The sequence below is a fragment of the Spea bombifrons genome, chromosome 4 (genome assembly GCF_027358695.1).
Source record: "Spea bombifrons isolate aSpeBom1 chromosome 4, aSpeBom1.2.pri, whole genome shotgun sequence".
In the NCBI taxonomy this organism is placed as follows: domain Eukaryota; kingdom Metazoa; phylum Chordata; class Amphibia; order Anura; family Pelobatidae; genus Spea; species Spea bombifrons.
Window position 1 is genome coordinate 80,703,989 of NC_071090.1, and position 144,179 is coordinate 80,848,167.

Genomic DNA, 144,179 nt, shown 5'->3' on the forward strand with positions numbered 1-144,179 from the left:
TTTATCTATTTTGATTGCCTTTTAATTCTTTGTAATAGAGGACTAGGGATGTGAAAAGCTGTGTATCTGTAAAATATATAAATTCATCAATATAGATAAATATAGACTGTACCTTTGACACAGAGCAGCACCATGTCTTAAATTCAGGATTGCTTGCAGTTCTGAGACTCACTCTGCCTTTGCCAAACACTTAAACCTTCTCCTCTCCCCAGGCATTGAAAGAAATCCAGCTACCACTATACACTGCACTAATGCTGTCACTCCCACTATATAAATACTTTATTATGCCTGCTATAAACTGTTAAGGTAGAGAAAAGTCAGTGATCATATAACTTACACAACTGTATTTTTCCAATTAGGTTCAGCTGTACAATTGGGGTTGTATCCCAAATTAAAACATGGTTTGGGTTTTGCCTTATTAAGTTCTTTTACTCCAAACATAAAAGCCTATAACTCTAGAAATCGCATTTACACTAAAGAGAATTGCAGTGAGAAAATAAGATGCAATGCAAGTTTGTAAAAGCCCTTTCTCCTAATTCTCTGGAACTGATCAGTGACAGGCAACACCCAGTATGGAGGAAATGAACTATTAAAGGCACAGTACACTGCATTACAAGAGTTTAGCTGGATTTTTCTTCACTAGGGGATATTATGTATAAAAAGCAGTGGATCCAAAGGGGTTACCGTTGATTGATCCATGTCATTTGGTGAGAACACCTTTTTTTTTTTTTTTTTTTTTAGAACTGCATCAGGATCACATTTGTAACCTTCAGTGGCTTATGGATCACAGCAACAGAGGTTGTAAGTGGGTACATTTTATTCAGATTTATAGTGTTATGTGCATATATAGATTTATTGAAGACATTAAAACAACTTTATACATAGTTGCCAACATTTGAAATCCAGGGACATTTCCCAGGACATCTATCAATTACGTAACACATTACCCAGCTCTGCATAGTTATTATGGTGCAGATTTGGTCACCAAGTTCCCACCAACACTACTATATATTTGCAGTATGCAGTAGATCCATTTGACGTATCAGACAGGTGAATTGTTATCACCTTTAAAGAGGTTATATTTGAGAAAAGTAGCTATAACAAGCAAATCAATGATATTAGAACTGTAGAGAATTAAAAAAAATATAATAGTAAAAAAAATTCCCCAAACCCAGTGATTTATTCACATTTTGTGCTGGTAGGGGCCCGAGCAAGTATGTTGCATGAGCTTATTGGGACATAGAGAACAATGGCACAATAAAGTAACCGTTGGCACTCTAGAGGTTGTATAATATAATCCATGTTGTGCATGTGTAGGTGTTATAGCATAGTTAGACGGACATAGATATGATACAGTGCAGCTCATGGTGAAACTGACATATGTTATACAGCATAAATCCTATTACTGTATATTGATCCAGACACTGATGGCTGCACTGCACAACTCCCACCGTTATATATTGAGCCAGACAATGACAGTGGTAAAGCATAACTTCCATCATTATATAGCAAGCCATGCAATGGTAATGGTACAGCATAACACCCATGATTAAATAGTAAACCATTTACTGAGGGTGGTAAGGCATAAGTACCACCATAATATACTGAGCCCGAAGGTGGTACTCCCATCATTACATAGTGATCCAGACACAGACTGCAGTAGAGCTTGACTCTTATTATATAGTAAGTCAGGCACTAAGAGTGGCACAGCATGACTCCCATCATTATATACTGAGCCAGATGGTGATACAGTATAACTCAAATCAATATATACTGAGCCTGACAGTGGTACACTACAATCCCCATTATTACATAGGGATCCAGACACAAATGGTGGTCCAGCGTGACTCTTATCATTATATAGTAATTCAGGCACCAAGGGTGGTACAGCATAACTCCTATCAATATATACTGAGCCAGACAATTCCCATCATTGTATAATGCTCCAGAGACAGTGGTGCAGCATAATTCCTATTATTATATAGTTATCCAGACACTAAGGGTGGTACAGACAGACTCCTATAACTATATAGTGCTCAAGACACAGATTGAAAAAGACCTCATTGTGAGGTCGAAACTTTGTTGTTTTTTTTTTGTCTCAATAAATCTGCCTGACGCTGGAACTCTTGAGTGCCTGGAGCCTTTATTTACCTTCTTGATTTACTGGGGAGCTGGCCCTTCCTGGCACAGTTAAGCACCTGAGTTCCCTTGGAGTGTGCAGATTCCTCATTCTGGTTATTCAAGACACAGATGGTGGCACATTATAACTCCCATGAAAATATAGTGATTTAGACACTGATACAGCATGACTCCTACAGCTGTGTTTTCATTTGTTTCATTGGTGGTCCCCCTCATTTTTGAGGATTCGTATGAATTGCTGAAATTGTCAAATTTTGTTAAACTTGCAATTAGTATGAATGTGAATGCACAAGTCTTCTGTACATTGTTACTGCTGTAAATGAATGCAAGTTTAAGGATAAAAGGTTAATTGATCATTTGAAAACCCTTGAAAATCCTTATTTTATAGAGAACAGCTAAGTGACCCCAAACATTAATAGTGTATGCAGAAAGAAATCACAGAAAATGTAGGTAAGATTTTTGGAGTATGTAACAGATGCCATTAGGCTTTAGTGCCAGATCGTTTTCACAACCTAGCTTCAACCCTGATTTCTTTTAATTTCTGAAGTTGTGTTATCTATTGTTCAACACTGCTCTTATTGGCACTTTAATAACATTAGGAATCTTCTCCTTGAAAGAACTGTTTGTTAATTCTACAATCACTGAATACCAGAATACTCCCAGTATGATGATAACATAATCTGATAGCTGTTGGGAGGGCGCATTTTATTACAAAATTGCCGATATTTCATAGATTTATAATTATTTTCAATAATAATAATGAAACAATATAATACTAAATAGTTGTTTAAAACAGATGTTAATATGCCAAGAGATTGCTGTCTGTTTTATGGGCATCTAGCTTCAGGTTTTACAGTAGGAAGAAGAAAACACATATCTATCTTGTCATTTTTAATTAGGTATGTAAACAATACTAGATAAATTGTACAAAAGTAAATGTTTTTCCACCCTCAAAACAAACTTGCGTAGTTTAGCCTAATCAAGATTTAATTTATGATGTGGTCACCTGTCCCCAATTCAGTAAATAAACTGACTTTATAAGAGTAATATATTATACGGCCATATATTTGCTATAATTATCGAAGTAGTTTAACGATAAATTATTATAGATTGTAATCCTGCAGTGCAAGCTCTCCTCTCTTTCTATGCCAGTGTGTCTTAATATGTGTTAATGTTATTGTCTATTTGTATATTGTATATGTTTAACCCCTTAAGGACAATAGGGGTTATTACTCGTAGTATATTGTGGGACAATGGCTATTTTAACATTTTTCGGTGTTGCTGTTTAGCTGTGATTTTCTTCTTTCTCATTTCGTGCTCCCACACATTTTATATATTGTTTTTTTCAGGACAAACAGGGCTTTCTTTAGATACCATTAATTTTATCATATCATCTAATTTACTATAAAAAAAAAGATAAAATATGGGGATTTTTTGTTAAAAAATTACTTTTTCTCACTTTTTAAACAAAAAAACTTTTACTCATCTGCAAAAACGAATGAAAAAACCTGCTAAATAGATTCTACTATTTGTCCTGAGTTTAAAAATACCCAATGTTTTTATGTTTTTTTGCTTTTTTCTGTACGTTATAGGGCAATAAGTACAGGTAGCGTTTTGCTATTTCAAAACCTTTTTTCCAAATCTGGTAATTCTTCCCCCCCATGTGCCATTTCAGGTATCTTTGAAGCCGGCCAAGCAATTTACCCCATCAAGTCATATATTTTTAAAAACTAGACACCCCAAGGTATTTCAAATGCTGGTATTTTAACCCTTTCCATGCACTAATTTTACCACCAGCCTTTGTGAAACTTTATGGTAGTACATTTTTTTTGTATTTTTTTCACACACGTTGTACTTGTACGTGGTATAAATTTATCGCTCCTGGTATATGTCCCTGTCAAACAACACCCCAATATGTGTTCAGTAACATCTCCTGAGCGCAGTGATAGCCCACATGCATGGGTTTGTAGGGTTATTTGGGAGGTAAAAGGCCACCGTTGTGAGGTGTGTATTTTTATGCCTTTTAGACATCTGATCCTACTGCCCCCATGTCCCATATTTGGGACATCTTTGAACCCGGCTAATTCAATTTACCCCATCCACTCATGCATTTTTTAATACGAGACACCATATGGGCATTTGTAATGCCAATATTTTAACTCTTTCCATGCTGGAATTTTTGTAAGGATAAAGAAATTTAGGACTTACTTATTAAAACTTTTTTTTTTGGTGACAGTGGGGATTTTTACATGTTACCATATTATTTTTATTTTTTTAAAACATTTTTGAACAATTTTTTTTTTTTTTTTACTAATCACTCATTAGTGAACTGGGCTCCATTGACCTTGCATGGTTGGATGCAGTACCTGCAGTACCTGCATCCCTCTGTGAACTCATATCTATTGTTGATGCCATCCTGTGAATGACGGCAACGTTGCTCCTTGTCGTTAAGGAGTTAAAGTAGTTGTTAGTATTACTTCCCCTTTGTAATGGCGATGGGAGACCTTTTTGGACAAGGTTGACAATGAAAAAATGTCAGGGGACAGGGTTGGCACTGGGAAGCTGTTTTTTGGGGGGGAAACAGTTGGCACTGGGAAGCTGTTTTTTGGGGGGGAAACAGTTGGCACTGGGAAGCTGCACTGGGAAGCTGCTAGGAGACAAGGTTGGCACTGGGAAGCTATTTTTGTTGGGACAAAGTTGGCACTGCGAATCTGCACTGGGAAACTGTTAGGAGACAAGGTTGGCACTGGAAGCTGTTAGGGGACAATGCTGGCACTGGGAATCTGTTTTGGGACAAAGTTGGCACTGGGAATCTGTTGGCTGTTAGGAGACAAGGTTGGGACTGAGAAGCTGTTAGGGCACACTGTTGGCATTAGGAAGCTGTTTCTTTTGACAAGGAAGGCAATGGCAAGATGTTAGGGGACAAGGTTAGCACTGTGATGCTGTTTTTTTGGCACTAGGATGCTTCTTTTAGGGGATAAGGTTGGCACTAGGAAGCTGTTAAGGGACAAGGTTGATACTGAGATGCTGTTATGGGACAAGATTGGCATTGGGATGCTTTTTTTGGACAAGGTTGGCAATGTGAAGCTGTTAGGGGACAAGGTTGGCACTGGGATGCTGTTTTTTGGGACAAAGTTCGCATTGGGATGCTGTGCTTTTGGACAAGGTTGGCAATGTGAAGCTGTTAGAGGACAAGGTTGGCACTGGGATGCTGTTTTTTGGGACACAGTTTGCATTGGGATGCTGTGCTTTTGGACAAGATTGGCATTGGGAAGCTTTTTTTGGACAAAGTTGGCAATGTGAAGCTGTTAGGGGACAAGGTTGGCACTGGGATGCAGTTTTTTGGGACAAAGTTTGCACTGGGATGCTGTGCTTTTGGACACGGTTGGCACTGGGAAGCTTTTGGGGGTCAAGGCTGGCACTAGGAAGCTGCTAGAGGACAGTGTTAATGAACTGTAATGCAAAGGCCTAGACAGAATAGCAGAGCAGGTATAAAAGGGCAGGGCTAAACTCAGGTAATGTAGCTCAGCTGTCTAGCCACTAGTGGCTGCAGGTAGACATGACAATGAATAATTAGCACATAGTCCAGACTGGCAGGGTGGAACCTTGACACTGCTATAACAGCTTCCTCCTTTCTGGGAAGGCTTTCCAAAATATTTTAGGACTTATTATTTAGGGCTTATTATTTCATTGACTGTGGGAATTAGTGCTAATTCAGCCAAAAGAGTATTTGTGAGGTCAGACACAGACATTGGACGAGAAGGTGAAACACTGTTGTACGAGAAGGCCTGGCTCATAATCAGAGTTACAATTCATCATAAAGGTGTTCAGTGGGGTTAAAGTCACCATTCTTATGGCATCTCCCAAACCCAGATTCATCCATCAGACTTCCAGATGTGTGAAGTGTGATTCAGCGCTCTGGAGAACATGGTTCCAATGGAGAACACGGAGTCCAGTGGCGGTGTGCTTTACACCACTCAAATTAATACTTGGCATTGCGCATAGTGATCTTCAACTTATGTCCTTAAAAGCTGTGTCAAGATGCCCCTTAGGGCGTAAAGTACTTGTAGGTCCTGCCTTTGTTGCAGCGGCATGAACATCTCCCTGTTCCAGTCTACACAGGAGGTCAGGCTGTCTTTTTGACTGATCGTGTGTGACTGGGCTAGGCATTTGGCTTCCTTCCAAAAATTGGGAAAAAAGAGGGAAAAATGAAATATAAATAAAATAAATGTTCAACATGAATCTTGATCCATACTGCACTGGGAACAGTGCAAAAAATGTAAAAAAGGAAATAATAAAAAATTAAAAATAATATGTTTTTAAAAAGTGCCCCAATATTGCATCAATACAAAAAAACATTATATATATAAAACAAATCACTACCCCCAACCCCTTTACCCATTAGTATTACTAAATGTATAATATAGGGTAATACGTATGTATGTGACCCTCTTGAACAAAATAAAAAATATTGCTAAATATAAATTGTTCAGCTGTGGCACATACAGTTTAGAAGAAATTCTAGGCAAAATTATTATCACTAATAATTATAATATATTATGTATTTCTACAAGGGGGCCCTGCTTGTCCTGAACAATATATAATTTGTGTGGGTACATCAAATATGGAAAAGGGGAATCATGGTTTAACAAATATATGATAAAAATCACAATAAAAACTCCAGGCTTTAGGGTCCTGACGAGATTAATGATATTGTTAATTTTCACTGTCCCACTATTTTAACAGCATGAATCTGCTGCAACTCTAATGTTCAACAACTATGTTCCAACTTGCATATATACACATAGATATACTGCTTTTGTGAAACGCCCTTAACTTGGCCCAAGGAATACATATCCGACAGACATATTTTGTGTTAAATATTCATGCTGGCCGGAAAAAGTCTATGTTTATTTTACAGGATCCTTAAAGTGAGATAAACTATCTACCGCACATTTCATATTAGTGTGTGGAAGGTAACCTTTTGCTCTTCATACACACAATACAGGAAGCTGGATAAGAAACGGAATGTTAGCCAGAAATGAATATAACAAGGTGTTCTTTGTAATGTGACGCATAAACACTTGCAGTTCAGAATTGTGTTTTATATCAGGTAATGCTGCTTCCTCCAATAATAATTATGGAATGCATATAGCAAGTAACATACCATATACGCATATTGTATGCAACATATATCTTGGTATACACTATATATACAGTAAATATATTTTCTTTACCTCACCTGCTTAGGAAATTGAGTGCAAAATGTCCTACAGGGTGTATGATTTGAATGCACGCCAGTGTATTATTAATGCATTCAACCATTCTAACGTGCCAGGAACATCTGTGCATCACAGATAAAAGTATGGCGAGGAGTGAAACTTTCAGTCAATAAGGATTAATTATAAAGGGAAGCTTCTGTTTATATATTCTTCTATCTGATGTGATCTGACCAACAAATGTTATCTTAATACCTGAAAACCATCACACACAATGAACGCAGACATACCCAAATTAATTTCCAATTTATAATATGTAAACACCATAAAAAGGCTAAATCAATATGAACGCAGAGATATTGAAAGAATAGTCTGCAGAGAGCAAGCAGGTCCAGGCTGGCCATCTGGTACACCAGGCAAATGAACAGTGGGCCGCTAGCTGACCCTCACCCAATCTGGCTCTCCAAGGGTCTCAGCGTGAACAGTTCTAGATTTGTAGGGGCACTAAGTGAAAGATTTAGGGAGAGGCATCAACATTACAAGTGATGAAAAGGATAATCATGTTCAGTTACTATTGCACTTAATAAATGCGTTAATCTTGCTTTGTTTTGCATTGTGATGGTCTACATGACTTGCTTCTGTTGGCTGTTTCGTTCCAAAGTAATATTACAGTTTCTAAGAGCAAATGGTGTGGCACCAGAAAACCAACACACCCTCTGTTCTAACAACACAAGCCAAATAGTACAAAGCAGAATGAGTGTTTCATAGCTGATAAATGATTGTTATAGATTGTTTATTTTTCTAAGACACTCCTGCCTGCTACTTATCATTATTTTAATGTTTATGTGCTCAAGATTGTAAGCTTGCGTGCAGGGCCCTCTCCACCTAATGTATCGGTTTGTCTTAGTCTCTCAATTCTAGTCTTGTCATACCCCTTGAATTTATGTATTGTATTAAGCGCTGAGTAAATTGTTGGCGCTATATAAATAAAAGATTATAATAATTATAATAATGTTCATATTAAATAAAATCTATTCTACTGAATATTATCAGCCCTATTACCTAAAACAGCCTATTTCCACTTAACACACCTTTAGTACAACATAATTTTTAAAGGACCCACCATAACATAAAAAGAGACTTAAAAAGGAACTGCCACCATAACACATGGTATAACTGTTATTTCCATTATATTGTTTTTCTCCTTCAGGGAAACCTGGATCAGTGGCAAAGAGTGGCTGAAAAAATCAACAACAACTGAACAATAGAGGAAAGATAATTTAATTAGTAGGAATAATAATTCTGATCCCAAGAACAGGTGGTTAAAATAGCTACTTACGTGGTGTACAGCTAGGTTTGATTTCAAACACATATCTATTGCTTAGTTAACCCTTTAGTGATCATTACATATATTTATTTAAGGTACTTTACTGCAATATGTTAATATTTGGCAAAAATGTTATATCTGCCTAAGGATAATCCCACACCTTAAAAGTTGTTTCCAATTTTGTGCTTATGGAGACACCTAGTGGTTTTAAATCTAATACCAACGTGTTAATAGGAAGTCTATTTACTTAAACTGCACATACAAGAAAATAAGTTCACATTGCTATATACATGTAAATGCCCACACAATGCCTACTCCTGTTGGTGCTCCAGACACTGCTGCTGGTGCACAGCTGAGACAGTTATGGGGAGAGTGGGTGGGATACCTACTGTCACAACCCTGGGTTGAAAAGTGCTGTTTAATAATCAGGGTTTGTGATAGTTATGTATATCTATCTGTGTGACTGCCTTCTGTGCCTTTGTTCTCCCTCGTGTGCCGCCCCTGTCCATGTTTCACATGCCCTGGCCACATACTTTAACCCCTCGTATCCTGTACGCCATCAGCCCCCACCTACCGCACCATTTACCTTGCTATTAATCCACCGGGGGTGGAGTACGGAGCAAGATCAATTCGGGGAAAAAGCCTCCCCTGGATGCCTGGTCGCCGGGACTTCCGGAGGAGCGGAAAACGGCCGGCTCGGCTGCCGAATACGTGCCGGCTATCTCGTGGTTCGTCCCGGGGAAACTTTAAACTGTTGTCGCTCGGGCCCCCGTTGACTGATCACGTCGCTTTTTGGACCAGATCTTCCTGGTCCCCAAGCGCCCCCTCGGCACCCCTAAGATCGCTGCTGCTCTGTCGGGATCACCCCGAGAACGATGACCAAAGTATAAGGACATTGCGGGGCTCGTAGCCTAAGCGTAGTGCCGGGCTGTCTGGGCAGGGCGGGAAGATGTGTCCTGATTTATGACCTTTTTTATCACCTAACACTCTGAGGAAGCCTATTTAGTAGGTGAAACGCGTTTGTGCTAGTTTTATTGACTTTTTAATGGTTTTTAACCAGAAAGCTGAAAATAAATAAGTTTTTTAAAAACCATTCTTTTCTGCTCCTTTTATTGTTTTAAACACGCAAGTTTATATCCTCGGTGGGGATCATTCCACCTACGCCAGAAGGTGTGAGCAATCCATTTATTGCTCACCATATTGTGAGTATATAGGGAACTGTTTTTATTTGTTTTATTCATTTTATTATACAGAAAGCACTATGCCTATTTCTGTTTAACGTTTTATGTGCACCCTATCCTGAGAACCAAAAAAAAAGAACTACACAGGACTGATGCTAAAGATATCCCCAGGCGAGGATTGTATCGCCCATGCAAGGTTTGTGGGACTAATTGCTTAAATCCCCCAAAAATTTGAGTATCCATTCCTTAACTCCTTACCACACGGTGCCAGCCACATATTATATTATTGTGACTTTCTTCTCCTCAATGCGCAACCACTATCTCCTGTAACCTGTATATAGGCCTGTGTGTTTCCCAATAAAGCGTGTCACTTGCCTGGACATTAGTCTTGTCTAATGCTTCAGGGGCTTGCTGGATCACTCACTGTCCTTCTCAGGACAGTAACAGCACCGGATCCAGCTACGCTTCGGCGAGCTATGGTGCTCGTTCACCCAAGAATCCAATCCTGGTCCCTTCCCCGCTAGTATAGGCTACAGCTGGAAGTGGTTAACCCTTGTGGTTCCGGGAGGAAGTAACAAAGAATCGACGGGTGTACCCAGCCGGGGAACCCGAAGCCCGTCACACCTACTGTCATTTCAAGACATCAATCCTTTGTGACAATGGCTGTTTTAACATTTATGCGGTGCTTGTGTTTAGCTGTAATTTTCTTCTTTCCCGTTTAGTAAACCTGCACAAGTTATATATTGTTTTTTCAGGACAAGAAGGACTTTCTTTAGATACACCTATTTTGATTGTATCATATAATTTACTATAAAAAAAAAAGTATAAACTATGGTGAAAAATTGAGAAGAAATTAACTTTTTCTGACTTTTATTTGAAAGATATTTTACTCATCTAAACAAGCTAATGAAAAAAACTGCTAAAAAGATTCTACTATTTGCCCTGAGTTTAGAAATACCCAATATTTTGCTTTTTTCTTCATGTTATGGGGCAATAAGTACAAGTAGTGTTTTGCTATTTCACAACAGTTTTTTCTAAATCTGGTAATTCTTCCCCCGTGTGCTATTTCTGGTGTCTTTGAAGCTGGCCAATACAGTTTACCCCATTAAACCATATATTTTGAAGACTATTTCAATAGAGTATTTCAAATACTAGTATTTTAACCAGCAGTGGGATTCAAAATTTTTAGTAACCACTTCCGAGCTTTCTTACAAAAAAATAAAAACCTCACACACATACACCGAATCAGGCAGTCTCACACACACACAGAGGCCCAGGCAGTCACACACACAGAGACTCAGGCAGCCTCACACACACACAGAGACTCAGGCAGTCTCACACACACACAGAGACTCAGGCAGTCTCACACACACACAGAGACTCAGACAGTCTCACACACACACAGAGACTCAGGCAGTCTCACACACATACAGAGACTCAGGCAGTCTCTCACACACACACAAACTCAGGCAGTCTCACACATACACAGAGAATCAGGTAGTCTCACACACACAGAGAATCAGGCAGTCTCACACACACACACACAAAGACTCAGGCAGTCTCTCACACACACGGACTCAGACAGTCTCTCTCACATACAGACTCAGGCAGTCTCTCTCTCACACACACACACACACAGACAGTCTCACACACACACAGACTTAGGCAGTCTCACACACACACAGACTTAGGCAGTCTCACACACACAGACAGACTCAGGCAGTCTCACACACACACACACGGAGACTCAGGCAGTCTTACACACACACACACACACACAGATTTAGCGGGGTCGTATGCTTTTCCCCCCTTTGTGCTGATTCCACAAACTCTTCACATGATTCGGCTTCAGCAAATGTCGGTGATGCTCTTCGCTCCTTTTTGGCTGCCTCAGCCCTGGTTTCCATGCCTTCTGGAGTTGTCTGCTGTTTTGACTATATTAATTTGTTACATGCTAAAGCACTGTTTGATTGCTTCTGCCTGCTTACAATGTCAGTAATTTGAATTTGGTTTTCTTGTTTTCTTTACTGTATCTGTGAAATAATTCACGTAGAAGGTTATTACATTATTTTTTTTTTTTTTTTTATTTTTTTTTCAAGTGAGTTTGATTACTTCTGTCTGAACTCTTTTGAAATACCATCACTCCTGGTTCTACAGTATTTGTTTTTAAATACATGAGTTTATCGTTGCAATGAAGGACTGGTAAATTCAGATGTTTGAGGTACAGCATTACTGATTAGGACCAAAGCACAATAAGCAAGATTTTTATGGAATGCACTTTCGTGGCTGCTGTTCCACTTTGAGTTCCACTTTGAGTTCCACTTTGGCCAGCGCAGAGATAGCTCGAGGTTTAACGAGACCTTAGGGGAAAAAAAGTCCCTATAACAGAAAAAAAGGATTTAATTATGTGTAATAGGGTGTTTAGTAAAAATCCTTTTTTTTTTTTTTTTTTTTTAGAATATGATAGCTGTTATAATGCTGTTATTTAAACCCTAATTTTTGTAATATTTAATAGCTAGAAGGTGCTGTACCTTATGGGGGAGTACGGTTACTAGATTATAGGAAAACTGTTTTCTAAGTTACATACTGTGCTTACTTGGTAGATGACAGTTTTTCTGCTCCTTTCATGATGGACATACCTGTTACAAGTTTATTTCACCAGCACAAGTTATACACCTCTCGTCAGATCATATTTTCTCTCACATTTCCTGTAATATGATTTATTACATCATGTCCAAGATATACCCATCTTGTTACCTTGGGAAACTAGACAGGTGCAGTGTCTTACAAACTGATTCATGTGATTGCTAGCAGCATTTGAAGGGGGTGATTCTTCAAATACAATTTTTTTTTTCTTTCATTTAGTTCCACATACTGTGTCCTTATTCCAACCTAATGCATCTCCCTGGACGCAGCCAGGTCAAAGTTCAGAATTGTTCAATTGCATCGAAAGAAACGTCTGATTCTTGATTAGGTTACACATGCACCCAGACAAACACAATATTTCATTTGGTTGATCCTTTTCTTAGAAGTGTCACAAAACAAAATGTGTGAATGATATTAAAGGTTTTGCAGCATTTTGAGGATGTTGAGCACAGTACTAAAAGTGGTAGATGCGACAAAGATCTTCTCGCCAAAGTAAAAAGCACAAGCAAAGCATTCTCTGCATTCTCTTATAACGATTAGTTTGATTTGCGGATTGATTTTCTGCACATTTTAGAAAATGGCAAGCGTACAGAAATAATCCTTTTTTCTAAAATATTAGTTTTGTGGTGCCATTGCAAAAACAAAAAGAAGTGCATTATCATGTTTACTTTACAGATTTACTAAAAGGAGGAGTGAAAATGTCAGTACTCATCTATTTAGTAGTGAATATGTTCCATGGAGCACTAGAATTTGTATCCCCTAGTACAGGCTAAATCAGCTAAGAAAATGAAAACTGTTTGTATTAACATAATTGGTGGTATCTCAACTGGATTGTGGCAATATTTTCCCATATAAAGTTATTTATTTTATCTATGGACACACACAGGTACAAAATAAAAATGGAGCGCACTTATATAAAGTGAATACATTATACTGTATAAGATGACCTTGCCTACAAAACATATGGTAAATTGTAGAATAAATCCCATTATAAAAACTGTTCAGCCTTCTGTGGTGTATTCACTAAACTGGTATTACAACCAGGCTAGCTGACCCATCTCTGTTTCTCCCTCAATCTGGTGCTTTTCCTTCATCAATGCATTCTTCCCTACTCTATCTTCTACTCTTCTCACTTTTTTCTCAGTACCGCCATCCGGTACCTCGACAGTCCCTGACACACATTTCACATATTGCTGACCAGTTCATGTAAAGTGCTACCATGTACTATTTGAGAGTTGACAGGCGAGTTAGCAGGAGAGTTGTGTTTCAGATGCAAAGGTCTATCCCCAGTGAGCTTCTGCCACAGGAAGAAATAATGCATAGTTAAATCAGTCTGGAGTCTTGAAAGTCTTTTTAACTGTTGAATTACATATTATACAGGGCCAGCTCAGCCCTTCTTGTAGGAGAAACTTGCCAGCATAATGAATGAAAGCAATTGAGGAAGACCTCAAATCTCCTTCAAACTCTCCCTTTCGTGATTAAATGCCAGTATTGCAACCAGTGCCATCCTGAAGATGACTAAGTAGCACTGGCACTTCAAGGCCACCCTCTGCATATGTGTAGGAACACACCTCTTGCATTATGCAGCCACACTTATTCAGCTGGTGGCCACACACTGCAGGCAGTACTGTCACTGGCCCAACAGTGTACCAGCTGGCCAGTCCACGCCTGATTGTAACCGTGGTCAAATTGGAGGCTGTGATAGTCAAAAAGAATTACAGGTATAATTTGTAGAACATGCTACTTAATTATTTCAACCATTTTGATTGAGCTGTCTGGGTCAAGAAGTATGCACTTAGGCTTCCTCTTCCATCATCCATCAGCATGCTATCTGTCTGTCCATCTAGCTAGCCATCTATAATCCATATAATTCAATTATACACATAAAATTAGTTTTAACACTCCGGTTTTAAATTCTTACCTTAAGTGGTTATATTTTATACTGACATTTACCTTTATTTTTAGAACTTAAGGATGTTATTTACTGTTCATACCACACTAAGGTTTTTAAAAGTGCAATAAATAACTAGATACTGTATATTACCTAAATACATACACACAAGGCATTCCTCATTCTGTTTGTCTTTCACTAATTTGTTCTACGACAACCACTATAATCAAATGAATGATTTAATCTGCCGCATTCCCAAATACCTAAAAGTATGTGTGACCGTGCACGAGAATGTACTTTATCTTGGCAAAATAATAGCACTTTTGACAAGACAGGTGGCTTTTCCCCTTCAATATTTTATAACATCATTTAGAAGATAATGCCGTAAATCTTCACACTGCGACACATTTGGACTGAGGTAATCTAAGTAAATGTTTCATTTGTCAGTAGGCTGACAACTGTCAACTTTCCGGTCCTTAACTAATTGCATCCCTCTATTTCTATGACTTATCATGGACTTGTTTTCATCTAAATATGAGTTTAACAAAGGCCTGGACTAAACTGTCATGAGCAGTAATTTTAATGAAAAAAGCTGTACTTCTGAGGATATGATTATAGCAAGTACCACGTTAGTGTTTCAAGCACAAAGGAAGCATTGTTTCAAGTACGTTGTCTACACTACAGTAGTGTATACATGTTGTCCTTAAAAGTGTTAACATTTTCAGGACATTGTTAAAGTTGTTTGACTTTTGATTTGAGATTGACTGAAATGCTGTATAAGCTTTTTGTTTGTTTGAAGAACATTAGTTATTGTTGGGGGCAATTCATGCTTTGAAAGAAGCTACATATTACAAGCTATGTTCTCCGGTCAAGCTTTTATACTCAAGGAAGCTGCACTATTCTTTAGAGGCCTTTCCAAGTACTACCCCTGATGTCTACCTCTGTATATGGGTGCTGTTAAGGGGAGAAGCAAGGACAGACAGGTTAGGTAACTACACCAAGGGGACAGGTCAAGAAGTAAGATGAACGGGACAATGGGTGGGTTGAGGTGAACACCACCCTCTGTCACCTGGTGGTGTTGGTAATTAATAACCGATGTCCCTTATGGAGATCTGTAGATCTAAACAAGGAACATGCACATTGGAATGTGTTCCAAAAAAGAACAGGGTCTTGACACATCTGCAGACCAGACCAGTGGCACTCTGCCCTGATACCAGCACTTCTGCTGGGGAGTGGTTATATGGGCCAATTGCCCAACATTCCAGTGACCCAGGTGTGGAGACCTCAGTCCCATCCACCCCTCCTGGGTTAACATCCTTAGATGAATTAAATCCCCACATTCTGTAACCTCCGATGCTTCTGCTGGCACTGTGCTAGTGGTGACTGCAGTCCCACCCACTACCACAGTCTCTGGGGCCACAGAGAGAAGTGGGCAGAGACCAGCAGTACTCTGGTAGCCCTGATGCCTGCACTTCTGCTGGTGCTGTAATATCCTCTGGCTCTGGGGCAGTCCGACAAACACGGTCTAGCAGCTGTTTGTATGCCTGTTCCAGCTGCCGCTCTTTCATGACCAGATAGTCCAGATCAGATTTCAGCTCTGGGACTTCTTCAAGACCAAGCATAGCCTCTCTGTATTCTCCAATGTTCTCCAGATCAGAGTCCCCTTCACTGCCAAAATCAAAGAAATCAGTAAGACTCTCCCACAACAATCCAGGGCCATCAAAATCATAGCCCTCTGGAGACCATTCTGTCATTGCTCCTGGGGTTGCTGTCCCAGGAACGACATCCGTAGTTCCCGCTGGCCTCTAATCTTTTCTCTGAAGCTCCTGCATAAAACAGCCTCCGGGAGGGCCACCTCCCAAATCTGTTGCCTCAGTTCCTGATATTGTTCCATAGGCAGAGCAGTGATATAGCAGGAGAGGATGACCCGCTGCAGCCCCTGGAATTCTGATGCCACATCCATGTCCCCGTTTGGGCGACTGAAGTCTGCCGTCTTCTCAGTCAATCCCAGTAGAAAGGAAGCGTCTCACCGCTTGCCACCAATGTGACGTGATGCCCTGTACCCCAACTGGGTACCTCCGTCAATAGCTGCTTCCTAGCTCTTACAAGCAGACGTGTACCTAGGGGGGGCGGTGGTCTGCCCCGGGTGTCGCTCATTAGGGGGTTGCCACCACCGGCACCCCTCCAGACACGGACAGTAATGTCGCACAACACTGAAGCCGTACCCACCGTCTTCCGCGGTCACTACACCGGAAGGACACAGAAGAAGAAGAGCCAAGGAGCTGTAGCAGGAACAGTGACAGAGGAAAGGTAGGAAAACATTCAGTGAGATTGGATTAGTAAGTGTGTGAGAGTGTTGGGTGTTATGCTGTAGTTTATGCTGAATGTTTGTGAATGAATGTTTGTCAATGTGTTTGTGATAGCATGGATGTGTAAGTGTGGGGGGATAGCATGGCATAGGGAGGCTGTAATCACACTCCTATCATGCCCAGGCTCCAGCATGTACTGGCTGCCTGGGCATGATAGAAGTGTGATTGCTGTTAACAATTATATATATATACATCAATATTGTTATTGATTTTTTTTGTCCAATTTTGGTGTGTTACTTACTCAGTATATAATGATAACAGTTATCCTGTACCACTGTCAATGTCTGCCTCAGTATATAATGATAACAGTCATGCTGTACCCCTGTCAATGTTTTCCTAACGATAGAAACTATGCAGTTTTAAAGCGTGTGTGTGTGGGGGGGTGATGCCACATACAGGATCCGCCCCAGGTACCAAATACTCTAGGTACGCCCCTGCTTACAAGAACTGTAAACGGGCACACTCCAAAGTCACCCAAATCACTAGGCAAAGCTTAATGCAATGTTGAGTACAACACAGAGTCACACACACGGTTTTTAATACAGACATAAATGAATTTTCAACATAGTGGAATGCAATGGGGGGAGGGATGGGGAAAGACTGATTTAAACAGCATTAATCAGATTAACTGAAACAATGGCTGTGATTCCCTGGTTGCATCCTGGCTGTCTGCCAGACAAAATCGCCTGAGCAAGTGATAAGACAATATACTTCTGGGGGTAGCTGAAAACATGGGGAGACACAGGGAAAAGTTATGACATACAACAAACAATTGCAAAACATCATCTGTGTTGGCAGGGGTGGTGCAAGGATTTTTGCCACCCTAGGCAAAACATAATTTTGCCGGCCCCTGTCTCCAACCCCCACAAGTGGGCGCCTACTTTGCCTATAGGTGGCGCCGGCCCTGTGTGTTGGCAAAGTACAGGACCAATCCCAAATCAATATCAGCACTCCACAGTCCTCAGAGCCTCTTATATTTAGGAAATATGGTAAAATCTGTACAAGGGGAAAATCTGTAGAAACTGACCCGCTGTACCTGCACACAGAAATCTTTACAAGGCCAGGACCCATGACCAATAGGGAAGAGGCTGGCTCCAGTAATGGAGGGTTCCCTCACAATAATTATTAATGTTGAACTAAGGATCAGATTCAGATGACTTCGATTCATATTATACAAATGAGTTATTATTGCAAGATTGCAAAGAAGCTTTTCCTAGGACTATTTAATACATAAACAGAAAATATTATTCGCATAAAATGTGATGACATATTCATCTCTTTTCTTGGCAATGAGCCTTTTACATCACAATAGAGGAATTTTGTCCCACTCTTCTAGGCAGTATTGTTTTAATTCAGTCACATTGGACAGTTGTTGAGCCTGAACTGCCTTCTTAAGGTCATGCTACAGTTTATCAGTAAGATTCAATTCAGGACTTTGACTACACTCCAAAACCTTAGTTTCTTTTGAGCCATTCAGACATGGACTTGTTTGTGTGGTTCTGATCATTGTCCTGCTGCATAGCCCAACTGGTCTTGAGCTGGTAGAGAGCAGAATTCATGGCGTCATCAATAATGGCAAGGTGCTTATATCCTGGAGCAGAAAAGCAGCCCCAAACCATCATACTACCACCAATGTGTTTGACTGTTGGTATGATGTTCTTATTGTGTTAGCTTTATGCCAGATGTAACGGTATCTGAGTCTTCCAAAAAAGTTGTACTTTTGACTCATCAGTCCACAGAATATTTTTCCACAAGTTGGGGGGCCATTGAGATGTTTTTTGGGAAATGTGAGACAAGCCTTTGTGTTCTTTTTTTTTTGTGGTTTTCTTCCTTGGAACTCTCCCATGGATGCCATTTTTTCACAGTTTCTTTGTTATTGTGGAATTGTGAACTGACCTTAACATAATAATTTGGGTTTTTTGGGGAGCCCAAGAGCCTAGGAAATGGCTTTGTAACCCTTTCCAGAATGAAAGATGACTTAGTTTGCCATCTGTTGTTGAATTTCTTTTGATCACAGAATTATGGATTTTTGAGTGAGAGTTTTGAGACCTTTTTGAGACCTTTTCGTCTTCTTTATTTAGCAAGACAATCTGTCTCCACACGAGATTCAACACGGCTTGCACTAATCATGCCTGGGTGTGTCTAGTAAAAAAATTACCAAATTACCAATTACATTTGATTATTGGATGATTTAGTAACTGTAATGCCTCTGCTACTCTGAGCATTAAACATCATGCTTATTATTATTAATGCTGAACCTCAAGCTACTGCCTTCCCCTCAAGAAACATCAGCTAAGACTAGATGCCTGAGGGACAATAATGTACTCTGTTTAAACGAAAACATGTGAGTATTAAAAAAATACAAGGGAATAATTTACAGCCCACGGGCGGATCCCTGTCTTCTGGCCGAAACTGGCTGGATAAGAGATCTTGGTGCAAATACTGGCCATAGAAGTCTCTTTCCTGTAAGTCCAGACCTGAGAGTAACACCCCCCCTCCCAAAATGCAGGTACCCCAACTTTGCAACAGTAACTAAGGGGGCAACTACTTTTTCACATAAGATCAGTTATAGTAGGATAGATTTTTTCCTTCTGTACATGAAAAAAATCATTTAGTGGTTGCATTTTGTGTTTACTCTGGTCATCTTTGTCTGTTATTAAAATGAGTTAGATTATCTGAAACACTTAGGTGTGACATATGTGCACAAATAGAAGAAAGTGGGAAGGAACCAATTCCTTTTTACAGCACTGTACTAGGCACCTATGTAGATTATTAGAGCAGAAGCACCTACAAACTGTGTGTTAATTTCATTTTTATGAATCTACGTAGGGTGGCAGAATGGCAGAATACAGGTTCATCAAGATAGAGGCACCAATGTTACCCAAACCTTTTATAAGCCATTCATCTTTTACAATTAACAAACCCTAATTGGCGCACTGATTTTTTTAAAAATGTAATTTACATATTTTACGTATGTAGATCTTAAACTACATGTTGCATAGATTCGTCTATGAAACCATTGGGTATATAACATGACTCCAGGGTGACCTTAATTCACCTAATGTAATTCACTTGCAAAGAGGCCTCTAACCATTTCCTTCTGTATTGCTTATAATATTGAGTGTCACTGTGCACTCAACTTGAAATAAAATGTCCCCAGTGGGAAATCCTTGCTACAGAGAAACAATGCAATTATACTTATTGATCGACAGTGATGTCATAATTAATTGCTTCATATTTGGGACAAGGGCTGTGGAGCACTCTTCAGAAAAGAAAAAAACACAAAGGCAGCAATCTTGCAATATTAAAAGTAAATGACTCACTATTGTGGCTCCTGGAATTCCAATCTTGTTGTCTGCCATCCCTTAGCACAATGTACTCCAAATGAAATTCAGTTAAACTACCTGACAAATCAAACGGATGCACTTGAAACTATACTGCTGTATAACAAAGCATATGTCTATTCTGTGCATAAGACCAGGCAGCATAGGAGACAAAAGCTATCACATTTGTGATAGCTGAAGGGGGCAATGAGCTAGATATGTAAAGGAAGCAAGGCAAGGCAATATGATACCTACTTAGATAAGAGAGTAAGGCGTTTTGAAGAACATGTCTTTTATTGACAACTTTAATTTTTTTTAAATTCATGATGTTTGTGATTATTTGTGACATATACGTTTGCAAAACACATTGATAAGTTCACTCCCTAAATATTCTAATTTGACAACTTACCTAAGGTGAGGGGGAGATATCATGTGTCAGGGGGAGATCAAGGTCAAGTGGTTACATAGGAAGTAGGAAGCTGACTATACCATAACATAAGTCCATAATGTCCGTGTCTCTGCAAATAGACCTGCATTGGGAGCATGCACCATGCACCATGTGAGTTCCCATCTGGGCTTCCGCATCACCAAGCCAATGAAGTACATACTATGCATTGCAGATACATACATAACTTACACAGCAGCAAGTAGATGGCCCTTGTCAGCAGGGGCCCTGGAGTAATTGCCCCATTGTTAATCCGCCACTGCATGTGATTTATATACTACTTCCCCTATATTTTCTTTCTCCACTCCAGCCATTTTTTGTACTTCAATGCATCTGATAACTCAGTAGTCCCTTTAAACTTCCGTGGTGTGGCTTTTGAAAAATGCATAAGATGAAAAAATGCAGAATCCCCCCATATGCATTTGGACCTCCTTCATCTCTCATTACATCGCTCTGCACGTCATATACTTACCACCAGTCAGCTCCAGCGCCCTACTTAATTTCACTCTTAAAATCAGAAATGGATATGGACAATAATATATTAAAAATAGTCATCTCAAACAAAGGGAAACGTTAGGGCAATGGTTTGCATGTTTTTTTAACCTGTATTTTATCCCATTTTTCACTAGATCCAAAAGATATTGTTACAAGGGTTATTTGAGTAAACTCAAAACAAATCAAACTATGCTTTATGGAAAATCTTGCATTGTGCAGTAGAAAAAGTCACATACCATAAGACAGTACATATTGCAAGTTTAAATTAATTTCAGTGCTCTGGGCTATAAATGAATGTATCACTAGGGATGTATATAGGCCTAGGCCGACTCTGAGAGGGCAGATCGCCCTGCTGGATGACCAGGCTCCAAATTGAACTACTCAATGAGTTTGTCTGTTTATGCTATAAAGGTATGTGCCCAGATTTCTACCTACTGCTGGGCATCTTTCTGAGGCAGATTGCCACGAGTAGAAATGATGGTGGCCATGACAGAAGGTTCTAGAGGGGGAGCTGGTGTACCAACCAAAATATCTGTGTATAGCTCACCATCATGTATTGCATGCAGCAACATTTACCCTACAGTCCACTGTGTGTATACATAATAACCAGTGTCTACAATGTTTACAGTAAAGACAATCCCTTCTGTTACTATATTTACAAAGGACTCATTATTCAACTTGAGGCTCCACAGGAGCTGCATGGGCACCTTCACTTTTGAGAAAAGATATTGACATTTAACCCTTTGGAATAACAGATAGGCTTGCATAGAACACTGTTTATCCATCAATATGAAACATGTAGGGTTCTCTAACACTTATATTGTTAAACAGGTTCTTGAGGAACTGAAAGAGTTAACCCCTAATCTTGCTTTGTGGCTTTGTTTTGGGTCTGACTCCGCCAGTGTTTATCCTTATAACAATGCAGTACTAATGCTAGTGCAACCCAAAACAATGCTAGCTTAAGCATCAGGTTATACTCGTGGTTTCACTGGCAGTCTTAAATGTGATGAGACCAGACCTGCATTTGATTTTGTGAGGTAGGTCCAATATAATACAGTTTTGTTGAAAAAAATGAATTGGCGCCTTAACCAAAGTGGGCTACATATACCTGTATTAGATTGCCTGACCATGATGGGAGTCTTGGAATGATGAATGAACCAAATTGCTGCCTTATGTTAACATTTGCAATGTATTAAGCACGCTTTGATTTAAAGTAAAGAATGTGGTTAATTATGTGTTAAAATAGTTCTGTATAAAAAGTTAAGCTTTGATTTAAAGTTCCTCTGTATTGACCATGTTTGGTTCTAGAGTATGTTTAGTTCTGACTTATAATAGATCTGTACTCTCAGTGTTGTATTGATACATATATGTTCTGTAACATTCTAACATTTGGGTCTAAATAAAGGTACTGTATATAAAATGAGTGGCTCAGATTTAAAGTGTTAATTTATAATATGTTTGGTTTTGATTAGTTGGTTTATGTCTGCCAGTGGGTTCTGTATATATATATTTTTTGCTACAGAAGTAGTTCTGTTTATAAATGTGTTTAAACCTGATTTAAAGTAGTTCTTTAAATCATGGTTCTTTAAACCTTGGGATCAGGACCCCGTAGTAGATTTTAAGATATAATACTATCATATTTAACACTGTAATTGCTGTAACAAAGAATAAGGATCCAATTTATCTGATTACCATCTTCTTAATGTGTTTTAAGAGCCAATGTATTACTGGGCCACTTGGCAGGGCTTGCCCCGTGACCCAAAAGTTACAAACTCTCTACTTGTAAGCTGATCAGTTGCCAGTATATGCATTAATTTTTCAGAGGGTCATGTGAAAAAGAGTTTGGTTCTGATTTGTTCGAATGTTGGTAGCGGATTAAAGGCAGTGCAGTGCCATGTTTGGCTCTGATATACAGTGCTGTATAGGATGCGCAGAATTCTGTAAGAACACATTCAGTACATTTTCAGTACGTTTACAGTGTGCACATGATATGCTTTATAGGAATGTTGTTGTGTATATACAATGCTGTATATACATGCATTGTATACATGTTTCAGTTTACAGGGACTCTGTTTCCTTGCATGCTGATTTGTATACTAAAAGTTAATGTGTGCCTGATATTTTTGTATTCGCACATATACCACATATGCCAAGGCAGGTTCATTGTAGGGCTTTAAGCTGCGGGGCAGTGTGGACCATCCACGCCAATTAAAAGGAGATCAATTGGGTCAGTGAAAGACAATGCAGTCACAGGTCATTTCTGAGTATGTTCACAGCTACACAACTAAGCAGAACCTAAACATTTTCATCACTTCAAAATAATAATAATAATAATAGTTATGATATATAATGACTATGAAGAAAGGGAATGTACTCTCCTAGTTAACAAGGCATGGCAGGTAATAGTTTATACTGGTACTATATGCATAAGGTATTGTGTGGTTTACACAATTTTATTTTTATTATGTTATTATTGTTTATTGTTTTATTTAGCACCACCATATTCTACAGTGCTGTACAATGGTAAAACAGGACATAGGTAGTATATAACATAACAATCGGGTAAGGAGGGCACTGCTTAAACAAGCATACAGTCTAGAGATGTTGATTTAAGTGTTTTGTAATGTATTCTGACATGTAATGCTATTTTGCACAAGAAGGCTCTGATGTACAAATACACTCTTGACATCAGAAATATTTCTGAATTGCATGGAACATGGTGGGCTATGACTTAACACTTGGAATAAGAACTACTTCTGATTCAAGGGAGCCGTGTTTCTGTTCCACTGATCCAACAGTAATAGCAGCATTTTGTTATTATTGTATAACAAATTGCACACAGTAAGTTCTAATTTAAAGTAATTTTGTAGTCAGGAGATGTCAGGCTGTGGTTTATTACTTTCCAAACTAGTGTCGTAGAACAATAGAACAAGAGGATAGACCGATAAGAACCCACCTAGCCCACCTAGCTTGCCTGTTTTTCACGCTGTAGATTGAGAATAGCTTTATGCTGGTGCAATCCATGTTTAAATTCTCTAGCTTCTGCTGGGAGGCTGTTCCACTTATCCACTACTGTCTCAGTAATGTAAGAATATAACGCTGAGCATGATATGATGCTGTCTGCTGGACAATATCACTGTAGGTTCTGGTAAATCCTGTTTCACAGTAACTCTCTAAATCATGACAGTCTATGGTTTTATACATTAATGCAGGTTATGCTATATTACCCAGATAGAGTCTAGTTTGCAGTCATACTGTATAGAAAATGCCAAGTTATGAATTAAAGTATCAATGCTTTATAAAAAATCCATGCAGCTATCAGCAAAATACTTGGTAGAAATGTTTAACTTAATTAATTGACACAACAGCACGAGTCATGTTTGAGTGTTTTTCTAAATAACATATTTTTGGAAAGGTGAGGAGAGCCATAAATGGACAAATGCTCTACGTGACCGTCAGGGTCACATAGGGTGAAATTATATCCAAGCCTAAAACTAATCTTACTCTGCAGATGATTGATGATAAGTCTAGTACTCTATTTGGCCAATGTAATGTAGAGGTTATATCAATGAGGCAGTGAACTGTAGCATATTACAGGAGCCTAAAGGCCCATATGGAACAATTGGCACCTAAAAAAAGAATTGTAATTTAATGAGCTAGCATCATTTATGTGAATTAAAAAAAAATATTATAAAATATGTGGAAAATTAGTATTCTTAATCTAAAAATGGTTATTTCTGTATGTATGCATTAATAGACTATTGCCCCTACTCAGTTTAGTATTTTATTCATAGATTGATACAGATGTTTTGTTTGATTAATAAATTACATGCAGATACATGCTGGGCTTGACTGGGCACGACTAAGCGGCTCTGGCCCTTATTACGTCCTTATATATATAGCCACCTGGCAAACTGGGCATATGCTCATACAGCACACCTAGCACTTTAATGTGTGGCCTAGCGCTGTAAACATGTGACTACATGATGGGCAATTGTAATTGTATGTTATTTGATGGCTCCTGGTCTTAAAGCGCCAGGGCTGTTTTTCCCCCCCAGTCTGGCCTTGCACTACTGCTTGTAGTGTCAGTACTTGTATGTAGTGGTTGTGTTTATAAAGCACATATATTCATGGCTCCACTGCTTCATTGCCCAATTTTCTACTTTAGATGCAACATAAACCATTTTAATTAATATTGTGTCACCAAAAGGGATTGAAATGGCCAATTGAATTCTGCCAAGATTGAGTCTTTTCATGAAAACATATCTTTATTGATTGTAGAAGAAGAAAAATAATTCTTAAAATGAAATCCAGAGAAAAATCATATCCCTCAGAGAAAATTTCTGAGTGGCAGGCTAAGATTAACATCATAAAATTGAATTTGTGCTGCAAACATTTGATGTAATCAGCAGCTGGAAGATGGTATTGCTCTCGTAGTGCTCTCACTGATTGTGGCGAATTATTGCAAGGCATGAAAAAAATGTTTCTTGTCATTCTTTCTAAAACACAAACCCAGGGGCCACGAGACAGTTGTGTTTTTTTTTTTTTTTTTTTATCAAACATGAAATTGGTTATATTGTTTTTCTCATTTATGATCACTGTAATTTTCTACAAACTCTTGTAATGTTATGAGTGGAATACTTTCCATTGTTGCAAATTGTTTTATAGAAAGGGTGCAGTATTTTTCAACTAATGCCACAATGTATTATAATCGTTTGTACTAGATTTGAATTTTTTGGTTTAAATTATTTTTTGAAGCTGAAAACGGATTACTTTACGGCCAAAATATCATACGGGTATAATTTGAAATATATTGGTGTATACATTTTTTTGCCATGATTCATATATACCAACTTTCTCATGTACTTTAAACCTAACCATTTTCTTTGGTGGCAGCTTAGGGCAAACATATTTTAAGTATCTTCTTCATAAAATAATCTATTTATTTTAATTGAAATTCGAATAGATTTTTTTTTAGGAATTTGCAGTTTCCTTATAGTGGAGATAATGACCTTAGGTAGAAAGGGCAGAAACAAGACATTGGAGGGTAGATGCAGGTGAGAGCTGGGAAGAACATAGTTAAGTCAAGCATTGTCACTTGATTGAAGGTGGGTGCGGAACAAGAGGTTGCTAAATCACAGCCCCTTTGGTATATGGTCCGCTTAATTAAGTGGCTTTTAGGTCACTATATATTCTGGAGTTTTGGAAAATGGCTTAAACATGAAGCCTGAAGAAAACATCTATATGCACCTTATCTTGAGTTACCCTGTAATGCGGTAAATCTGGTCTTATCACCATAGTAACCAATGATTACTATCATTATGATTATGATTAACCAACTGGTTGCTATAGGGATAGGACCACTGTCCACAATTTTCACCAGATTAATTTTCATATACTGTATATAGCACTCATAATGACTTATGTAGTGACTAAGGTACTTAAGAAGTTTAGCAAGTTACATACTAAACCTTTTTTTATTGCATGTATTAGCATACCAGGGAACTTCCCAAAGCTGCTTTACCAGAGCTTCCCTTCTCATTATAGGAAGCATGAAGGAGATGTAGCCATGGCAAGGGGACAGGGCAAGCCATTCTCGTGGGTGTATTTAGACCCAGTTAAACTTTGAATGGCTGGGGAACAAGTAGAACCTGCTTTGGAGTAGACAGGGAGTGAGTATGAGAAAACAACGCTCACCTGCTGAACATTTAAGACACTTACCCAAGGGAAGAATAGTTTCACCCGAAAACCCAATGAGTTCCCAGCTCTGGGCAACAGCCATTATTTTTTACTGCCCAAATAAACCTTGAAAGATTCTGGGGACAAACAGGGTCCTCGGAACACCTATTAAGAGCAACTTATTTAGAACATTACCAGATAGTCTGAAAATATTAACAGTATCTAATAACTGTTTACAGATGTTTCAATAATTCCTAAAATACATCTTGTTTCCTAAAACATAGAGGAATTTTGCGTAGTACCTAGTATCTTTAAATAGAATTAATGTTTATTCTATCTTCAGGTGCAACAGTGTCTGCAAACAGTCTATAACCCTTTAAATGTCTTACAATTCAGATTTTGCAGAAGATTGTGAATTTGCGGATTAGTGTTTATTCAAAGGGAAAAATATGAAATCCTTGGAGACAAATTGCTATGAAACTGCAGTTTCTGTTTTACAAAGAAAAAGGTTAAGAACAATATTTCTCCCCATAAAAGTGATATCATTGTATGCATTTGCAAGGATTTCACATTTACTTGAATAATGGGTGATTACATTGTTGAAAAATATAAGTGGAAATGTAATGATGTAAGCGCGGCCGCCGGCTGGATAAACACAGCCACGTGTTACATTTTTTATGCTCAAGCATTTGCCTGGTGTGCCACATGGCCAGTCCGGGCCTGATTTCCAGTATTGTGAGGGCTAATATACAAGACAAAAAGCCTCAATGAGAAAGTGTATTGCTTGGCTGGCTGTTTATCTATCTGGTCTGTCAGTCGAAACTCAGACCTTTGTTATACTACAGAACCATGTTATGAAGATATTTGCTGTATTTTATTTTATTAATTTTATTATTAACATTATTTTATGGATTGTATATACCCAAGATTAATGAAAACATAGAATGTCACAGAAGAAAAGGTGAGGGGCTATATATTTTTTGATGTGCTACCCATTTTTTAAGTAGGCCCCACATACAAAGTCATTTTATTTAATAATAATAAAAAAAATAGAAAGATGACAATAATAGCAGTCTATTACTTAAATGATGTTCTATAAGGGATGCAGTGCATCATACAGTACAAATGTCACGCACAGCAAGGTTTGAGGACACTGATGGAGGTAGGGCTACAAGGAGCAGACTGGAACAAGATCAAAGTCAAGCCGGGGTCAAGATCGGGGTGCCAGAATTTAGAGAACAACGAAGAACAAGCCAAGGTCAGGAATCCGGAGGTCAGAATAAACAAGGTCAAGTCGAGGTCAAATACTGGAGACTGTAACAGAACGCACACTGTGGAATAAGCACTATGTAACATAGGCATGACCATCAGAGGGCAAGGCCTGATATCAACTGAGGGCTAATTTAGGTTGGGAAGTGACTAGGCACCAATTAGAGGTTTTGGCAACAAAATATTTGAAAAGTCTGTCAAAAGAGGCACACGTTTTAGGGAAAGGGCTTTACCCATATGTTTTTGTTCTCCTGATCTACTGATTGCTGTTAATGTTGGTAAATAAATATAAAATAAATATTATTGTGACCTTTGGGCAGTGCAAGATAAACTGTGGGCTCACAGAGCAATTGCTCCAGGGCCTGGTTCTCCCATGGGTTCATACTTCTCAACTGTCCCTTGAAGTGGCGATCCAATCATATCCAATCATATCCCGCAACATACAATAAACACCTTCCCTCACTGCAGTGCGTGCCGCCGGGAAATGACCTCTTGGCATACAATGACAACTAAGGGAAAGAAGATGGAAAAAAAGTGAGGAAAAGATCTCAGCAAGGGAGGCAGCAAAAAAGAGATAGGGCAAAACACAAAGAAGAAGGAAGGAATAAAAAAGACAACAAGAGGCTAAAGATAGGAAATCCTCAGAAGGGGCCCTTCCTGTATAATTGTGCAAGAGCCCAAAGCTCCTTAATACGGCTGTGGCTGTAGAACATGGTGATGCACTCATACCCAGCAAACACTTTATACTCCTAGACGAGGGACTGTTCCTGCTAAAGAGGGACATTTAGAGAACACTGATGCATATATACATAGATATTGACTGCAGAAAAGAATAATTTTGCCTGTCCTTCTTGAATCAGTTTTCACTCCTTGGATAGTTTAATTTACATCCTGAGCCTTTTTTTGTATTACCACCGCCGAAAGTCCTTTTCTTAGATACTACCCTTTTCTGTAAAGCTGAACTTAAATCATAGCAATGGTGCTTCGTTTATTAAAAATTGTTGCCTTGGACCTTATTTAATACTTTCAGATATTTGAATGTTTCTGTAATGTCACCGCCCTCCCTTTGATCTCCTGAAGTGTAAAGATTATGGCTTCTCCATATTTCCTGGTATGTTTTGTTAGAAAGAGCAAATTATGTTGTATCAAGTCTAAAATTCACAGCCTTAATACCCCTTTAATATATTCGTTTTAGTCACCATCCCCTGTTTGGAAGCTGCTTGGTCTTTTTTGGGTTGATATCATGTTGTTAGCCTTTTTAGCAGGCGTGTGTGCTTTTGTGCTCAGCAGGTTCACTCAAGGATAGAGGTGGACAAAAAAGTTCATACATCCATAAAGTTCGGTGGAAAGTAGCAGTGTCCTCTAAGGGGAAAATCTCATAGGAAAAAGTTTCTTCCTCCATTTGTGGTTTCCACCAACACATACTGCTCAAGCATCATGATATATATATGTCACGACTGCTTGTGATATCATGCAACGTTTCAGGTTGTTCCTTCTAACTCCTGTGGAACTGATTTTGCATAAGTTTTAGTTATGAACATTGCGTAAGAAGAATGGATGGGCAGTTTAATGTAATTAACTAGATATTACTCAACACATGGAAATGTTTCATTTTTAAGGATGCTTATAAATGTTAAGCTGTATATTTTGCCATTTTAGTTAAAACTATCCTTACCCAAACTTGTTTGTTTTCCCACTGTTCCTAAATACTGTATGTTGATTAGTGCTCAGTGTGCCGTTGACTTTCTCTGCCACATGGAGGTGCTCCTGCGCTTTCTGGATATCGTTTTACGTAGCATGCATTTTTCACATTTATGTTCCATTTGAAAATGCATTCATTTTTATAGGACATAAAACAGCTAGGAGTTGGGAGGGGTACCTGGGTGTCAATACCTTACATTTATATAAAACCGTACATAATTCTCCTTTTTTGCAGAACAGCTTATGGCAGAAATTATATTTACAGAATTTCTTCCCTTTTTATGGTTCAGTTGTACTGACAGTGTGTGCCTTAAATATAAGATCAATTGCTGAATCTAGAATGGTATACAAATGCTCTACTTTATTGAAAACACTGTAACCTAGTTTTTGTTAAGAAGTACGAGATGGTTATTTACCAAAAATTAACAGTTTTGTATATATATATATATATATATATATATATATATATATATATATATATATATATATATATATATATATATATATATATATATATATATATATATATATATATATATATACACACACACACACACACACACACACACACACACACAGCGATCAGCCATAACAATATGACCACTGACAGGTGAAGTGAATACTGAATAACACTGATAATCTTGTTATCATGGCACCTGTCAGTGGGTGGGATATATTAGGCCGCAAGTGAACCTTTTGTCCTCAAAGTTGCTGTGTTAAAAGCAGGAAAAACGGGCAAGCGTGAAGATCTGAGCGACTGACAACAGCCAAATTGTGATGGCTAGATGACTGGGCCAGAGCATCTCCAAAACGGCAAAAGGGGGATCTACACAATACTAGGCAGGTGGTCATAATGTTATGGCTGATCGGTGTATACAAATAAAAGATAATAATAATAATAATAATATTATATACCAATGAGGTTGAGCAATGAGCTCTCAAATACCTGAGATGTCTAAAAACACATGTAAGCCTATGGAAGCCAGTCCAACTGTATTAAAGAGCAATACAACTCATAGTGATGTGTGTTTAAACATTTCTCTGAACTGAAGGTACAGCATACTTCTAGGAAAACACAAACACAATAGTAGGGAGTGTTTTTAGTTGGCTTATATCCTTGGCTCTCACTCTTCTCCTTCTTGCAGAGTTGGGGAGAGCCAGGAGTCAAGCCCACACCAGCCCACTGCGCTATATGTGTAGATTCACAGTAAATAGATGTAGAAGCTTTTCAAGTAAAAACAATATAAAAAATGCAATGTGTTTACAAAACAATATAGTCCTTGGATAACTGTAGGACTTAACACATTATGCAGACATTATGTTGGTAGCTCACCTTTTCCGAGAGAAAGTTAAAGAGATACATAAAATAAAAATGTCAACATTTATGCTGGTAACAGCTTTTAAGTGTTTTATCTTATATTATTTCATCAACCAGGGTCAAAGGCTACACATAAAGATGGCTTGTTTTCCACGAACGTATATTCTCTGTATATTTATTCTACATATACAACAATTTCTTAAATCGTATTTAAAAAGACAGAACTACAAGCTAGTTGTTTCAATAGTTTGTGTCCTATTTGGGCAGAGCCTTGGTTAGAGCTAAGGCCTTTGCCAGCTTAACTTGCTTAATTGACAGCAAGGCTCTGTGACAAAATGGCTTACATATACCTTAACATGTTAACCCCTTAATGACAAAGCCCATACATGTACGGGCTCAAAATGCATTGCTTTCAATGGGTTTAGGGACCGCCCATTGTCCTTAAGGGGTTAAAGTTGTACTAGAAAAACAGCATTTCTTTTCATAAATCCTAAGTATAATTTTCCATCTGCTTCAGATTGTATGAACCATATTCTATCATCCACTATCAGAAAAATGAAATAACGTAAAATATTACTTTTTTAGGGTAATTTAGGGTTATCTTGAGGGATGAGTGAAGTTGGTGCTTTAGTCACAAAGGATGAGATTTAAACTAACAATTCTAAGGGGCATGGGATGGTTACTTTTACAGTATGCTTCTGAAAAAAAAAATCCTGATATGAAGGACAGCTTAGTTTTACCATGTTGAGTATATGAAATGTGGGAAGTCCAAAATTAATGGTAAACAAGCCACGAACACATGTTGGATAGTTGGGACATTAAAAGGATTTGGGTACTTAATTAATTGATTGGACATGTGTTTCTGTCCCACAGCTGACCAATTAGTTAGTAAAGCAACCATTTTTTACCCTTGCTTCTGAACGCCACACATTTTTTAGCCGATTATAAACGTGGAGCTGTGCTGTGCTTTTAAGGCAGCAGGAATCTTTGTATGTCTAATAGATAAAAAGCAATCTACCTGCAGTGCGGTGTTCATAACCCCCACCGAATAGGAGACAAGCTAAGATGTCTTTCATAATGATAGATTTAGAACAAATGTAATCATGAAATAAATCGCAACGTTGACTAATTCATGTCTAATAATTAGTAACGGGGAAACGGCAAGATAAACATTGAGGTGTAACATGGCTTGATGCAGAGAGAAGTATGATAAAACATAACATTATGGGATAACGGAAAAAAAACAAAAAACCATCAGGGCACGTGCCATGTTCTCCTCTGACCCCTCCAGCTGGGATTTGACCCACAGCAGGGTTGAGTCAAAGTGCACACTTTGCTCCCTCCCTTTGTCCTTCCATGAATTGCATAGCAGCTGCTACTGCTAACAAGTAGAATCAGACTTCTGCTGTGTCCTGTCAGGGTCTCTCTCCTTGCTATTAAACAAGAAAATCACCATTTATTTACCTCTCCCAGAAGGTTTTGCTAGTTGATACTAGAAGATAAAGTCAATTTTGCAAGAAAAAATACCTGCCAGCCTATTAGAACACTGACAAATGTGCTGAAAGTCTGTTTAATATGATGGGTCTATGAATTATGGAAACATTCTTTATTTTTGTAACATCTCCTGAAAATAAGTAATGATTTTAATAGTGCGCGATATATTACTTTATTTTTGTAGGTAGGTGGATGGTACTCCAAGGTTATACCTATAGTTACACATCTGTTACTAGTTGTTTGTAACCTTTATGTTCCATCTCTGCTGTGACGCAAGAGCTCATATACTAATAGATTTATAGGTAACTCTATGTTACAGCAAGTGAGGGGTTAAACACCTGGAGTATTTTTCTGTCTCCAGAATCAACAGGGTGTAGAACATACAGAAGAACCTCATTTATCACAGAATGGGCTATGAGAATGCAGATGTTGCTTATAAGTGCAGCTAAGCCTTCAAATCTACAAAAGAAAACACACGATCCTATTTTTTAAAAAGATAAAACCAAAGTGAAATTTTGTGTTGATTTGTCAATAATGTCTCTATACACATTGTTTTTAACCCTTCATGACTGAAGGTTTTTTTATCCTACAGTCAAATCTTTTTGCCATTTTTATTGTATATCTTTTAAACTATGATTCTCCTTTTTCATGTTTTGTGTACCCACACAAATTAGAGGTGTTTTTCAGGAAAAGTAGGGCCTTTAAAAAAAAATAGAATGTAGGGAAGATAATCTGTTTTATTGTGTGTGTATGGCATTTGTATGTACTCTTTGTATGGGAGTAAATCTAGAATGTAATAATTATTATTGCTATTATGTTAAGAATTTTTTTAAAAAGAATGTTTTCTTTGCATTTTTGCTTAGCTTCCATCTACAGAGTATGTTTCAGGTTCAGCAACATTCCCTGGTTATAGTAATACCCCATATTTATTTATGGTCTGAAGGGCCACCTCGATTCCTTACATAGTTTGTTATTATAATTAAGGAGTTTAGAGGTTAAGGAGTTTAGAGGTAGCAAAGGCTTTTTTTTAAAAAAAGAAATATATATATATACACAGTATCTCACAAAAGTGAGTACACCCCTCACATTTTTGTAACTTTTATTAGATATTTTCATGTGACAACACTGAAGAAATGACACTCTGCTACAATGTAAAGCAGTGAGTGTACAGCCTGTATAACAGTGTAAATTTACTGTCCCCTCAAAATAACTCAACACACAGCCATTAATGTCTAAACCTTGGCAACTAAAGTGAGTATACCCCTAAGTGGAAATGTCCAAATTGGGCCCAAAGTGTCAATATTTTGTGTGGCCACCATTATTTTCCAGCACTGGCTTAACCCTCTTGGGCATGGAGTTTACCAGAGCTTCACAGGTTGCCAACGGAGTCCTCTTCTACTCCTTCATGATGAGATTACGGAGCTGGTGGATAACCTTGCAGTCCCCCACCTTCCTCCACCACCATGCTTGACTTTAGGCAAGACACACTTGTCTTTGTACTCCTCACCTGGTTGCTGCCACACACACTTGACACCATCTGAACCAAATAAGTTTATTTCGGTCTCATTGGACCGCAGGGCATGTTTCCAGTAATCCATGTCCTTAGTCTGCTTTTCTTCAGCAAACTGTTTGTGGGCTTTCTTGTGCATCATCTTTAGAAGAGGCTTCCTTCTGGCATGACAGCCATGCAGACCAATTTGATGCAGTGTGTGGCATATGGTCTGAGCACTGACAGGCTGACCCCCACCCCTTCAACCTCTGCAGCAATGCTGGCAGCACTCATTTCCCAAAGACAACCTCTGGATGTGACACTGAGCACGTGCACTCAACCTCTTTGGTCGACTTTGGCGAGGCCTGTACTGAGTGGAACCTGTCCTGTGAAACCGCTGTATGGTCTTGCCCACCGTGCTGCAGCTCAGTTTCAGGGTCTTAGCAATCTTCTTATCGCCTAGCCCATCTTTATGTAGGGCAACAATTATTTTTTTCAGATCCTCAGAGAGTTCTTTGCCATGAGGTGCCATGTTGAACTTCCAGTGACCAGTATGAGAGAGTGTGAGAGCGATAACACCAAATTTAACACACCAGCTCCCCATTTGCACCTGAGACCTTAAAACACTAACGAGTCACATGACACCGGGGAGGGAAAATGGCTAATTGGGCACAATTTGGATATTTCCACTTAGGGATGTACTCACTTTTGTTGCCAAGGTTTAGACATTAATGGCTGTGTTGAATTTTTTTGATGGGACAGCACATTTACACTGTTATACAGGCTGTACACTCACTACTTTACATTGTAGCAGAGTGTCACTTCTTCAGTGTTGTCACATGAAAAGATATAACAAAATGTTTACAAAAATGTGACGGGTGTTCTCACTTTTGTGAGGTACTGTATATGTAGTATATAGTTTTCTATAGTGGTAAGGAAAATTGGTATTGGGGTATATTATATAGTTATTGTTTTTTGCACTCTTTGTCATATACATATTTGTATCCTCATAACATTTTTTTTTTTTTTTGCATTTTTATTGACCAAAAATTCAGGAAGTAGGGAAGGTAGCAGGTGGTGTGATCAGAAATCCCAGGAGGGTTTGGACAGACCATCCTGGGTCTTTATTCTTCTCTTTCGTGCTTCAGGTGGATGCCAGCATTGACACCACATTGAGCATTCAAACAATGAAGGTGTACCGGCACTCACATCGAGCACTATTCCACTAGAGCTGTCAGCTTGGCTTCTGCTGCCATGGTAGAGTCCATTTTTTCCCCAGACAGTCTGATATCCTGTGCAGATAGAGGGAGATCTGATTGACACTGCAAAAAATCCATGGTTGTAGTAATACTTCCAAAGAGTCATCTTGAAAACCTTATTTTGTCTACATATTGTTATGGCTATAGGGACATTACATGGTTACATAAAAGAAATGCTGAAACATTTTTGGTGTACATGTAACCAGGCCATCTTTATAGTGCAGTTAGCTGGAGGGGTGTTATCTGAGACAGATTATAAGAAAGGTTTAGTTGATGGTGGTACTTCTTTCTATAAATGATAGCTATGCAATTTGGGTAAGACAGGTAAGTGGATAACTATTATTTAATGGGTCCTGAATAGTGATAAAAAGAATAGCAAGCATGTTATGATGTGAAATTACCAGGTTTTCTGCATTCATTGTCAATAAAATATAAAATGATGTACATCAAAGTCACAATTATAGACAAACACAGTGTGCTTTATCTAATAACACACAGACAATGATAATATTTCATGTCTTTATTGAAGACACCCATTAAACATTCTCAAGTAAGTGAACCCTTGGATAAAATGACTCATTGAACCTCGTTTGTCAGAAATAACCTCCAGTCTTAGTTTTAAGACATTCTGTAGTAGATTTAGTTTAGGGTCATTGTCCTGCTGCATCACCCAACTTCTAGTTAGCTTCAGCTGGGACAGCCATCCTGACATTATGCTGTATGATACCTTGATAAACTTGGGAATTCGTTGTCCCCTTGATGATTGCAAGCTGTTCAGACCCTGAGGCAGCAAAGCAGCCCCAAATCATGATGCTCCCTACACTGTACTTGACTTTTGGGATGCTGTTTTCATGTGGGTACGCGGTGACCTTTTTATGCCATATGTAGTGCAGCATGTTCTTCCTGAACAATTCCACCTTAGTTTTGTCAGGCTGGAAATTTTTTTTCCCAGTAGTGTTGTGAAGTGTCAAGGTGCTTTTTCGCAAACTTTAGACAAACAGAGAGTAGTGGCTTTCTCTGTGGCATCCTGTCATGAACTCCATAACTGTTCATTGTTTTGCATAAGGTAGACTCATGAGCAGAGATGCTAATCCTTTTCAATGATTCATTTGAGCCTTTAACTGTTACTCTAAGTTTCTTTTTTTACCTCACAGAGCATTCTGTGTTGGGCCCTTGGAGTCATCTTGGCTGGATGCCCGCTTCTAGGAAGAGTACAAAATCAACTCCATTTATAAACAATTTATCTAACTGTGGACTGATGAGTTCATCAACTCTTTGAGATTCCTTTGTAACATTTTCCAGTTTTGTGAAAAATCAACAATTCTTGATTGTAAGTCTTCGGAGATTTTATTTTCACAGTTCACATCAACTGATGCAAACAAAAAATATTTGAGTGTTTTTCTAATGTCAAAGTAGCTCTAAAACACGCCTCCAATACCGTTTCATTGATTTGACTCCATGTCTTCTAACTCCTGACTCCATTTAGATTTTGTTGAAGAGATTGGCCTAGGGCTTCACATACTTTTTCCAACCCACACTGTAAATGTTTCAATTATGTATTTACTATGGCCATAAACTATACAATAATTTGTTCATTATTGTAACTTACTGTAGATGAAGATCATATTTTATGACAAATTTATACATAAATGCTGGTAATTCCAAAGGGCTCACTTACTTTTTTTGCCACTGTATACCTGTGGTCAAAACTATAACTGGTGTTCTGAGCCTTTGCTCTCTGACACCATGGATACAATGCTTAAAATCCAGGAATTGCTGTCTTATTTCGGTTAGTAGGGTTTAGTTAGTAACTCAGATCACAGTCACAAATGTAATAATGTTAAGAGGAGGCAATCCATTAAAACATACAGTGCAGCATAAAGATGACAGCTGTCACATAAAAGGCTAGTTTTATGATATTAATTAAAGGAGAGCTCCCACCTAGTGCTAGTCTCAGATTAATAAAAACATTATACACACTGTCCATGGTAATAACAGAATGGCTCAATCACCTAGCCTGACACACTGACCAATGAAAGTCTATGGAGGAACAGACTTCATTAGTATTGCCATAAAGAATCAGCTCAGTGTGGTGGTTTAGTGGGAAATGTCACCCAAAATATCACTGACAACAATGGCCTCCAGGTTTGCCTCCTGATAAATTAAAATGTATTGGAACAAAATGATGTAAAATCAGTTTTTAGTTAGTGTTAACTATTTCTGCATATAGCACTGTGACAAATAAGTTAAAAAAAAACACCAGAATTCATGGGTTGCATGTGTAATAATTAGGATTAAAGTTACTAAACCTGAAGCCTAAGCATCTGCTATACAAGAAGAGGGGGTGACTTACTACACTAAAAAAGAACTAATAAGTAGATTGACAATATATGTGAGATACAGGTCTAAACATACTCCTGGAATTCCTCTAGTAATTGCTATGGTCAGTGATGCACAGCTACATGAGAAAAAAAGATATTGTATGGATGATTACAGCTTTAGTGGACTGCTCTGCTGTGCACCCAACTCAGTCTCCAAGCCAGAGGTTACCTGGTAGCCCTAATTAAAGTGGATGGCTCTAGCATGCATTCTGGAAACATCTGGCAATATTTGTAGCTGTAACAGAAAATTATGTTTCTAGAACCATGAAGTATTGCAGTTGCCAGGAAAGCCATGCTTCCCATAAAGCTAATGGTTCTGTTCCTGTTTGGTTTAAGATGTTTTCTAGCAACTTGGCAAGAAATTTAAGAAAAGGAGAAAGGAAAAGTTAAACTCATTTGTTGAATCTGCTAATATGACATGTATCTGTCTTTATCTGTTCCCTTTCTTACTAAAATGTATACTTGTGTATGCTATAGTATGTACTCTATTGGTCTGAACATCTCATGTGAAAGAACATCACAAGCTGAGAAAAAAATTAAGAAGACATAACTGGGTGTTAAATGTTTGCCTAATAACTTCTTTAAGTGGAAATATAAAGATATGTATGCTTGGTCTGGGACCTTGGACTGGTCTGGGACTATTTAAATTGTGGGTAGTAAGAGAGGAAAACATGGACAAGGCTTGGGCATCTAGAGAATTTTTTGGTACTCAGAATGTAGAAAGCACATATTACCAAGTGATTATATGAAATCATCAGTTCATCATAGTAAATCTGTACACAATATATTTGTGCAAACATTTTCACTTGCACAACATCTTCCAGAACACATGAAAAATGTGATCTAATTTTAAAAAGTTACAAAATTGCAAAAACATTTTTTAATGAATAAGTGAAACATGCTACATTTGACAAAGTGCAACTCAACAGCGAATACTATATGAAAGACCAAAAATGACAGTGGTTCATTGTATTATTTACACTTTAGGGCAGCACATCTATAGAGATATCATCATATCTTTCCTGCTTCTCTCAGTGTAGACCTAATTATTTTGAGGATTTCTGCTCCGGAATGGTAGCTGACCCCAGACAGCATTGATTTTCTGAGGTCTCTCTCTGTCAGTGCACTGCTTTGCTTCACATGATGCTGGATGTTTGGCTTATGCCCTTCAGACATGGCAAATAGCTTCAAGCAAATTGAAGAGAAGGAGGCAGCTTGGCGCTGAACGTGTTTCATAACTGTAGTACAGGCCACAGCATCACAAAGCTTCCTTGACTTTAACCTAAAAATATAAACTAGGCGAGTATGGCGACAATAACCTTTTAATCAGTATTGATACTTAATATCCTTTCCAGCATGATGTCATAATTACATACAAACCATACACTCGTTTCTATAGGAAGGCAATCAGTTAATTCATTCTTCCCCAAAGTGTATATTTGCTGATGTCTAAATCTGAACAAAATACCTCTGCGCTAAAAAGGAGATACAGTACTAAATTAATTGAATACAAAGTCTAATTCATTTCTTGAAAACTGTTCCTTTCGTAAAACCATGTGAACCTTGTGTCAAAGTCATCATAATAATGATGATAATAATAGTGATCATAATAATAATAATAATAAAACAGAGGCTTCAAACAGTTTATTTGGCATATTTTTCTGGTGGTATAATCATGATATAAACTGGATACGTTTTCATTCCATACAAGTTAAAACATAAGGCAGAAGAGGATCATTTAGGGGAAACACATTTGTAAAACGGCTTGTTGAGTTTGAGTACATGAAAACACAACAAGTTAATGCCGTGGAATAGTTATGCCTGACCAGGCGGGTCTGCTCAAGTTAAACACGTCATGTTTGGCTTCAATGGACATAGCAGCAATTATACCTCTGGCAATGTTTGACTTTGCAAAGTCAAATATGCTGTTTTTTTAAGCATTATAAAATCAGTGGGTAAAATGCATGAACTTTTTTTGTCCGTAATACACGCAGCCATGTTAAAGGCAGGTTTGTTTCACTTCAACAAGATCACTTAGTGTATTTTATTGTTGCATGTATTACTTACCACAGAAAATGTAATGCAATTCAGAGTGACTGCTGTCATGGATAAAGACAACAGGACTTCAGGCAGGTAAGTAAATTGTAACAAACATGAGTGTGTTTATTTGGATTATTTAGATGTGAAAATGTCTCTTGGTGTTGTCTCCTGTGTTAACCTGTCTCTGTGCAAAGTTTATTTATCATAAAATGTTTTATTGCAATTTATGCAATAAGTCCATTGACTTTTAGCAGTACATTCCCATGTATTGTTTTTTTTATACTACAATTGTATTTTAATATTGCCAAAAGGATTGTCTCTCACAGAACTTCATATGTTTTAAAATAATTTCGTATTTTATTGAACTGATTATGCACATTTATTATACAAAAAAAACATTGTAATAATAATAATAATAATAATAATAACACTAGCACTCCTTTCCTACCAATCCCAAATACCCCCTTGGAAGATTGAGGAACCAAGTTAAATACTTATGATAAATACAATGATTTGTTAGCACTGAGTGAACAAAACAATCTTAAATCGTCCATTTTTTTTACATTTCATCTTAATAAAACAGTGTAGTCTAAATCTGTCCTTCACATTCTGTATGCTTTTTTTCTGAATTTTAAGCAACGTTGAATATATAGTTTTAGACTTGTTTTTCCATGTATTTGTGAAACCAATAAGAAATAAAGTACATTCCTCAAAATGCCTGTAAATCTGGATTTAAAAAAAACACAAAATCTTTTGATCCACATCCAAGAAATGAAAAATGTATTGATCAGTTGTTTTTTTTTATTTGCTTTGCTTTGTATAGTAACCTTACATGAATATTACTTTAAATGTAAATGTAAATTAAGAATGTTGATATGATAGAATTCCCTCAAGGTTTGCAAGATGATTAACTACCCCAGAACTAGAACTACTAGAAGATATCTACTGGTATCCCATTAAATAAAACTCATACCAAGGCAGGAGATATCAGAATTACATGCTAACCAGAACATATGCAAAATCAGAATCAAAAGCATTTTGGCACCATTGTCATCATTGGTCAAGTTACATCTGAAGAGGGTAACTTCCGTTTATTGTTTGCACAGAGAAGTCAGTTGCACATAAACAATTGTCTATATGTTTCATTTTTTATTGCATTTATTTGCTTTTTCAATTCTGTTGAGAAGGTGCCATTTCCCAGCATGTACATGGCTACCTCTAATTGCTTTTTTGAAGAAGTTAGTGTCCTAAAGGGAGGGATGAAAGGAAGGTTTGCAGGAGAGTTGAGTTTAGGTTCCTTCAACTCTATTATGAAGTTTCTTCTGCAGGAAGAGCTTGCCAGTCGCTGTATGATGTGCAGTCAAACAGATTTGTACAAAGCATCCTTACACATTCAACTTTGTTAGCTCAGACCTTCTTGTTGGAGAAACCTGCCAGTGTTGGACCTTCATTGTGGATAGTGATGTGAGGGAGCTGAAACCACAGCTCTCCTGGAAACTCTCCAGACAACTCCTTATTACAGTATTCTGCTATATGCAGTAGCATATGTACACAACAAAATATGCATTTTACCTGTTAGATTAGTTTTCTGTGACTGACCTGATTCAAACAAGGTCCTTACAAAATAATGAGATCATCATAAAATATCATGTAATGTAGTACTATGATACCTCCTGTCTGAGCACAACACCAATGATGTGGCTGTTATCGATTAACATACCATGTCTATTATTAAAAACACCAAAGCCTTTATCCCACTGTTTTGGAAAAGGAGTGATCCTCCTACCACTGCAATTTGGCTTACAAAAATAGAGGCATGCCATCAAATGAAAGAGCTTATTCTGAACTTTAGTTTGAAAACTACACTTCCACTTGGTTCCCCTGGACCAGTTATATGACCAGAGACCGGGTACTTTTGCTTATTTTACTGGAGTATAATTCACTACAAATAATTGTATGAACTCACTTTATGATATTGTTCTGCTAAATCCTGTTGTGACCTACACAAGAGACAGAGCCTCTTAACTGGGGTTCTCTGTACACTCATTTATAGTAGCCTAAAGCAGTGACTTGAGCTGTTGTTGGTGGACAGACAGACGTACGGACGCACACTCTAAATTCTCACCTAGGACGTTCTTTACGTTTCTCTCCTCCTTTTATCTTTCTCTTCAAACACTTTTACACTCAACTTTGTTTTCATATGTAGCTGTTTGCAAAAACCACAATGTATTTGTAATGCTATGATATTTGGATTTAAAACATTACTCGTTGCATAAAATAATAACAATTATTAAAACTTTACATTTGAGTGTGACTAACTAGGCTAATTGCATTGACATCACGAAGGATGTTAAGGTAGTTAACCCAAACCTGTTAAATGTACAATGAATCCCGTTTTCTCTCTCTCTCTCTAACCTTAAATGGCAATTGAGCTATTTAATCCACAGTTTATGTGGCTATAACTGTAAATGCAAAGAAAAATAACCACATTTGACTGAGTACAATGAGAACGAATTGAGATCAAAACAGCAATTACGTAGTGCTGCTATAAAACTTTATTTTTTAAAAGAAATAAACTCCAGTTTTATAGTAGGTCAAATATTCTATGGAACAATTGTATGGATTTCTGCATTAGCGTTGATAGGAATATATTTAGGAAATCAAAAACACAGAGTACAGTCAGCAAGCAATTTGTTATCCTCTTTAAAAGCCGTCGACGATAGGGGAGCAGAGAGCCATTAATACAATAAATTGAATAGCTGTAACATGTACTAGTTGCAAGGTATAGCCTCTGCTCCAGCAAGATAGAGTGTTCCCTCTCGTCTTCGGCAATAAATTGTAATGGAACAGTGGCAGATAACATCCACAGCAAAATTGTGTTTTTGTTTTCTTTAGATTCCAGCATCTTATATTTTCCCTTGTCATATAGCGCTTTTTGTCATTGTGGCTGAAAATGACAAGATAGAATGCAGGGCTCATCAAGATCCTATTGTGATGTTTTATGTAGGACATCATATAATAAAACAAGAGATTTCTTAAAAGAGTTTGGAGTAGGTTTGAACAGATTTCACTGTTAGTGTTTTACCATTATATTTAGAATTTTAATACAAAGCGCGCCTGCTTAAAAGTTATATTGTAAATGTATTGTGTGATTCTGTATCAGCACATCCTTGCGTCAACCATTCCAACTGAATGTCTAGGTTCTGTTAATTGAGAAACACATTTTTTTTTTTTTCCTCCCAAAATAACGAGGGAGCTATTGTTAAACTTAAGCTAATGTTCCTTAACAAGTCAATGGAAGTCAATGTAGTTTAACAAAAACTGAAGAGCCAAATCCTACTAACGTGCTAACACATTGTAGGAACATTCATATGTTCGCTAAATAGATAAAACCAAGTTTGGGATCTGACTATAACGCTAGAATCCTCTTTAAATAATTTTGCATCACCCTAGCAAAATGTCATGCTTTCTCCTTCCCTGTATTAGCACTAATGAAACAGTTTCTGTGTCTGTTGGGACTGATAAATATGGTGATGCTCTGGATACCCTTTTACGCTGGATGTGGAAGATGCTGTACTATTTCATTGTCTGATTGTATTTTTCACTCTTGGGCTCCAATATTTCTAGAAAGATTAAAATAATTTAAAAAAACAACATATCTTTATCACATAACAACTACTTGCATAAAAGCATAAACTACTTATACACCAGTTATGGATGCTGTCAACCAAAGCTCAAGATGGCTTCCTCTTTGAGAAGGAAGTCATGCCACCAGAAGACTGTCTGGAAGCTCGTCTCTCTCCCACTCGATCTGCTAACTCACATGGTGGCCCCTGTGTTGTGATTATTATGTGCAAAATAGTGTATTTAGAAAGTTTTGAGCTCCTCAGAATTTTCATGATATCTGACAGAGTTGGGTAATTATTTACCACCAAGTGGCGTACAATTATTTGCTTTTGCAGCTCATGTCTGTGAGCTGAAGATTCATGTTGCTTTATTCATGACTCCTTCCTCTTTATGTATGTCAGTCTTTGATACACTTCTTGGATTAACTAGTCTCTCTGGAGACTCTAAGGCCGTTTGCCATGTTGGCATTGATGTCAATACCTAATCCAGACACCTCTGATCTATCTTCTGCTTAACCAGATATATTGGTAGCTGGCATGATATAAGGTCTCCATTGTCATTTTGACCATGCTCCTTCCTTCCTTCCAAACAGAAGTGTTACAGTAGGTAAGAATAAAATAGCAGAGTTGCTAAGGTAGGAACCAATGGGCACAATTAATGTTTTTTTTTTAAAGCAGATGTATAAAGGAGAAGATAGCCGCAATAGTAATGGGAGGAGGTTAAGATAGGGAATTCATAACGTCATTTCATCTGAGAACAAGTAATATCAAATGCCAACTGAGTTCATTAATTTGCTTAATTTGGTTATTACAAAAAATTCTAATGCTAAAAGTATATGCGCAGTCGGCTAAAACAGCAGAGGACGAAAGGTTTTTTGGAAGGTGGTTCACTGGTGTTTTAAATTTAACTTATATTTGACACAGTGGTATAGCTTACTGCTGTATCTACAGATTTTTATTTAACTTTTAGCTTGGTCTTGGGGTAGGATTCCAAGGTAGACCTTCACTTTAACCTCTATGGGAAATAAAGAAAAACAAATGAACTGACATGTAGAATCTAAACCAAAGCCAATGGGTAAAGCCAATTTAGATGAAACATATTTAAATGTTTTAAAAACTATGGAGATGCCAGGACCTCCTTCATACTTATGCATTATGAGGAAAAAAAAGGGGTTTACTACTTAAGAGTTACGAGGATCATGTAGAGATTTGAAAATCTACTTTTGCTTCCGTCAAGCTTGTAAGTGGTCATAGGCGATATAAGAGAGTGATTTGTGCCAAAACAAATATCAAAAAATATGATTAATATTTTGTTTGTGATTGTGATTATTAAGATACATATAAACCAGGGAATGTTTCTGCTGGTTGGCCAAAATGTATTTACCAGGCTTTACTGAATCTATAAATGTGGGAGAAATCCAATCAACTGAAATAAGTTTAACTTTTTAAACTGCAGTCTATGAAATGTTACGGGAGCTATTTCATTGAAGCGCACATTTAGTGATTTGCCCCTATTCGAAAACAAATAATGATGTATATTTTAATTACAGATCAGTCTCAAAATGAAGTGCACAACACAAGCGGTGGCGCTGTGGGGGAGAAAGGCGCCGTCTCACAGCATAACAACTATGATGATAACAGACGACCAGAAAACCATTGTAACTGGGAGCTCAGAAGGACAGATCTGTCTTTGGTACCTTTCTGTCAAAATGGAGGTTTGTAAAGAGATCATTTTAACTACAAGGTTTTATCCAGTTTCACTCATGTGACCTGCACAACTATAATAACATTACTTTAATGTACTAGTTATTGTACAGCTGTACTTATATATCACTTTCCTATATCCATTATTTTGCATTTTAGTACACTTAAAAGGGTCTGGTGGGCCAGTGTCAGATAGGGCTGCATACTTACCCTTACTGCCACTGCAGTGACAGATCAGACAGCCTCTGACTGAATAGGTGACTCCGTAATACAGGGGCGTCCAACCTGCGGCCCTCCAGCTGCTGCAGGACTACATCTCCCATACTCTTCAGCCAGCCCCTTAGCTGAAAGAGCATTATGGGAGATGCAGTCCTGCAGCAGCTGGAGGGCTGTAGGTTGGACACCCCTGCCATAATGTTTAGACCCCAGCTGGATATGTATGTCATTGGCAACCATTGGTCTTAAAGTGCCCACCACACCCGACCCTGCTAAGTAATGTGCTACAAACATATGCCATTTTTGGTTTTTAGTGATGTTTGGCCCACATATTACAAAATGCAGTCACTCACTGCATGCTTAAGACTAAAATACTGCTTTGCAATCTGGTGCAGCACTAGTATTACAGATGGAAAAAACTATTGTGTGTATTTTTTGACACATTTATATTATTCATTCCAGCTTGAAGGAATTCATTTTGGTCGTGAAAAAACATTTGAGTGATTTTAACATCTCAAATAACATCTTTTTTTTATATTCTTCAGTGAGAAAATAAGGACCTGAAAAGCAATACTCTTTGTTTTTGTCAAAGCCCATGCAATATTAATAATATCATATACATTTATTGCAGCTTTCCATTAGGGGAATGTCTAGCATCAGTGGTCTGGAATTCAGTATCATCTGTGTCTCAGTTTGGCTAACAGTACTGTAATTATTGAGAATACCAAGCGAGTCAATTTGGAATGGAAGAATCAGTCATTGAAAAGCATAATTTTATGGTTCACAACTCTTAAATCTCAACTATTTGTCCAATAGACCATGAGGCTATAACATTCTTTTTACTTCGTTGATGATGAGAAAAATAATTATGTGCAGTTAAAATGACACCTTTTTATTGGATCAATCCACAGGACAGAGAAATGCATTTTAAAGCGAAAACGAAACGTACACAAAACATTACTTTATACAAAAAAACGGAGCTTCTGTGTGCACGTTTATTCAGGGATGTATGAACCAATGTATCCAAATTCCAGTTTTGTAAGAATTTCCCTTAGCAGCCCTAAAAATTTCATTACACTTTATGCAAACAAATGTAGAACGCAAATAAATAATAAATAAATAAATAAACAATATTTCATTGGCTACTATATATTTAATCTAGATTTCTGATGCAGATTCCATATATTTCCAAAAATGAAATATTTTTGGAAATATGCGCAAATATATGCACAAATAATGCAATATATATATATTTTTGTAAATTATTACAGTTATTGTAATTTCTTTTTATATGTGATTATCTTCCTACTTTAGATTACTTCTAAAGCCATTCTTTTTGGACATACTACTCCTGTCACTTGCTTGGCAAAGGCAAGGGAGTTTGAAAAGCAACCATATGTCGTCAGTAGTTCAGAGAATGGGTACGTAATCGGGTGTTTTATTTGGTATGTTCTAGGTCTGCGCGACCTAAATGCAACGCTCCCTGCATGAATCTATTTATTTTTCCATTTTTTGTCGCAGACAGGACTGAAAAATATTACATTAGATACAATATTTCAGTGAAAATGTTTAAAGAAATACCCAGTGATCCTCTTGGTGGCACTGTTTAATCTGAGTAAATCAGTACCTTTTTACTGATGGAATACCTGAGGTTCTGGGAGATGGCCCATTTTCCACAGTGTGCAGTTCTGCTGAATGATAGTTCTGCTGACACATTGATGAGATGTAATGACAGTATACCTACAATTTGTTTTAAACCAAGCATGGCCTTAAAGTTATCTTTGACGCCAGGCAGCAGGGTGTAATTACCTAAACAAAAGGAAAGAAATTGTCTATGCCATGCCATCTTAATAACCACAACATTTTCTCCACCAGTTATCTGTAACAAAAAAGCTACATAAACGATTAGCCTTCACTTAAATATAGGATTTAAGAAAGAAATTAGTGTCACAAAATTGTTCCTACCAATTCAGTGGAAATGACGACGAATAATAGGAGGTTATTTTTTTTATTTTTTTTTTGCAGGGAGATGTGTATTTGGAACGTTGCCAACGGCCACTGTATTCAGAATTCAAAACTTCCATTCAGGCACACGGCAATCTGTGTAAGTATCACTGTGTTGCTACTGCATTGTGTAAAAGATTTACATCAGTCTTTTATACAACAAAAATGTTACTTGGATCATGTCCGTTTTCAGTTTTGTAGTTCTACTCAATGATATCCATATTTAAATAAGTATTTGTCAAAAGGATAATTATCTTGATATTATTATTATTATTATTATTATTATTCATTATCTTTGATTTATATAGAGCCAACAATTTACGTAGCACTACATACAATGCATACAGTATATGCAAGGGGTATGACAAAACTACAACTGACAAACTAAGAATAAACAATATATACAAAAAGCAAAAACTGTCTGCGCTTCTTACCCTAATAAAGTTGGCAACAAATATATAAACATAATATAAATGAGAGGTTTTGGTAAATGAATTGGCCAAAGCATAATTAAGCTCACCCGCCACGTCAAGGCACACTCTCAATAGGGTGAGAACCTACAAAGCAGTTTATACTGCTACCAAAACCTTATTAATGTGTTGGGGGAGGTGCAATTAAATCTCCTCCCTATTAACCCCTGGTAGGCCTCGTATTATACATTTGTATTATTTGAGCCTGTGACTAGCTTAGCGCAACGACATTTTTTCTTTTCCCTAAGAATAAACAATACATTAGGTAAAGAGGGTCCTGCTCGCAAAATTACAACCTAGGGGTAATGGAGTATAGAGAAACATAAGATATGGAGAGAGGTAGAGATAGTGCCATAGATGGATGTGGAGACGGAGATAAATATGTGGGGGGAGGGGGAAGGATTAAGAGAGACATCCCAAGAAGTGAAAAAGACAGGTGGAGAAAACCCAGAATTGAAAGATTTTGAGTTGTTGCCTTCTACCAGGTAAAGGATTAATGTATAAAGGGATCAGGTGAGAAAATGTCTTCGTACAGTAAGACGGCACATAGGCGGGTGTCAGGGCAGAATTGTGGAAAGACAAAGGAATGTGTCCCAGGCAGTAGGAAAGAGTGTTGAATATATTGTTAGAGTAGATGGTGCAGTAAGTGGGTAGATAAGGTACCCTTAGAAGATAAGGGTTTGGTGGGGCAGAAAGAATAGAAAATAAAATAAAACAGACATGGCATGATATTTTGCCAAATAAAAACAATAAGTAAGAGAATGCCACATAACTCAGGAATGCCTGTACTGGATACCCGAGGGCAAAGGGTTAATAGAAGCAGGCAAATAACAATACACAAAACAGTTATGGCTGAATATGGACATCTCCAGATCCAGGCTGTATGCCTTTTTGCAGAGGTGTCGTGGTTTGGGGCTCAGTTGCTGGGTTGTTGTGGAAAGTTGGAGGAATGTCTTGCATGCTGATATAGCTAAAATATACATTGCTTTGTGCTCAAGTTTCAATGCTTTAATTCAGTAAACAATACAAATGGTATATTTAAGGCTGTCTGTCCCATGGCAGTGACGTAACACAAGCTTGGGCCCAATCCTATATTTTGGATCTAAATGGCTATGTCATTGGAACACATTATTGAACATGTGAAATTAGTGCTCACAAGTAACGTCTCCAGAAATCATATATCGGGGGAGACGAGTAGGGTGGCCACCTATATTAAGCAGTATTGAAAAAGCAGGCATGACAAACTCACAACAAATGTGTCTCTTCATGCAACAGATGGTTTGCAGCACCAACCACTGTATTTAAATTTACTCTTTGGCTCGTCATTGGTGGAGGCCAAGCATCACATAGAGGCGCTGTGTAATCATATTATAGATATAGAACAGAGGATTAGGACTCATTTCATAGGGCCAACTTCTGCACCCAGAAGCCTTAGGTGCCCCCTGCACCAAAAAGGCTGCAGGGCCCTGCATTATGAGTCTGTTTTATGGTCTACAGTTCATAACATTCTTGTTTTTTGGTAGGCCATTCCAATTCACACTTTGCTCATAAAATTGTATTTTGTTATTTACTACCTTACAGAAAGCAACAGAATGATCTACAAATTGGGAGAATAGGGCCCGGATATTCCATTATGTTCAGGTGTATCGGTAACTTGTGACCTTGGTTGGAATAGGGTGTCAGTGTTTGACATAGCGTTGACTTAGTTACATATATATATATATATATATATATATTTAAAAAAAAACTTGAATTTAGCTGGTGCTTAACTCCAAGCTAAGGGGGATATTTCAGAGATCAAAATAATCATTTCAGGCAAACCTGCTCCTCAGTAAACGGTATTCATAGATGAGAATGAGGAAAGGAAAGAAAGGGGTACTTTCTATAGTGCAGGATTATTTTCAGAGCATTCACCCAGGACATGCATCATTCTTCCTCCTTTTACTGCCCCAATAAAGCTCAAAAGAAGATTTGTACCATTCTTTCCTTTTTATGATTATTGGGTCATTCATGCCAAAGAAGGCTTAGCCAAAAGCAAGAATAGTCTCAAGGCTCCAATTAATGTTTGCCGCACCTGTATAAGCAGTGGTGTAGGTAGTGACCCCTATGAGAGTGGCTTCTGGTAGTCTTCATTTAAGCTCAGATCAAATCCCTAAAGCTACAAACTACTCAATACGTGGTCATGGTTTGAAGTAATTAGATATTTTCCATTCATCTCCTGCAATTGAAACCCCAAATTACCAGGTTTAGAGATTCCCTAGAGTTTGGATTGTTTAAGAATTCATACAACCCAAGAGCTTAAGATTCAGGTAAGAAAGAAATACAAAAAGTGAAAACTTTGTGTCAGTCCCACCTATGAAATATCAATAAAACCTATTAAAAAAGTAGTTAGTTAGAAATGCACAATTTTTAGCACAGACGTTAACATTGAATCACGTTACGGGGTAAAAGATAGTATTCACTACATAAATATTACCTTGAGAAAGGGAAAACCAACACACATTTATGTCTGGTCTGTGGGGTGGCAATTCCACAAATGTTCTCCAACGAGCAGGAGATGTATCTGTCGTTGAATCATCTTAGGCTAAGTTATGACTATCCACTCTGCACATTAGGGATAAAACTGCATTGATTTGCTAGCAAATTAAAACACACAGTCTGTCTAATATGCTTAATTATAAAGCGTATGAATATCATAGGCTTATTTACATATATAATTTATAGATAAATGAATTAATAAGATAATAAAATGAAAATTCCATTCATATCATTAAATGCAGGACAGAGGTATTATATGTTTAATGGTATGGTACCTTATTTAATTAATGTCTCTGTATTTTCTTTTTGGTCATGCCCTGTCAGTACTACCATTGCTCATTCAGGATGACAGGAGAAGGCTGGCTACTCTGCTGTGGACAATATCAAGATGTCCTGATTGTTGATGCAAAGACCTTGCAAGTTCTTCATACCCTGAAATCACAGTCTTCAGAATGGATCAGCTGCATGTGTATTGTTCACTCTACGAGGATCCAAGGTACAAAGCTGACAGAAAATACAACTATAACTTTAATTAACCTTCTTGGAATTTGGCCAAAGCTTATCCGAAGGCCGGAATGTTATCAGTGGTGGAAATTGCATGGTTTGTGTGGATTTTAGACTGAGATTGTTAGAAATAAGACTAAGATCAATTAAAACAACTTCAACTAAATGATTCAATGGGAAAAAGTGCAGACTATTAGCACATCTATAATGGATCCATTTTTACACATACAATAGAGACCATAAAATGCTTCAGCTAGAATCTGGGAACTTGCAGGCTCCAGCTCCTCACACAACTCCTTCTTCGCGTAGGCCCATGATGTCAGTGGAGGGGACCAACATCGTCGGTAGGTGGGCAGGTCATCAACGTCAGTGGGCAGTGCTGTTAACATTGCAGGCAGGCCTAGCCCCAACCATTTTATATTTCAGTCCATGACCCGGAGACACAGAGAAGCTGCGTTTTACCCAGAGTCTCAGGCTAAAACCCGGAAGGTATGCCTAGAATACACAAAAAAGATATGACTAAAGAAAATAACTGCATCCTGCATGTATATAGTAAGGTATAAACAATTCAACGCCCAACACAGTTTTTATGACATAGTTAGCACTACGCCATGACCATTTAAATTGTACTTCAGTGTGTAATTTAACAATACTTTCTGTTTGAAAACATTGGACTATATGTTATAATAAGTCTAACTTTCCGATTTTTTTCTTGATTAAAAGTTCATCTTTGTACATTGTAACTCAGATTCATTTTTATTTTCCTCTATTAAGTTACACCCTGGGTAAATAATTATGGTCCATTTTCATAGTTACTGTAGACTAATCACATATGACATTTTCCAACATCTTGACAGGCTCATGTAAAGTACTGCCCTGCAGTATGTGAGATAACCTTCTGTGAATATATACATCCCACATTCTGTAGGGAAGCATTTTATAACCAACAAGATAGATGATGTTTTTTGAAGGACATATTTGAGAACTGGCAAGAGGTGAGGGCAGTAGTGCGCGTAGGGGGTCGCTACTAGGGCTCTGCGGCCTTGGTGGAGTCCACTAGTGGGTTGATCAGAAGATGCATCTTAATTGACTTATTGTGTTTGCTAGAGGTCTCTCATGTTTGAATTTGCCATACCCTGGTGGTTTGCATTATCTGATGCATCAGACATATAAAGCCTCCAAACATGCATGTGATCAGTATCTGAAAATAGGTCTGCAGGTTCCAGATTTACTCTATTATTTATATTTTTCCAGAGGATTCATTGGTTGCAATGTCTGTTGTCGGTGACCTCAAAGTATGGGATTTGTCATCATCAGTCAACAGCATTCAGGTCAGTTAAATTGACATTAGTGATTCTTTCTATACCACTAATTCCAATTGATTAAACCGTAACATGTAAGAAAAAACTCCCCTGACACTGACAATAAATATATATATATATATTTCCCAGACAGACTTGATCCCAGGCAGACTTGATGATGTTGAGAGACTTTGTGGGGGCCATACCATCATTTCCAGGACTTATTCCTTACACTTAAAGTAGTTCTTAATGACTTTGGCTGTATGTTTGGGGTTATTGTCATGCTGCTGAATACATTTGGAGTCAATCAGATGCCTCCCTGATGGTATTGCATGATGCATAAGTATTAATTATGACCAAATCCCAACTCCATTTGCAGAAATGTATCCCTAAACGTACAAGGAACTTCCACCATGTTACCCTTTTGATGAAGTATGTAGTGTCACCACTGTTTCAAATAACACCAGCGGGTGATGTGGACTTTTGGACATTATTGCATATCTCGAATAACCATATATACAAACACACAGGGCCAGTATTATATATATTATGTGAAATCATATATATATATATATTCATGTATTAGGTCACCTAGTTAGAAAATGAACTCTTGATTATATAAATTAGAAGAAGAATATTAGTTCATAGTAGTTACAAAGAATGCTCAATATTTTCTATTTTTCAATCACATTTTTTTTTTCCAGGAAAAACAAAATGTTTCCGAAACTGAAACAAAGTCCCTTGATGTTACAAACTGCTGTGCTGTGCGTTTTTGCATGTATACGGAAAGGCTGCTACTGGTGATTTGCTCCAGCTCTTGGAAGGTTATTTCTTTTATTATTTGTTTGTTGGTTTGATTGTTCAATGCTTTCTCAAAGATGCCATGAACAAACTCAGTCTCTGAAATAACTGGTTTTGTGGATGTTAAATTAATATCCATATTTTTTTTTCTCACTATACAGAGATGTTATACACATAAAGTGTCTCTTCAATTTTTCCGAAAAATTGAAATGACATGGATGAGATAAGCAATGACTTATCTGTGCTCTTTCACAGTTTAGTATAGTGGATGCTCTCAGCAAAATCACTTTTCCATTATAACAACTCACGCACATATAACTAGATGCTGAATGCCGCATACTTACACTATGTAGAGCATTGTAAGATGAAGTGAAAAGAATAAATATGTAATGGTCTGGGAAACTGTAAGTTAGTGTGCAATTGCGCATCTAATTGTAATTTCAACACTACAAGATACACTACTTCACACTTAGACAGCTAGGTCTTCTAGAATGTGAAAACATTTCTATTTTTTTTCCTTTCGTGTACACTGGCATTTTTTTTATCATGAATATTTGCAAGTGGCTAATAACAAGACTGTGGGCATTCGTGTAACTATGTATAAAAAGCTAAGTGCATGCGGATTCTTTTAGTTGCATGTTAGGATCCTTTGCATCACTGGTTATGAGGTACGTTGTGTGCTCATTTTATATGTTGTATTGGTGCTAGGTAATTGTATATACTTATGCATTCTGTTGTGAACTTTGATATCTGCTGAATATATTATATATGAAGCATTTACACTCATCAGCCATAACATTATGACGACTGAATAACAATGATAATCTTGTTATCATGGCACCTGTCAGTGGATGGAATACATTAGGCAGCAAGTAAACATTTTGTCCTCAAAGTTGATGTGTTAGAAGCTGGAAAAATGGGCTAGAGTAAGGATCTGAGAGACTTTGACAAGGGCCGAATTGTGATGGCTCCACGACTGGCAATGGTTTGAGGAACACAAGAACAAGTTCAAGGTGTTGATTGGCCTCCATATTCCCCTGATTTGAATCCAATCGAGCATCTATGGGATGTGCTGGCCAAAAAAGTCTGATCCATGGAGGCCCCACCTCCCAATTTACGGGACTTAAAAATCTGCTGCTAACGTGCCAGATACCACATCACACCTTCATAAGTCTAGTGAAGTCCATGCCTCCACGGGTCAGGCCTGTTTTGGTGGCAAAAGGGGGTCCTACACAATATCCTCAATTTTTTTCTGGTTGTTGCTGTTGATATTTTGATCACAGGATGTACTACAAATAAAATTGCATGGTTAGTGCATAAATCTCATGCATGAGTCGCATACATCATCATTTCACTTTAAAGCCATTTTTTAATATAAAATTGCATATTATGCTTCCATACTTGGACACTGGAGAAGCAGTAAATGTAAGTATGCGGCTCTCTTGTCCAGGGGCTCACTTGTTATTTGTCCAAAGTGTCATATGGTCAGTCTAAATAATGTCAATCCAGAAACCAATAATCTCTAAGTAAGAAAGTTCCCAGTTACATAATAACAAGCCAACATTCTGAAATATATGAGTCCTAAATAAATGTTTATAAGGGTTTATAATAATAATATATAGAAAAAATAAACCTGATAACAACATACATTTACAAAAAATGTTTACATTTATAAAATGGGCCTAAGTGATTATTTTAGCTTTTTTTTTTAGGTCTATGACTACTGTGATTTCTCTTTGCTTTGCACGGACAATTGCAAAAGTGGCCAGTCGTTTGTTGGGGGGGAGTTCCTTGCGGCTAACAGACTTATCATTTGGACAGTGGATGGTCACAGTTACATCTACCAGCTGCTGAACAGGTGGGCTATAATGGGGATGGCATATGATAAATTCAGGTACAAAGTAAGCTGTTTGTAACTGTATTGTAGGAAAGGCCTGCCTGTCACACTTGATCAAAACCCATAACTAACCCCCTCTGACATTAGAACATTTGGCTTAAGTTTGGCACTCTCCAGCCTTTATGTGAAGCAGCAGGAGATGGAGAAATACGATTAGCCACGTAGAAGTTGATTGGGCAGATGGTGCTGTGATTTCCAGGAGCCTAAAAGTAATTAGTTACCATCTCAATAACTTTTTTTTTCATGTGCTAGGAATTTTAAACCTGACCACCATGTCTTGTTTGATGCCCCTTTAACACTTTGTGTTATTTACTTTGCACAGTGGGCTTCCAAAAAGTATATATCCAACCGAGGGAGGATTACTCAAAGAAACGATCACCCCTCAATTGCTTTGCTCTACAAGTGTGCAGGAAAAGGTAAAAAAAAAAAAAAACAGAAATTGTATGTTCTCAAAGGAAGCACACACACACAAATACATCATATTTTATGGATCTTAGTCTTAATTTCAGGGCTGGTATTAAGTCCACAAAACAGTTGAATACGAATTATTGTCACACTCAGAACAGGCAATGAAGATCATAAGAGTTGTAAGCTAACAGAAACTGTTTGCCAGTACCAAAAACTGTGCTTTCTGTGATTAGTGGAAAACACTTTATGGACCAACACCTTTACAAGTAAGGCCAAATGATTTAACACAGTTCAAATAACCACGCATTGTCCACCCGTAAAAGGGTGACAGATTTAAAATGCAGTAGAAAAAGTTATGTTGTAGTTTACAATACTTTACTTTGTAATAATTGTGTGGACTCTCGGCCATGTAGCAGTATTAAAAAGTTCTGAAGAGTTTCTGTGTTGTTTCAACGGGAAGTCTGGAACATAATTGAAACTTAATAAAGCCTATAGCTATGATGGACGATCTAAAAGATATATATATATATAAATAGCACTTTTGTTCTAAACTTTTGCCTCAGGTCTCTATAACCTGTCAGTCTATTTTTCTGGATATAATCATGTTTCAGTAATTTGAAAAGATGGTAGTATATATATATATATATATATATATATATATATATATATATCTGTCTGCTTTCTATTAACCTTCTCACTACTCCAACATTAAAAGACTTAACCATTGTTGAAAAGATTTATTGCAAAATGCCTAGTTTAACTAGTTATTTTTAGGTTATGAGACTGGTAGCTCACTAGCTCCCACTGAGTTGCCCATGCAGCTCCAGTCTTTGTGTCCAACGAGCAGACAGCTATACATCTATTCTAAACTCCATAGTTATAAAGCATGTTCAAGACATTAAATACTCAACTAAATACAAATCTTAAATACCCCTAAGATGTCATGTCTTCAATAAATTTTGTAGCAGCCAGTGGCATATTGGGACATCAGGTCCTGGGTGGTGCTGGTAGCCCCTCTGCTGCATAACCTGCAGCCTCTGATCTCACCAACCAGCCAATGAACACTATCAGCACAGTCATCCAGAGTTTCCTTTCAGCACTGGGTTATGGCATCATATCTTGACACCCTGCAGTAAGGACGGTGGTGCGAAGGCCGTTGCGCTGCCTTAGGCAGCACCGATGGAAATTAGTAGCAGGTAGCAGCTCTGGATTTTTCATTAAAAGTATCACTCCAATTAGTTAAAAGGTCCATTAGACTCTGTAGAATATAACGCAAATGAACCTTAGCGTCATTTAGGCCAAAAATGCACATGATTAAATAACTATTTCTGTGAATGGTTTAGTCATCGAACAACACTAGGATTTGTGCCTGCAATAATGCATTGTTGAATCATCAGGTGAGAAAAAGGTAGGGAATTTACACTTCTTAAAAGAAGTGCCATTTTATATTTTTATCACTGCCTTAGAAAAGTAAAAACATTTGTTACTGATATAAAGTTCTTGGCAATGGTAAGAAATATGCACACTTGGTATCTGAAAATGACTACATGCTTTATTGATCTAGGGAACAAGGCCCACGCATACATTGTCTCTGCCCTTATTATGTAAACCCCCCACACTAAAGCACTGCAGAATCTTTTGACGCTATATATGTAAAAGATACTGATGGTATACTCAATGGATTACATAAAATTATGGATATCTATGCTATGTACAGTTAACATCACAACTGAAACCGAATTTTATTGATGCAGAGTTTTTCATGTTTCACTGGCTTCCTAAATGAGAGGAAGGAGCCGTTTTTTAAGATTCTTTATTCTGGAAATTCCTTTGGAAGAATCAGCTTCTGGCATATCCCTGATGTTCCGGTATCACAGAATGATGGTTCTCCAGGAGGTAAGACACACGAAGTTCAAGATGTGTTCAGTGCTGTGAAAAAGTATTTGCCCCTTCCCAATTTCTTCTATTTTTTTGCTATTTGTCACATTTCAATGTTTCAGATCATCCAACTAATTTTAATATAAGGCAAACACAACATGAGTGACTGACCACAAAATGCATCTTTTAAATACTCACTTCATTTTTTTACAGGTAAAAAGTTCATAAAAAAAACCTAGCAACTGGCCGTGCCACCCTTGGTGACAATAGCTCCAATCATATGTTTGTGATGTGATGTTTTAATGATGCTTTATAGGTGGAATACTTTCTGAATACTTATAATTTAAAAGTAATTCCTTAAAACCAAAAGAGTGGCTCAGAATTATGAATTTTTTTTCTGCAAGCCTTTCTTGTTAAATATTGTATTTTAACTTATGTTGGGAATTTCTTTTTCAGAGATAGAAATGAAGACAACAGTTACCCTTCAAGAAATGTTTGATAGAAATAAATCTATGTCAGAAGGGATCATAGATCATATTCGTATTGCCAAAGACGACAAGGCATCTGCAGCTGTCACTGCATCCATCTACATCCCTAACCTTGACAAACTGGTTTGTGGCTGTGAAGATGGCAAAATAGTCGTCACCATAGCTTTGCATGCCGCGAGAGCACGGCTCCTGGAAGACCACCAATTACTCAATGGTAATATCAGCAATGATTTGGGAGGGTTAACAGTACAACCAACAGCCAGTGTGCAAGCCCAGTTTTTAGGGCTATCCTAATTCAGGACTCTTGGCAGATAACCACCTCCATGAGCACAGCATAAAATGTTTATGAAATGCTAGAAAAGTACTAGTTTTACTATTTTTTAAATCCAGTTTGCCCTAACCTGACATGTAAGCTGAACTCAAGTAGGTCCCTCTGTAAAGAATATATGTAAACAGCTGAACTGAGGAGGAACCAACACCCTCCAAAGATATGACCAAGTGCACAGGATATTGACACACACAGTGTTCCCTGCAATGGTTACCTCAGTATGCACATTTGTACTCAAGCACCAAATCTTTGGTACTCAATGTTGTAGGTAAAATTCAGGATTGGTGCATAAACCCCTTTACAAATATTGTGTAAAAAAACTGACCCAATATTATCTTGCCTCTGCCTGTAGGTTCTGTGCCACATAAAATATTTGACGGCCACAACTGCAGTGTGTCAAGTCTGCTTTATCCGCATAGACGGTCAGAGAAGTTTGATCCAAGCTGGCTTCTTTCTGGTGATCAGAATTCAATGGTTATCTGGAGAGATGTGTTTACAGGAGAGATATTCCACAAGTTTATGCTCCAGTCTGGTTCAATACTGAAAATACTAGTTCCACCTGATGATTACAAAGTAAGCAGAAAGGTTACCATACTACTATCATTTCGAATGATTTTTAAGTAAAAAAAATTATATGTACAGAAAATATATATTTGTTGCAATGAAACCTTATATTTTTATTTATTAAAGAAAATTATTAGTTCTAGTTCAGTGTTATTCTGGTTTTAATTATTGATCGTTGCACTTTTGTTTCGGCTTGGTTAAAAATAATTTAAAAAGACAGCTTTAGGTCAGGTAAAGTTGACATTTAAAAAAATGTCTGACCTTTGGAATAAAATACATAGAACTTTGACAGACAGTCAGCATGCAACAAAAAGTCTGTATCCTGCAGTGGGAAAAAAACACCTACAATATTCACTTTTATGTCAGCGTTAACTGCAGATGGAAAGCGGGTACTTTCCTTATATTTGATATTGCATTTTATACACAGAAGAGCTAATGACTCTATGTCTGTCTATGTATCTGTGTTTCTGTCTGTCTATACATTGAACACATATCTAGCTTTTTTTTCGGCATGCATTTAATAGATTTTGGAAGCGGATCCTTCATTTTCCCCAACTCCTATAGACTAAATAATTATAAATAATAATGTTTACACATATAGTATGCAATTTATACATATTGGAAACCCACCTAATGTGTTTATTTAGAACACAGGTATTTAACTTTCTTTTCTCTGCATTTGTATGATTATTCCCAGTTATGTTATCTCTCTCCTATTCATGATAGAAAGTTTATCAGGTAATGCTGGCTCTAAACAAAACAGTGGTCTTGGTTTCCATGATGTGACATTTTGAGCTAGATTTAAAAAAAAAAAACATTTCCCAAATCCCACAAATGAATGTAGTTTTACCTGATGAAATTTGTTATGGTAAAAGCTGTGAGAATGGTAATTCCTCTTTAAAGCAGAATGGAGATATGTAAAATTATGATAGGTCAGGATGTGTGTTAAATTTAGAACACAACAGAAACAAAGAGAAGATGCTAAAAAGTAATATAAGTGGGGTCATGCAGCAAACAGAGAGTGGTGACACAATAGCAATAATAAGGACATGAGAGGAAGGGGGTTAACTTGGAGATTAAAAAGAAGTAAAATAATATTGGATGTGACAAATAACATCTGGTATAGATAGCAAGCAACTGGCTTTGTGGCAGACATTTAACTAAATGGGCTAGTGGCAGTAGGGACCTCAACAAGCCTGGTCATGGACAAGCTGCCCACCTGTGTGAGAGATTATTTAAAGTCATGGAAGCTAATGTGGAGCGATTTGGCTATACATTGTAAACTGGGACAAGCAAGCAAAAAAATGTGAAATTCCTATTTACCGCCTTAAATTTGCAACAGAATAGCTTTGTTTTGCCTTGATAAAAATGGTTTATCTATCGCTAACCCCGAACCTTATCACACGAAGACGCCTTCTTATTTTGATTAATTGAAAATATGACGTACTGTAACATTGCATTATATAGACCACAAGCAGATTCCATAGCACTATTACAATAGGGGGGCAGTGGTAATTAACAGTAACAAATAAACTGACAGACAATTCGATTGACGTGTTAAAATATACTGGTACACAATGAGAAGAAAACCTTGTTCTTGCAAGCTTCAAATCTATTAAACAAAGTTCTATTTCTCGTCAAGATACACCCATTGACACCATACAATAAAAAACATATAGGTACTATTCAGTACCGAGGGCAGTTCTTGAATTCAGTATACTAGTAAGTATTCATGGTTATCCTTTTCTTCCTGCACAGGTAAAAATGTTCCAGAGTATATACTGTATGTGTAGTGATAATTCAGTAGCACTTCTGAACCTTCAAGAACGAGTATGTTTCTTTCATGCCAGAAAGCATCTATTTCCTGTAAAGACTATGAAATGGCATCCTGTTGAAGAGGTCTTGATCGTTGGGTGTGAAGATGGCTCAGCTTATGTCTGGGAGATTGAGACCGGTAATATATATTTATTAACCTCAGCATTATTGCCATTCAATGTGATGCAATTTTAAGCCAACAAAATTACAAAAACGGAAATCATGTTTAAATGCAAAAAATATAAAGTTGGATTGTGTGCTATTCATTTAATAATCTTTTGGACATCTGCTTCACTGATGCCAATACATGCGCTTGTATGTATACATTTATGTAAAGACTGCGCATATATTAGCCACAAGAAGAACCCTCTCCTTTTAAAGTGTTACAGAGTTATTCCTTCTCAGGCTTCCAAATATCTGCTGTTACTGGACCTTCTAAGTCCTACTGTGAGTTCATTTGCTGAGAACGATATGGATACATCTCTAGGGGAAGCATTGTCACACAGGGATGTAAGGTTTTGCATAACTACTACTTCCATCTTGGTTAGGTACAGGGATGAAGCAGGGAACACAATGAGACATCTTAGGGAAACCCAATCTATGCAGCAGATGACAACAGCTAAAAAATAAGACAAGACTATGCTGAGTTGGGCCCAGCCTAGCACTCTCAGTATCATACTGTGTTCATTTATGGTTATCTATTTAGAGTTAGATTTGTTAGTTCAATAATTTTCAAGGCTAAATATGTTGAAATCATGCCTTATTGAATACATTGCGGTTTCCTATCGAAAATATAAAACATTTTTAAGCATAATCATAGGTTGCTTGATAGCAACTTAGCTGGTAGGTCTGACGTCATGTAAAATTACATATTTTATATGAGCATCATATATATGTGTGTATAGATCTACATCTATCTATCTATCCATCCATATAGCTATCATCTATCTGTGTAAATCACTGCATGTGTGAACGGAATACATTTTCAAGCAGTGAAAGCATTTGCAGAATGAACATCTGAGTTAGCCTTGTTAGGAAGAGTGATTTTTCTTTTCCCTTCAGTAGAGCTTAAGAGCACACGCTACTCTGTTTTCACCTATGTCTGCATGTCATACGCAGTGTCTGTCATCTGCTCCATTTGACCTTTGCAGTTAGCGTTTCTGCCTGTCTTCAAGATTCACCCGGCCATCCCAGCTCTTACTGTAATTGTTTGTTTGTTCAATGACAATGAGTGGCAGAGCCTTCCCCAGCTGATATCTTTTGTTATCTCAGTTAGGAGGCTTGACACAGTATGTTCTCCAATGTGTGAGATAAAATCAAGTTCTCTACCTATTTCAAGATGCTCTAGGCGTGACACTGGGATATATATGTAATTCAATGTAATTCATAATTAACGTCATAGTTTTTGGTATCCACATAACAATAAATAGTTAATTATAAACCATTTAAACCACCATTTGTAATTTCATTGCTTTGATCCATCTACACAGGAGTAATTTCCCTCATTTTGAAGTGACAAGACAAACTGAATGTTTAATATATGTAGAAGTGTTCTCTTTAAATCACATCTTCATTCTCCTCGCATGACCCCCTCGTTAGGTTTTTGGTAATCCTTATACTAGTAAATATGCCCATAAAGACAGCACCACTGAGAAAATAGGAAATATATAATTCCATACAGAAATAATATAAGAAATTAAACACAATATATTAAATGCTCCCCCCTTTTCTGTGCTTAAACAGGCTACAGTACTTACCCTAACCTAGGGTATCATTTAAATAAAATAACTATGTGATCATCGGTGTTGTTTATGACATATTGAACATTGTGTTTGTTTCGTATATATATCTTGTTCAATTTCATGTCTGTCAAGCTATGAGATTTATTTATTACACAACATTATTCCATATGAATTCAATCTTTTTTTGGGCCTGTGAAAAAGGAATTAAGAATGGTCAAATGGAGCATACTGTAAACTTTAGCTTTTCCAAAAAGTACTAAGCTGCTTCCTTAAATAACATATTTTATTTCAAGCTCTTTCGGTGATCACCAGGTCAGTTGCTATTCATGTATCGGGTGCATTGTCCATGGATTCCGTTTGCATCCATTCTTCTTTGTCTCTAACTCAGTACAGGTCATCAGTCAGAGTCAGATTTCAGGGGGTGAATGTGGCATTGCTTACAAATTCTGCACTGGGCTTTCAGTAGCTAGAGGCTGGGATATTTCTAGGGTCAAGGTCACAGTGGTCAGAAAACATTTAAAATGTATTGTGTACAGCCCCATCTGGGTTCAAGGCTTTTGTATTAAGGCTGTAAGGGTAAACTACAACTTCAATCCAAGTGAAATGATCTAATTTATGTCATCTCCCTTTGTATTGTCTTTAACTGTATGTTGGATTAGGTATGTATGATTAGGTAGGTATGACACACAAAGCGATTCAAACAGTACTGTACGTGAAATGTTTAAACATATATATGAAATAAGGCATGGGACGTAAGTATCGAGATCTGCTTATGAGACCCATATTAAAGTTAAACTCTGCAGTATTAGACTGATGAAATATGGAATAATAAATCCAAACATCTTACCCAATCCAAACCAATATTTCTACGTATTTACTACATGCTTCACACTAACCAGGGTGCATGTAGGATAGAAAGGAATAATTCCGAAAACAAATCTAGACAAATGTATTAGGGAGAGCTGATGGGAATTTACTTTTGATCTGAAATACCTGAATAGCAACATTGGGTAGCTATGCATTGAGTTATCAAATTTTCTTTATCTCCCTGGTCAAAGATCCAGATTCAGTTGAGTTCATATGTGTGATGGGGATCAATTCTGAGACAATCCCCAAAAATGTTAAATTGAAAGATATTCCAGGGATGAATGAACACTATTGTAACAAATTCAATGTGGAATGATGGCATTGATAAGAGGCACCATTTTTAGCCATAACATATGAACTGCTTACATATGGGATTATGTATAAAACCTAGCTTTAGTTACACGAGTGTTCTTGTTGCCGTAGCAAACAGCAAAGTGATCTAACTTGCAGAAAAAAATCTGTTTGCTACTAAAAGACAACTTTTTCAAATTATGTGCCAGGATCACATTAATACATAACATCAAATGCCACATTGTGTAACAATGTTCAGCTTCACCAGCTTTTAAAATAGAATATGTCAAAATATATCAGTAGACGATTTGTGTAATATAAAATGCTATTCATTAACTTATTGCCACATTGGGGATCCTGAATTCACTGGTTATATACAAACACACGCACATATGCAATATATAAAATATATAACATTCATCTATAACAGTTAACAAAGCTCGAAGCCAGAGGACACTAAGTGTAGTCACTCATGTATTCGTAGTCTTAGATGCAGTAACTGTGAAATGGTTTTGTTGTGAAGAGGGCACTGGGTCGATCTTTATGCCAGTCATGTGAGCGAGGCAATGAACTTCATCTGTAAGTGATGATAAATGATAAATCTTCAATAGCTCCAAGTTCCATGATAGATACTGCCTGATTCAGCTGTCACTCACTGGATTCTTGAACTCTGACAGAAGGCTTAAAATAATAAGCAATCCTGTCAATGAAACACATTTTATTGTTTGACAAAAAGAAACCTTTGTTTGTCAAGTCAAACAAGATAGTCTTCTGAAAGACGACCAGTTTTCAATAATACCATTCCATTTGTTTCCAGCTAATTAGAGACTCATGTGCATGTACCATGAATGAAACAGCAATTTTCAGCTATGTTAGAGAATAAATAACATACTATGAGAAATAAAAATATATATAATTTACCGTTTGTGCAGCTATGTAAGAGAGAAATGTTTAAATAATAACTGGCTCTTTATCTGTGATGACGCAATACACTAGGAGTAAAAGCGAAACAAATCCGATGCCCATTGATGGTGCAAATTATTTTAAACCGTCGGGATTTTATACACTGTATAAATTTGAACATTTCATTAACCTCTTAGGTTAACTGTTGATGAATCAGTCATTTTATTTTTTTGGGGGGGGGATTCATAAAAGGCTGGTAGAGGGAGAAGTTGGTGGCCTGTATCATTTGATCCAGTGTATTATCCCAGCTCTGGAGTTTATTAAACTGAATAAACGATCAGATCCAAACGTCCTTAGTGTAATGCCTTCATTACTGTATATATGTATGTCCTCTGTTAAATATAATAATAATTAAATATTATAAATTCCTTAATTAACAAATACAATCAGAGCTGGCCTTAGGGTGTTTATAAGTGCCTGGGGTGAGCAATGTTTCCATTATGGCAGCACCCCTATCATCTCAACATTACTTTATATAAGGTTAGTGCCAATAGCCAATATAATTCAGTAGCATTTAAAGCAATATGCCTTTTTTTCATTTAACATTTAAAAACAATATTATAAATTCTATCGGTAGCAAGAATAAAGTACTGACTGTGCAGCTAATATTGCAATTTTCATAGAAATATAGAAATTGCGATAAACACTGTGTTCATGATCACAAAAGAGTTTGTAAAAGTAAGAAAATGCTTTATTTCTCAGTTCTTCAAAGACTGGGGATATTAATATCAATGAAGCGATTTTTGCCATTATCTATGATTCTTTTTTTCTGCCGTATACTTCTAGTTCTACATTCTTTTCAATGGCTTATACTGGACTGCAATGGAATTGACTCAATATGTACCTGATTATTAGAGATTTGCGCATCTTAAATATTTATTTCTCACTGATTTTGTGTTGAGCTGGAATGTTTGAAGGTTTTTCTTATGTGTCAAGATCAAAGTGATTGATCAGAACTGCCTGAAAACATATTCACCTCTGCAGGGGTGATTGGTAGAAGCATTGACGTACAGGGATTTGTTACTGATTCAGGCACAAGACACAATGTCGGTTTAAAGGTACATATTCTTCAATTTCACAGTAAAAAGAAAAACAGTACACCCTTTGGAGGACTTCATAACGTGTATATTATTACATAACATGCATATACGGGACTTGTTTTAGTAAAAATCTCATGGGATTTTTATAAGAAATGTGCAGCGTAAATGTCCCACCAAATATATTATAGGATTTCTAAGGTAACTATTTTAAACACTAAGCTGTTATGTATTAATTTTGTCCTAATTTAAAATGTATATACAGCATATAGTACTTTTTTGAGGTCTATGATGCACTCAAAGTACAAGTAGACCTGACACTGATGCACAGTAGCTAAAATATAACTGAAGTCCCCTGAATTAAAAAAAAAGAATACATTTTTAAATTGGGCCTGTAGATTGGGCATAGTCTAGAACTAGATGAATGGGTCTTGCTCAAAACGAGTAGCGCATACTCAAAAATGAAAAGGTATGGACATAAATTAGCGGGATGTGTATACAAGGCGCCAGTGGTACAGCACATAACTTAATCTGCACAGAAGAATTACTGGTGACACAAGAAGGGGAAAATGGTTACTTTCATAGGGAAGGTTCTAGGGCTGCAACTAACGATTATTTTAATAATCGATTAGTTGGCCGATTATTTTTTCGATTAATCGATTAATCGGATAAAAAAAAACAATATGCAAATTTTTCGTTTATTTAAAATAATTTAATGAACTGGATGTTAAAAAACAACTTAAAATTTACATTAACATTCTTATTTTGTTATGATGTAATAAAAAACAATATTTTCAAAGTACAAGAACCCAAACACAATATTTATGAAACAAAATAACCCCAAACATTCTGAAAAGAGGTGGACTATTACTGTTCAAGAAACTTTGCCCCAGCCCTGGCACTTTGCACCCAGCACTTTGCACCCAGCACTTTGCACCCAGCACTTTGCACCCAGCACTTTGCACCCAGCACTTTGCACCCAGCACTTTGCCCCAGCCCTGGCACTTTGCACCCAGCCCTGGCACTTTGCACCCAGCACTCAGCACTTTGCACCCAGCACTCAGCACTTTGCACCCAGCACTTTGTATCCAGCACTTTGCCCCAGCCCTGGCACTTTGCACCCAGCACTTTGCCCCAGCCCTGGCACTTTGCACCCAGCACTTTGCCCCAGCCCTGGCACTTTGCACCCAGCAAGCACTTTGTACACAGCACTCAGCACTTTGCACCAGCACTTTGCACTTTGCACCCAGCCCTGGCACTTTGCAGCCAGCCCTGGCACTTTGTACCCAGCACTGGCACTTTGCACCCAGCACTTTGCACTGTGCCCCTGCACCCAGTCTCCAACTCTGCCCTGCACCCAGCCCTGCCCCCACACTCACACTCTGCCCTGCACCCACTCTGCCCTGCACCCACTCTGCCCTGCACCCACACTCACACCCTGCCCTGCATCCCCACCCCCACTCTGCCCTGCACCCAGTCTCCCACTCTGCCCTGCACCCACACTCACACCCTGCATCCCCACCCCCACTCTGCCCTGCACCCAGTCTCCTGCCCTGCACCCCCACTCTGCCCTGCACCCCCACCCCCACTCTGCCCTGCACCCACACTCACACCCTGCATCCCCTGAAACCCCACCGTGGACCCCCACCCCCGCGAACCGCTCTGTGCGAATGGAGCCACTCGCACAGAGCGAACCGCTCTGTGCGAATGGAGCCACTCGCACAGAGCGAACCGCTCTGTGCGAATGGAGCCACTCGCACAGAGCGAACCGCTCTGTGCGAATGGAGCCACTCGCACAGAGCGAACCGCTCTGTGCGAATGGAGCCACTCGCACAGAGCGAACCGCTCTGTGCGAATGGAGCCACTCGCACAGAGCGAACCGCTCTGTGCGAGTGGCTCTGTGCGATCTGTGCACATAGACATGAAGAATACTTACCTCCGGAACGCGTCACATCCGTCACGTAGCTAGAAGGCGGAGACTGCAGAGCGTGTAGCAGAAGCGGGGAACGCTCGCGGAGGTAAGTAAAAGGAGCCGAGTGCTCCAACAACGAATCGATCACTCGATTAATCGATAACGGAAATCGTCGACAACGATTTCCGTTATCGATTATTATCGATTTTATCGATTCGTTGTTTCAGCACTAGAAGGTTCAAACTCTCATTTATCCACCAGTGATCTGTTATGATGCATTAGAGATTTACCCTTGAACAGTATGAAAAATTTCCTGTGGGGTAACCTGATGTGAGCCCTAGCCCAGTGCTTGCTTTAAACCAGTTTACCATTAGGGAATGAGCCAGAGAAGACCTTCTTCTCTTCTGTCTTTAGGTCTAAAGAGACCCTTTAAAGTACCTGGGAAACCAGAGGGTCAGTCAACCTTTACTTGTGCATAAGCTCAGAGGGTTGATTATGGGGCATACTGTATAGTGCTGTTAAAGTACTGTTTAGGTTGAAATTTTACAATATATTTTTGAAGAAACAAAGGATACTTTTATTTTTTTTCGTGCTACTGTTTCAAATGTAGAATTAACAGTGCAAACAAAACATGTTCCTTCGCTATGGAGTTCTGTTGCTTACAAGAATGAACACTAGGGGACAGTGCATGTGCTTATGAATTCTGTATTCATCACCACACTCTTTTACTAAGTGCAGGATTAGAGGGTCACTGTATACCAAAGCACGGAAGTGAATGAAATACCTTTTTTAACATGCGTACAATTGAAATAAAAATGACAGATTCGTCATCGTTTTTAGCAATGTGATATTTGTGTGAGTTGTCAGAAAGGTCCTGATGATAATGATAATGCAAACTGGAAGAAGTTTGCAGGCTCAGCACTGATTATGTCAGGGTTTCTAGGTTTAGTCTCTGTTATTTGCATTACTGTTTGTTTTCTAAAAGACGTACATTAATTTGCTCCCAACAGCTAATCCCTTCCCACCCATCAACCTTTTTATATAATGTAAGCATGGTATCCATTTTTGTGTTAACAAATCCTATATCTGGGTATATTCACAGAGTCTTTAATTACAGAGATGTTTAGATTCTAGGAGTCTGAGAGAGCTCCTTGGTTATGTTACTTACTGGCACCTTATTGTTGACATTGTGGAAGCTCATACTTTCAAATAAAATGAGATGTAACCAAATGCTTCACATGAAAACATTACTTACACACACACATAGTACCATTTTAATAATGTATCTTTTTATAGGAACTTTGGAACGTCACGAAACCGGGGAAATGGCAAAAGCAATTTTAAATTCTTGCGAAGACTTCAACATTGAAATGACAGACTCCATAGTAACATTTTCTCAAGAGACCCAAAGAGCCACACAAGCAACTTTCAAGCCATCAAACTCTTATAAACTTGGAACTCTGTCACACAATCTAATGCACCCTGAGAAGTGGGCTAACAAAGTAAGAAACCAACATTCTATTTTAAATATAATTATAGACATTATATTAAGATTTTATGACACCAGATCGGGCTTCACTATGTTATTTAGATCTCATATGTAGGTTCCATTTACTAACATACAGTAATGATGTTTTTTTGTTTAAAAAAAACTTTTATTACCAGTAAATATTTATAATATAACTTTAATATATCATTTTGTATACAGTGTACATGCATAAAATCATATGTTATCATAAGAAATGTATTTACTGAAAATGTAATAGACATTATACACACAGTGTTTTGGGGACACAATGACATTTTTTATTTTTTGAGGCACAGAGAACCAAAATACTCTTTTTTTTTTGTAGGAAAAGAAAACATCATATTTAAAAAAAATATTTAAAACAAATGTCATGTTTTCCCTCTGATGTCATAGAGGACAATGCAAAAGTATTTTGTAGATGATAACTCAGTTGTTGCATTCCCAAATGCTTGCCGGTTAATGAATTCAGATGGCCAAATCACAGTGGAAAGAGGTCTGTGTGCCACAGTCAAACTTCAAAGACTTTGCTGTGTCACAACATTTATGCTCATGTAAATCTGCGTTACAAAAGAAGAATGCCTCAATTTCATGGTGCTCTGGCCTTTCTTAGTTGGTTATTATTCTGCACGTGCCAAGTGGCGTCCTCATAACAGAAGGGCCACTGTTCGGCCTTGTGTGACAAATGCAGTTGACACAAGATCCATATTAATGTTGTCAAGCATCCTTGATGTATCTAAGCAGATTTTAATTATTCTCAACATCACAATCCCAATATTATACGGTTTAATAGATTGTTTCTTTGTTTATTAAGACAATGGTGCTTAACCTTTTCTCGTTGAAAGATGCTTGCGATAGAATGTATACTGTTAGCGTAAGAAAACAAAAAAAAAAGGTTTGTATGTAAAATCATCTACTAAAAAAAACCCCAAACTTTGATATTTGCCTCTGTCATTGACAAGGGGTATTCATCAAGTCAGCTATTTGTGTGGCAGAGTGCCATTTGAATAGAGTATTGTTAGAATACTTATGGTGCGCTTGACAAGGGCTCTTGCTGTAAACAGTGCAATTTGACTCCAGCTGTTAAAGAGTGTCTTTGACAGGAGCCAAATAGAATGGAGATGCTTTACTGCACCGCAGAAAAATCAATACCGGCTTCTTGTTCACAGTAACCTGCTCTTTTCTGCAGATTTATACAAACCTATATAGACCGTACAAGGGAAAATAAAAAATGGACCATCCATAAATGATGGAAATGTAATTTCTGTGTATATTGCAGCAAGCAAAAAAAAAAAACTAAAAAAAAAACATTGAATCGCCAAAGGAGAAAATTATGACTAGTGCCACTATAGTTTTGAATCCTTTGATTGTTTTATTCATTTTGTTTGAAAGACAGTGAGTACATCTGGCACTAAGCTCATCCATAAAATGGGATATGCTGCTTTTTTTAAGGGTGGAGGAAGATGAGTCGTGCATTTTTTTTTAACTGTACATTACGCTTTGCAAAATATATTGGAAGCTTTATAGAAAAATAGCAATAATAATAATATTCACAATAATACACCTAAAATAAATGATGCATTATTTTTCTTTGATTTCATGAAAAAAAAGTCAGTTTAAACACTTTTATGGGAATATTGAATTTCCCTCTGAAAATTAGTGGTTTACCAAATAGGTCTTCTTTTCATTACATACTCCTTATTTTTGAAAGTGTAATTAAACAAATCAGTGTGATTTTGGTGTCAAACACGGAAACACGGATGTTCGTATAGTGTAAAAAAGAATATCGGTAAATCTTTTTTAAGTGATAATTAACATGAACATTTTTTCTACCTAAGGATAACGATTTATGCCTATTAAATTCCCTTACTATAGTAGCCTCCACCACTTCTTATGGGAGGGTGTTCCATCTAAAACTTCCTTGTGTTACATATAAACCTCTGAGCCTCTAGTTATAGAATATGGCATCTTGTTCTAACATTTCCCCTCTTTTGAAATAAACCTCCCTCCTGTACTTTGTTAAATGCCTTTAAGTATTTAAGGGGTTTTATCCCATTTCCTCTTCTTTTCTCCGAGTTAAACATTCTGAGAGGTAAGAACCAACCTACGTTTTTCAGTCTTCAAATTCGGTGTGTAGATACATAGTGTTTTACGAGTAGTAATGTTATTTTTTAAGGATAAGTGAAGTCAACAGCGATGTTGTTCACTTTCCTGGAGCTGCCTCCTGGCATTAGTCAGGCAGCATTGCTGGATACCTGCGCATGTGTGTACAAATCCACTAGAGAATGTATCCACACGCTCCCAAAGCATGCTACTGGAGTCGCTAAGCTTAGGATTGCTAGACAGGATCGTGTGCTTGCTAGACAGGATAGTGTGCTTGCTAGACAGGATCGTGTGCTTGCTAGACAGGATCGTGTGCTTGTTCATGGAAAGGCATGGGGTTTAGTAGCTAAAAAATCTCATGGCCAATGCTTGAATAATGAAATTCCGAAAAAAAATTGCTGCTGAGGACAGATATTTGTTTTCTAAGTGCTCTTTAATGTTCTCGTTTTATGAGACTAATATACCCTATTGTAAGGCTATTCTATGCATATACTATTCCTTTACATTCCCCAGTCTCTAAGGTCAAATGATGACCTCTTGTTGTAGTTAGTCTCATTACTTGATCTATGCTCTATTTTTAATAGTTGTTAATGTAGGTAGCTTTCCTATCCAAACATCTTGCCAGGCACTATAGGAGTATACAGTATATATATATTAAAGCGTGCAAAAATATGATAGGATCCTTAGGAGTAGCCTGGTTTGTTTTGTCATTAGTCCCGTGTGTTGAAAAGGATATTCTTACCATAGCAGACACAAAAAAAGTCTTATAGGAACATAATTAATAATGTGTGATCCATGAATTATGGAATGTATACATTTAAAGGAGGTACATTTTGCTAGGAGCAAAATGGAGTATTTAGAGAAATGTAGGCCTATAATTATATAGTTATAAAGAGGAATAAACAACAGTAAAATTTGTACTAGTTAGTCTAGTTAGTAGTTTCCATATTCGTTGAATGTGCAAAGCCAATTTGAGATAGGGAGTGAATCATAAGGGGCACATGTCCACAAAGTGATCTTTGCAATTGCACCAATTCATTTTAGATTGATAACTTTGCATGTACCAACTTAATGGAAAGATTACTTTTCAGGATTAAAAGAAGGTTAAAAGAACAAAAAATAAATACTTATGAAGCCATTTTATCTAAGGGACAAAATGACAGGATTTGGAAAAATTGAAGAAAGTCCCCTAGAGAATGTGCTTGTGAAACTGGGTAGATGGTAGGAGTATTAATTAGAAAAACATATTGAAACATACACCCTGGTGTATATACAATGGCAGAGCCTTCTAGTATTAAGGAATATGTATTTCTGCCTTTGTTACAATTTTTTTCTGCATAAATGATACATGACTATATATTGTTGAATTTTGTTACATATTTCTTTTTTTGTGTGTGACTGCATTCATTTACTAGGATTTTCCCATTGACAGACATTCATTAATATATGTTCTAGTGCACTGTATAGGATATGATATATGATGTCTCCTTCCGACCTGCCAGACTGATAAAGAGGTCTGTCATACACAGAGAGGTGATAAAGCTATGCAACCCAAAAAAATAAAGCTCGAGAGAGAAGATGAGTATTTGCATTGGGCAACTGAGACAACTAGAACACGGCTGGCTGAGGAATACTGAAGATTCCCCTCTTGCCTGAAACACAGAACTACAAAGATAATATTTTTTATCACAGTACAGCTATTCTCAGCAAGTGTTTATGTCAGACAGTGGATTCCACTCTCCCCGACTGTGATATATACAAAATTTTTATACAACTACTGGGCTGTGAAAAAGTATTTGTCCCCTTCCTGATTCCTTCTATTTTTGCCCTTTTCACATTTAAATTTTTGAGATCATCCAACTAATTTCAGTATAAGACAAAGACCAAGTGAGTAAACACAAAATGCAGTGTTTTAATGATCATTTCATTTATTGAAGGTAAAGAGTTAATCAAAACGTATATCAAATGTTTGCTATAAATGGCAAAGAGTCTTTTACATCGCTGTGGAGGAATATTTTCTCACGCTTCTTGGCAAGATTGTTCTAATTTAGCAACATTGGAGGGTTACCTTCATTTTATTTCTTTTGAGCAATTCAGAGGTGGACCTGCTTGTGACATGGATCATGGTCCTGCTGTATTATGCAACTGCAGTCATGAACTGATGGCCAGACTTTCTGTTAGAAAGAATTAGAGAGAGAATTTATAGTTCCATCAATTGTGGAAAGTTGCCTGGGTCCTAAAGCAGCACTACCACCAGTATGATTTTTGGTATACTGTGTTAGCTTTATGTCAGATGTAGCAGGGTCCCATGTCTTCCAAAAAGTTCCACTTTTGACTAATCAGTCCACAGCAGTGGCGACTCTAGAAACAATATATTGGGGGGGCACACAAGATACCACAGTCAAACTGGGGAGGCATTCATAATTTCCAAAAGTAATGTGCCATGGAATTATACTTTTGTTATTGGGCTAAAATAATACTTGATCATTCAACATGGGAAGCCTGAAGCCACAATTGAGTGCGACTAATCCTTGAAATAAATATTATAACACAATAAATAACTTTTCCACTAAATTATTTCAGGACATTGAACGTTTTGTCCCCTGAAGTCACTACAACTTCATGAGGGCATTTTATCTCTGGATAAATATAAATTAAATAATTCCTACTGTAAGTTAAGTGCCAGGAAACAGATGACCAAACACACACACCAACACGTGCTCTGTCACACCGACACCCAGATACACACACCAGGACAGGCTCTGCCACACAGACACCCACACACATCCGGACAGGCTCTGCCACACCCACATCCAAACACACACACACACCAGGACAGGCTCTGACACACTGACACCCAAACACACACCCTAGGACAGGCTCTGCCACACTGACAACTGAACACACACCGGGACAGGCTCTGCCACACCAACACCTATACACACACACCCGAGGACAGGCTCTTCTACACTGATAACCAAAAACACACAAACAGCAGGACACAATCTACGTCACAGACGTCTACATTAGGATGGATTTTTCACACTGCATTGTCGTTTATACTCCCCTTAGTGTTTTTGCCCCTTGTGTATTGATGCCCCTGCTGACCATATACATTAATATTAGCCCCAGTTGCCGATAGCAGGTATAGATCAACACGTTAACACACAAACCAAGCTTTGCATGTATAGATCAACTGAAATTCACTTGTGATCTCAGCACTGAAGGTATATATCAAATAAACAGAATCAGACATACAAATCCTGTATTTGCAGGTATACAATAGTATATGAAACGTAGCATCACAGGTATAGATCAAATAAATACATGGAAACAGCATTGCAGGTATTAATCAACTGAATAAGACATACAAACACTGTATTTGCAGGTATACATAAATAATGTATGGAAATATATAGATATGGATGTACAGAATAATGCAAAAACCCAGCTTTGCTGGTATAGATCAATTGGAATTCACATAAAAACACATCATTAAAAGGTATATTTAAAACCCCCTAAATTACAGGCATAGATCACAGGTTGCATACCCCAAAGCCAGCCCTGGCATCCACACTGCCCACACAGCAATCACACTCCTATCATACCCAGGTAACAAGTAAATGCTGGTACCTAGGCATGATAGGACTGTGCTTGCTGTGATTGCTGTTAGCAATCACACTCCTATCATGCCAGGTCAGCCAGTACATGCTGGTACAGGGTGGCTGTAAGTGATGTGTAGACCCCATACTGCTGGCAGCATCAATACACAAGGGGGCAGCTAGCTAGGTTTCAGCATGTACTGGCTGACTTGGCATGATAGGAGTGTGATTGCTGACAGCAATCACAGTCCCATCATGCATAGGTTCCAGCACTTACACATCCATGCTATCACACACACACTCATTCATTCATATAGTCATTCATTCACAGATTCATTCCCTCAATCACGCATACTCATTCAAACACCCTCCCCACCCCCTTACCTGCACTGCAGCTCCTCGATGCCGCTCACAGACTTCAGCAGAGGGCGCGGCCTCCCTCTGCGTTCTCTGGTACTGCACAGAGGAAGCGGGACTGGAGCAGAGTCATGTGATGTCACGTGAACTCTGCTAGGTTCCGCTTCCTCTATGCAGTACAGAAGACCCTCCCACAGGTAAGTAGCAGGGCTCGAGGTGCGGCCCGCGTAAGATCGGTTGCCCTGGCTGCCAATCTTACACGGGCCGCACCCTCTCTCTCCTCCGCATAAAAAAAAATTAAATAAATTTTAAAAAAAGACGGGATTTAAAGTCGCATTGCGACTTTATTCCAAATCCGGCAGGGGGGCAACAGGGGGGGCAAGGATTAACCTAGGGGGGGAAATTGCCCCCCTTGCCCCCCTGTAGCGACGCCAGTGGTCCACAGAATATTATCGCAAAAGTCTTGGGGGTCATCAAGATTTTTTTTGGCAAATGTGAGACCAGCCTTTGCTTCCTTTGTGGTCAGGAGTGGTTTTCGCCTTGCAACTCTCCCACTCTCTACGTCATCAATTTGCTGCTTTTTGAGACTTTTAGCCTACTTCACTTTGGAAGACAGGTTCTGTTTAATTGATGTTTAGATTCAACAGGGCTGGCAGTGATCATACCTGGGTGTGTCTTGTGAATTGAACCCAAATTAAATTTGGTTAATTGTTTGATTTAGTAACTAAGGGGGCAGTTACTTTTTCACATAGGGCCAGGTAGAGTTGGATATCTTTTTCCTTCTATACATGAAATCATCATTTAGCTAAAATGAACATTAGTTTTTTTAGGATCTGAAATGTGACAAATATGCAAAAAAAAAAGAAGAAATCAGGAAGAGAGGCGAATACTTATTAACATGACATTTTGCAAAGAACAAAGTTAGCAAAGTGACATAAATACACTCACAACAAGGCTGTATCAACCATTGGTTTAAGATTGAAGTGCTTCTAAAAAAGTTCTTCCAGATTTACTGCTTTATCAATAACCCAATTTATCTAATAATATGCATTGATACATTGGAGGAAAGGTACTGAGGGTAGTGATGTGGCAGTGTAAGTTGGCTGTATGATTGCTGGAGGGAACCAATATATAGGTCTGTTATATAGGCCAAGTTGTTTCTTGGCCTATATTCTTGGCAACCAGTATAATTGACACAGTAGTCTGCTTTGGGTCAAAAACAATGATGGGAAACTATAAAAAAACTATACTTTATTTTATCTTAAACTGATTACTATATAACCATAGAACAGTCATGAGGAGTTTATACATACATTCACAGGGTTATCTTTTTCAAGCAGTTTATTTTTGCCCCTACATTCTGTGTGGGTCTTTTAGCAGGATATTTTACACAGTGACAGAAGGGTCTCTATTGGCTTTGCATATGGTTTCACCAATTATTGATTTTTTTTTAAAGCCGATTCATTTAGACAGGAAACTGTTTGACAATGCCATCCTTAGAATAAATTACAATGGCATAAACACAATGGTATGATGTCATAACTACTGTTACACCTTCTGAATGTCTGGCCCTGCGAATGTATATTTACTAGGGCGATTAAAATCCTGAAGTTATACCGGCTACTTTATATTTACAAAATGCTTAACATTTTCACAACCTTGTTATAATATTGACTTAAAGTATAGGTCAAATTGTTTAATAAAAGACATTTACATAGAGCCAATCAAAAAACAATATTCTGAATTGGGTTGAGCAGTCTGGATTTTTACATGTGACTTGTGTGTTAGAGGGGACGTAAGACCACCCTAGTCAGTGTAGGCTTTTGACCTAGTCATTCTCAAATCAAGCACGGATATGCTTCTGGATGCAGCCTACCAAAGTAGCTACACTTTAATTGGTAATGATAGCAGGCATTCTCAGTAAAGTCATTGCTGAAAGAAAACAAAAAGTATCCAATATAGTAATTTATTACCAGTCAGTGGGTTTCGCACACTAGGTTGTTTTACCCCCGCAGTGGTCAAAGAAAGCGAAAAGGTACTCTAACACTTAACCGAAAATGGATGCCCTGCTGCTATCCGAGATGCATGGTGGTCAAATGATTGCCTATTCCATTAGCTTGGTAATGTTTTCTCTATTGTAAACTGTGATCCACATGTTCATTGTGTGCATCAGCTGCAGACAGAATGTTTTTTTTTTCTTTCTGTTCTATTTGTGCTGCCAATCACTGCTCTTGTTCTGCACCGAGTGAATTTTAAGGACGCAGGGGTTTTACTTATTGACAGCCATCTGTAGCAGAAACGGTGTGCGTGGCGGCAATTCAGGGAGGGAAGAACAATATTTCAATTTACAGCATCAAGTTATAAATATAATAATAATTATTCCTTTATAATACCATTGATTTCGTGACGTTGTTTAATAATGGAATATGCTGCAGGACTTTTAGTGCGTACTTTGTAAAGGCTGCCGTTAAATAAAAACTAAAACGTATTTTAGTTGAAGATATTAGTGCTGGTTAGGTAGAAAAAATCACAAAGAAACATGCTACTCACTTCAGTCAGGCCCAGATTGGCCATCTACGCTGCCCCATTCATACCCGATGTATACCCGAGGCATGATTATAAAAATGTATAATATAAACAGTATAGTACAAATGTATAATCGTAATGTGTGGCCATTATGATGGATGCCTTTGAAAGCTGATTATTATGAGTAGGGAACAATATCAAGCCAGGTAAATTAAGTTACTGGACAATAAATTATGTTTGTGCTATGCTTTTAAGCACTTACGTGTGAATGTGTTTATCCCATTGGGAATGCACACTAAAGGTTCAAATCACTGACCATAGGCCACCGGCATTTGTCTTTTGGACAATGGCCACCAATGGTGTACACTATTATGATTAAATAATTATAATGATTCTAATTCATATATGGATATGCAGGCATATGAAAAATATCTTCCACCATTTTCATCTATCAAACTAATAGTTTCATCTATCTCTTTATATTATATAAAGACTGTTTTTATGCTGAACTTACTCTCTTAACTTACTCTTTTATGTCAAATTAATCATTTTCGTTATAAAAGCATTTACATTTTCTGGTTTAATGCATTTTTACAACATGGTTATATTCCGAATATTTAAGATTAAGATCATTAGCTCCACCAAATATCAATACATGAAAATCAATGTTGAAAACAAATTGTGCAGTTTTAAATATTTTCTCCTGTCTTGCTCATCCACTTATCCTTCTGAGCCATCAAGACCCCCAACTAATCCGTTTTTCAGGCTACATTCACTTTTCTTTCATTTAACCAATGTTTCCCTTTCATTTTTCTATTCCCTTGTTCAGCTATACATTGTACTCACTCCATCATTATAACTTCTTCACCTTTCTTCTTCTCTCACCACTTTTCTTCTTTCCTATGCCAAATATCTCTCTTCAGTCTTTCACCCTATTCCCTTTTGGCCCTTTATATTCACCCATAGATAAAATTATATTCACTATAACACAGAAAAAAAAGCTTTGGAAATGTGTAAACAGAAGCATCTATTGTCATTCTTTGTCAGAGAAAGTTATCTTGTCACTGTCAGGTGCCTTGTGCCCAGTGACTTAAACACCTGTTCTTCCAGTACAAGCTGGAAATTTTATCCACAGGAAGAATCCCCCAGCAGGTATATTTAAAGCAATTGGGGCAACTGGGCTGACAATTAGGATCAAAGAAAAGATTGCCGTAAGCATAACCAAAAATAAATAAAAGAGGGGAGGTAAAATTTAGGGAAAAAAAAACAATAATGGATGGAAATAAGAAATTAGATTTTCCTCTCTGGAAAAAAAAACTTCTGTGGACCCTCATGAGAGTATTCTTATAGCAGGTTCCATCCTAACTGATCCCCAGTGAACTGCTCACCTTAGAGGGAATAATGCTTCTGTCACGTTCACTTACCTAAAATTGACTAAAAGCGATGGGCGTTATAGTCCAATAACTCCTGGATTACTTGGTCATTGTTAAACATGTCACCATGTTTAGGAGGCCAGAGTAAGTCCCAAAGGTTATTTGCTTACGAAGAGAAAGAACTACAGTTGAGAAAGAAGCCACATGATAACAAGAACCAGATGGATCAAGTTTTTCATCAGACAGAGAAATAAAGTGGATATTTTTCTGTGTCAGTCATTCCACTCTGCACATTCTATAATAATCTTAAAAGAAATGACTTTTAGGAACAGTTATGTTTCAAGTCTATAAACAAAGGCAGCACAATAGGAGAAGGCTTCTGGCTGTTGTGTGTGATAGCTGCGGGGAAAGCTAGTCCCTTACAGGAAGGCTGTCAACTCTGCTGGTTATGGCACAGCATTTGTGTTCATGCCGGCATCTGTAAGCCACCACTACTGTGACCTGAGATAGCCAAGTAAAACTCCTACGGCTAAAACTGCTTTTGTTAAAAAAAAGGAAATATGGCTTGTATGTTAAAGGAGATATATTTTACCAGTAGCTCAATTGTTCTAAATGCAGACGTAACATATCCACCAAACCTGATGTTAACCCTTATGTTATCACCGTCCGGAAGCTTACAGTATACTGAGGAAATGCTATTGACACCCACAAAAAATGTAAAACCATTAGATACCACTCTTTAAAATAAATTGTTTCTCATTATATTATTGGAAACCCCACTTTTTGCACGGTAATGATTCTCTGCGTTATGAGAATTAACTGTGTGTGTGTGTGTATTTATATAACTGCATGAAGACATTTGTATGGTGTGTTTAAGTATTGATATACCAGAAGGTACTTAGCCCAATACAAAATCAATTCCATTGATCACATACCAATTCAGATTAATCTGTGTCTCCCATCTACCTAAGATTAACAAAACTAAGAGTCTTTTTCAGGGATCAAAATAATGCATAGTGGTCATCTGTGGTATTTTAGGCCAAAGGGAGTTCAATCACAAACCTTGAAATTGAAACCACCAATTAAGACTTAGACTGACCAGACTCTGCATGGTTGCACTACTTTGTATTAAAGTTGGTTAACATTTTTTTGTTCTTTTTTTTTTTGCCCTTTCGCTTATCCCCTAGCTACTATGTAGGCTATGCGGGCGGCTGAATATTTGGCCACTTGATCTCTTCAACCTTCTTTCTTACAATATATTGTAACTTAATGAGGTAATATTTCCTCATATATTAATGAGCTTTTCTAATACAACTTAGAACTAAACATATTGTGAGTGTGTATAAGTGTTCTGTAAGGGCTCTCTAATATCAAGGGTGGGGGGCTCAATACTCCAAACTATTCATCATTTTCCAGAATATATTCACAAGTAGATCTGTGAATAAAAAAAAGACAAAATTACATGATATAATGAGGTGCTTCTGATATACATACAAACACATTGTGAGTGTGTAGAAAAGTATTCTGTTATGGCTACCTTATTTTAGAAAATATACATTTTCGATGTTATCTTAACTTACAGTTATTACATACTCTACTTTTTCTTTAAACCACATCCCAATTGATCTAGTGACCCAGGGCTGGTAGGCCATATGCTTGTGACATGTTGAAAATAGTTCAAAGGCCCCCAGACAGGAACTATAGTTACTTTATTTCTTCAATTAAGCAAAATGAACTATTCTTTAACCTTTGAGAAACATCTAAGCTGACTCTACGTGGTCTGGTTGCAAACATGAACTTGGTTATGTCCTTACATCATAAGGTGTACAAACACACAAAATGGATTCTACTATATAATAAGTATATCTAACTAAAGGTGTTTTTTCCCAAATATTTTAACAATATCACTGACTTTTGTTTTCAGAATAAAGACACTGGTAACAGCACCCAGCCCTTCACAGTTATACCAGTCAGATGCATGTATAATGTTATCCTACACTTGCTTTTGTTTGATCTGGAAAAAGTGCTAGAACTTTTACAGACCTCTCAAGCCAATGGACTGAAATCAGCCAACTCGTTCCACAGCTATGATGCCCTAAAAACAGCCAAGAGTTCATCTGAGAAAAGACCGCTGACTCTAAAAAGAAACAAGACCGCCGGATCCTTGTGTCAAATTGAAGGGAATGTCTCTGAACCAGCCTTGAAAGAAATTGCAAGTCGTTCTGGAGAAGAAGGTGGTGGCATAAAAAGACACAAGAAATTTAAAAGCTCTAAGAAAGTCAAGACCCAGTCATCAAGAAAAATAGATGTGAACATGGTTATGGATGCTTCTAAACTTCTGTTGTCTTGCCTCTTGCCTTGGGGTGTAGACAAGGAATTTGACCATTTTTGCACAAGACACTTGGAAATCCCACAAATTCAAGGATCGGTCACTTTTGGAATGATATCAGGCAATCATCACGTAGGCATCATGTTACCTGGTTGGAATAAGGCAACTAATGATACAGCTGAAGAACATTTAACTAATATATTGTCCAAAAAAGTAATGGAGCTTTCTACCAAATACTCTGTTGCTAAACAGAAACAAAACACTAAGAAAGAAATTCAAGGCAACCATAGGATCAATACGATAAACATGGATACCCTTTTTTTTCTGCAAAAGTTATTTGTTGTCAATAAATCATTAAACATGGAAACCTTTTCAAAATTCAAGAACCGAGCAAGCAGGTAATTTCCTTCTGCCCAAACACTGTAGTTCAGATTTACCATAAATCAAGAACTGAATCAGGTTAAGTAAGAGATCATAAGTCCGTTTCTATATGGTGTTTAGAACCTGTATAACCTGTAATGTGTCTAATGATAGCACAGACATAATACTTTAAGGTATCAGAAACTCATTGTTTTTTGTATGCCAGTATGATCTTAACTTCCTGTTTCAAAAGATTGCCTATCTGTTCCCATTGAATTACCCCCTCAAAAACATTGGTGAAAGCTGGTTCTAGCAGCTGTAAAATAAGGGGGAGGGCTTAAAGGAATGCAAATAAAGCAAAGTGACCCCATCGGCCTCTTGTACCCCCCCCCCATAAATAACTGTCACAAATGGCACACATATTTACACACACATACACAAAAACATACCCTCATGCATACTAACATACACATACTAACTCGCACACTCATGCTCACACACATACTGTCTTTAACACACCCACGCATATGCATTAATGCTAACATACGCACCCTTACACATACACGCTTATGCTATCAAAGTCCCTCTAATACCTCTAATAATAATAATAACACTTACACGCTAACACATACGCACTTACTCTAACACACACATACATTCATACATACATACATACTCACTCCCTCTCTAACTACCTTAACCTCTTACACTTACTCACTCCCTCGCCACTTTACCCATTTACCTTGCCCAGAGCATCCATGCTGTTAAGAGAGGGTTGTTTAACAACCAGCCTTTTTTTGAAGACCCCCCCCCCAGCCAGCCTGCCTGCCTGCCTGCTCTGGAAGTAACTAGGAATGAATGGGAGATCAGGATCGCACAAACCAGACAAGAACATGAAGTAAAATAATGTTTCATTTTCTTCAGATTGTAAATTTCTTCACTAGCATAAATATTTTTGTTTCTTGCTTATGTTTTGGATTACAAATTACATACAGTTTGTTTGATGCATTGTCTTTGTCTTTATAGCCAGGAGAAAATGGAGTCTGTCCGTGGCAAATGGAAAAGTTCTGAGCATTTCAGTTCTTCTCTTGCCAATTTTACTGTTGAAGTGATACATGGTAAGGTGCACAGCTCAAATTACCTTCCTTAATGTATTATGTATTCCAAAAAACTAATTTGGTTTACTTAGTTAACCACATTTTTAACTATAACTCATGAAGTTTATTCCCACTAGAAACCACAATGGGGGTGGGGGGGCTCACTAATTCAAATGATTCATCATTTTCTATAATGTATACACAAAAGTAGATATGTGGTTAAAAAAAGACAAAATTACACAATATAACGAGGTGCTTCTTACTTCAAAATACTTGTTGTGCTTCTGCACCAACAAAACACAGAGTTTCTGCTACACACCAAAGTAGCGGTGTCACATTTGCAACAGAAGTAACTATAAAGACTTCATTATATATATATATATATATATATATATATATATATATATATATATCTCATGAGCTACTACCTAAAACGTGTATACCTCTTGGATACCTAGAGTGACAATGACTTATCCTGGCTGGATCTTTTTCGTGCGCTTTTTGTTGTGTTGCTAAGCATTCCTGTTCTTTAAATGTGTTTTGAATAGGACTGGGTGATAAACATTGAGAGGTCCATTTACTAATCAGACAGTTGGCAGGAGAGCTGCAGTTTCATTTCACTTGACCTGAATTGTTTGATAAATTGTATTGGAAGCAGGCCCTTAGTAGCCATCAGGTACAGCGGCACCACCCAGTTACCATTATTGCCTTTCATGCAGCCGGTCCAATGCATTAGTATGCGTTCACCTGCTGGATACACGTGACTGCTATGTAAAATGTAGCATGCGTCTCCATGTATCCTGAGGGCAGCAGCATATGTGTCATTAATCAGCTGGGCCTTATTTTTTATCCCCGCTCCGCTCTTGATTAAAATGTGAATATTTTATAAATGCATCTAATTAAAATCTCCACTTATGTAACTTCTCATTAATTATTAAAGCTATTTACTTTAAAACTAAACATATGTTGCGTGTATTTTTCTTTAGACAGAAATGGTTCTAATTTTCCTGATGCAGAGAATGTATCCGTAATGAAAATAGTTTCATCATGGAAAGATCAGTCTGTACAGGTAAGAGCCATTTACATGTCACAGTGGCACTCGCCGTGTGGCATCAGTATTGCTTTATTCAGTGTACATTTTCAAATGATTAGAACTATGTTTCAATCGTATATCAAGGTAACAGAGGCAATGCAAGCTGTTCTACTGGCAGAAGTTAAATCAAAACTGGAATCTTTGAGACAAACCATAATTATCACGCAGCCAGTGTCGGTTACAGATAATGGCTGCCCTCTGCCTTCTTCAAAAATCGAGCCCTCTGAATCCATAGAGTTGCAGCTAATTAAAGAAAATACACTGCAAAGTAAGTTAAAAACAACTCATGATTTCCTTCTGCTGAAATGTTTTGTTTCTATCAAAAATGTATTGGTGTTCATGCTGGTTTACTTAGGCCTGACCATTAATGGTCTCACATTTTCCATTGCATTGTCTTAATTTACATTATTTTAAGAATAAGACTCTATTGCAGGAACACCATGACTTGAAGGTCAATAAATTGTCAGCTCTCCATTTTCTAGCAAAAAAAATTAAGACAATTTGTGCAGGGGGACACAACAAATCAGTTGCCAAAAGAGGCGTTCTTTTACAACATGAGTTTTTCATTAAATGGCACATGATATCTGTGTAAAAATGGAGATTTGTGGAGAGAAAGGGGTGCAGAAACATACGCATCCGTTTTTTTCTTTATTGCACTTTTCAATTGCAGCCAAGTCCTTACTACCAGCTTTCTGGAACTTTCCAGTTTCCCCAGTGTTTAGCAATTGACTAATTGAGAGGAGCTGATCCGTCAAATGAAAAAAAAATAATTCAAATAAATAAAAAGTATTCATCTTAGGAACCCTAACATAAAGTTTTCCAATAGGGGAGGTCTTCTGGGTTGCCTTTGGCCTACCCCCATCCCCCATCTAGGAACCCGGAGTATTCAAATTACTCTATATTCATATTTGTCATGATGAAGTTATTCATACAATTTTTTTCATATAATGATTATGCATGCAAGTCCTTCTTACTCCACATCTGTGTCCCTGAATTTGTCTTCAGTAATATAATGTAGCCTTAGATGTGTGCTAAGCCTGTCATTAGACCCGCTGAGTTCTTTATGTTGATTAACTTCCGCCATCAGAAGTATCTTTTAGATATTTCTTGAATTGTATTTACAGTCCTAATTGATCTATTGTTTAGTCCATCTAAATGGGGATTCCAGACTTCCTATTCTCTGGACCATTTTTAATTTTTTAAATACTATTTTCGCTTTCAAAGCCAGACCGATATTTTGAGTTTCACATTGCACTTATTTCTCGTAAGAGAACAGAAATCCATTTATATTTTAGCATTTAACGTGTGGCTTAGTCTTATTATTAAATCATCTTTCATCTACTCGATTGAAATTGTTTTTATGGTACATTCTCAAGCGTTCCAGGTGAAGTTTAAAGGGAAGTAAGCTTGCTGAGTCTTAGTACATTTTATTCTACTGTCTCCTCTGTGCATTTTACCAAAGAACTGCTTAATGTAGTAGAAATCAGATTTGGTGTGTATTTTTACACAAAATTAAATTGTAAAGGCGCCACCCTGGCCTCCTTTGAAGCAAGAAAGGATATTATTCCACCAAGACTTACCACAAGAAAATGTCTTAGAGGAAGAGACTTACTGTAATGTGCTACTTCTTTCTATTTACAAAAAAAGGTTTGGGATTTGCCTTTCACATCGCTTGATTTTTTTTTATTGTGAACAATAATATATATCCGTAATTGCCTAACCTTTGGCACTCGACTACTGGGATTTGAGATCATATGATCTGCCAGCTTTGCTTAACCGGCTGTGTAGCATGGACATTATTGTCCACAGCAGCTGTAGTATCCAAAAAAACCATCACTAATCTAAGATGTTTTATAAGGATTAAATGGTTATAAGAGCAATGGAACAGGAAATACATGTTCTGTTCCGTTAATTTAATAATGACTGTTTCCCCTTCTAAGTGTTTGTAAAGTATGTAGCCCTTCTCATTGAACATTTCTTCAAAACCAAAACTGAAGTTCTGGAGAGCCAATTTCCAGAAGGAATTTAACATATTGGAGAGCACTAAGAGGAGGGCTCTCAATATGGTGAATGAGAGCTCAATATGTATATCTTGGAGGAAGGAAGAAAGAAAGGGGAGATGTGATAGAAACATTTAAACACTTAAACGTATTTAACAAACTACAGAAGAGTAATGTTAGAACTTGAGTTCATAATCTAAAACTAGAGGGTCAGAAGTTTAGATATCAAGCTATTTTTAACCTCAGACAAAATCAAGGGCTGATGAAGTTCTTTACATAAGAAAAAACATGGGCAGACTAGATGGCCTAATGGTTCTTATCTGCGGTAAGATTCAAATCAAATGCTATGAATTAATTACTTAAAATTTTATTTGAGTGGAGAGGCAGTTCCAAAAAAGGAAGAGGCAATGTATCGTCATGTGTAAATGTGCATGCGTTAGTATGAGTGTGTTTGTGTGTGTGTTTGAACATGAGTGTGTACGTGTGTTTTAGCATAAGTGTATATGTGTAAACATGTATGTTAGCATGAATGTATAAGTGTAAATGTGCGTCTGACTGTGTGTTAGTGTACATATGTAGCATGAGTGTGTATGTATGTGTGTTGGTGTATATATGACCGAAGGGGGTTACGAGAGACTGATAGGGCCACTTGACTTTGCCTGCCTCCTGAGCCAAAAAGGTGCCAGCCCTCTCCTGGGTGGTGACCTGTAGAGAAGGCAGACCCCAGTTAAAATGGACCTAGCTTATTTTATTGGAGAAAGCATCTGCTTTCTGCGGTGGTTCTGGTTTGCACTCCTCCCTCCTCATGATCCAGGCCAGGTTTTACCAGCATTCCAGCTCAATTTGATTAAATGTACTTTATCTTTTATCTAGCTCGCATAACTCTGGAACATAAATTGCCTTTATTACATATGAACTAAAATGATACTTGAACCCAGCACTGAAAACATCAATCACTTGTTATTTGTCACTTTTTACTTTATGTTACATTTCTAACTTGTTTAGATTTATATTTTGCAGCCTCCAAAGGCATAGCCAGGGCATTTTATGCAAATTCTTTCTAACTTTCTCTTAAACAATATTGAATTGAAATATTATATAAACTTCCTGGAGGACCCTGCCTGCTTTATATACATGTACTCAGCTTATTTCCTTCACCCACTGTATCTGTATGCTCTCCCACTCCCTACTACAACTTAGACTGTAAGCTCTTCAGGGGAGGGACCCCATGTCTTAATGTATCCATACCTATAGTATGTCAATCCAAATTACTGTAGACAATGGTACCTATTATCACTGCACTTATTCTACCAATGTATTATACTGTATAACCCTGTCCGGGTTCGGGGCAGGCAGCAAAGAATAACAGGTCCATATAACAAGCCGAGGGTCATGTAGCCGAGAGTTCAAAAAAGGGAGCAGGAGCACAAGAACAAATAGGGAACAGAATAACCTGGCAATAAATTGAAATAATGCAGAAAATATGCAGGTTACCGGCAAACCATCACTTTAAACAGGGGATGAAGATGTTTCACCAGCCGTCAGAAGGTGTCCACCAGAATCTAAGACAGGAACCTCGCATACATCCACCACGTAGTAAAGTCAAGGTGCTTCTATAAAGTGCTTGATCAGTGTCCAAAACAATCATAAAATCAATGCCCTACGTGTTTCATTGATAACTAACAACTTCCTCAGGGGCTGAAAATTATTTTTTTTGTTTTTATTTTATAATATCACAAATGAATATAAGCATATATAACACCCAACAGATAGTTCAGTGCTTACGCCAATGTGTGGCAAGCTAAAGTAGAAAAAGTTGTAAAACTATACACAGGTGTCTAAGTGTCTTTTGCTATTTTTCATTTTATAAAGGAGTTTAGGTTTAAATCCTTTTTTCCGATATATCCTGTTATGTTCACAGTCCTTTCTAGAAAATTCTTTACCAGAGTGGCATTTTTTTCACTTTACAGCCTCCTGTTGTTTTCAAACAAAGGAAAGGTCAAGTGAAACACTTTTGTTAAGAACATTGAAGTATGTGCTATGAAAAAAATGTGTTTAGAAAGTATATTTTTATGAGTACAAAATATATTTAACCCTTTTTGCACAGGCAATTCTATGTGATTGCTTTACTTTACTATTTTAATGTAACCTCCTGTATAAAATACAGGTAAAATCTTGTGATTATATGCTCATTATTTATGTTCTTGATAGCTGCTCTTTATAAATATGTACCTTAGAACGGGGTTATAACATAGCATATGAAAGAAAGACACAATGTGGCCTTTACAATATTAATAACCATTTCTGTCAACGTATTTGTCCATAAGCTGGTAAGGAATTTAAATCAACAAAAACTCTCCAAAGCCTCAAAACAATACATAAATAGTAAGTATAGCTGGATGAGGGTTGGCTTCAGATTCACAGTGACTAGCTTGGCCTGGATTTTCAAGAGTGGAGCTCTAGAGTCAGCCAGCTAAAATGCCAACTTATGTTCCTTTGTACAGCGCTGCAAACGTTGGTGGTGTATAAATCTATGTACAATAAGAACAATATTATTTTGGCTCTTGCAAGGCTTTTCTGTTGTGTTAAGTCTTGGCATCACATCAACCAGGTCCCATACCTCTAATGTTAACTAACTAGGGGTACTGCAAGCTTTATATGCTACTTAGTGCTGTAATCACTGTATTAAAAATATTGTAGAGCCATCCGATCATCATCCGATGAAGTGTTTAAACACCCGGGCATTAGAAACATTTGCGGCATTACTAGCAGAAAGAAGAAAGTGGTCCTGCCACTTTACAGATCGCTGGTCAGATCTTATCTGGAGTATTGTGTACAGTAGCGTAATCACATTTTCCGGATTGCCCTGAACAGTCCCGAAATGAGACATCATGTCCCGGGCAGCCTCACTCCGGGAAAAGTGTTCTGAGTGAAGGACTTCTCAACTATTGTGATTGGCTGAGAGGTTAGAAGCCTCTCCTGAGTCCATCCTTCAGAAGGAGCTCAGTGTATGCTGCAGCTAGCACCAGGTGAGAAACCCACTGTTTGTGTATTTAACTATGTTAATTCCCTGAAACTGCTCATGTCTGGTAAGAGAGGGGTTAATTCTCTGAAACTGCTTATGTCTGGTAAGCGAGGGGTTAATTCTCTGAAACTTCTCAGGTCTGTTAATAGAGAGGTTAAGTCCCAGAAACTGCTTCTGATACTGACTGTATGTATCTTATAAGGTATTATTAAACCTGAAAGCAACATGGTTCCCAAGTCTTCCTAATAATTGATATAATATAACATGTATTTGACTGTATGTGACAGTGTGTGCATATGCAGAGCAGTGTGTATTTGTATGTGTATGCCCAACCCGGTACTAGCAAGGTATACCTAATAAAGTGGCCAGTGAGTGTATATTAGAAGTGCTTCAAAAACAGGATGTGGTTTGCAGGATGAAATTAATCAGCAATGACTAAGGGATCTCGATATGTATAGTGTGGATGATTGAGGGAGAGAGAGAAATGTTAGAACAAGAGGCCATAGTCTAAAACTAGAGGCACATAGGCTTAGATGTAATGTAAGGAAAATCTAATTTTACTTTACAACAGGAAAAATGGACAGACTGTGTGGTCAAATGGTTCTTATCTGCCACAAAAATGTCTATCTTTCTGGGCCACATATTTTAATTACAGCTTTGAGCAGAATTTCTTGTTGACCTACAGCACCTCACATTTACTGCAGCGTGTGGCCAGAGCATAAAAGTGTCGCGTGCTTCAGGCATATCCAGTCATTGGCCACACTTACGTCATCAGATAGCCACTGGCCTTAGAGTGCCAGGGCCACTCCATCATGCCCAGTTCAGTCCTGCCATATAATTATCATTTTGGTAGTCTACTTAACATTCTTAAGGCCTGACTTGATGGGACGCTGCCAAGTACAATGAAGAAACACTGGCAACACATTTCCACAGTTGTAGTCCTGTACCAAGTGGAGACTCAGCGTGAATAAATGTTCTGAAAAAAATGTGAATAAATGTTCTGAAAAAAATGTTGTGCACTCAACTCCACTTCTCCCAACAATTCCATTTTTTAGTTCTTTAGCTCTTGTCTGAAAACGAAGTGCTTAGTGAATGCAATGATAGAGATATACTATTAGTATGAACATCTGAAATTTTCCAGTTTGGCAGTGCCCACAGTGAACATGACACTTGTCCCATTGTATCGACCAGCTGCTAGATTAATCATTGTAAAAGCAGAATATTAGAAAAAATTATAGTAACAGAATAATATTTCAGTAAGTACTTGTACAATTATATGCAAGTTAGCCCTTGCAATATGAAATATATCACCATAATGTAAAATTATTAATTGCCAATTTTAGCCATAATAATGAAGCCAGTTCTGTAAATGTTAATATATAAGCCCTGCCATTAGCTCTCATCTAGGGAGTACGTGTCATCCATTGCATGTTTAATTTCTTCTTCTCTCTGTCTCTTCCATGCTGCAATAATATAAAAAATGAAAGAAAAGAACCATAGAAGGGAACTATACACTCCTTTTTAGAGAATTGTGCTTTTTGGATTTTATTGATTCTTCTTCACAACTGCTCCCTTTCTGTCTCTGAAGACAGAAGTGCTGGCTGGGGTTTACATTGTACCAGGATAGAGAGGCAAATATTAACAATGACGATCAATAAATCTTTATGTTCACTAAAAAAACAACTCTATTTTTGTACAGTTACGTAACTTAAGTGGGTTCTGGCTTTTATCTGTGTTTTCAAAGAAGCAATGTAGTTAAACATAAAACAAAGTGATCCCAGATATGAATGTTCTGCAAAGTAGGGATGTACTGTACGCGGCATGAGGTTCCTCAACAAACCTAATTACATTTAGCAACAATAGGCTTTTTTTCTATTATTTAAACTCTGTTAGATGCAACTGCTGCAAATGGGCAGAAGTAATATTATAACAGAGCACCCAATTCAGTGAAATGGTGGAAAGAAGTGGACTGGGCTGTAAAGAATCCATATTGTCATGGCTTAAATATTCTCTAAATAACAAAAAATGAGACATCAGTTTCCTATATTATAATATGTTTTTCGGATTCCTGAACTGTTCCTGTATCAGTTGTATATTATTATTTTCTGTTTTATTGTTTTTTTGGATTTGTTATTTACTTATAAGTAACTTTGTGCATTCGGGTTTGTATGAATGTTAATTTTAAAGAAATTAGCCAATTCTGTTGATTCGTCCAATTTTCTGATAACGAAGAGGGACTCCAAACAAAATAAGTGAAAACGAAGCAGAGAGTTCCAAATTTAGTTTTTTGTTTTTTCACTTTCACTCATGCTCTCTCACACTCAGGCTTTCTCACACTCTCTCTCATGTTCTCACACTAACTCTCATTCTCTCACACTTTCCCTCACACTCTCTGATGCTCTCTTTCAATGTCTTCCTACCTTCTCCGCCAACCACTTCCGTGTCCCTGTCTTCCTTTTCTTGCATCTTCTTGTTCTTCTGTCTTATTTCTTGGTCCAATATCAACTCTGTTAACCTGGCATCCTGGAGCGATTCTGCAAAAGAGTGGAGCCATGGGGGGCCCCATGGGGACAGCCTCTCCCTCATTCATCCCATCGGGAGAGAGGGTATGCGCAGAGGCTCTGACTTTTTGTAGAAGCACTCCAGGAGGCCTGAATGATATTGCGGATAGCAGGGAGAAGTAGACCAAGAAAGTAGACAGAAGAATCAAAGAAAAAAAGAGGCAAGACAAGACGCATCTATGGAAAAAGAGGTAAGGACACAGAAGCGGTTGGCGGAGAAACTAGGGAGACATTAAGAGAGAGAGTGGAAGAGAGTGAATAAGGGGGAGTGACAACAAATTTAAAAAGTCCTCGAATTTCATCCGAACAGAAGGGATAGGAAACAAAATTCATTGTCCAAAAACAAAACAAGATATTTGCCCAAATATTTTTTTGATACATGTGCAACATTCTATTAAGTGGTGAAATATAAGAAATGGAGAGCCTTTAGGAGAGAAGGTCTCCAGATCTGAACATGAACTCTATTTATCACATTGCTGGAGATCCCATTAGCTGACAACAGTTACTTAGTTGTATGGAGCTCTACTGTCCTATTTTGTGTATTAAAAAAATGCTGTAAAGGAAAAATGCTTTCACAAAACCACATCATTTCTTTGTTTAGGAAACTCGACAGGCAGGTTGTTCCAAACATCCTGAAGAACTAACCACAGTTCTTCTGTGGATTAAGGCAGCCTCAGTTGCTTCTGATAGCTTAAATGATGTTGAGATCAGGGTTCGGTGTGGTTCATGCCATCACTTCCATCATTTTGCCTGTATGTTTGGGGTTGTTGTCATGCTGCAGAATACATTGGAATATGCATTGGTATTGCATAATGGATAAGTGTCTGCCTGTACTTCTCAGCATTGAGAAGACCATCAATTCTGTCCACATTCCCAACTCCATTTGGAGAAATGCTGCCCTAGATGTACAAGGAACCACCACCACGCTTCACTGTTGCCTGCAAACACTTATTCTTGTACCACTCTCCAGCCCTTTGATGCTTTTTGTTAGTTAAATATTTTAAACTTTGACTCATCAGTCAAGTGCACCTGCTTCAATATTTCCTGTGTTTTCATGAATAGTTGAGTCGCTTGGTCTTTTTACCAGACTTCCTACCAGTAAATGGGTGCACCAGAGTCCCACTGTTTTCTGCCAATGCTGAGCTGATGACACTGCTGGCTGACTACTATGTCTGTGGTCCTCAACATATCCCATTTGTGCTTTTGTTTGTGTTTCTTCAAAATACATTGGATAGAACATCTGGAAACACATATTAAATTGATGATCATTAGCACTTGCTTGGTTTAATTGTTTAACTATAAACCCTGACTTTGTGCAAGTGTACCTTGAAGAATTTATGCTGTCTTGAAGGCAAAGGGTGGTGGGCACACTAATTTCTGATTTGATTAAAATGTTTTTTTTTGTTTACTCAGTTTGCTTTTTGTTAAATCATAAAAATAATCTAACGTTTATTTTTTTAAGTATTCTTACTTTACACTATTTCTTCACTACACTTTTCATTTCTGCATAAAATATATGTACAGTGCTGTATATCAACACCAAAAAAAGATAATATCAGGTATATACACTACGGTTCAAAGGTTTGGGGTCACTTAGTTGTATTGGTGGAAAACAAGAACATTTCTAGCTGTATAACATAATTGCAAAAGGGTTTCTAATGATCAATTAGCCTCTTAAGCTTAAACATAGATTTACTAACACAATGTGCCATTGGAAGTGATGATCGCTGATAAAGGGCCTCTTTACGCCTATGAAGATATTCTATTAAAAATTGTTTGCAGATACAACAGCCATTTACAACATTAACAACTGGATAGCCACATATCCCCATAAATGTTTAGGATACAATTTGTTTAGCTCAGTTAAAGCTTGTGTTTTAAAATCTGACCGGTGTTGAAAACATCTAGTATTAACACTAAAACCATTACATATATATATATATATATATTGTGCTTGATACCTCATGTAAGCTAGCAACCTAATCACACTCCTGTAATTATGTGGACAACAATTTCATATTTCACAGGCATGCAGCTTTTACATTATCGGTCGGTCTGAGATTGCTGATGCACCATATGTTTAAAACCTGGTGATGGATGTTTCCTCCAAAGCCCAGGCCTAAGTGATTGGATAGATTGGAGGCACACACTTCACTTGCTTCACAAAGCTTGCTTACTATTAGATAACGTAATCAGTGTGTTAGGGAAACCCATGCTCGTTATGTTACTATCAGCAAAACAATATGAGAACAAGTTCAATTGACTGTGTTCATAATCTAGCAGAAACATAACTCTATGCCACATAGCAATGTATATTGCACTTCTTGGCAGTGCAAACAACAAGGCTTGTTCAGATTGCACAAAAAAAAAATCATATTTCTAAAACACTGCACAATTCTCTGGATTTACTATAAAGCAATACACTCTTAACTGTGTACATGTTGATGAGATTGCTAAATAAATTATTTTACACCGACATTTACGTCTGTTTTAGAACAATAAGACAGAAAAGTCTGGAAGCTAGGGATTTTGTTGATATGTCCAAGAGAAATGCAAAGGAGGATGAACCTTCTCAGAAACTAATAAGGCTATTAGAAAGTGCTACTATCATTATTTATCTCCGTATTTCCTAATGAGTTCTGGACAGCAACATCAGTTGTGGTCAGATCCTTCCTTTAAAACAGCCGGCAACCAGTGCCAGTCTATTATAAATGGGTTCATTCTTGGGTTAGGTGAGGGAGTTTTCATGGCTAAACATGTTGTTTAGAGGTATGCATGGATCTGACCTCAGACAGGATCCAGGATGCAATTGTGACATTCTATATTTAAACGTCTTGTTTTATTTGGCTGTAAATGATGAAAGAGGTGGCTGTATGAGCTGTGGATTTCCTGCACTCACATTGTAATATACGTGAGTCAAAGAACAATTCTGTGTTTCGATAAAGCAAACCTTCTCCATGGATATAGATTGAGCTGTCCAAGGGCATACAATGCCTTTTGGATAGTATTGACATTAATGGATTGTCTCATTTACTATTGTCTTTAGGCATATGCATGTTTAAACATCCAGTGATTGTTGGTCTAAATGAGTAATTCAGTTGCATTAAATATGAAATCAATTGGGTTTGTAGGTATACCACAACATACATAAAATGAAATACATGTGAGACACCTTCAGTAGAAAATCTCTATTTAAAGGACATTGATAATATATATGAAAGCATTTTTTATAACCTGTAAATTGTTCTTTTTCGATTGTGAGTTGACAGACTAGAGCCCCCAATGGTACAACTGATGTTTTTAATTACAGATGCATTAATAATGGATATTAAAAATAAAGAACTGTGGCTTACCATCCAACAGCATGGGTGATATAAGTGGTGCTTGTAGCATCTAGGAAATCCTGGATTATTTGAGTAAGTGGACTGTGTGTGCAGGGCCGGCCCAAGACAAAATGCCGCCTGGGGCGAAGTTTAAAATGCCGCCCCCCCCATTATCTACCCTTCCTCTCCCTGCCGCCCCCCGTACTTACCTTTCAGCAGTCCTGCGGTGAGTCTCCCTGCTCGGTCTCGGTGCCGGCTTGTAATGCTGAGCGCCGGAAATGACGTAATCTTCCGGCATTCAACATTACAAGCCGGCACCGAGGCCGAGCTAGAGGGCTCACAGAGGAGAGAGAGAGGGGCGCCGAGCGGGTACTGACAACTTGGTAAGATAAAACCACTCGGCGCCCTCTCTCTCTCTCTTCTCGGCTTTAAAAAAAAAACAATATTCAGAAGTTTATAGGCTGAGCGTAACCCCAGGAGTGCTCTCCAGTTGCTAGGACCTACAATTCCTATGATTCTCAGCAATCTTCCTTTCGCTAATCAGATGCCCCTTTTGAAAATTATGAGGCTTATAGCTCAAGAGCATTTGTAGAGTTACATAAGAAATTACTCTGCTAGAGACCCTGTAACTTCATAGCTGTTACAATCATAACATATTTACTAAGAAACTTCAGAAGCCATTCTATGTTACGGAGCAATTAGAGGCACCTAAGTGGAAAAAACTCTTTTTCTAATGCCATTGTCAACAAACCTATCATTTAGTAGATATATTGCAGAGAATGCTATAGTGTAATCAAATTCAGAGGAATAATTATCCAAATCTGCTGGGCTCTAGAATAAACAGACGATTCTTTCTTTGTAACAAATGTTACTTGCTTTTCAGTTACCACTGGTGTAAATAACAATTTGCTTTCGGAAATAGCAGAGCTTGCAATAAGGTACTTCCTGAATTTATGCTGCAATAAAATAACTGTTCATCTGTGGTCAGAGATCGCCATAAAGTCCTTGAGTTCCTTAACTTTATTTTTCAGAAAGGTCATCAGACAGTTTTGCATCATCCAACTCTATCAATCAAGGACCTCAACCACTGCTGTGTGTTGAAAGCCTTCCTGTTTTGGCTCTGTTTTTCATAGACAGCTCAATAACTTGTCTGTGAAGCTGTGATAAATGTGGCATGTTCTCTTAAACTGCTCCTTTAACATTGGGCAGGATTTCAATATGCTCTTGCTTCTACAATCCAATTTGTGCATTATTATTTACCTGAGAAATATATATATAAAAAACACTTATAGACTTAATAATATTTTATACTTTTTGTTTCTACAAAGTGGTCACATCTTTAAATTTGTTTGGCAGAACATCAATTAGACCTATATTAGACCTATATTAGTCTTGCAGCGTTTATAAGGAATCAGTTGGTCCTTTTCTAAAACCGCTTGCAATCGGGAGGCTAATGCACCCCATCCAATATAAGTGTCTGCTATTAATGTTTTCCACAAATGGTACACATCAGGAAGCATCATTAAACGCCAACTTTCTTTTTTCCTTCCTCCTTCACTTTGATCAGGACTAAAATGGATATGGTGTTGTTCTATATGAACAGTTGTCAATATTGCTAAACCGTCCCATTTTTGCAATTGTCTATCGCTGGAAGAAGGCTTGAAATAGAGCTATTACAGAAAATGAATAACTTCTCACTCTGAAAGAGGATGGCTCTTTCAAATCAGGTTGGAGGTCAATGGCAAGGCAGGGCATGGCAGCTCACACTGCAGCTGCCTGCAAATGAGCCTCACCTAAAGACACTGAAGATGGTGTGTTAAATGTAAGAAATTGTATACCTACTATTTTCTAGGTACTTCTAATATAACACACGAGACCTATAAATGCATGAGTTTAGGGAGAATAACCTGTAACCTTCTGTGAACTGCAATACAAACATATTCCTTCTGTACTTAATACATTTAATAATATTTTATTTTCCTTTAAGATTATGATATTCACCTCATCCCAGAAACCAGCTACCCCATTCTTACACCAAAGTAACTATAAATCAAAATACAAGACATGGCTAGTACTTCAGACCTATTCAATAAAAAGGGGCAGAGGCAAGTACATGGATATTCTCATACATGAGGAGAGGGCTAGCTATATATATGGGCCGGGTTTGAAGTAGAATGTGGATTTGTTTTACCTACAAGGAGAAAGAACTTTCATTTGCACCAATCACTTCATGTTATATCTTGTAACTGCTTTTTTCGCAGTACAAGAGCAATAGATAAATATCCGTCGTTTTATGGGTTCAAAAACATCAACATGCATTAAAATCCACTTAAAAATGCACTTAAATTGTGCATACTGACACAGTGTGTGGCAAACCCTACTCCCTGTACCTCCCATAAGGAATAGAAGAAAGAGGTCAGAGAGGGACAGATTAAGGTGGCCATCTTTTGCTGAGCCACTTCCTGGAAAATCTTTGAAGTGCTGTGTCAGGGGTATGGTCATTATATCTGGTTTATATATATAATATATATTATAGCCAAAACAATTGCGGAGAAAGGAGAAAAAAAATAAAGATAAGTGAGAGAAAAGAGGGAGAGAAAATAAAGAATAGCTGAAGAAGAGAAAAGAGAAAGAAGGTAGCACAAGAAAAGAGTGAGAACGGAGAAGGGAGGAATGAGAGGAGGTGATAGAGACGCAAGAAAGAAAAGGAGAAAAAAGAGGGAAGGGAAAAGAAGGGTGGTATGTAATAAAACTCACACTAAACACACACAGACACCCACACTAACATACTAGACACTCACAGTATCATACACCCAGACACTCAGGCACTAACATTCCCACCAGAGCGAGTTGCAACCCTAGGACAGATAGATCGATGGTAGATCATATGGTAATTATATTCACTTAGGTTACCCTATTCTTGTCTTTATTCCTGCTGCTCCGATTCCATTCATGCTACAAATGTTTTAGTTTTCAAGTTTAGTGTAGATATTCCAAGGTTCTCCTCTGGGGCTTATTTGCCTTTATTGCAATATGATTAGGAACAGTTATCTTGTTCAAGTTGCCTGCCTCACAGCCTGCTGATAGACAGGTACAGTAGCTTCTCTACACACACCATTTCCTTATAAGAGGCATCTGATTAAAATCTATAAGGTGGCTCTTATCAGTAAATATGTCAGTCATTTAATGGCATGGGTACAGGCACAACTACCCTTGGTGTAGCATCACTTGAACCTGTCAGTGAATTGATGACAAAATGGGAATTGATTCCCCACTGGACTGTTAAGAATACAACTATGCCGTGTTCTCTGACACAGTATAAAGCCAGTGACCCTGTTATGTTTATATAACAGATGCTCTGTGTAATTTGACCAAACAATGCATGCGTGGAAATATGGAGTAGGAATGTTATGGATGAATAAACAAATCAAAACATGGGGATCTCCCTGACCCTGAACACATAATAGCAACCTCCCCTTTGCTTCATATAACTTCACTGATGATATAATGTAACATATATAAGCTTGCTGATATATATGAGTGGATAGCTCACTATTCCCAAGCGTGAACACTCTCATCAGACATAATGTGCTTTTTCTGGATTTTCTTTTTAATCTGCTTTTCAATTGAGTCTTTTGGTACACTCTATTATCACAAATGCAACTCAGTAGCAATGCTATTAAAATAATAATAATAAAGCGTTTTAATCTGTTTTGTGCCCATTCATAACCAGTAGCAACCTTCTCTGCATCCTAATCCAGGGACACCCCAGTATTTGTCAGACGTTTTATCTTATGCTATACATACCAAGCAACAAGGCAAAAATGGGTAGTAAGTATTACCAGGAATTTTAGTGACACAACAGATTTTTAGATTATAAAAGAAAAATAATGCTTTTACAGTTTACATTCCCAGTATAAAGTTCTAAATTAGAATCTACAAAACAGTACATCCTCCAGGTTTGTTAGGTCTTTAAAAAAATGTTATTTTTCCAGTGAGTAGTTAGTTAGTAGCTACCAACCATAATAGCATATGAATGTGTACTGTAAATGTGCACCTGTGTGTATGCACAAATCATTTTATTATGCACATGCGCTTAAATACAGTATGTATATAAGTCAAACATCAAGTAGGTTAATGCAGTGCTTTTTTAGTTTCAAAATATTTCTATTTGTGTGATCAATACACAAGCAAGAAGGACTGAGATTTAACTATGCATCATGCAGGCCCTTCTCTTGCAGGAGAAAGTCTACATTGGGCATAGTTTACATTGCTACACAATATCATGGCCTTATGTGAGTTGTAATTACCCATTTCCATATACACTCACTGGCCACTTTATTAGGTACACCTTGCTAGTACCTAGCAGGCATGCAAGAAATTATTAAGATTTCACTTCCTGCACACTGGATCAGGCACAGCATGTAGGAAGAGAGAGTGCAAGATCATCTAATTGAATCATCTCTACACTCTCCATCAGGGGAGAGCTGTCACCTTTTGGCCCGGGGGGGGGGGGGGCAAGCAAAGCCAAGAGGTGCCATAGGCTCTTTGTCTCTTTGTGCCTCCCTTGGTAACATTAACATTGGCACACATTTTACATACTCTCACACATACATACACACTCATTCTACAAACATGAGTAAACTAGCACACACTCTAACAAACTTTTACACACTCTTGTTAAAACACACTTTTCCACATGCTTATGCTAACATCCACACTTTCACATACACACTCATGCTAAGATACATTTAGACATACACTTATGCTAACGCACATACACACACATACAGCAGCTTGTCTGGGCCATCTTTGTCCCCAAACAGCGTGTCAGCGTGCCAGTGCCCCCTAAAAGTTTGCTTGCAGAAGTGGTGTATCGCTCTTGCTCCATGCTGTGTGCAGATTGATTCAGCACGCATACGGTGGATGTGATGTCATGCTAACACACACATACACACTAATGCTTACACATACAGCAGCTTATTGGTGCCTTCACAGTGCCTCAAACAGCCTGCCTGTCCCATCCTTGTCCCCAAACAGCTCGTCAGTGCCCTCAAACAGTTTGTCTTTGCTATTTTGTCCAAAACAACTGGCCAGTGTCCCTAAACAGCTCGTCACTGCTATTTTGCCCTCAAACAGCCTGTCTTTGCCACCTGTGTCCCCGAACAGCTTACCAGTGCCCCTAAACAGCTTGTCTGGCCATTCTTTGCCACCAGCTTGTCAGTGGCCCCCAAACAGCCTGCCTCCTATGCCATCTTTGTCCCCAGAAAGCTTGTCAGTGCCCCCAAACAGCTTGTCTGTGTCATCATTGTCTCAGACAAGTGGCTAGTGACCACAATCAGCTTGTATCTGGGCTTGTATCTGTATGGGATCAGTCATTGCTTAAGTAAGTTGTTAGATCATGAAATTGCCTAGAAACTATCCAGCTTGCCAGTTACATTTCACATGTCTTCATTGTAATCATTGTTACTTGTCTAGCTTTAAACTTGTCCTCTCCTGTCTGTGGTAGGTATTTGCTTGTTACAGTATGTGGATTATAATTACATTTATAATAGCTAATGCCTGAAGCATTTTGCTCGGATCATGTATCCTATCTCAGCTTCCTGTCTACAGATGAGCCATGTAACACTATTCAGACAATTAAAGTGGTGGTCTGTCTATCTCCATGTATCCAATCCAATCCCTTGACACATATTGTATTGATCTCTATGGAGGAAACCATTTATGACTCTTAAAAGTAAAGTAAAAACTACTCCTAAAATTGTTTGCATGGCTCCAAAATCCTACACATATTTCCCACAACTTTTACACTATCAACAAATCTGTCTGTCTAGTTCACTACATTGTCTCATAGAGTCATAGAGCTTACTAGTGGTAAGTAAGTTCAGTCGAGCACATCTCCTGCACAGCAAAACACGGTGGGGGGGATTCAGGAAAAGGTGCAAATGCATATGGAGAGATTGTACAGAAGTACAGACACCACAAAAAATTAAAGGAACCACTAGGATTTTTAGTTAATAATATAGTTATATAACCATGAAACTATAACTATTACTAGTATTACTTACTGCTTTATCAAACCTGGGTGTTTAAATAGATACTGGACGAAGAATCTGTGAATTATATGTGACATTGGGGTCTATTCGGTAAAGTGGGACGTTGCAGGAGACTTCAAATCCCTAATATCACTGTGGAATATCAAGGGCAAATCCCATTGAACTTCTCCTTCAATAAAGTCCGAGTTAGGAAGATCAGAGATCTTCTTGAAACTGTCCCATTGATACTGTGTAGGTCTGTGAAGACCTCCGTTGTATGTTTTCAGTTTGTATTTTTTTCTGCACAAAATATGCAATATTAGAGAAGGCAGCAATTCAACATGGAAGGGTAAATTGTTGTTTAACACATCGAAATAATAAAGTACACTTAAAATATCAAAATAATCATCATACCTTGCAGCAATTATATTAACTCAGTATCTATACGGCTTATTTACTATAAACATATTTTTTTTACAAAATAGATATTAAGTCACCCCACCCTGCATTTTAAATTCCTGGGTGAAGCCATGTTTTCTCAGGGTATTGCTCTGATTTGCCCCTGCGACACAAGGTTTCTAGCATCAAATCAAGTGCACTTAATGCTCAGTTGCTCAGTCCATTCAGGCAGGCTGGAAAGTCCCATCTGTGCTGCCTGATGTTTTCTGATTGCACGAGTCTTCAATCTGTGAACTCCTTTCCGGACAGTGGATTTTTTCAAGCTCAAGGGCTTTAAAATCTCATGCAGGCAGGCATCCTATGATATGCCATTATAAGCTGCTGCCAGGGGATCTTCCAAGAGATAAATGGAATCTGTGTGAAGTAAATTAGTGTGAACCAGTCATTCTGTATGTCTTTCACGAGCCATGTGAAGGCTAACTGGCCAGCAGAGAAACCTGGGGTAGTATGCTAGTTAGACGTTATCTCTGGAATTTGATTTACAGACCCCCCCATACCTGGACCTCAGGGAATATACAGGGAGATATTTTATTCAACAGGCATAATTAAAGCACTTCAAATCCATTAGTTAACCAAGTGCCTCTAGATTTTTTTAAACTCTGCCAATGTATATAGATTTCTAAAAACATTTGGGGGGGTTTCTTTGTATACTTTGGACATTTTTTGTGCATGCCTTTCACTTTATTTTTCTTTACATCACATATGGTGCAATTTAAAATGTTAAAAACAGTGTCATACATGTACTAATTATTATATTCACATAAAATACTTTTGTTTTTCATTGTTCAAAAATAGTAAAAACCAGACCGGACTGACCATTTGGATCACTGGACAATGTCCGGTGGACTAGTGGTTGACAGGGGCAATTCCTGTAGTGAGCAGCCACCAGATGGATACAAGAGTATAAAAATGTAACTGATGTATCCAGCCGCTTAGTGTTCCATCTAGATTGTAAGCTCATTTGAGCAGGGCCATCCTCAGCTGTTGTTTCTTTAAGACAAATTGTTATGTTATATTCTACTTGTAATGTCCTGTCTACCCATTGTACAGTGCCACAGAATATGATGGCACTATATATATTTTAAAAAAAATATTAATAGTGCCAACCTGGTTACAACTGTGTGTAATATACTTGGATTTCACTACAAAAAGGGAGAAAGTCTATGGCCAAAGATAATGAGAGTTATTTTCAATACATATAGAAACAACAAATGTATGAGTGGAGCAATCCGTAGAGGGAGTACTTTATTTTTCACACAACTGTACATGATGCCAACATACTTACTGAGCAGCAAAGGGGTAGATGGACACCAGACATTATTCTATATATATAATATTCTGAAAACTGATAACTATCTAGAAAAGTAAAATACTTGGTAAATTGAAGACAATTGTAATTATTTTCCCTTGGCCTGATCACACCAATAAATCTGACAATGATGCTTCCTAAACAGATATTCTACAGTGCAATATGTTCAAAATGTTCAGTTCTAAAATGACAGTTTTATCCATCTCTGATTAAATACACACGATCTACTATGATGTAAACTAACTGTTTATTTCCAAAAAAATAACCCTCATATAAATTCTGTTATGTCGTCTTTCATGGAATAGTTTTCACTGTCTCTGTTCAAATGCAAACCATTAGGTTAATCGTTTACTTTGTTACACTCATTTTCTAAATACATTCTGTGCTGTTTGATATTTTATACTTAATTTACTGTCTTAACAAACAAAAAGAAAGCTCAACAATAAAAGTTTATCAATAGGTTGTCTATAAATGTACACCATAGACAGTAACCCATAGAGATAAAACATAACTTTTGATTGTCTAAAACTAAAATTACTCACATTAGTAGGTCAAAGGAATAAAAAAAGGAAAAAAAGGTTAGAAGAAAATGACATATCTCCTGATATGAAGTTTGAAGTACTGAGTATAGAAATTTACTACAGGATTTATACTTTGCAATGACAATAAAACATTCTTCACAGTATTGTGTTTTTTAGTTCAGATATATGTACTTGAGTACCCCACCAGCCATTATTATATTTTTCAAATTTTTATTCTATTTATTTTATTTTATCTGGTTAACTTCTAGAGAATTTTATTTTACATTGGCCCTACCGTAGGCAACATGTAGATGCCTTTGTAGCCAAATTGTTGGACATTGGACCACATTGCACCTGGTTCTTTTGTGTGTTAAACAGCGAATAGTTTTAATTGATCATGATTTGTTCAAAAGGTATGGGTGGTGCAGACTGCAGGGGTGGAGGAGCCAATTCAAATATTACAAGATGAAAGTGGAGAAGCATCGAACACTAATTTCACCATGGGTGCTAGAAACCTTAGTGCCAACCTGGTTCACATAATGTTTCTACCTGCAAAAAGCTTATCTTACATTATTGTGCTTGTAGTTCCAAAATAGCTGACAAGCTTACTGTTGGCTACCATGTGCTGGAGATGGAATAATGCGGCTTTACTTTAAATATTTTTAAGGACAATGGGGGGTCCCTAAACCCATTGAAAACAACACATGTTGAGCCTATACATGTACGGGCTTTGTCATTAAGAGGTTAAAGTAATGGCATTTTATTCATATATACCTTCCTTCTCACCTTGATGTACCACCTTTTCCGCAGACTATACACTCAATTAGGGGCAACAGTTGCAAAGGCAGGCTGTTTCAGGGGCAGATGTGGCACAGGCAGGATGTTTCAGGGGCACTGGTGGCACAAGCAGGATGTTTTAGCAGCAGTGATGGCACAGCCATGTTATTTTAGGGGCAGCATGGGACAGGCAGGCTGTTCTAGGGGCAGCAGTGGCACAGGCAGGCTGTTACAGGAGCAGCGGTGCCACAGGCAGGCTGTTTCAGGGGCAGAGGCCTGACACATCAATGTCTGGCTTAGTGTATAATGCTAGGGGTTATGCTGCACTACCGTTATGCTGTACAGTATCTGATCAGTAAATCTTATTTATTTAAACTCATATGATTTACTTGTTTAGTTTTTTCCAGTTGACATACAGTTTTGTGAAATAAATATTATTGCCAACATTATTTTTTTTGTGTGGGGGGTGCCACATGCCGTATCCACCCCGGGTGCAAAATACTATAGGTACGCCCCTGATCAGGCCCGGACTGGCCATCGGGCACACCGGGCATTTGCCCGGTGGGCCAGGCGGCCCATGGCCGGATTGACAAAGGGGCTGATGGACCTGCAGCTCCAGGCCCCTATCTTAAAATAGGCCCAGTCAGGACCGGACTGACTGGGCCTATGCAGCCTCTAACTTTATTTAACATGGAGGATGTTAAATAAAGTTTTAAAAAAAAACAACAAAAGCCCCCCCGATGTTTTAATTTAAACCCTGTGCGGCCGCACACCCCTAAGGCCGGCCCTGGTGGGGGCTGCCCGGCCCCCTAGAGTGGCCGGCCCGGTCGCAACAAGGTAAGTAGGGTGAGGGAAGGGGGTGCAGTGAGAAGGGGCAGAGGGGAGAGAGGGGTTAGATAGTGAGAAAGAGGGAGAGGGGATAGATAGTGAGAGGAGGTACATATTGAGAAATGGGGAAGGGGGTACATAGTGATAAGGGGGAAAATAGTGAGAAGGGGCAGATAAGAAGGGGAGGGGTAGATGGGGAGAGGGGGTAGTGTGAATGTGTACAAGAATAAATGAATAAATGTGTGGATGAATTGCTTGAATTATTTGTGAGACTGCATTAATGAATATGTGTTAGTGATTTTTGTGAATGAGTGAGTAAGTGTTTGTGTCTATCATGAATGTTTAAGTGATTTGGGGAAATACAAAGATGGTACATGAAGGGTGGGCTTTAACAATAAATAAATAAATAAAAATGGTCTGCTCAGTCTTAAATGCCCGGGCCTATTTTTTGTCCCAGTCCAGGCCTGCCCCTGATACATGCCGTTCCAGAAGCATTTGCATTTTCTAGAACCAAAACGTTATCGAACCAACACATGCAACTCAGCCTTCAATCGAATACCTTAAACCTCCTGTTCCCTTACTATTCCTATGGGGCTGTATGCATTCCTTTAAAATTAATTGCTCATTAATACATAATCATTAGAAAATTTTGTTAAACAATTCTGTTAGAGAAAATTGATACAAGATAATGCAATATCCTCTTGCAAGTTGTCTGGAAAACCAGACCCAATTAACATTAAAATCTCAATCTATATTAATATAATCCAGCAGAAAAGCTAAATGAAGTCTGTCCTGTTAATTGACTGTATTGAACTGATTTGGTGCATTTTTAGTACCGCGTGTTAAATCCTTTTGTCCCTTAGGATAAATGATAGCTGTCAATCAAAAATAAATTAGTAGAGATGCAGCTCTGATACTACACCACAAGGAACACTCATCTATGTTGGCACCAATGACTTACAGCAATCCTTGATTGGTGCCCATGTATGGACACTTTGCCTGTCTCTGTGCATAGGGGAAAAATAACTAGAACAGAAGGCCAGAAATGTCGTAAGACTAATTAGTGTTACAGTCAAAATGCCTTGTCACCTCCCATCCAGACCTGTTAATTTGCCTTCTTCTCTATTTGTACCCGTATGTATCTATATGGATTAATGTTAATGCTATAGTCCATTTTGTATACTGTCAATTTCATTGTTGTTAGTTTACGCTTCCTTTTTATCTCTTTAGTTACACTGCTACAAAATCTGATGGCCCGCAGTAAGTAATATGTGATGATGTAATATAGGGCTGAATAATTCACCCTGTTTTCTTAATCTATACAGTTCCTTTCCAGCATGTTGGCCGCTTAAAGAAGCACAATTTTTTTGTTTTTTTCCCCCTCTACTAAGCCATTACAGTGAGCACGTTCTTTCCACTACTTTCAGCAAAAACTACCTTAAGCAGCTTTTCAATTTTTCCTACCTTCCCAGTTTTGTAATACCCTACCAACTAACAAATATTGTTGATAGGATGTCAACTCTGTTTACAAGGATGCAACTGTAAAAGCATTCACTTCTGTTTCTTGAGTTATGAAATGTCGTGTGCAGAATGATATATTTTTTAGCAAGGTTTCACTTCAGTTAAAAATCCCTCCCAAATGTGACTTTTTGCTTCAGTAATTAAACATTTTTGTGCTTACGTTAACAAAACCTCAGAAAATTATTTTAACTATTCACTGAACTTGTGCATTCAGATTCATTTGAAATGCAAGTTTACTGAATTTTGGCAAATTCTGTGATTTGTATGAAGATATGAAAATGAGGCCAGACCTCCAACAAAGTGGACAATAATTTTCCTTAATTTGCGGGCCCTTTCACTCGCACTCTACTCTCCCTCACACTCTCACACTCTCATTCACTCTTGCTTACATTCTATAATGTTTCCCTAAGTTTTCTGCTGACCGCTTACACATCTTCTTGTTCCTCATCTTCTCTCTACTACCTTCTGTCTCTCATCTTCTCTGTGGACAACATCTCTGCGGACATAACTTAGCACGAATTTCCACCAAAATGACATCACTGAAAGAACCACTGTTTATGCCCTAAGGTGAACTTTGGCCCAAATTATGGTGCTTTTGCTGACCTCCTCTCCCCATCTCTCGAGGGAGAGAAAGTCAGTGGAAGCATCACCATTTTGGCGGAAATCAGCGCCAGGTTATGTCCGTGTAGATGCGGTTGAAAATAGAAGAGAGTAGATAAAAGAAAAAGGAGAGAAGATGAAAGACAGAAGGTAGAAGAGAGAAAAATAAGAAGATGCGGAATTGATAGGCAGAAGCAGAAATGGTTGGCAGAGACAGCAGGGAAACATTTTGAGTGCATGAGAGAGTGAGGGTGTGAGAGAGTGAATGTGAGCACTGGGCAACGATTTTCATTCTCGATTTACAAATGGCTCCCTGATTTTTGTCCAAACCGACTTGACAGGGAACATAATATGTTGCCTAAAAAAAGGAAGGGGCCAAAAACGAACCTAAAAATGTGTCAGAATTGTTTTGGTCGATTTGCACACGTCAACAATTCACTGGCTAAAAGCAGATTATATAGTATAGGTGTAAAGAATACAACTTGTACCTGCACATGCGATTCAACTCAATTAATTAACCAATTCATTATTATTAATTCAACCTAAATAATGTGTTAGCCTCCAAAGGAAATCATAGATTAATACCAGTAAATATTAACTAAAGCTATTATAGGCACTTGAACGAATATCATTATTAGACTAAACATTTCCTTTAATGTAAATGTAGTGGCCGTGACTAAAGAAAGGCCACGTAGCTGTATGCAGAATAATATTTTGAGGTTAGAGGTTTCATGTTAACTTCCACTTAATTATTCAGGTATACATTTAAATGTCAAGTCAAATTAGAAATAACATGAAATTGGTACTTCCTTTGGGCAATAAATCTTACATATGATGGAACCTACTGAAGGTAAACCCAGTGTCTTAGAACTGTTCTGCTGTCTTACTTCACTCCGTCATGTTAATTCCCAAGTGCGACACAAAGTGTGACACAAAGATACCAGTTTTGGACACATTGCTCATACATTCATAATTACATAGCCATGAAATGAAAATGCTTTAGTACTAGAAAAACTGTACAGTTGTTCTTATACACACATAAACATATTCTAAGCAGGGAAAAATGTGGCCTGTTTCTCGGCTGGTAAAATTATCCCTGTGATTAGTGTAGTGGCTGAGCAGAAGATGACTGAATGATAACATATCATGTAGGGAATTGAGTGGGGGGGTTGCACCTGCTTACCGTGACCCACCGTAATATTCACTATGGGATGGGGTGTGTAAAGTGTTGTTTGGCATATGGTTAGATTAAAACAGGATACACTTGGTAGCCAAACACATTTTGGCTGTCATATGGTCAGTTAGTAACATTTCACGTTACAGCAACTTATTTTGTCAGAAGTGGAAAGATAATAAAATGAGATATTTCACTCTTGATTAATTAAGACATTTTTGTTCTTAATTACGAACTAGTGTAATTTATTGCTGTCTTACTTGGCCTGTAAAATAGAACATGTATAAGTAACACATTTCTTGCTACATTTAAATCAGAATACAACATGCATTCATAAGTGTTTCTTAATTAAGGCAGAGGTACATAAGTGGAGTAGACTTCCTGCTGAAGTGGTAAAGGATAACACAGTGACGGAATTTAAGTATGCGTATTGTAGCATAAGACTATCTTCATGTCAGAAAAATAGCAATTTGAGGTTTAGGGTAAAGTTGTAAGTGAAATAGACAGACTAGTTTCCTGCTCAACATCAAATTAAAATTGTGCTACTATTGGAGGATAGAGATTGTATCATTTTGGCAGCTGAAACACACAGTTTTCTCAATATGGTGGCCAAATATCAAGCACGCTTTTGGTAGAACATTTCGCCCAGGACTTAAAACACTGTATTAAGTGCTGTCTGATTCTTACACAGTGTTAATAATGGATTAATCGTACTTGTATTTTCCTTAAACTACCCAAGTTGGAAGTCAGGCTTGGAGATGTAGGACGATCTGGTGGACTATTTGTTACACTCTGGTTGTGCTAATCTGTATTGTATGCACAAGTATTTTTCCATCTTGTACCATAAGTAAAAGCAACATCTGTCTAGCAAAGAAGTGCTAATGTTATCCAGCTTCCCATGTTAACTTAATGTTGTGTCCTCTTGAGCACCAACCCTTGATAAGTATGTAATTTTTTGTATCATAGGCTACTTGTTGTTTAACATGTGTAACTTAGTATAAAATACAATAGGTTGTTGAGTTTGTAAGATTATAAAACTCACTGTCTGCCTCCTTTATATCTGCAGCTCCAGGGAGTTTCATAAAAAATGAAAGTGGGTCCAAATCTGTGAATTTTCAAGAACCGGACAAAAGTACATTAGAAGATTCTGATAGTCCAGGTAAGTGGCTCATGTTTAATAGGATGCTATATGTCACCTGTACTCATAAAAATGCAATAGACTAATAGTATCTCTGAGCAGCTACAGCATCAAATTAATTGCCATCTCCAAGGGTCACTTTTTGGAGTTATTTCACTTTGCTCTTTCATCAAGAATTGAAGTCTTAGATTGGCAAAAGGTTTTATGACTAGGAAAAGAAAGCTGACACTATCACTTCATTATAATTAGTTTTAGACTAAAACATTTTGTTAATATATGTTCAAGGTCCAACCTTTGAACACACAGTTGGTTATAGAATAGCTGTTTCTGATTGTATAAAGAGCTGGTTAAACTACAGAGAGGCTGACATAAGCAAGATGGCATTGCTATATAATTTTAAATCTTTTTTAAACGCCAGCTTTTGGAGCTGTATCTACTGCGACAAATGTGATTTTACTTTCATCTGTAATGTACAAGCACTAAAATGCTTTCCAAATTCAGGCTCTTTAACTTTGTATGTGAATTTTTAACTCTCAAATCAAGTTTCTAAAGATTTAGCAAAAACTATGGCAATCATTTTAAGCACGTTTTAGTTACTCAGTGAATGATTCAAAATGGCAGCAAAATGCCTTTATTCATTTTACGGTTCTTGCCTGTTTTTAATTTCAAGTGTAATCCAGCATTTTTGTGATGAATTTGACAGGGCATCTGAATTTTGATACAATCTTTCTGCAGCTTGTCAGCTTAGTTAAGAAATTTCAGAGTCATGTAGCCATGTTGACAGAGGGCAGCTGCAAGAACTCCCTTGACCTGTCCCCAAGGAAAATTGTTGAGATTTCATTTTCAGTGAAAAAGCACAGCACAAATTTACAACAGGTCACAATAAAATCTGGCTAGGGACTAGTTATTGCACATTTTCATTAGTCTTTTTACTGTTTACTATATTTTAACACCCATACAAAGTCATATTTAGTGACCAGTAAAATGCAACACTGATACTTTGTGGGCTCTAATAAGTTGCAAGGCCCAGAATGGCTATTTATAATACTGACCTGGAAAGTAACGAAATATCTGCATGCCAACTTTTCCATAAACAAATAGTTTAGTGATATGTAAGGTAATTTGAGTAATAGAGTAGAGTTTGGCATAAGATGTGCCTGACTGCTTCATCCGACATGTCATTGGGTGTTCAATTCAGTTTTGATTTACCCCTTTCTAGGATTATCATCTTTTCTACTGATTATCTAATTTGTTCACACCAATGTTTAAATCTTGGCAGGTTGGCAAACAAAATATTTTAGAACTTAAATGCATAAATATGTCCTTAATAAGTATGTGCAGAAAACCTCCAGATAGTGGTATAAGACAGGTGGCACTTAAGAGGTTAATATATCTTGTCCTCTAAGCAGTAAATTAAGGGTGGAACACATTTTCTAATTTAATATCGATGTCTGGATATACATACGTTATATTTAACAATACTTAAAAACAATTAAATAAATAGCCATTAACAGAAGTTGTAAGCCCTTATAACGTATTTTAAGGGAAATATAAAAATTTAGCTCAGCAGCCACACACTACAGAGTACATTGTTCTACTGAGAGATATGTACAGCAAATTACTAGATAGCGTTGAATAACATTGATGACATGGGATCTGGTAGCAAACTAAAAAAAAGGATTCTTCATATATGGTGTCATTGTGTAAGCAGTAAACAATGAATTGCTCTAGCTTCCCTGTGTATCCATCGCTGAATTTTAAAACACTGTTTCTTATAACTGTGAAAACCTCTGGAGATTTCAGAACTGGTCTCAGTGGCGTCCACTGAGAATTTGTGGCTTGGTTGCTATGGAGACATCGTATTTCTCCAAGAATTGCTCATATTGATCCGTGGACAGGCGTAAATGGCCAAAATAGTGAGAAGAATGAAATAGGTGGGCAGTACAAAAAATGACCAGGGGTTATGGCCTGGAAATAAGCTTATAGTACACACTTAAGTAAAGAAAAAAGAACCCGTTTCTGTTGTGTTTCTGGATTTTTGGACTTTGTGCTATTTGTCTTCTTTCACTGTAGACTGAAAGAAACTTGTTAGTGGCTTGTCATGTCAGATCTTCTGTGCTTGTCCTCACACAGCTGTCAACCTCCCAGCTACGTGCGGTTCAAGACACAACAAAGAGCCAGCCACATGAATTATTTATTGGTCCCTGTGCGGATGAAATTTTGTGATAAGAAATTAAGACACTTCCAATTGCAGGGTCAGAAAAATCCCCATTATGTAACAGGAAACTTGTACTTAAATCTATACATAGAGCAAGTTCAGTTGAATGCATGATGTATGGCCTAACTCACAACTTAACTACAATACAAAAGTGGATAGGCCTAAGTCAAAAACTAAATACGTAGTATATAGAAAATTAATATAATGTAATATATTTGTTTCCCTTTTGGAATACTCTAATAATAAAAAATAGGTTCTAGACCATTTATAAAAGCATGACCACTGCCCATTCTTTTTTAAACAACATAGATGTCTATTAATAATGTAATAATATAATAACTATATATAATGATATACAGTGCTGTGAAAATGTATTTGTCTTGTCACGATTTCTTCTATTTTTGCATATTTGACACACTTAAATGTTTTAGTTAAATTTTATAATCAAAATGCACATTTCATGTATGAAAGAGAAAAAGTTATCCAACCCTACCCAGCCCTATGTGAAAAAGGAATTGCCCTCTTATGTACTAAATCAACAAATTAACCAAATTTAATTGATAATTGTGTTCATTTTTTACTAGACTCACCCAGGTAGTGATTGTTGAATCTAAACGTTAATTAAATAGAATCTGTCTTGCAAAGTGAAGGACAGATAAGAAACAATGTCTGGAAAAGACAAAGCCATTTTTAAGGCTCTGTGACTCCAGCAAATCACTGCGACAGCCATTATGTACAAATGGTGAAGAACAGTATTAAACCTTCCCAAGAGTGGCTGGCCTACCTAAATTCCTCCAAGAGTGTATCAAGACTCATCAAGGAGTTCACAAAAGAACCCAGACTAACATGTAAAGAGCTGAAGGCCTCACGTGCCTTAGTTAAGGTCACAACAAGAACTGTGCAAAAATGGCATCCACAGGAGAGGTGCAAGGCGAAAACCACTGCTGACCAAAAATAACACAAAAGATTTGCCAAGAGCGACCATGATGACCGTGATTCTCAATATCTTTGGAATAATATTCTGTGGACTGATAAGTCGAAAGTGGAGCTTTTTGGAAGATATGGGCTCTGTTACATCTGGCGTAAAGCTAACACAGAATTCCACTATAAGAACATCATACCAACATTCACAATTATGGTAGAGTGATGGTCTGGGGCTGCTCATGGACCGAGGTAACTTGTCATGATTGATGGAACCATGAATTCTACTCTCTAACAGAAAATGATGGAGAATGTCTGGCCATTACTTTGTGACCAAAAGCTAAATTGCAGTTGGATTATGCAGCAAGACAATGATCTGAAGAACACAAGCAAGTCAACCTCTGAATGGCTCAAAAGAAACAAAATTATTGTTTTGGAGTGGCCTAATCAAAGCCCTGACATGAATCCAATTGAGAAGCTGTGGCATTATCATAAAAAGGCAGTGCATGCTTGAAAACCCTCCAATGTAGCTGAATTAAAACAATTCTGCCAAGAACAGTAGGCCAAGGTTCCTCCACAGCGATGCAAAATCTTTATAGGAAAAAGCAGTTTGTTCATCAAAGGGCTGGAAAGCAGTACAAGAATGAGTGTTTACAGGCAACAGTGAGGCATGGTGGAGGTTCCTTGCAAGTTTGGGGCTTCATTTCTGTAAATGCAGTTAAGGACTAGGTCAGAATTAATGTTCGGACCAGGCCTTTGTGAACAATTTTGGACTGGCCCAGGGAGGCAGGAACAAAACGTGGTCACATAATGCCAGGTCACGTGATCCTGCAGCTAAAGGCTGTTCACATACTCTGCGAACAGCAAAGAAAAACTACTGTTGAACTGTTGAGTGTGAGTGTGTAAGTCTGTGCAAATGTGAGAATGTGTGTAAAATGTGTGCGACTGTGTATGTAAGCTACTGGAGGAGAGGTAATGGAAAGATGCCAAATATTATATTGAATAAGAGTAGAGACAGGGAGAAATGAAAGATAATAAAAGGGGGGGGGTTTGAGATAAAGAGGATGAGAGAGATAATGAGAAAGGGGAGGATCAAGAGGAGACCAGAGACTCTCAGAGGAGACCACTGTGGGAACAATCTGAGTGCTGGGGCAAATCTTATGGATGCAATGTGGGTTCTGGGTGTACATATAATCATCTTCTGATGGCTACTTCCAGCAGGATAATGCACCATATCACATAATCTCAAACTGGTTTCTTGAACATGACAATAAGTTCACTGCACTCCAATGGCCTCCACTGTCACCATATCTTAATCCAATAGAGCACCTTTGGAATTTGGTGGAACGGGAGATTTGCATCATGGATGTGCAGCCGACAAATCTGCAGCAACTGCGTGATGCCATCATGTCCATATGGAACAAGATATCTGAGGAATGTTTCCTACACCTTGTAGAAAGTATGCCACGAAGAAGAAAGGCAGTTCTGAAGGCAAAAGGGGGTCCAACCTGGTACTAGCAAGGTGTACCTAATAAAATGGCCAGTGAGTATATATGCACAGTGTGCGCAGCGACCACTCCCAAAGTGGACTCCACTGCTATCTATATGTGGGCTCTAGCCCCCGATCTTTTGGAGACCTAGCAGCACCTCTGCATAACGCCAACGTCATTAAGTACTATCTCCAGCAGAGTCCTAAATGTGATGGGATGGCCCCCACAGAGCCCTGATCTAAAAATCAAGTCTGTCTGGAGTTACATGAAGAGAGACAATCAACTGATGCTGTCTATATCTACAGAGAAACTGTGGTTAGTTCTCCAAGATGTTTGGTACCACTTACCTGCAAATTTCCTTAAAAAAACTGTGCAAGTGTAGTTAGAAGAATTAATGTTGTTTTGAAAGCAAAAGGCCAGACACATATTGATTTGATTTAGATTTTTCTTCTGTTCTCTCACTGCATTTTGTTATTTGATAAAAATAAACCGTTACATGCCTTTTTTTTTACTCTTACCAACCTAAAAATTTGAACAGCACTATATATATATATATATAAATAGGAGTACAGTGTAATCTTTTCTTTCTGTTTTTCAGATGACATGAAGCAGAATCCATGGATGTCCAAAATGTGCTACTGTAAAGTCTGTTAAAATATATGAAAAATCCCAATGGCAGTTCAGGAATATTCTATACTATTCCTGAACTGTATTTTAAATTGTTACTCAAAATCTTATTATTTATATAGTCAAAATGCTTGTTTAGATAAAATAATATTTGGCTGAACAAATTGTACCTCTGCAATGTATATTTTTAAGAATTTTGACAAGCATCATTTCTCCTTGTCAGATATAAATTTGGTATCTTAAAATTTTATATATATATTTGTTTGTGTTGAGCAATGTCGAATTCTGGCTGACTTGGCCCAGGGTGGCAGGTTCAGGTTCTCTGTTTCAGAACAGGGTCATATTTATAAATAAATAAAATTCAATGTTTTCAATATTAGTACAGATGATTTACAATTTGTAACTAGCATATATATTACCTCAACAAATAAATATAATGCATTTATAATTTTGTTTTGTCTTAAAGCTACTTTTTATTAAAAATTACAGTTGTTTTGCACACTCTTGCATAAACACTTTTTTAAAACAACGTAGCAAGTTCCACATAGAATTTCTGTTTTGTAACAGCTCAAAACCAGTAAATCTGGGAACATATAATATTATCTGTTATTTTCCAATGAACCTGTTATATGTACCTTAATGGTTTTAGAGTTAAATATAACAGTACTTATAATAGTAAATCAGTGTCTAAAGAAAATATGCATCGGCACAATTAAAAATTACTTTGTCAAATAAGTGAAACTATCTTGAAATTGAATATTGTAAAAAAAAAAATAAAACAGTTTACACACCATGCAACCAAAATGTCTAACAGTACATAAAAAATAAAATTAAAAAATAATTAAATTTTTCATTTATGGTTCCTATAGCACAGACACTGTAAAATTCCATACGTCATGGACAATGCTAGCATAGCCGCATAACCTCAGTAGTTGACACATACAGTATTCTATATATAATAGGCTCACATCTATTAGTGCTCCCTTGGGAATCCTTTCTCTCTTTTTTTTTTTTTTTTTTTTTAGAGAAATTCCAACTACATGTTCTAATTTAATGTGGGAAAGTGTTACCTGCCTTTTTTGCTGATACCATATTTATATATATATATATATATATATATACACACTTACATTGAAACATAGAACTTGATGCAGAAAAGAACAGAAATGAGCGAGGAGAGGTCACTTCCAGCAGGACTGGAAGTCCTATGTAATACACACATAGCCTACAGTGCTTTCAGTGAAAATAAAGAAACAGGGAGACCAAAGTAGCAAGGCATGATGATACGTATCAAAAGCTAAAGAAACAGAAAGTGGTATCACTCGACAGGCCATAAAAAAACAGGAAGTAGTATCATCTATGACATTACATACCATAAGATGAACCTTGAAATACTTAAATTAATGGCAATGGAAGACAAAAACCCTATAGGATAAGACAAAAGACAGTGTCCATGTGTTATTGCTCCCTTCGATTTCTCAGGCTTTAGAAAGGAATTTAAAAATGGCCAATGATCCCAGGATGGATTTTTTTTTGCTTCTCAAAGCAATATTCTCTAAAGATTCTATTCAATATCTACATATTATGACAGGAGACATTTAAACTCACTGGCTTTTTGCAAGCATGCACATCATTTAAACAATTATGCCGTAAAGAAGACTGTGCAACTGAAAAATGTTCTCGCTGTCTATACCATACAACAAACTTTGGGTACAATAGGGCCCATGTGGGCATTTTGGAGTGTCAAACATTTGCAAAAGGAGTTGAGTAAAGCCTTTTGTGACCCCTATAAATATTGTGGTATAATTCGTACCATGAAAGCTGTACTGCATCACGTGGTGAGAATGTGCAGTATGAATATGTTTGTTCTGTACTTATTTTTGTTCCTTCAGGTGATGACATAAATAAAAATACAAATGCATAGTTTCACTGTGTTTATACACTGTGTCCAAGATCCCGCGTAAGTAAAAAGTATATTAAAACACATGCAACACCTCAAATAATGTCACGAATCAGTAACAAAGTAGTATTTTTTGTCAATTTTTGTCAATGTTTTAAGCTGTGCTGTCTTCGTCGTCTGAATCCTAGTTGTAATAAGAATTTGTAGGATGGAAAATGTTTTTCTTCCCCTATCCAGTCCAGGATTTAATGAACAAGCTGAAATTTTTGAACATTGTCAGTCCATAGTTACTCATATTCTTCTCAGTTCTTACCTCTACCATACATACATTGATAAAGAGACTGCTCTCACCAAAGTGGACAATAACATACATAGAAAATGTTAAAAGAAGACTACAACAGTCTATGCAAGGCTATATTGAGGACCTGTTGTTCCAATAACACCATTAATGGAAATACTCTTCCCCATTTTGAAGTAAATAAGTGTGACTGTTGCATTATATTATAAAGACTGCATAGGATCTGCTTAATACTCACACAATATATCCTATTTAAAGTGTCCCTGCAACTTTAGCTTTAAAGTAAGCATGTGTATTATGCACAAACACATTTTACCCTAGATTTTACACTAAAACGTTTAATAAATAAACATATGGCTGTTTGTCCTCACTGCATTTTCTACCACCTCCTGTTTCTAAGATGAGTTTATGTTATTATGCTGTAGTTTCCCTGAATTTCAAATGCCAGTAACACATAAGGATTGGGGGAAAAGTTTGAACTTTCCACGGTTAATTTGTTCTTTGTTTTCTTGTATTTTCTTTTGAAACTAAATATTAAAGTAAATCATTGAAATGAAAAAAAAAAATGTACAGTAATATAATTTACATGCAATAATTTCTGTGCATTTTCATACATATCCACAAAAGAAATACTCTTTGTCAGTCTGCACGATTGCTAGGTATGATTATGAGATGTTACAAGTCATGATGAACCACCTGCCAGCAGCATAATAGAAACAGCACCCTGCCGTTCTCTTTGAATATTTCTTCACTTGTCTATACCAGCACAGAATGCAAGTTATTATAAGCAACGTATTCTAGAAAAAAAACTTAGTACTGAAGCCATTAGATTGTATCATTATTTTGGTTCTGAATTAATGTGGAGTCTATATCATCACTGAAATTATTTCCTTCTGTGAAAGTTTCTGAGAATTGCTAACAATTTGAGAATGGTGTGACCACAATTCTGATGACGGTTGAGCTAGTATTTCTAACTTTTGAATGTGAATTAAGTTCAAAGAAAATTCCAATGATTTATATCCATTATGTATTCCCAGTGAACCCTAAATTTTACTTTAGTAACTTTTGCATTGCTCACAGTTTATTTTTTTTACACATATAGTGTTCCTTTTCCTTTTAGCAGAACGTTATATTAAGAAATTAGGAAACATTTGGTTGCATTTTTATTAAGCCTTCCCATATACACCTTCTTCTCTCTCCTCTTGAAGGGCTTGGCTTCAGTTGTGGCCAAGCATGTATGTCCTGACTATGTATTATTCTGCTAGAACCTTCAGATACTTTGAGCATGCCCTCAGCTCCTTCCACTAACTTTTTGGTCAAGATGGCCTTCTGGGCATTAGAGATTTGTGGTCATTGGAAGTTGTAATTCAGACAAAAACTGTTGGAATAATGCTTCTCAAGTCATTCTTCAGTACCAAATTGTGTGATGATCAGTTTGTAAAATATTAACAGCATCAACGCTTTGTTAACACCAGAGCCGGCCTTAGGCGTTGTGGCGCCCTGTGCGGACTACTCCTCTGGCGCCCCCCCTCACTACCCCCCCTCTCTGCCCCTTCAAACTACCCGCCCTCTCTGCCCCTTTAAACTACCCCCCCTCAAACTACCCCTCCCCTCTACCCCTTCAAACTACCCCTCCCCTCTGCCCCTTCAAACTACCCCCCCCTCTGCCCCTTCAAACTACCCCCCCCTCTGCCCCTTCAAACTACCCCCCCCTCTGCCCCTTCAAACTACCCCCCCTCTGCCTCTTCAAACTACCCCCCCCTGCCCCCTCAAGCTACCCCCCCCTCTGCCCCTTCAAACTACCCCCCCCACTAACCTTGTTGCCGGAGTCCTGCGGTAAGAGCAGGAGGCATCCGTCTTCTCGCTCTGCCGTTATTTCATGTTGAGCGCCGGTATAGTCCGGCGCTCAACATGAGATGCTGGCACCGCGACGGAGTCACGGAGAGTAAGGGGCGCCGAGCGGTTGCCGAGAACTTCACGAGCAACCGCTCGGCGCCCCTGACCGGGACTTAGATTAAAGCATCGGTTTTTTTTTTAAACTTTATTTAACATCAATGATGTTAAATAAAGTTTAAAAAAAAAACAAAAAAAAAAAAAACGATGCTTTAATCTAAGTCCCGGTCAGGCGCCCCTGCAACCATGGCGCCCTGTGCGGTCGCACAGGTCGCACACCCCTAAGGCCGGCCCTGGTTAACACTAATGTGAAAGGGTAGTTGATAAAGGTTAGTAGTACAGTGAGGGAATTTAAACATGCATAGGATAAGTAAATAGCTGTGACCAAGGGCTGTTTAAGGTTTAAATCTCTACAGTGGCAGACTAAATCTACAAAAGTGCATTTATGGGAGAGAGCTTAGTACAAAAGTGAAAAAATAAAATAATTATAAAAATAAAAAACGGTAGGATTTTCATGTTTAAAACTAGCAAACTAACAGATTTTTTCAAATATGCCCTATACATTGTACAGCATCATACAGGACGGCATATTGTTACCCGATATCTAAATGTCTAATTAAAATCCATTTTTTGCTTCATCAGTCACTTTAAGAGGAAGGAAACCATTAATGCAGCTATTTGTACCTGCTCTGTAGCTGCTTACATTAAGTTCCACGATGTAGCTGCTAAATGGAGTAATTTCTGTGGCTTCCTGTGTCTCCAATGCATGCGTAAACAGGAAAGGCATTTGGATTTTAAAAAGATGATAATCATTTGTTCAGATGTATTGATCTGACAATGACTTATTTGAATTGATTTCTTTTCAAATATTCACTATGCAAAGACTGATCTTGAAGCCAGTGAAACTCTGTACTGTCTACAGTTCTTACTATGTCAACTAAAATTAGATTCACCATCATATAATACTTGGTGCACCACAAGGATACCACACACTAACTCTCGTACACACCAAACAGGTACTGTCACGGGGTTGGCTTCCTGCATGGAATAGATCCATGCATTTGCTTGCTAATAAAAGAGAGAACCCAGTGGCAGTGCTCCCTACCACAGCCATAGGGAGGATGGAGAGTGTTGAATTCTATAGGACAATAAGATAATTTGCAATTTCACGATTGTAATTGTAGAATAATGAAAAAATGTGCAACCAGTCATAGTGCATAGAAAGTTAAAAGATCAATCTTCTAGTACGAGAAATGTTTGGCACTCAGCTGTGTCACTGGTAAAGCCATTTGTAAAATGATTATGTCATGGTTGTGCTGCTATGAAATTCCTGAGTTTCGTCCTCCATGTCAATAAATCTGATGTTGGTGGCCACAACATATTTTAACACTTTTCTCTTATTGGATCATTTAAATCAAGACCCAAATAATGGCTAACTGATTACTATCTTTTCTGGCTGACATGATAAGTCCCTTCAGACATGCTTTCACAGGGTACATATCCTACAAAAAGATACATCTAAGTTAAACATTATTATTATTATCAGCTACAATGCAGATAAAGTGTTTTATTGCATATCTTGGCATATTTAACATGTCTCTTTACATTTCACCATTTGACCCCACCTTCTTAAACATATTTGAGCCCTATACACCAAGAGCCCAACATAAGTATCAATAACCTAAGTTCCTCATTTTTTTTTATTTGGAACGTGGCACATGACATGGGTGCCCATTATAACCCATATTATTCAATTTAGTGCTTGAGACACATTAGAGTTTTAGAAATAGCCCAAGAATTCCAAGAGATCACCGTTGGTTAGAAAGTAATTAAAAGCACAGCATTTACAGATGATTTGCTGCTTTTCATGTTCTAACCAAAACACACAATCACCATTCTGTTGCAAACCCTTGAGATGTTACACAGAGCGCCTGGGTTCCATTAAGTGCTCCACAAAACAAAAACGAAGTCTGGGCCTACCTCTTTCCTTTTAAATGGCCTGTTTACCCCATTTAAAATATCTAGGTTTAATTATCCCCTCCAACCTAGATCATCTTTATTAATTAAATATTACTCCCACATTATGTAAAAATGAAACAAGCGTTCAAAATTTCCCAGCAGGTGCCACACATATATATATATATATTGGAAAATATGGAAAATAAACATACACAAATGGCTTATTGAATAGAGTAACATTAGTTTATGTTTGTTGAATCAGCATTATATTGCACAGTATAACATGATTAAAGAGATTTCAGCTGGGCACAGTCAATCAAAATGGCATAGCATGCGAATTGTAGCAAACTCAATCCGCTGATCAATCTGTAAAAATGCTTTCAACTGACTAAGGTATTCTGTTTATTTAGTCGCAATAATGCATATTTGTTTTTATTGATCTTGGAGATTAAAAAACAGTTTTATCTTGGGATGCAGATGCTATGCTAAGTATAAGATACACAGATAACAACTAAAGAAACAATAGAAATATCATAATACAAAGTGGAATTTTTTTGAGCAATTCCTTCAATATAAATATATAATTTCTTTTGCTAGATTTGACACGTTTATATTTAGTTTCTTTACTTTAGTATCAACTCCATAAAATTAACCACTGAGTGTCTCTCCAACACCTGATGTACAAATCTGTTTCTTTGTTCATTTCTAATAACTTTCTGAAAATATCTAGTGTAAAATCACTTAAAACAATCATTTTTATACACTGGGATTGTGGCAACAATTACCATGTCCTCACCTCCCCAGGGGATGAATAGCAAGGGGCAGGGAAGAATTTCCCATGGAAAGGTTTGATTTAAAGATTTTGTGCCACTTCATGAAGCCTCTTGGGTCCCAGAATTTACACTATAGATCCTTTCTGACTCCCTGTATTTTTTTAAATAAAATTATTTTTAAAATTCTTCTTGGGGAATATAAATTGTAGATTGTACATTGCAGAGTGAATGTATTATCTCCCAAATGTACTTAGGCTGTGTTTTAACCCAGGACTGTATATGTTTGCATGAACAGGCAGGAGTTAACAGGTTTGAGGATACAAAAATGACACTTTCACTGAATGGATCAAATCATGTATATAGCTTATTAACAAAATCAAAATACATGCACAATAATCAGCAATAAGAGGAATGAAACATATTTTGCTTATGCCCCTTCCTACACTGGGAGACTCAGCCATACGATACGTCACAGTGCAAGATGGGTTCCAGGGATAGACGCCAAGCATCACAAACTGATTCAAGGTAAAGTCTCTTTCAATTGCTAGAAGGGTCCCATTTTCACCCCCCAACAATACATGAAAATCCACATAAATATCAGCCATACCAGAACATGCTACATGACCCAAAGTACCCACAATGCTTCCACTGAGAACAACTGAAAAACAGCATGTCGACCCTTTCCTTTACACCAACATGCCTTCACCACACCATCAAACACCCCCCCCATGCCTCCAGGCACTACAGGCTGCTATAGCATTGGGCCCAGTTTCAAGACTTATACCTTTAAAGAATCTTGGCAGTTGGTCTGTGCCTAAGAATAGATGGATGGACCACAGACAGATAGGGCTAATGTTACCATGCCTATTTCCCTCATGGGACCTATTCAAAAATAGGTCTCTCACTCCAAGTGTTAAAATTTCCCTAAGCTCTAGTGCGTACATTTGGAATCTAGAGCAACCAAGTTTAATATTGCATTTTAACGTGACATTTTGTTCATGGGGAATCATTCCTCCATAATCATATCAGCCTTTTACTTGACAAGAATTCTCCTCCATGAATTCAAAAATAATTGTAAATAAGAAAAGGTATCAAGCACATTTTCTGTTGTGATTGATCCAGATGAAATTATTAATAATGTTAGACAGGTAGAATACTCATTTTAAAGCTACTTGCAATATTAAATTGGTCATTCCTAATACATATATTTTCCTCTGTGTTTTTGATGGACACATACGAAGGTATTGTCTACTGTGGCAATTTAATAAATAAATAGTATTAGATTGTGGTCATCAATTTAATAAAAGCATAACTAAAGTGTATTGCGTTTCAGTTAAATGAACGTTTTCAGTACTGGATCCATGCAGAGATGTCAATATCATAAAGAACTTGAAACAAAGCTTGACAATGCCTCTTCTAGTTATTGTTCTAACTGAAGTGATCAGGCTGATGCCTAGACTCATCTGCACACTACAAATGAGACCAGGAAGCAGCTGCAAAGTATGACTTTGTTGCTTTCAGCTAAGTGTAGGATTAGTGCACCTCAATAAATAATGGTTCATCCTCATAGCAGACACTCATTTCCTCTAAAAGAACACAAAATAATAGTAAGTGCTTAAATGTATCAGGCCTTTTTTTTGCAAGCCTCTTAATGCCTTCAAAATACAGAACTGTTATAGAAAAAAGAAAGCCATTGTAACTATAGTTCAATGATGGATCTACCAATATGTACCTTTCTTTGTTAAGACACGTTGAAAACACTGTACAGTGTAATATACATTTTTATGAACAAATTAAATATGTGAAAATACTGTGTGAATTTGTGGAACTCTACCAATTTGGGGTATACGGTTATCTATTTTAGTTACTAGTAAAATAATTATACTATAAAATATAGTAATCACAATAAGTACGCTATTGTTTTAAATATTGATTGTCATTGTCTCCAAAAATAAAGAAATGCCTTATAATGCATTTTGATCAATACAGGTTACTTATCTTTAAGTCTTACCAGCACTCTTAAGAAAAATCTGCAGACATCGGTTCATATTGTGAAAGTTGTAGTACTTCTTTTTACTAATTCATAGGTCACTGAAACATAAAAGTTCCCAGTCATGAACAGTACATTTCCTTTCTTATCGAGTGGAGTTCTATCATATGGGTTTGTCTAAATGATTCTACAATATTTTATCTGCTCTTCAAAATACTAATTATCAGTTATTGAACACCATCAAGAAAATAAAAGTAATGTTAGAACTTCTACATATTGCTGCTACATGGAAAGCTAATCAGTTTTTCATTAAGAAATGTTGAGATTGAAAACAAATTTCCTTTTTGCTGCAAAAGCAACTGGATTAACCCCGTATAAACACCAAGTTAATATACTGCAACTACTGGTATATGCCTTTCTTAATTTGTTGTATGCTAATAAGTATTTAATTTGCAGTACCTGCAGTCACCAAGTCTAGAAGCGGGTGCATTCCAGACAATAACCCCGTCACTGTAAGAAATATCTATTTCTTTCCCTCTATTGTTCATCTAAACATAATAGTTGGGCTCTTGTTATCTGCTTTGTCCAAGGCATGAAGATTCTTCATGATTTTACCTCATACTGGCCTTGTATAGAGTTAAACATCACGATAAGGCAACCACTTATGTCATTATTTGGAGTAAATACATCCAGTTTAGTTAACCACTCTTCACATTTACAATTTAAATTTTATAGACATATTTGAGACCCTTCATTGTATTGTTTACTAGAATTGGGCAACAAAATATACCCATCTACAAAAAATAGCACAAAATAGCATTCTGAGTTTCTACCAACATATGTGCCTTCTTACTCCATCTAATTGTTTGGTAGCATGTGTAGTTTTCTACTCATAGGTATTACATTATATCTAGCAGTATTTTTGTGAACATTCCACATGATTAATCACATACACTACATAAACAGTATAAATCTATGAGAAACCCACCTTACGTGTGCCATCGAAACAGTTGCCTTAAAAATGCCTTTCCTCAGTGGCTGTTGCTCCTAAGTATTTCCTCTACCTGTGAAACCTAATGTGAATCTTTATCCAGACAAGCTTTGATGCCTGGATAGCAGAAAATATACTATCACTTCTATTTGTATTAATACTAGGCCTTAGCCTGTAAAATAATAATGTACATATTTAAGCCACCATATAATCGCCTATCTCCCAAAAGGGACATAACATAGGACCATACAGTCCCTATAGGTCATCTTCTCTTACAGCTTCAAAATATTTAAGGTTGTAGCAAACATTACCCCTCATTATTACAGGAGTTAAGTATATGCCTTGTCAAATGGAAATAAAACACCAACACTAACTACAGGTATCTGTTTCACCTCAGTCGGGGCATACCATATGGGGACACTTATATCCAAGGTATTATACTTAATATATTCTTGCCAATTAAATGAAAGTTCAGCTTGTTATTCCTGAACTCACTTTATCATTGTAAAGTAGGATGGTGTTTAATGTCATCTCTTCAGCAGAATCATAAATACCCACCAAAGATACACTTCAAGCTATGGTTTAATCAACACTTAAAATGTAAATCTTTTTTTATTTTTTATTTTTTTTACCAAATGGAAAAACAATGAAAAAAAAAAAACTGTGTCCCTATCAGATTAATAACCTACATGAAAACCTTAACCCGAAAAAGGTCTTAGAAAAGGTAATTTCTTATGGTAGTTATATATCAATAGAGGACATATTTATGAACATAAAACTATTAAAAAAAACTGTAGCACAAAGTTAGAAATATAAAATGCTACCTTGAAAAAGTCCTAGACATCGGTGGTCATATTTATGTAAAACTGGATAAACTGTTTGACAAAGTTTTACATAGTAATAAAAAAAATATGTGTCTTCGTTGAATAAACTTTGATACGTTTTCCAGTTTTACTTTGATAAATATTATGCCAAGCATACACCGGTTCTCCTTGACCTTTAGTATTATTTCAATCTTTTGTTCAGGTCCTAAAATAATGACAGACGACGTTGGTTAAACAAACCAAAGCAGACAGATTTCTTTAATCACCAACATTATTATCTGAACTGGATCATAGTTGTGGTGGATCAATACTGGTGTATTTAATGTTAGAACCTGAATCTGATATTTTGCATGTTTAACTATACAAACAGATCAATGTAGAACATTGATCACTATTGGTATCTGACAGATTTTAAATACAATTAAACTACTTTTGCACCACTAAAAGCACTCAAAATAAACAAGTGTGATCTATTTATACCTTAAAGAGCTACTCAAAAAATACAATAGCTCAAGTGTTTGTTTTGACAGACTCAATGTCAAGGGAAAAGTTTAGATCCATAAACTTTATGTATAAATAGAGATGCAAGGTATTTTTTTGGCACTCGTTGCTCTTTGTAAGAAAACCCAAAAAACAATTATGCTGTTTAATGATGACATCGTGGTATTGTCATTAGTTAATTATTTATTAGTGTTTCTTCACAAATGAGCAGCTTTGATCAAACAATGCATTCTAAAACCACTAAATGGAAAAGGGCATTCAAAATACCAGCACGCATTTTATATACGACCTTGTATAGGGTTTATTATTTTAGTTCTGATGCATCAGATAAAGGAAGCAAAAGTGTCAAATGTTTTTATCTTGTCTGAAATGCAATGCTTTACGATGTGTTGAAGGTGTCCTTGACATGATAAGGATGGACCCGGGTCACTGTACGTTTAAGAACACAGGACTAAATAGGTTTAGATGGGAGCAACAGTATAACATAAATAAAGTGCTAGTTACTAGTGTACAGAGGGATTGTAATGCAGTTTTAAGCATATCAGGTGGTAAAATCATGTGCATGTGTTATCCATTTCAGATCAGCAAATTATGTATTTAGTGACCACCTACTGACATAAATGGCCATTTCCAGCCCCAGATGTGACAAAACACTGAGTGTTGCTATGCCCCAAGACAGTAGTACACCCACAGTGGTCAGGAAGGGTACAGCTTTGACTTGGCTCCAGATCCTCAATGGGGCATTTCCACCATGTGTCCTCTTTATGGCCACTGTTCCTGGTGTCTATCATGAAAGGAATGACTTCTTCTCTCTTCTCTACTCCTTCCTACCCCAACATTTACAGTGCAAGGATCCTGCAAGACAGTGGATGTCAAAGCAATGGAGGCAAAGGTATGCTGCTTCCCAAATAAGACACCAGAGAGGACCCTTTTACTTTACAAAATTGGTCAGGCAAGCAAACCCCAATGGGGCAGGGCTGTTACACATAACCCCTTATGTATGCAATGGAAAAATCATAAGGGCCAGGTTATGAGAAAAATAACTTAATGAGACCTCAACATCAATGAGTAAATAAAACTATTATATTTTGACAAGAGAAAGCGTTTATAATTATACATTGCTCTCCTCTACTAGGATTTCACCCTTTTTCTTTCTTTTTAAAATTAAAAGATAAAGATATTTATCACTGTCAGTGTTCTGTTATTCAATGTGAACATACAAAAAGTCAAAGCAGATATAGAAACAGGTAGATAGTTACTTACTGATACAGTTATGTTGTTCTCAAGCATCATTGCATTTAAAGAGAAAAGGGTGAAATTATCAAAACGTATACGGGTTAAAATGACATGTGCACCCGTCAATATGTGAAATGTACCCTTTGATGTGTGCTAGTCTTTGTATTGTTACATACGTTTTTGAAGTCTTTCATGGTGATAGTCTAATGGATGTGGAGAGGGTAATATATTATTGCCAATAACTTGTTTGTGCTTTTAAACACACATCTACAGCCACAGAGATTTTAGCTTTTAAGTATGGACCCTTTGAATGTCCATTTTTAGATAAAAAGCTACAGTGTCACTTCCATAACATCTCCAGTTTTAAGTAACCCTCTAAAGTATCTTTCGGTCTATTGTCTATTTCCAATTGAAAGGCTCAAAGAGACATGTGAAATATTAGAACTTTAAATCATTGGCTGATACACTGCTTTTCTGGTAGATGAATAGACAACTCTGAAATGGCTATGTTAGCGTAAGAATAATGGTAAAATAAGATGTATTTTGTTAAACTATAGCATACATAGTTAATGCTAAACTATAGTGTATATTGTGCTGTTTACTAAATGGAAGTATGTAGGATAAACAACAGTACCATATCTCCCAACATTTCAAATGGCCAATGAGGGACACTTTTTATGGTGGGTGATTATAGATATGGCTAAGGCTTTACTCTTTACGTTACTGCTTTCTGATGAATTATTTATCTAACCAAATAATTTATTTCACTTACACAATTTAATTTAGAAACATTTGCCGTGTTTTGGAACTCTTTCCCGGAGTCTTCAGGTGAAACGTTTCTTCCCTGGGTCAACTTTGTTAGTTTTTGGTAATGCCCACTCCATACCCACTTTCCCTCTCACTTCCCCTCCTGTTCACCCGTAATTTAATCTGAGGAAAGCCCCACTACCAGCACAGCTGCCCCTCCACATTTGGCTAGCCCTACCCCCATACAAAACCATTCTCCCAGAAGAAGGAGAACTCTTGATGGCCTTCCTTGGGTATGTGGCTACCTCATCTCTTGTGGTGCCAGTGTGCCTCTCTCTTTCGTTCGTCTTTCTCAGCATGGGTTTATAACACTTAAAAATAAATTACCGAGGTGCTGAGGTCAACATTGAGGCTGAAATGTTATGATCAACCACATGTACAAGGGTAGATAAATGAATATAACAGTTTCAAAAGAACACTGGTAACACACAAAATTACATGAGTACCAGGAAATGTGGACATTGGTTGAGAAAGCCTGGTGGATATGAGACATGATACCAGGCTTATCCCTATCAGAAGTATTGGGATTACATCTATCTACATAATTGTGCAAGTGGTATATTTTTGATCAAATAGTACCATTCTGGCAAAAAAAAACACGCAGGAATTCACTAATGTAAACTTTGTTCAAAGTAGTTAAACGTATATGCTGCCAATTACAGATATTTGGTTGGTGAGTATGTTTATTAGGAATAACTAACTTGTAACATTTATTAACACTAAGTAACAATAATTAATATCTCTCAATAACCTATTGACCCATTTTTTAAGTATTAGCAGATAGTAGTTTAGTATTTTACGTTGCATCTTTTCACAGATTAGAAGAATGCAAAGGAGGCAAAGGAGCTCAATGGTAGCACAATCAACCTTTATTAATGTTCAGCCAATACATGTTCATGGTCCACCCAAATTCAGCCATGCATTTGCACCCCTTGATCTTTTCTACCTATTCCCCACCTAGAAAGCCTTTACTTTTTTAAGAGCTTGGGCAACAACAGAGATCTTTGTGCCAAGGGATGCATGTAATCTAAATCCAAAAAACCCATAATTAATATTTTATGTATTTTTCTTTGTATTACTAGTCATTATCATATTGCTTACCAAAAAGACATATGAAGTTTACTGTACACAGAAACTTATGAATAGATAATATTGTTCAACTTCAAGGTAAACTACCTGCAATTGCCAGCACTGTCAGTTTTGTATTTACTCAATTATTTAACCGCAAATATTTGAGAATGACCATTTGATAACATTATGAAAATCTTGAGAAGTTGATAACCTCATGCCAGACTAAACATTCCTATTTAGTAAAGAAAAGTATTGATTTGAAATGTTCCAGTTTCGATGCTTTACTTTTCTTTCCTTGTTTTATCTCTCTTTCTTCAAGGACAAAGATAAGATGTTATTTCTGATTCACGTGGAAATCAGTTCACTAAGACATATATGTTTGCAACAGAAGCTTTCAAATGTTTGATGAAATTATTTTTCATGTAGAACACTATGTAAACATGGTTGTCAGCCTGTCGCACACTCATGAATGTGTAAACTGCCAAGTCTGTCCACAATGCAATTAATGGTAGCATCTCATAATATATTTTAAAACAGTGACGGAAGACATGGCAATTTCCTTTGTGACTTGAGTTTTCCTTTTGTATGTTGAGTTATGTTGAGGGGACAGCTAATTTACACTGTTATACAGGCTGTACGCTCACTACTTTACATTGTAGCAGAGTGTCATTTCTTCAGTGTTGTCACATGAAAAAATATAATAAAATATTCACAAAAATGTGAGGGGTGTACTGTAGCTGTTGGAACAATTGTGTATACATTGCATTTATTTTTTTTTTGCTGTTTGCATGTTAGTTACCCCATCATGTCAAGACACGTGTTGCTCCTCAAAGAAAAAAAAACTATTAAATGTTATTTTTTTTTAAATTATGTAAACTAATGGCAATGACCCCATGATAGGTGTCTCATTGAATTAAAAATGCAGTGCAGTCCCACTGATTCAGCTCTTTGTAAGCAATATAGCCATGAAAAATTAGATAGGACTTGCCAGGCTTGGGATACTTTGATGAAGTGGCGGGTTAGGCAATATGTGGCCATATAGTTTGATGGAATTCCCAATATTTATGCCGTAGATGGTTGTTTCTTGAATGCTGTAAATTTTTGCTTTGTTTCAATCCTTAAGTTTGAGTAGCCTTTCCTGCCACACAGTTGCCTCATTAATAGTGTGTAGAGAAGGCTATAAATTGCATGAGAGTCTACATTGGTTAAAAACACAATGCAGTCCCACTGAGTCAGCTCCTTTATAAACAAAATAGCCATGAGAAATTAGATAGGACTCGACAAACTTGGGGTACTTTGACCTAGTGGTGGACTAAGCAATATATGGCTACATAATCTCAGGAATTCCCAAAATGTATGCCTTTAATAGGTGTATCTTGAATGGTATTCGTTAGGTATGTGCTGAGGGGCAATCTTTTAGATTTAAGAAAGATTCCTCACGTCTAACAATCTCTAAAACAACTAACAATAGAAAAAAGCAATAATTTTAATAAAAATAAAATATTAAAAAAACAACCTCACAAATCTCACATCCACAAATCCTAGGACTGGCCTGGAATGTCTTTCCAAGGAACCAATCCAGAGCTATACACTGCAGTACGTGTCCTCAGGATTTATCAGATTTTAGTGCACAAAGGACACCCGTGAGCAAGCAGAAGCCTTAAACTCAATGTTTAACTGTAGCTCTAAAATATAAATGATTACATTAAATTAGGGTAGATACTAGATGTTTACTAATTATATAATGGTAACATTTAGTGGGAAAAAAAGCTATCATCTTCATTCCTAGGATCTACAATTACAAGTGTAAGCCTCTTTCATGGTCTGTTCCCTTTACAGATGATGGTGCCAATTCAGATCCGTGATTAAGTTGCTTTTGGATGATTGTTTCTATAAAAACTTACGGTACATCTGCAAATGTAGAAGTAGGTTCTGTTCCTGGAGCCAGCATGGCACACCACTTAACTAAAAATCTTCCATCACATCCATAACTTTCCTCCAGTGAGTAATATTTCAGTAACGCCATGAGCCCACAAACTCTTCCATTAGAAACCACTGTCTCCTTGATTCCAGTCTTACCACCTGTTATTTGTGCTAGGTTTCTGGAGTTGGAGACAAGATTCACCATGTATTATTTGTTTTCAGACATTAATATAATCAATACATTCCATATGAAATATTTCATACAAAAACACTCTGTATTTATATATTAATAACATATCATAAATTAAAATGACAGATAATGTATGTATTAGTGTTCTTGGGATGGCTATTTAATCACTTTTAATGTTGTTTCCTTGTCCATAGCAGAGTTGTGTAACTGTATAAATCTGCTAATGTATGCTTTTGCCGGGAAGTATCCAGAGGTGGAGCAGAAAGGATACAATGTGTCAGGGTTGATGGCTTGAAAGCCATTAACACTCCAGCAGCAAGGTCATATTTGATGCTTCCTCTTGTTTGCAGTATCCAAATTAAGCAGCCACTTCTGTGCATTCAACGTTACCTCACTGTCCTAAATAGACCCCAGGGTCATCCGAGAATGGGTCATCTCCTACTATCAGGGAACCATTACCAAGCCTGTTGAAAAAAGCCAAAGTGGTTTACACATAAAGTGCTTATAATTTTCTGGGAAGAATTTATTTCTCATCCATCTCATCAACATGTTGAGATTTTACTGTACAAACCTCAGGCATTGTACTGACTCAGAAATGCAAGACAAAAGTACATTTCTCCGATTTTTTTTTGTGCTTCTGTTTTGTTCAAAAAAACATGTGTACTTGCTTTCTTTTTTCTTTTCTAAAACCAATATTATCACCAGACATTTTAGTTGTACTTTTACTATTATTATCTGGGTGATGTCTGTGACATGTTGATCATATATGGCAGTGAGAAAATTGATTTCCCTCCGCAGAAATGCATCCAATTTTCCAAGGGCCATAATTTTATGTCCAAAACAAAATAAAAGGGTCATTTTCCTGAAGATGAGCAGAATTGAAATTTTTCATAAAAGCAACATTCAATGTTTTAGTTTTGGTGGTAACTGCAGTTTGTTCAAATGCTCAGTCTGTGAGACGAAATGTGATAAAGGACTTTCAAACTACAGAAAAAAAACACCAAAAAAAGGCTGCAGGGTGTGTTATTATTATAATTTACACATATAAGTGTCTACACACATCTCAGCTTTCTGTGGATCATTCAAACTCACCATGAGTTTATTAGTGTGAGTTAAGATTTCAAGGCGGTAGAGAGATGTCCACTACAGTATTTGATGCTAACAGGACTATAGACAAACTAAAGGTTGATTGGCACAGATTGTAAGCTATTAAGAAAAGACTGGACAGTATGTTATGGAGTGCAGTCCCTGTTTATTCTTGAAGGGAGCCTTAGGGAACATGCAAGCATTGTATAGGGCTGTTCTTATTACTTCTCAGGCACGCTTATGTCTTGAGAGGAGTCCATATTGTCCATGACAAGCCTATAAGGCTCTGGAAGTAATCTTTAAGTTACCTCTCCGAGAGAGGACCCTTAAGACCCTAATCAGCTGCTTAATCTAATAATATGGTAGCACCAACTGTGGTATGTGGATGGCATCCTATCTATGACTTTAGAGAACCACAAATCACTCATTTTACGAGACTGTATTTGATGCAGGAAGTGTAGGTTTTTGTTCTTTCTTTGTTCTAGTTGAATTTTCTCTAAAACTTCACATGGGTTACTGTTGCTAAACCCGTTTGTCAACACCGATCGCTGACTATGTTCTCTTTCTTAATTTGTTTTCTGTTCCTTTTTCTTACTGTGAAATGTTTTCTGGCTAATATAAAGGCTTCTCTTTTGAGCACTAGCTGAATGTGTTTCTGTTAAAAATAGACTTATTGTCCTGGTAGTCAATACATACTAAACCTTTCTCGCTCTCCACATTGTCTCTGTATTCTGTTTACATTTATATTCCTGGAAGAGGTTCTGAAATACAGGTGAGCATAATCAAATGTCCAAGAGACATGCCTAGGTAGAAACTACGTAATGCAAACCAAGTTACAGTATAAAGAACATTATAGACACTCCAAGATAGGCAAGTGCTGGAGTCAATGCCCATTATATGCATTTACTATAAATATGGCCAAAGCCTTACTTTTTTAATACCTCATAACAACGACAGTCTATGACCACAAGTACAGTCTCCAGACCTAAACACTATTGAGCATCTGTGGGGCATTCTCAAACAGAAGGTGGGGGAGCACAAGGTCTCTAACATCCACCAGCTCCGTGATGTCATCATGGAGGAGTGGAAGAGGACTCCAGTGGCGACCTGTGAAGCTCTGGTGAATTCCATGCCCAAGAGGGTTAAGGCAGTGCTGGAAAATAATGGTGGCCACACAAAATATTGACACTTTGGGCCCAATTTGGACATTTCCACTTAGGGGTGTACTCACTTTTGTTGCCAAGGTTTAGACATTAATGGCTGTGTGTTGAGTTATTTTGAGGGGACAGCAAATGAACACTGTTATACAGGCTATACACTCACTACTCTACATTGTAGCAGAGTGTCATTTCTTCAGTGTTGTCACATGAATAATAAAATATTTACAAACATGTGAGGGATTTACTCACGTTTGTGATATACTGTATTTATACATGGATATAAAGATACAAAATATAAAAAATATGGACCCAGAAGGATCGACCTGACATAAGCATGGACTACATAGATCCACCTATAGAACTAAAAGAAACAGATACAAGAGGGTCCAGTGTAAAAATGTCAATACAATTAAGTATCTCAATCTACAAAAATATTACCACAAAGGTAATCAGCCTACCTTCTATCTGTAAGATGTGGTGTGTATATTCTGAATATCTGAGTACAACTGTAAAAACCATTGTGGCTCAATTTGGTTGTGTCCAGTGAGCATTATATTTTCTGTGAAATATATATATATATATATATATATATATACATACTGTATATATTTTTTTCCTGGTCGTAGCCACTAAATTCTCTCAAATACCTTAATGAAAGACAGCAGACCAGGGCATACATGGTGGCAGTTTCTATATTTGGCACCACCCGCACAAAATGTAATGCTTGCAAGAATATTTGTTACACATATTTGTAAACTGGTTAGTCCCAGCATTTCTCCTCCCTTTCTGCACCCCCATGACTTGCTAATTTGTTCCTTGGTGATCTAGTGGAGTGTTTTCACAAGGGGGCACATGATGACATGCTCAAGAGTCCAGCTAGCTACAAGCGCACTTGAAGGGCAAGATGTTACCCAGGGTGCTTTAAAGTATCAAAGATAGAGCTGAGCTCTCCTCAGCAGAAGCAGACAGACTTATGAGTCTGCAACGCAGCGCCAGGACTGGGGGTCACATCTCAAGGCTGGAACGAAGGGCACAACTCAGTGTCTAGTGTACCTCGACTTGTCCCACCGTTTTTCTGTAACATCTTTGCCCTCAGACAGCTTGTCTACCATCTTTGCCCACAAGCAGCTTGTCAGTACTCGAGATTGCTTGTCTTTGCCATCTGTGCCCCTAAACAGCATGTCTGTGCCATCTTTATCCCCAAATAGCTTGTCAGTGCCCCCAAACAGCTTGACTGTGCCATCTTTGCCCCCTAGAGTGACAGGCCTGGTCACAAACCCTTGCAAACATGAATGTTATGCTCCTGTGCCACACCCCTGATAAGTGGCACCCAGGGTGGACAACCCCCCCAACTACGCCACTGCAGCAGACCTATTTGTCTATGATATATTACAGTATATGATACTGTAATTGTACAACCTACACTAAAAGTATGTAGACGCGTGGCCATCACACCTATATAAGCTGGTTGGACATATCATTCCAAAACTTTTGGCATATTGGCATATACTATTCATATGGAGTTCACCCACTCTTCTGCCACTATAATTGCCTCCACTGTACTGGGAAGGCTTTCCACAATATTTTGAAGTGTGTGTATCGGAATAGCCCAAACCCTGAAAAACAGCCCCAAACCATTATCCCTCCTCCACTTAACTATACAGAAGGCACTATCCATTCAGGTAGGTAGCGGTACATTTAAATTCACCAAGCTCTTCAGTCTATGGAGATAGCTTGCCTCTGAGCTTGATTTTATAAACCTGTTAGAAATTAGTATGACTGAAACATCTAAACTCAAAGATCAGGAGGGGCGTCCACATATTTCCATATAAAGTACGTTATTTATTGTCTCTTTCTGTATACAAGAAGAGATATGTGGTTTTATAAGCTTACATTCTGATATGTGTAGCCATGTAAGATAATATATATATTCTCCAACATTAAAGTTTTTAATACGGACATATGGTTTTGAATTATAGTTTTATGAAATCGATAGTTACATCAAAATGTTTTTTTATGGTACAGTACATACAGAAAACATTGAAACATTGTAATAACTAACTAATGTAAAGCAAAAGAGCAGCAAAGAGAATACAAATATGCTTAGTAATTAGCTAGCTTGTCTCAACCACTTTAACTTATACTATATAGAAATAGGGGATCACCAGGTTTATGTGGCAGTTCATTATCATAAATAGTTTGCATAAATTCTGAACAAAGAAACATAAAATTTGATGCCAGATAAGAACCATTATGTCCATCCAGTCTGCCCATTTATCCTTAATGTATGTATGTCCTCAGCCTTACAGCTTTTGCTAATACTTAGGCAAGCATGTAATTGAAAATGAGAGCGAAACTAGGAAGTGCGGTATTCCATTTGCCCTAACTTCATGCATGGTTGGTGGGGACTTTTTGCTAATAATATATTAAAATATCATGGGTTAATTGGGCAAGACAAAATAAATGTTTCTTAATTAATTCTTGTATAAAATAGAAAAATGAAACTGATTTGCAAACAATAGCTAGTAAATGTCATGCTTTCATAAATATGTATTTGCTTGTGTTAGGTACCACCATGCATTTAAATGTACAAAAATAGTTCATTCACGATCCCATATAAGTTTCTTACTCAAATCAGATACAGGAATAATAGAATATAGAACTTGCTGTTGACCAATGTTAAGCCTCAGAAAATGTTATTTCTCCAGAAAATTAAAAATACCCAGTATCCGCATCCCCAGCAAATAAATCGGTATAAAACTGTCTGCATTGACAAACAATAGAATTTGAGTCATGAACCAGTCTCTCATCTTTGCACTTATTGGGAGATATATAAGATATATAATATCTTGCTTGTCTTTATTTTACAGCCTTTCAAGGTATGGGATTTATAGGGCAGCTCATAATATTTTTGTTGTTTCCATGAAATGGATTTCTGCACTGAGTATGCCGAGAGGGATTTTAAGTTCTACTTGCAGTTAAATGGTCTGCCTTGACAAGCATTCTGCAATACTCTGCAGTCTATTGTAATAAATGTAATTTAGATACATAACCACTTTTGAAATAGCTGTTAATGAGTTGGTTTCATGAGTATGAGTCTGTTGACTAGTTCTAGCTATTTTTTTAGTATTGTCATAAAGAGTTGTATGTTGCATAAGTAATAAGACAAGTTGCATGAGATCTTATGTTGCCAAGTTTTTGGCAATTCATGCATACTAATATCAGATCACAGCTGTAGCTGGATAGCATAATCTTTTCATAAGCATTGCTTTTGAATTGCTGATAATATGGGGGAGCTAAGTGCTAAGAAAACATATGCTTATAATAAAAAGACTGATGAGATCTCCTTACATAGACCGAGATGTGCAATGTGTCTTGTAAGGATACAAGAACATTATCCATGTTTTGTTATAGAATCATTACGCCTGTAAGGTCATGTTTAAGACAACATACTCATTCACAATTATAAAACAGTTTTGGTGAATCATTTCCTCAATTTCTTGTCCACTCCAAGCACAGTCTTGCCCTGAGAAGTAAATAAATAAATCAGAAGCTGGCACAATTGTGCCCATCTAGTGTACAAGCAGCAGAGAGAGTCTTCATCTAGAGATAACTTGAGTCAAGTCAAAGGACTTAACAGAGGAAGCTAAAAGTATTTAGTGCAAAATGGGTAAGTGCCCATGATAATATTGTGGTAACATGTTCCAGATCCTATAGGAGATAGCGCTAGAGCCTTCTAACACTAGATTAATTAGATTAAGTAGTTAGCAGTCTATAAAAATAGATTTTCGCTAAACATTCCTTAACAATAAATGACTTACTTTTGTACACATAAAGTGTTTGACCAATTGATTTGTCCACCTAAGCAGTGGCATCTTCAGCAATCATATCTAGGGGGGCACATGAGGGGACAGTGGCAATTATACAATTTCAGAATGTAGTCTTATTTCTGAGACATCTCCTGTTTTTCCTATGGAGACTTCTGATACCTACACCTTAAACTTGCAAGTAGATAGGAATTCATCCTCTGAAATACACTATTGTGAGAGAAAACATCTGTTATAGCAGGGAACTCTACTAAAAGGTTTGATTTTTGGAAGAAGGACATGAGAGTTGCATGTAAGCTACACCAAGAGGCAGAAGACACACCTTAAAAATTGTTAAGAAAAACTCAAGCATTCAGTATTGGTTTTCCATCACAGACCACAGAAATTAAAGCCTAATAATATTAATGGAGAAATTACTTATTGACATACTTAGGTATTAATGAATTAATTGAATATGGTCACTATATGGAAACAGGTAAAAAAATGTAATTAATCAATGGAAAGCATATAAATTATCATGGATTTTGGAATATAGCCTCAATTGAGAGGATGTTGTTTTTAAAATGTATATAATCAGAACAGTTATAGACATACATTAATGATTTTCTAAGTGTTAGGAGAACCTGAGTGCCCAAAGCCACTCTTTATGCCTCTAAATATTAAGGGAGATTTAGTGGGCTAAATGTTAAGTCACAAATGTCCCTTATATCAATCAATGGGATACACCAAGATATTTACAAGCCTGGCTAGTTGCTTAGTAAATTGAATATGGTCACTATATGGAAACAGGTAAAAAAATGTAATTAATCAATGGAAAGCATATAAATTATCATGGATTTTGGAATATAGCCTCAATTGAGAGGATGTTGTTTTTAAAATGTATATAATCAGAACAGTTATAGACATACATTAATTATTTTCTAAGTGTTAGGAGAACCTGAGTGCCCAAAGCCACGCTTTATGCCTCTAAATATTAAGGGAGATTTAGTGGGCTAAATGTTAAGTCACACATGTCCCTTATATCAATCAATGGGATACACCAAGATATTTACAAGCCTGGCTAGATATGGGTTTTTGTCTCGAGGCCTACAGCATAGCTTAACTCAACTATCTGAATAAAATCTGCAAGACTTGCCATGCCAGAAGCACCAAATGGTACCCTATTATTGAGAACTCGAATAGGATATCTAAAGAGCTTCGATATCTCACTTTCCAAGACTTCTTCTCTAATTAGTGGCCTGTCTAGTTCCACAGATAAAGACAAACTGGCAACATGCAACCAATTCTATTGTATCTCTTTGTCAACAGGTTCCATTTTCTAAAATAGCTATTGCTGTTTGATACACTGCTCTATTAGATGTGTCCTAACATCATAAATTATCCCACATGAAAGCACTGGAAGCTGACCGGCGCAAAAGTGTCTGTTTTGAACCATGGTATGCTGCAGAAGAGAGTATGAGAGCGATATCTCACTGTACAAATTATAGCAAAGAAAATCATGTGTTGATGGCACCTCAATCCAGTGAGACTCATCAAAATTATTCTTGTCACATTTCAACTCAACTCACTCCTCCTCCCTTAGCTGCCCCATATTGTATTCCTGCCATATCTTCATATTTACTATAACATAGATGAATTGAATCACTCTGCTAGAAGGCTACTATGTGTATTCCCCGACCTTTCTGTTAAGTTACTTATAGCAACAACAGTTGAAATGCATAGCTATAAAAACATTGAGAAGTTGAACTTTGGTCTAAGAATTAAAAATAGAATACATATGAAAAAGCAAACCTTTGAAATGTCCTTTTATTTATTAAAATAAAATGCCAGATATCTGTGTTCTCTGTGTCAAGAATTGTTTACAAGGTTTTCGGGAACTGAATTTAAAACAAATGCTACTACAGAACGGTTTGTGTGATCTTCCTGGTCTGTTATTTGTATCCTGCTGCTAGGATGTTGCCCTTCCTTCATGTTGTCTACTTCCTGTCGAGGGCCAATAATTTGCTTCCTTAAGCCAAGCATTTATCTGCTTATTGATCTGCAGAACTCACGCTGTCAAGAATTATAGACTAGCTCACTTGATGAGGTTACGATGATTCAACTCCTTGATTGATTGGTGTTATTTTTTCTGCATTTTTTATTAGTGCACCAGAGATTGACAAGCAGGTAATATCATGGCCAAGTAACTAATATTTTGTATTGTGTATGTGTGTACATATATTACACAATCCAAAAATGACATTGAAACATCCTTAGCATCTTGAGTCTGAAAACTTCTTGTTTTTCATACTTTTTTTGCACACATGGCAAGTTGGTTACAACAATGTTGATGGTTGAATCTCTATTAATTGGTGTCCTGGCCGCTTTACAAAAGGTTGGATTAGATACATTTATATCAAATTTATATATATATATATATATATATATATATAAACTTTAATTGTGCATATTATTTATATTAAGTGAAATTATTTTGGCAATTGGTTTTATAATTAAAGCAGATAATAGACTGTATGAAGTTAGTTTTTCTAGTAAACTTATATTTTTTTGTTTTTCTATTTTCATAAGCTTGTGTAGCTAGTCCACGGCAAAATCATTTCAAACTAAATTTGTTTGTTTTCAGACAACGAATTTTGTTTCCCGACCATTCAGAAATTCAGGGGACTTTTTTTAAATTCAGAACAACCATTCCCAAAGTGGAAGGTCCCTGACACCTTCTGGACACCTTTCATTATAGAAATTTAAAAAAGGTTCCCCCAGATAAAAGACGGTCAAAGAGGTGCAGCAGTAGTAGCCAGGACAGGCAGACACTGGCAGCCCCATAGAGCAGGACTGAATTTCCTCAATAGTATAGATTTTTTTTTAAAAAAGGTTCCCCCAGAGTAAGGATAGTGAAAGAGGAGCAGCAATAGTAGTAACAGAGTACTGGGGCTGGGCAGGCAGGCACTGGCAGATGATAGGCACATGCAGGCCCTGAATTTCCCCAATATTATATATTATATATATTATAATGCCTGATTTTGTCATCAATATTTAGTTATCAGTGAAGAATAATAGATATGATAGAATAAAACAATAACTTTTCAACAAAGTACAGGTTTGGCTAGTAGCATAAATAGGCAGCTGTCTTAATCAACTAAACTCTACTCAGAAACATTGGGGGAAATGTCTGCTGCAGTCCCTGTAATACACTAAAGCTTTTCCATTCCACCCAACAACATTACATTTTCTGCACTAAAATAGAAAATGAGTAATGAGCATCAATCTCAACCTCTGCTAAGCTGTCACTGTCTCACGCTTCTTAAAATGGTGTCCGCAATCTTATATATATAATGCTTGCCCCTCCCCTTTTAAATGCTGATTGGCCACAGGTTTTTGGACCCATCAATCACCGCCATAACCATCAATGAGACCCCCCCTGTTTTTTTGGCTACTTCTACCTATCAGTTATTGATTTGTACCATCCTGTACACAGTCCCTTCCAATTTACCTCTTCAAAGAACACCAAAATGGTTTGTAATGGCATCAAAACAGCTTGTAATAGCAGCTACACGTGGAGACAAATGGATGAATTGTGACGGATTTTTCGCACTTGGAGATTGCCCTTGATTCGTACAAATGCACAAAACAGGCAATTTCCGGTAAAGTTCCTACCAAAAAGAATGCACATGTCTTGTAGCTATACACGGTAATCTTTCAAACTCCCTTACCTCAGCTTACGTTCCTAGAATTATCTGTGAGCTAACCTTTTGGCTAGGATCTGGATCTGTTGTGTTGAGCACATATGCGGAAATCACAATTGATTTTTTTGCCACTTATCCATGGGCATCTGCAGGAGGGGGCAAAAAGTGATATGGTGCTTCTCCTGACTATTCCTGAGAGGGCCTTTCTATTCCACCTATTTTCACTCTTTAGAGTGGGCTAGTGTTTTGCTCTCAAAACTAGAAAACTCAACTTATGGTCCAACAGTTTATTTCATAGTACAGATAGTTTAATAAGGTACATAGTCTTTTAGAAAACTCCACACTTATAAGACAATACCTAAAACCATTTAGGGAACCACTAGGAAAGCAAAGATGGTTACCACTACTTGGTAGCTTTTGTCTAGAATACATTTTCTCTTTAGTCATGCCCTCAGTGCTATCCCATATCTAGGAGTGTAAATAGAAGCCTCAGGGCCCCAGTGTGAGAATCTGTTAAGGGACCCCCACCCCAAACTATCCCATTCTCACACCATCTACCCCCCTCTCACACTATCTACCCCTTCTTCTCTTCCCTCTCCCTACCCCCCATTCTCACTACCTACACTCTCCCTACCCCCCTCTCCCTACCTCCCCTTCTACCCTATCTACCCTCAGCGTGAAGCGCCGGCACCCGAGACAAACGCCTCACGCTCCCCCCACTGCAGTCAGGGCAGCACTGAGGCAGGCGGCAGGGAGCAGAGGAGACAGAAGGGCGCCGGGCGGTTGCTGAAAACCAACACTCGGTACCCCTTGGGCCCCCTGACTGGCAGAACTCCAGGGCCCGGTTGCAATCACGACCCCTGTGAGCCCGGTAGTTCCGCCACTGCCCATATCCTATTTAATATAAAATTGCAAGTACTTTATTAAATATTCTTTCGCTAAAAAAACACTTAACTTTGTTCATTGTCAGATCTTCACAAGAATTCTTGCTGTCAGGAAAGAGCTACCATTGAACTCAATAGGAACACTTTATGCCTAAGCGTGTGAAGATCTCATTAGCCCATCTGGAACTCTTGTACTGGAGTTGGCTTTCTGGGTTTATAGCACACCTGCACATCAGCATGCAGAAGATGTGTAGAAGATGTAGCTGAGAAATCCCTCCATGCATCTATAAGGGGGAGATGAACATTGATTTAAAGATTATTTGGCTTGAGGGTTTCTTTTATTCATTGCATATGTATAAATGTACTTACGTAATATATCTTTGCACTGAGAATAAGACATCTTACCGTCAATGTACCTTGGCATAATGTTGCTGCTAGCGTGGCTTTCATCATATTATGTTGAAGCGACATGTTTGCTTGATAATCTCTCTCAAGGAAATTTTTAGATTTTTTTGTAAGACTTTGTTTTAGGGCAAACGCATAGCTAACATAGTTTATATTTGATTTTCCATTATGTTAACATTTTTTATTTCAAATCTTAACCAGCCCTATAAAATATACTTAAATGTTATTTGATTTTTTAAAAAACAACTCTTTATTGTTTATGTGCAGGTTATCTCATCTAGTTATTCCAAATAAACTATATGGAGAAAAGTATTTGGATACCAATGAGAAAGAAAGATTATCAGAATTATCAGAATTAGGGTTATTTAGTTTGGAAAAAAGACGGTTTAGGGGGGACTTAATAACTATGTATAAATATATAAGGGGGCAGTACAGAGATCACGCCCAGGACCTATTTATACCCAGGACTGTATCTATAACAAGGGGACATCATCTACGGATGGAGGAAAGAAGGTTTCTACACCAGCACAGACGGGGGTTCTTTACAGTAAGAGCAGTGAGACTATGGAACTCTCTGCCAGAGGAAGTGGTAATGGTAAACTCAATAAAAGAGTTCAAAAGGAGCCTGGACGTGTTTCTTGAAAGCAATAATATTACAAGTTATGGATATTAGATTAATAGGGACAGAACGTTGATCCAGGGATTTATTCTGATTGCCATATTTGGAGTCGGGAAGGAATTTTCCCCCTGGTATAGGGCAATTGGCATCTGCTTCATAAGGGTTTTTTGCCTTCCTCTGGATCAACACAGTAGGGACACAATATGTATATAGGTTGAACTTGATGGACTTTGGTCTTTTTTCAACCTTATGAACTATGTTACTATGTTACTATGTTACCAACAGGGACTTTTATGACATTGCATTGTAAATACATAGACATTAATATGTAGTTGGTCCCCCCTTTGGCGGCTATAACGGCTTCCACTCTTCTGGGGAGGTTTTCCACAAAATGTTGGAGTATTTCTGTGGGAATTTTTGCCCATTCATCCATAATTTGTGAGTCAGGCACTGATGTTGGACGAGAAAACCTGGCTTGCAAACTCCGTTCTACTTCATCCCAAAGGTGTTCAAAGGGGTTGTGGTCAGGGCTCTGTGAGGGCCAATCAGATTCTTCCACACCAAACCCATCCAACCAGTCTTTATGGACCTTGCTTTGTGCACTCCGGCACATTAATGCTAAAATACAAAAGCGCCTTCCCCAAAGTGTTCCCACAATGTTGGAAGCAAAGCATTGCCCAAAATGGTTTGGTATGCTGAAGGGTATATACTTTTTTAATCTGCAATGTCTTGTAAATTTGTGTAGATGATTTTATTATTTAAAACAATAAAACTGCACAGTGCACCAAAATAGTGCATTGTCAAAAGATTGTAAGCTTGCAAGAACATAGTCCTCTCCTTCTGTCCCAGCATGTCTTAACTTGTATTAATGCTACTGTCAGTATTGTATATTGTCAATTTTAATGCTATTGTTAATTTTCACTCTCCTCTGTTGTAATGGTACTACAGAATATAAGGGTGCTCTATAAATTAAATGTAATTTAATGTAAAAAATAAAATGTTATATGTATTACTTTTTTTATATAGGATATTGGTTTTTATATATTTTTTATATTTCCCAGTTCATTAATTTTATGTTATAGAGCAATATGCCAATAAGCCCATTGACCACTGGTGCCCGTTTTTTGAGGGGAGAGAGTTGTTAATTTTATTTGTGGTTCAATTTCTGTTTGTTAATCCTTCTAAATTTATATTTGTTGATTAAAATGATATTTGTAAATGCCAACCTTTTCTCTACAAATATGACTGCTGTAAAAATTAGTAAGAGGCTTTTAAGGGGGAGAACCACAGTCCAGAGTAAAAATCCAAGCCACAGGTCATGACCTTGGATATTGATCGGGCCTCTCTAATTTTCACAGCTTGCTGAGGCTTGTTCTTCCAACCTGCTGGTGTACATTAGAGCAGAAATCCATAACACAGCCATGTTCATCCAAGCACAGGAAGAAACTAAATTAAATGTTAAAAAACAATATGAGGATGGAGTTGGAGACAATTCATCATGATCCAAGATGTCAGGTTGGTAGGATGGCCAGCAGTTCTTCAACCAACAGAACCCATATATAATATGGAAGGACCACAATGTCTCATTTGTCAAGTACTGAGTGTTTTGTCCTGGAACCATTAAACAAGGATTCGGTCATTCTAGTCATGGTAAGCCATGTGCGATAGATAGATAGATAGATAGATAGATAGATAGATAGATATTTTAGTTCTGTGCTAGTCATTTTGTGTGGACCATACATATCATATTTCCATTGTATTACTTATTCTTGTAAGTTTAACCTTAGGTAAATAATGAGATGATACTATAATGCCTGTCAGGTTTGTTAGCCATAGAAAATTCATACAGCGCTTTAAGAAGTCCAAGACTTTACATTCTTGGTTTAATGGAAAAAGCATTTGATTAAAGATAATTGTTTGTAGAGCATGGACAGCCTAGACTTTTTTTGTCTCGATCCTAAGGCTATTAACCCCATATAATTATATGTATCACTAAAAATACTTCTTTCATAAAAAGTCAAATTATCTCTTTGGATATAGGAAAAGATTAGATTACACTAAGCTACATAAGAATCATAATTAAAAGCATTTTTTTAATGTTGTTTTACAGTAAAATGACACTAGGATTGGGTGGGTCAATTATGTGTCATCTCAATAATGCTTTAATTGTATGTAATATTTTAGTAAAAAAACAAAAAAAAATTATACAAATCTCATAATCACTCACAGTATTAACATATAATAGCAA

The 144,179-nt window shown here is 37.4% G+C and overlaps 1 protein-coding gene across 2 annotated transcripts; it reads left to right on the forward strand.

Annotated features, from left to right (window-relative positions):
- The first annotated feature begins 22,001 nt into the window (after positions 1 to 22,001).
- Positions 22,002 to 114,164, forward strand: WDR72 (WD repeat domain 72). 2 transcript variants are annotated; one of them, XM_053462519.1, is made up of 20 exons: positions 22,002 to 22,072; positions 44,842 to 45,006; positions 46,526 to 46,632; positions 47,237 to 47,315; positions 50,548 to 50,719; positions 51,982 to 52,058; positions 52,733 to 52,852; positions 54,542 to 54,687; positions 55,049 to 55,142; positions 56,889 to 57,030; positions 57,469 to 57,714; positions 58,181 to 58,401; positions 60,151 to 60,346; positions 68,316 to 68,521; positions 80,430 to 81,232; positions 82,221 to 82,312; positions 83,278 to 83,360; positions 83,469 to 83,652; positions 108,584 to 108,676; positions 113,883 to 114,164. In XM_053462519.1, the coding sequence occupies exons 2-20, from the start codon at positions 44,854 to 44,856 to the stop codon at positions 113,936 to 113,938; spliced, it is 3,270 nt and encodes a 1,089-aa protein (XP_053318494.1). In that variant the 5' UTR covers positions 22,002 to 22,072; positions 44,842 to 44,853; the 3' UTR covers positions 113,939 to 114,164. The 2 variants fall into 2 exon arrangements, with proteins under 2 accessions (XP_053318494.1, XP_053318495.1); XM_053462520.1 differs by lacking the exon at positions 22,002 to 22,072 and adding an exon at positions 39,627 to 39,758.
- Positions 114,165 to 144,179: the final 30,015 nt, after the last annotated feature.

What these genes read in the sequence shown, in the direction of transcription:
- WDR72 (XM_053462519.1), top strand. Translation starts at nt 44,854, where the DNA reads ATGAAGTGCACAACACAAGCGGTGGCGCTGTGGGGGAGAAAGGCGCCG. An exon ending in TTCCACCTGATGATTACAAA is followed by an intron (nt 58,402 to 60,150) that starts GTAAGCAGAAAG and finishes CTTCCTGCACAG; the next exon opens with GTAAAAATGTTCCAGAGTAT. An exon ending in GGAAAGATCAGTCTGTACAG is followed by an intron (nt 83,361 to 83,468) that starts GTAAGAGCCATT and finishes TCGTATATCAAG; the next exon opens with GTAACAGAGGCAATGCAAGC.